Consider the following 121,896-nt stretch of genomic DNA (forward strand, 5'->3'; position numbering starts at 1 on the left):
CAACTGAGTGACACAAACATTGCTCATCAGAATAAGGAACCATAAGCAAGGAGACATTCTTGGGAGTTTATTTACAATAGTGAACACTATGTACAAGTGAATAACATCTGTGCCCAGGCTGTGCAACTACATCTTCTTAACCTTCCTAACCCTGCCGCTACGTCTTATTGCTTCCCCGACATCCACAATGGAGGTGGAGGCAGCCTGCTGACTGCGATGCCCTGTCTGTGATGACCTTGATGGATGTCCTCTGGAGGGCCGAGACCTGGAGGGCACCGGCCTACTTTCGGGGTTCTGCTGTATGGCAGTGGCACGCTCCTCGGTCTGTGGACCTGGAGATGCTGGGGTCACAGGAAGAGGGCATTCAGATGGGCCAGACACTCCTGGGTGGATGGTCCTGTGGTGTGCACCTGCTGATTCTCCTCCCTACGGGTGCCTAAGGGCCCCTGGCTGACCTCTTGAGGAGAAGGGGTAGCTGGTGTGAGATCGAGCTGCCCTGCATCCCTCTCACGTTGACACTGTTGGAGGCTAACTATGGCATCAGTGATGGAGTTGAGCCCGTGCAGCAGTGCAGGACCGATGTCCTGGATCAATGTCTCCATGGTGGCAGCTGTCCTACGAATGCTGACCTTGGTGCGTTGGCATGCCGGCACTATCACCTCAGCCTGAAGCCCAATGGACTCTTCCATGCAATCTGAGGAGTGCAACGGACACCCCTTCCTGATGTTCCCGAGTTTGCCTTTGCAGCTCCAGCTACTGAGGTATGACCGAATCCAGAAGCTTCTCATCTGACTGGGACTTGGCAGATCTCTGGCCTCCAGCATTCCTCCAAGTGTCATAAACCTGGAAGTCCCTGCCACCACCTGTTGTGGATCAGGCAGTGTGATGTGCTCACCAGATTGTGACCCCGAGGCTACTCTAGAACTAGGTCCCACCGAGGTGTGTCTCTGCACTGTTGGAGGGCGTGGGTGAGAGCTATGATGGCTTTTGAATTAGAGTGTCATCAGATTCTTCTTCCGAGGTGTCTTCGGGGCTTGAGTAGAGGGCCTGGCTTGTAGACCTCCTCAGCTGCTTTCCACATGTGCCTGCGAAAGCAAGGAGAGATAATTAGTGAATGTCAGGGGACTGCGTAACATGGGAACTGACTCACAGCATGGTTGTCTGATGGATGTTGCACTATTGGATCCTCACTTTGTTCAGCACCTCTGACCTCACTGTCAGCACAAGAACGGTCCAGATCATTGCTGGCTAGCTAAATGACTCTATTTTCAAAGTCTATGAGGGCCTTGATGTTAGGCCTCCACCTGCCTGTGACCTCTCCCTTTTGTTGTGTGCCAGCTTGTCCTGCATGAAAACAGATGGAGAAAGTGTACACACTACGCCTGCCAAGCCAGATGATAAGGATGCCTAGCATGTGTGAGTGGTGAGTGGAGCCATGGATAGGATGAGGACACGATCCACAGGGCAGATAGAGGTATGTGTGAGAGAGTGAATGGTGATAAGCTTTCAGCTGGCCGTGAGTGAAATCCCTGTGGATATGTGATGGGTTTGTGAGTGTGTGAGTTGAGAGTGATAAGAAAAGTGGTTTACCCTGGTGGAACGGGGGAGATCACTCATCGTCTTTCGGCACTGGGTGGCTGTCCTCTTTTGCAGGGCATTGGCGCTGACCACTGTTGCCACCACCTCCCATGCTGGATTGGTAACCTTGTTTGCTGGTCTTCGTCCAGAGTGAGGGTAGAGGACTTCATGGCAGGCCTCCACTGCATCCAGTAGGTGCAGAAGAGAGGCATCGCTAAATTTGGGGACAGCATGTTTCCTCCCTTTGTCAGCCATGACTTTCCAGCAGCTTCCGATCCCTTAGAGAATGCTAGCGTTCAAATATGGCGCCTGGATTACTGAAGGCCTGAGGTGATGGCGGGGCAGGCAAATCAGAGGCCGCCCCACCAGCGAACTGGTGTGTTTCCTGGGAATGCATTATTAATGAGATTGGACACATCGGGAATGGGACAATACGGTGAGAAAATCCGCCATTGCGGCTGGCGGGTAAAACAAACTTTTTCCCGCCCACTACCGCACTTTGTGCAAATCTGGGACAATTCTGCCCTTAGTCTTTCAGGAGTAAGCATACAGATGGCGGCTGGAGAGAATTTTAGAAAGAAAGTGTCTTTATTCTTCTCATTTCTACTGGTTAATGCAGAGCAAGTTCACCCATATGGACTATCATGTTTGAATGACTATTTAATTTGGGGGCCGTCAATTATGAGCCCCATCCAGTCTTTGGCAGGCATTCACACACACTTTCTACAGTCACATAATGATTTTTTTTCTCAGTCCAGGGATGCATAAAGGCAAATTGTAAAGCCACCAAAGGTGCTGTGGTTGAAATCACCTAATGCAGCACAAGCCAAGAGGCTTATTTTAAGCTTTTCCAGTGGTAACGGATTGGACACCTATTTACACCCGGTTTGATTTTCCGTTGTGTTGATCAATGGAAAGGAAGACAGAGTGTAAAATGGATATCCAAACTCTTATTGCCCAATTTCTACCCAGTAGAAAACTGAAGTTGAACCTGGGGCCTTTCTACAATGTACAGCTCAGTACAACGCCAGACAGTGTCTTTTCCTACTGTGTAATTGAGAAACCCAAATGACAATTCCAATTTTAAAAACATTTTAACATTTCTTTCACATGAAATGCCAACACTTCACCATAATTCACCATGTCACTCTACTAACAGCTGAGACAATTTGTGTAGTTCTTTGATGTGCTCATAGAAAAGAGAACAATTATCTGGACAAGTATTTTATTTTTCTGCTATGCAATGCTGACTAGAACGCCAGTTTCTGAAACTCCTTTGGAAAAACAAATGTTCATTCTCTAAATATGTTGAGCTGCATATATAGTTCACTTCAAACAAAATATTCAATACACAGATAGCTGCTGTCAATGAGAAGGACACACCAAAACAAACAGAAGCAACAATAATTTAGACAGAAAGAAAATAACTTGTTGGGTTCACATGACATTTCCAGTGTTGAATCAGATCACTAACTGAATGGTAGTTACAAGAGTTCATACTTAAACCACAAAGCTGAGTAGATTTGCTATCATGCTGGCTATCAGAGACTAACACACAGTCATTAAAAACAGGAAAGTAAAACAAATGATGCAGCAACTTGGGACAGGTGAGTGGACTTTTAGATTTTCCAGTAACACCATCTGGCCCCCACTGACCACATATTTTCCCAAGTCCATAGTTTCCTACATATGAGGAATGCCTTATCTTTGGTATGGTCACCTTAAAGTAATATGGCTGGAGCAGCAGTAATTACTACTTGCTCCTGGTTTTCCAGTGCAAGATCTGACACTATAAATAAGGGGGAAATGAAAGGTAACCTTCAAGGTAACCATTTTTTTCAAATAGGAATTGGTGGCAGCCAACAATGTTTAACAGGGGCTGACCAATTCCTGGCTCAGGTGCTGAACTCTCATAAAAGAATAAAACCACCTTAAAATTCCCATATAACAAAAATATCCCCTATAAGCTAGAGACATCTTCATGTTTTAAGAAATCTATGTGGAAAAAATAACTGGTAATAAAGACCTCTCCCAACCTTTTCATCTGTTTTAAGATCAAAACATTTTCTCTATTATTCACAGTTCTTTAACTGAGTCACAGAATTATGGAATTGTTACAGTGCAGAAGGATTCATTTGGCCCACCATGTCTCATCAGCTCTCCGAGTGAGCAATTCACTTAGTGCCATTCTTGCGCCTTCTCCCCATAACCCTGCACTTTCTTCCTTTCCAGACAACAGTCTAATTCCTCTTTCAATACTTTGAAAACATTGGGAGAACTTTCAAACATTTTCAAAGGACATATTTTCATGTAACAAATGCAAGAATTGTCTTCTACACATTTCTAACAATTCATATTCTAAAATAATAAGAGTTGAATGCCCTCAGAATTGAGCTGGACAGTGAGCAGTTTACACTCCAACAGATTTGCTGCAATGCTAACTTTTCAATGCATTTCACCATTTTGAACTTAAGTATTATTTTTCAAAACCTTACATAAAGGTTAGACTACCCAGTGGACCTAACTTTTTAATGTGTTGTCACTTATGAGGGAGAATAGGAGGGCACTGACGCTGATTTTCCTCTTCATTCTGCAATTGCAGTTATATCTATTGCTGTCCCATTATTAAGTAGTATTGAAGACTGACCTGCAGTAGTTCGTGACCTGTACTATCCCACAGTCTGAAGAAAAGGTACTGGGAGCAAATTTTCACTGCTAGAGCAAATGTTCCCACGATTTTGGCTTATTTCTTTTCCTATTGCTCATATTTCTTATTGCTTATACTCCACGAAAGTTATGCATATCTATTTAAACTCTGTGTGAGCCATGCCACTATTGATGGCCAAAGACATTGCCACTTCCAGCTCCCTAGTGCTGGAAGGTGCTGCAGAGGTAAAAATCAGCGGCGAAAATGAATACATGGAAACTAAAGCTCAGTAAGTTAATTCTTAGTAGTAAGTAAAATCTACAAAATGACTTTGGGGGAAGCTAGCCTTCGGTAAAATGTAACTATTTAAAAAGCTTTTTTTAACAGGTTTACCAGTAGGAAATCCCGCCTATCTAATCTACTGGTGTTTACCAAAAATATAACTAACATAGGGGAAAAGGATAATACAGTTGGTATATCCTTGGATTTGACAAGGTTCACATCAATAAGATAAAATAAACAAATAAAGCAAAATATAGATAAACAGATAAATTGATTTAAAAAAAGGGAAGGCTGTAAATGGAAACTTCTCAAGCAGCAAAGGAGATTTAAGAAGGGGCAGGCAGTTGACTGAGAAGAGAGGATTGTCACCAATTTACTGATGCCAAAATGATTTATATATTTTTGATAAATGGGCCAATAACACTATTCACACAGTGCTTAGCTGCAGTGAGAATGTTCCCTCAGATCATTCTGTAGATTGTACTTACCAGCTAATAATTATATAACTAAACCTTAATTTCAATTTTATTTCTGGTCTTTAGGTTCTCTATGGGCTACATTAGCAAATGAACAGAATTTAAAAAATCAATAGAGGTTATTTTGTTGCTACAAAATGCATTGATCAGCTTCCATTTCTATTTAGTTCTGGTCACCTAATCAATCATAGGTAAGATATTATTGGCCTTGAAGCTATAAAGCCAAGTAGCGAAGTTGGTTATAAACATCAGTAAATTATAAGGAAAGGTTAATAAAGTTGTCTGAATGGAATGGAATAAAGTTGTTCGGAATGGAAAGTTACCAAATTGGAATGTTGAAAATTATTCAGGGTGAACAAAATTGATCCTGGTAAAGAGTTCTAGTACCAAGATACCTAAGATTATTTTAAAAGTAATGATCAAGCAGGGAAGTCACATAGAACTTGTTTTCCCAGAATATGTAGAGTGTTTATAAAATAAGTTTAAATGGGTAGTATTTAAATTGGTTCAGAATATAGCTAGATCTTTTTCTGAAGAAAGAAGAAAATGAGAGATACGATGAGTGAATGTTGTCTGTAAATTCGATTGAGGTCAAAGGGAATAAGGCTCATTTGCCCTAATTGTCTTTTTTTGCTTCCTAAAAAGACCTTTTTTTCCCAGCATGTTGGGAGCGGAGGTGCCAGCTGTGTTTAAACAAAAATAATTACGAAGAGGCGGGAAAAGGCAACAGGAAGCGTAATGTCATTTTTTAGATATGGATTAACCAGGGCCAATTGAAGTAGTGCAGGAGTACTTGTAGAGGTACCCACTCAGCCACTCAATGGAAGTGATGCAGCAATTTCAGAGGTTTGCAACAAGTGGGTATGAAAGAATCCGAATCTTTTGAAAGTACTTGCAACAGAAGAAACCTAACGAAAATCAAAAACAGAATTCAGCATTCATCATTTCCCAACTGGCTGCTAAAAAGCTCTGGGTGGAATGTTTCAACTAAAAAAAGGATGACTCTATTCACACTTCCCACAGTATCAGAAATTGTTGGTTCTATCTCTCTTTTTTAGCTTCTGTAGTTGGCAAAAGAAAAAAGAGAGGAAAAAAATCAGAATGTCATATGAACCAGGCACCAGAGGTACACAAAGGAATTGAGAAAAAGGCCAGGGCATTCAGAAATGTTTCCAGCATGAATGAGGTCTGAATCCTGATAGATCCCAAATGCTCCAATTCACCTGAGCAATATGTCAGCACCAGGCCAGGAATGTTAACAGCATCCAGTTCTTCCACAAGTTCATCAGTTAGTGTTTCTTACAGCTGCACAATATCATCATTTGGCCAGTCTGAAAATACTGTAACTGTGTATAAGTTATTAATAAACTAGAAACATGAACCACAAAAATACACAGTGTATATTGTCCATTTGTAAGCAAAGTTTTCATGTGCTGATGCAAGTAAGCCCATTCAGTACAGCTGATGATATCAGTTCCATCACTTGCCCATCACAGTGGCTATGGTAGCTGCTGTGAACAGTCCACTGCATGCAGCTTCTCCTTCACATTCCACCGGTCCTTTACTATAAATGTTCAGAATCCAGCTTTTTTGCAGTAATTCCTCTCATTGCTTCATATATCCCACATTCTGTTCTGACACAAAAATAAATCTCTATTTTAATTTGGCTAAAAATAGTCTCGTCTTCTCGTTTCTTCACTGCTGAAAGATGGATTGTATTGTCCAGTGTAGATGCAAGAGTAGCGTGAGCCTGGTAGGCCACTGTAAGGGTGCAAGCCATTCCGATCCACTTCTGAAACTCTCAGGCCAGACTGGGGAAAAAACAAAAAGCGATAAGCACTTCATGGAGGGCATGTGTATTTAACCTTAATTTTCTTAAAGGAACAAGTTTATTAAACAAGATTTAAACTGGCAAAACTTAAACCCGAACAACTGTTCACAGTCTTGTTACTAAGGTCAGCAGAAAATATACTTGTTGTGCCCTAAATTGAGAGCCAGCAGGGTATTCTAGATCCAAAATGGGAAGCCTATATCACTGTGATCCTGTTTGCCCAACAACCTAAAACTGTCCAGAATTTGTTTAAAAATGTAAGAACAGCCCTTTGAACCTGCTCCATGATTCAATATGATCATGACTAATCATTGGTCTCAACCCCACTTTCCTGCCGCTACGCATATCTTTTGATTCTTTGAGAGACCAAAAACATCTGTCTATTCCAGCCTTAAATATACCCAAAGATGGAGTAAAGAATTCCAAAGATTCACAACCCTTTGGGTGAAGAAATTTCTCCTAATCTTAGACCTAAGTGATCAACCTCTTATCCCGAGACTGCACCCTTGTATTCTAAATTCCACAGCCAGGGGACATATCTCTCAAAGTTTACCCTGTCAAGCCCCTTCAGAATCTGTATGTTACAGTGAGATCACCTCTCATTCTACTAAACTCCAAGAGTATAGGCCCAATTTACTCAGCCTCTCACCATAGAACAATCCTTTCAACCCAGGAACCAATTTAGTGAACCTTCATGTACTACCTCCAAGGGAAGTATGTCCTTCCTCAGATATGGAGAGCAACATTGCACACAGTACTCCAAGTGTGGTCTCACCTATACCCTATACAATTGTAGCAGGCCATCCTTATTCTTGTACTCCAATCCTCTTGCAATAAAGGCCAAAATGTCATTTGCCTTCCTAATTGCTTGCTGCACCTGCATGTTAACTTTCTGTGTTCCTTGTATAAGTATAGGCAAGTCCTCTTGAACATCAATATTTATAAGTTTCTCGCCTTTTAAAAAAATCTTGCTTTTCTATTCTTATGACCAAGCTGTATAACCTCACATTTCCCCACATTATACTCCATCTGCCATCTTGTTGGCAATGCTCATTTATTAATCTCAAGCTATTTTGAATCTTCTGCTATAAGACTTGATGTAACTTTATCTTTGACTAAATAAAATGGAAGATTAATCAAAACATCACACTTTAAAGCCTTTAAAGCAATCAGGAAATTCTTGTAAATGTGGGGACCTTACTGCCAGTTAGTTCCAAACTATGCTGTGCCAATTAAACATGTGCTTAGTGAAATGTTGGACATTCAAAAATCAAAAACAGGCCCTGCTAGAAGCACAGGACCCTATGGCAAACAAATTATTTCTGCCTTTGAATGTTCCCAAGATGTGCTCCTGGTGTCATTGCAACCACATTATCAAATATGGCAGGCTGTTCACTTCCAGAGGGAAATTTGTGCGCACTCCTGCTTGGAAGGTTAGGAGACCCAACGAATGCACAAATTTCTAGGCCATGATTTATTAACTGTTAAGCCTGGAAATTACAATGTCCAGTAGTATTATGCACATGTCTATCATGCTTCTATAAACACCTCTGTATAGTTTTAACATGCACATGCACAGAATAAGGTGGAAATCCAGAAGTTGCTGTAAATTATTCTACACTCCTCCAAACAGTGTGCTATTGAGGTCCAACACAGAGTACAATTCCTTAGTAAGCAGCTTAAATGCACAAAAACCTCCACTCTTACACTGCTACTCTCATTGGGAAAACCCTTGAAAAAGCTTTGGTTGTTGAATGAGATGTAATGGGCTTTTAAACAGCATAGTACTTTCATAATTACTGACAATCCACTTCCCCTGAATAATTAACTTTATATTTATGGAATGCCAACTTTTTCCATTATGGTAGAAATGATTCTACATATTTTTAAAATAATACTTTTAAAAAGTTTTTTAATGATATTTTTGCTTAAATTTAAATCCAATCATGTTAATTTGCTTTGCTATCTGAAAATTTAAATTAAACGTGATGGGATTCAGTATTTTAACTTCCTGGTTTGCTGTCTGTGAGAATACCTCAATGTGATTGGTTGCTTACACTGCTTGTTAACATCACTGCTGCTGCTGGATACCAGAAGATCACCTTTACTTGGTGACAGACTTGAATTGCTATCAGGAAAGGGGAAATCAGTGCCACAGAGGTCACTGGATCTTGTGGACAACTTCTTCGAGATAACAGAGAGCTTTGCTGCTGATGGCAAAATCCAACTCATTGCTGATTTTTTTCATGGGGACTTAGATCCATATAAATTTCTATGCATAATGACCTATTGTGCATGTTTTAACGCATTTTTCATGCCAGATTTTATTTTCAAGTCTCAGCTGAATTTTGATAGAAACCCAAGGAGAGAAAGAAAATATTGAATAACTGAAGTTTAATATTTTATTGATGCACATTTTTTCATCCCTAATGTAAACTGGTCCAAAGTTCACATTTTGCTTTGATACTTACTGAATAGTACACATCTGTCATCTGCAACAGGTTTTTTGTGCTTCCATTCTCCTGCATCTCTATTGTTTCCCTTCCCCACTCTACGGATATCCGGGGATTTTTGGGGAACTCGGCATATGGTGATCTCTGAAAATCACCGCTCTTGAAGATTAATTTGCTGATATCATTTTTGTCTTTCCTGAGAGAAAGAGAATTCAGAACAAAAGTTTCAGTAACATGGGTAGCATTCATACAGAGCAAGGTTTTGCAAAATAACAACACTGTTGTCAACAGCATTGTTGTCTTTAGCTATTACAGTGTTTGACTACCACTATGTATTTCCTCAGATCAGTATTCGGAGTCTGAATTTTCAGGTTACTCTCACTATTGCTTTGAACTAATGACATAAACTTTCATTCCTCAGTTCTGATGAAAAGTACGCACCCAACAAGCTGGAAACTTTACACATCTCTGATCTGCCACGTATTTTCTACCTTTTTTGTTTTTACTTAATATAATATTTATTTTAGCTTTTATTTAATATGCTTTTGTTACCTCTACACTTGACTATTTCATCATGCTCCTGGCTGGTCTCCCACATTCCATGCTCCATAAACTTGAAGTCATCCAAAAGTTTGCTGCCTGTGTCTTAACTCACACCAAGCTCTGTGCCTCTATCACCCTATGCTCATTAAACTACATTGGCTCCCAGTCAAGCAACATCTTCATTCAAAATTCTCATGCTTGTTTTCAAATCCCTCCATGGCCTTGCCCTTTCTTATCTCAATAAACTCTTCCAGCCCCACAACCCTGCAAGATATCTGCACTCATCTAATTATAGCTTCTTGAGCATCCCTGATTTTAATCGCTCCATCATTGGCTTCTGTGCCTTAAGTTCTGGAATACACTCCTTATATCTCTCCTCCTCTCTACCTCGCTTTCCTCCGTTAAGACACTCCCTAAAACCTACATCTTTAACCAAGCTTTTGGTCATCTGACCTAATTTCTCCAAATGTAGCTCCATATGATATTTTGCTTTATAATACTCCCGTGAAGTGCCTTGGGACATTTTATTATATTCAAGGTGTAATATAAATACAACCTGTTGTTGTTGAAGTTGTTGTATAAGCTTCATGTTCAACATTAGCAACTGGTTGCAAAATATTTGCTTGTAAAATCTAAATTTTTTAAATGATCTAATAAGCTAATCACCTAATGGCCATGTTTACTAACCACACACTTGTATAATAATCAAAATGCCCAGACACTGGGGGCTTCAATGTGCCAGTAAAACCAGGTGAAGTACAGTGCAGAAACCATTACTACTTTGTAAAACTCATGATACAGTCTTTGAAAGTTTCATCTATTACTGCCATTAGGCACTTACCGACTGGGCACTTTACAGCCTTCCGGACTGAATATTGAATTCAACAACTTTAGATCTTAAACTCCCTCCCCCATCCCCACCCCCTTTCCGTTTCTTCCCCCTCCCTTTTGTTTTTTCCAATAATTTATATAGATTTTTTTTTTCCCACCTATTTCCATTATTTTTAAATCTATACCTGTAATACCCTGTCAATCTTTCCACCCCACCCCCACTAGAGCTGTACCTTGAGTGTCCTGCCATCCATTCTTAATTAGCACTTTTCTTAGATAATATCACCACCTTCAACACCTCTTTGTTCCTTTTGTCTGTGACATCTTTTGATTATCTGCTCCTATCACTGCTTGCTTGTCCCTACAACCACCCCCACCCCCCCACCCAACTTCTCTCCCCACCGCCCCCCCCCCCCACCCCACCCCCCACCTTAAACCAGCTTATATTTCACCCCTCTCCTAACTTTACTCAGTTCTGCTGAAGGGTCATGAGGACTCGAAACGTCAACTCTTTTCTTCTCCGCCGATGCTGCCAAACCTGCTGAGTTTTTGTTTTGGATTTCCAGCATCCGCAGTAGTTTTTTGTTTTTATTACTGCCATTAACTATGTTTATCTGTTTGCTGTTTTATAAGGAAGTACCAGTTTATTTGACTGCCCGTATTGATGATTCACAGGTAGTTTGGGAACAAGAGTACAACTTTTTGTTTATCTCTTATGTACAAACCCTTAAACAGTACAACTGTTCAGACTGCCTCATTCTTTCAAGGTCCCTGCCTGGGTAATCCCCATGAGCAAGTGGTGCAATTTATTTGTTACTGGAAGTTTCTTTAGATTGGCAGCTGCTTGACTCCTTATCTTATTTTTGCAACAGACCTTCCAGAATATTTCAAGGTCAGAATGCGAAGAAGATGCAACTGGGTTTCTCTCACATTTTGTACACTTTCTATCAGTTGTCATTTGTAGCCCTTTTACACCGTGACCACGTTACACAGATCCTTGCACTGGACAAAGTTAAACTTCAGCACTGCGAATCAGTGTGCTAAAGGATTTATAATACCATCCGAAGTAGTTCCAGCTCTGAAGTTGAATCCACAGTAGAAACTCTTCAGAATAAGTTATTTTTTCCTTTCATATGATCCCACTAAACTCATTTCTACAGCCACTTCTTTTAACAGTCTCTCATTATATGAGCCAAAGCTATGTGGAAACGTTTGGTCCCATCATGTCATAGGTCAGTGGTTCTCAAAGGCCTGAATTGCACCTTGGTGGGCTGGCGCAATCAGCGGGCCCGCGACCGGTTAGGAAATGGGGCGCCACCCGCAATCAGCCCCCGAGCCTGATTTCACACTGGCCAAATAAGGCTCGCCCAATGGTTGGGAAAGGGCGAGCAGGGGTAGGGGCCTGACAGCCGCCGGGTCCAATGGTGACACGCGGCCGGTTTCAAAATGGCACAGGCAGCACCTTGAAGGCTGCCAGGGAAGAACATATCTTCTGCATTGTGAACACTGACGTTATGGCAACGTGTGGCTGGAGACGCCTGGCGGGAGGGCAGGTTAGGTGGGCACTTAGCACCTCCCTTCCTCCGGTTTTCGGATGAGTGCCTCGGGGTCCTCCTGGAGGAGGTGGCTGCCAGGAAGGGCACCCTTGTCCCCAGAGATGGAAGGAGGAGGCCACTGCAGCTAACAAAAAGAGCTTGGGAGGAGGTGGCAGCGCAGGTCAGCAGCCACGATGTTGTGCGGCACACATGGGTGCAGTACCGCAAGAGGTTTAACGACCTCCTGTGCTCAGGATGGGTGAGTACTGTGTTGGCATGGATCAGTGTGTTGAAGTGTTAGGTCTGGCCATCCACCTGTGGAGGTCAGAGGTGCTAGAGTCTGAGTGCCAACTGTCAATGATGCCAGAGCTAGCCAAGGGGGTGAGCCCTGGCTGCATGGGCTGAGTGCCTTGCGGCTTGAGGGTCACGACTCGGATGTGCCCTGCAAGGTGGTCCTCAGGTGGGGTTTGCCAGGCTGCAATGGCACTGCCGGTACAGAGTGGGCTAACCGATGCTCCTCTGTCCCTACAGGAGAAAACAACCCATAACATTGAGAGGTTGCGGACAGGCAGAGGCCCCCCAAACCTCCTAATCCTAACCAGATTCGAGCAGGACACGTGGGAGCTGGAGAGGAGCCACACACCTCGGTCAACCGACCGCGGAGCGGTAGGGGGTGTCAGACGAAGGTAAGAATACTGAGCACAGAGGGGAGAGTTTCGGATGGTGCAAACATTCTTGTGTAGTTTCATCGTTGATGGGAGCCTCAAAACTGGATTCCCCATTGATCATTGAAAGACGATGGCACTATGTTGCAGATCTCCATTGTCTCACCAGAGTGCCTGGCATGCACAGTGACAGTGTGATGACTTAAACTAATGACATGTTGTTGTTCTCCCTTAGAATCGCCAGCACGCACTTGTTCACAGGACCCTGAAGAGCCCCCCCTGTTGGCAGAGGACCAACAGGCTTCACATGCACGTGCGTCAACAACCGCTCTCTGAACCAGGCACCAGCGCAAATACCAGCATCTCGATGGGCATTAGATCCTCGGCTAGAATATCGGAATGCAGCGGTGAGGGCACTTCACAGTCGCTTCAGGAGCGGGTGGAGGCACACAGTGCCCAGGGCGCCAGCAGTCGGAGGACTGCTGGGGACCAGGACGATTCTCAGTCGAAGGCAGATGATGAGCCTCTGGAGTCATCCATTAGGTGGCAGATGCTGGGTATCCAGCAGGATGTGCAGGAGGATCTGGTGGAGATTCATGAGGGTCTGCGTGCCATGGTCTCTGTTGTGAGGAATACATGTGGAGCATAAGCACTGTGTTGACCCTCATGGCCGAGCGCACTGCCTCCTCCATTCAGAGCAGCAAGTCTCATGGAGAGGCAGCTCCAGACAGAATCAGAGGTTCCTGGGGTTGCACTCGGACCTGCAAGCCCTCACACAGGCAATGACCTCAAGTGGTCAGTGCCAGTGTGGGAGATGGATGAGGCACCCAGTATCTCAGCTAGGTGTCCATCCATCAATGGTGAGCAGGGAGGCCCACAGCTATCCCACATTGGCGCACGAGCAGCTTGTCATCTTTGCGGACTCCTCTCAGGGCGCTCTGGGTGATGGCAGCAGTTCCTCCACCCCTCTGCCAGTAACCATGGCATCTGATGACGCTGCAAAGACTGGGGAGATGCCAGTCGTGGCAATGGCCGCTCCCTCCCAGGACAGGCTCCACGGGCCAGAGCACGACCGCCAAGGTCATCAAGGCCAACAAGACACCAGAGTCAGCAGGCTGTCTCCAATGCCGGTGCCAGCGATGGTGGTGGTGGTCGGGGTGGGGGGGGCTGCGGGGTACCAAGGCTTCCGTGGTGTAATGTTTTGCTCATGTTTTCTGGTCTGGAATTAAGAATGTGATGTTAATTTTTGTGGATTGTGGATTGTCAACATAAGATAAATTATGTTTTTGTCCTAATGGTCTGAGTATGCTTCACCTTTGTATTTTTTTGGTACAGAGTATGCCAGTCTGTAATGCTGGACGTAAGTGGCTCTAAACTTTATTGCACAGGCACTGAGTGGACTTTGGGTACAAATGAAAAGGTAATTTCAGACATCTGGGATGGAGGTGGCAGTAGCCCTGGCATGAGGTGGAAGCAGTTATCTGGCAGCCTAGCTGAAGGAGCGTTGGATCAAGGCATCCCTGGTGCCCCTGCCTCCCTGAAGGGTACAGATGTCTGCCTCCACACCATCAACATTCTCCTCACCGTGCTCCTCTTCTGACTCACTATTGGATTCATCCTCTGTGGCCTGTGGAGCTGCGACAAGGTCCCTGGAAAGAACCAGAGGCATAGAAGTTGAGGGCCACTATGACCTTCAGAGCCACTGGCATGGGGTATCCACCCACACAGTTGCAGGTGATCTCAGATCCAATCATCTGACAAATTGAGGTCACTGTCTCCCTTGAGGGGCGGAGCCGCCTTCAGCATTGCACCTCGGACATATTGAGATAGCTGCATCACTGCCTGTAAACCCTGGCAGTGGAATAGTGGCATCTTCTGCGCCCCTTCTGCTTTGGACTACTTGCTGGCCCTGCGCCCCTTGTGTCGGGGCCTTTCCTCCCACAGGTCCTTCCCCGGAAGCTGCATTGGGACACCTGGCCTCCTCTCCCTTCTGCCCCTCTCTTCCTCCTCAGAGGAGGTGCCACCAGCGGAGACCACAATCCCCATTACCATGGTAACAGAAGGCTGTCTGATACCTGATAGGGTCCACACAGTCAAAATCCCCCAGGAGCCTTGGAGACACCAATGAGTCCTGAAATGAAGCCTAGAAATGCTAAAGAATGAAGCTCAGAGTGGAGATGAAGCTGCCAAGTTCAAATAAGCAACCAGCAGCAAACTACTTCCTAAACTCCTCACCACTCACACTGGCAATGCTGCTGACCCTTTTTATCCCGCCCTTGGATGAGGATTTGCAAAATGTGGGCTGCCCGCCTGCCCGTGCGTCGAGCGCAAAACTGCGCAATGTAAAACAGGGCTCAAATGGGTTTTTACTGGCCTTAAGTGGGCCCTTAATTTATGGCGGGCGTGGCTCCGACTCACGCGTGCACCCGCCGACCTGAAGATTGCGCGTGTGCGGGATGACGTCAGGAAGTTTGCGCTGTTTTACGCCGATTGGGTCGGGCATGTGCCCGACAGCAAAGCATAAAATTCTGCCCAAAGTGTGGTCTGCAGGCCAGTGGTGGTCCACAGGCTTATCAAGAATACAAGTCACTGAGGTGCAACACGATGTGGGAGGTCATACGAGAGAACAGACCAGAGTCCTCATCACCACAACTCTTGTGATCTCACGGAACCGGACCGGCTCCAGTGTGCACAGCAAGAGTCATCATAAGCAGAAACAACAATAATGTATTTTTATAAACAAGATTTATGTTTCTGTTGATTTTGTTTGGTTAATATATCTGTAAGATAAGTATTAGTTTCTCAGAAGGAGGTTATTATGATATTTTATTAGAATGTTTCAAATAAACATGTTCTCTTGCAGTATATTCATGTTTATAATATGAAACTTTGTTTCTGGTATGAATAAAGAATTTACTTCTGATAGTTAATTTTAAAAAATGAACGCACATAGGTTTATTAAATCCACTAGCGAAAAGGCAGCAAAATAATTATAGTTTCCCGAAGCTCCCATTAATTCTGATGAGTTACTCTGTGTTGGCGAGTGAAATATGGGTGAGGTAGGGTTGGTCGGTGATCCATGGAATCTTTTGCCTCACCTAAGTAGTCCATGGATGAAAAAGTTTGAGAGCAATAGAAATCACAGCTTATATTATAAAAATTAAGGTCTATTTAGGGCTATGTTCAAGGCTGATGTATAAACGGAAAGTTCACATGGATGTGTAAGCAGCATAATCATTGCTTTTATGATTCAATGTATTATTTGGATATTCAAAGCATGTTATAACCGTATTTCAAATTCCACATAACTCTATACAAATATTGCACAAGTCCCCCTAAATGTATATTGGATAAGACTGCCATGTCGACAAGTTGTGATGGAAACAATTGGGTGGTGCAAAGGTTGAGTCCTCGTACCTACCTGCAACATGTGATAGTTAATGCAACGCCCAAGATAAGCAGCAATCCTCCACCAGCTGCAGCAATCACCACAGTGATGAGCTTGTAAGCTAAAAATAAGGGAGAAGAAGGTTTTCTTTCAAATAAAGGCAAGAGAAAATGGCATTTTTATTTTGCTATCTCACAATGTTCCTCTATGCACTGAGTTCAAGAGCAGTAACGTCTACAGTTCACAAATGTGTCTAATCTTCTTTATAGATGATTTTCTGAAACAGAACTCACTTATATATTAGGTTTGAACATGTCGAATTTGGCTTTCGCTACTGAAATCAGTAGTGTTGGCTTTTCTCATTTTTCTTTGTCGCTGAAGTGAAGACCTGTTTTGACCAACCGAAGCTAAACACCTCACATGCTCATCCCTAATCCGGAGCAGAGCAGTTAAAACCATCATGTGCAAAATGAAAGATATTAGAGTTGACAATTCAATGCTCAAAACTACTAGCATGATGCTCAATGGCACACAGCAGACTTGAGTAGTTAATGGGCAGTGAGGCCTTGTCATGAAAATGTAATAATTTTTATATTATTGTGATTTATTGTAAATAGTTAATAGTGGAGGTTTGGAGTAGTTTCTGTTTGTGTGTGTGTGTGTATGTGTGCAGTTGTGTGTGGGGGTGGTTTTAATTGAATTGCAGACAGCTAGTCTGAAGCTTTTGAGCTATCAAAAGAGAAGCTAGGTTTGAAATGCTAAATTCGTAAACATGGCTGAAGTTTTAGGATGTGAGGTGTGAGGAACATTTGCATTTTGAGATAAACCATAGTTTGAATTTCAAAGAGATGATGGGATGTTACACCTAGCCATAAGAAGTTAAGCCAAACAATGTGTTTATTTTTCCCAAAGATTACTGATAATATGATTACTGTGAAAGGTTTATTTTATGGGAAAAGTAAAGTTGCAAAGGCATATTGGGACAATGGGATTGACATTAAAAAGGAGAAATCTATATAAAGAAGATGAGGCTCTGTGTAAGGAGGAAGGCATTCTAAAATCTGACAAGTATGAAAAGCCTCCAGCCTCTATGTACCAAGCTGCTGTCTACAGGAACCAAAGCTACGAAAACTCACTGTGAATATCACTGTCCAAGGTATTGTGTGCTTTGCCTGGGTCTCTTGAAATTTATTTGTTTTTATTGGTGCCTTAACGGAGTTGTAACTGGGAGTCAGATTAATTAGGGGAGCTAGGAGTTACCATAGTAATAATTTGTAGACCTATGTATGTGCTTAAAATCTTCTCTTCTATTAATAAATGTTTAATTTAGTTTTGTAAAAGACCTCTAAGACTCAGTGTACTTATTACTACTGAATTCAAAGCACACATGTCAAAATAAAAATACAAATTGCAAAACAGTTGTGGCAGCTGTTTCAAGTTTCCCTCTGAGATCTAAGCAGTTCAGCATTTACTATCCACTGTGCCATAACAGGCTTGCTGTGTATATTAATACATTAGGGCATTGCCTGTTGTGCTGAGGTCCTAGGCACTTAAGGCTCACTTAGACCCCACAAAATTTATTAATGGGGTGCTGGCTCCATAATACTTCCTCAATAGCATTACTGTTCTTCATCACCCACATCAAAAGAATGCTGGATAGTAATCATTTTTTCTTAATCGGGTAAGCTTGGTAGTTGCAGCTATATTTTGATATAGGGATTATTTTTTCTGGTTCTTTACTGTGTTTTTTGCTTCCACAACTGAAGGCAGCATGTCTTTTTAAAATTGCACCCCACTTCCCATTTTGGTACTTCCCTGCTAAACTCCAACTGTACTTAGTCTAAATAGTATCTATGGGTGCTCTGCTCTGCAACCTTCTTTATCTGCAAATTCTAGAGGAAGAACATGCAAACATATGAATCAGGAGCAGGAGTATGCCATTCAGCCTCTCAAGCTTGCTCTATCATTTAAAAATCTGATATTTGGTGAAATACAAGGCAGACATGTTTATACCTTAAGTATTTAAGAAGTCATATTTAAAGGGAAATTAATTTATACAAAACATATGCCAAAACATATTTAAATTATTCCTTTACATTTCTGAAGACAAAGCAATTCTGTAGAAACAGTGCCAGAACCCAACAGTGATCCTTGCATAAAAATGCCGACACCTATAACTTTATGTAAAAACTGTGAATTTGCCTCCCTCCTGTGGTCAAAGCAGTGAGCTACATCATGACAGGCTGAAACTCTTTGGGACTGGAAATCTGCAGGTGTGCATCCCAGGGTTAGTGATTTCCATCTGTCGTGAAGCTATTAATGCATATAACGTTATTGGAAATTATTTTTTTTATAAATAGGGGGTTAATCTGTATTTGTGTCTTAATTGGATTAAAACCAGCTAGTCTGGGTGCTTTGATGTATGCTAGTTTTGAGATGTAAGAGAAGTGAAGTGCATTTGCATTTTGTTGAATAGAGCATTCAAGAAGGGGAGTGAAATCTGGCACCTAGCTAGCAGAGACCAAGCAATGTTTATATTACTAATAAAATTGGTACTATGAAAGGGGTTTTATTGTTAGAAGAGGTGGAGTTCAAAGGGGCTGGTGACACAATTAGAATTTACATTCAATGAGATATGCTAGGTATAACAGATAGCAGTATCATGTGTACAGGGCAGAGGCAATGTAAGACCAAAGCCTGTAAGCCTTCCACTGTGTCTGCAAAGGAACCAAAGTGAAAGGAACCTCATGTTGAATTTGTAAGGTGAAAATGCTTTGCCTGGTGTCTGCTTAAAACCTATGGGTTGCTGTTGCCTTAGTGGAGATTAGTCTGGGAATTTGTTAAAAGTTATGATAGTAGTAATTTGTAGCCATGTGTTTATGTTTAATGTGTTGTAACTTAATAAAATGTTTCATTTGGTTTAATATAAAAACCTCTTGAGAATTGGTGGTCTGATTCCTGAATTTAGGGCTGCATCTCAAACGTACCACTTAAAAATATGGGTTATGATAATTGTTTAAAGTTTCCCTCTGGGATTTTAAATAACTCAACTTTACCAACTGCTGTGTCATAACACATCAGGGACCCCACCAGAGCTGTGCTCTCTACAACCAGTGAAAACTACAGACACCTAGTGGAGGCCCCAAAAGATAAGTATAAAACCTTTTTTTGTGGGGCGGTACTCTTCTGGATACCACAAGGAAAGATGGGACCTGTACAACTATCAGCAACCCTTTCACACCACTGGAACATCCAAATCCACCTCGGGCATTATCTGAGTGTCTGACCAACCTTTCAAAGTGTGTTTTTTTTTAACCTATGGGATATGGGCATCGCTGGCTAGGCCAGCATTTATTGCCCCTCCATAATTACCCTTGAGAAGGTGGTGGTGAGCTGCCTTCCTGAACCACTGTAGTCCCTGTGGTGTAGGTACATCCACAGTGCTGTTAGGAAGGGGGTTCCAGGATTTTGACCCAGTGACACTGAAGGAATGGCGATATATTTCCAAGTCAGGATGGTGAGTGGCTTATATGAGGAACTTCCAGGTGGTGGTGTTCCCATCTATCTGCTGCCCTTGTCCTTCTAGATGGCAGCACCATGGGTTTGGAAGGTGCTGCCTAAAGAGACTTGGTGAGTTCCTGCAGTGCATCTTATAGATGGTACACGCTGCTACCACTGTGTGTTGGTGGTGCAGGGAGTCAATATTCGTGGATGTGGTGCCAATCAAGTGGACTGATTTGACCTGGATGGTGTTGGGCTTCTTGACTGTTGTTGAAGTTGCACTCATCCAGGCAAGTGGAGAGTATTCCATCACAATCCTGACTTGTGCCATGTAGATAGTGGACAGGCTTTGGGGAGTCAGGTGGTGAGTTACTCGCTGCAGGATCCCTAGCCACTGACCTGTTCTTGTAGCCACAGTATTTATATGGCTAGTCCAGTTCAGTTTCTGGTCAATGGTAATCCCCAGGATGTTGATAGTGAGGGATTCAACGATGGTAATGCCACTGAACATCAAGGAGTGGTGGTTAGATTCTCTCTTGTTGGAGATGGTCATTGCCTGGCACTTGTGTGGCGCAAATGTGCCAAAGGTTAGAAGTGGGGATGTTAGTTCATTATTGCACAGTGTTCAGTACTAACAGCTCCAATAAAACTCAAGAAGCCTGATACCATCCAGGACAAAGCAGCCCACTTGATCAGCACCCCATCCACCACCTTAAACATTCAGAGGCATCAGTGTGTACCATCTACAAGATGAAAGGCAGCAACTCGCCCAGGCTCTGTCAATAGCACCTTCCAATCTTGCGACCTCTGCTATTAAGGCAGGTAGATGGTAAATGCCAAGCTGCCCAAATCCCAGGGGGAAACTTCAAACAGCTGCCACAACTATTTGCAACACAAATTTGCAATTTGTACGTATTATTTGTACTTATTATATGAAAATGATTATATCTTCCTGACACTATCACCTAGAAGGACAAGTGCAACAGGTGCATGGGAACATCATTGCCTGCAAGTTCTCCTCAAAGTCACACACCATCCTACTGGAACAATATCACCATTCCTTCACTGTAACTGGGTCACAATCCTGGGACATATCCCTAATAGCGGAATGGTGCACCTACACCAGATGGATTGCAGTGGTTTGAGAATGTGGCTCACCAGTGCCTTCTCAAGGGCAGTTAGAGATGAGTAACAAATGCTGGCTTTGCCAGCAATGCTCACATTCCATAAAAGAAAAGAATCTTGCCCAAGATTCCAATGAAGAGCTATGGAAGTCAATCCATATCTCATTTATGGTGTCAACCAGAATGCTCAACACGTTATCTTTTGAGAGTATCACATTAGCATTGACAATTCATATAACTAAGTTGTGTCCCATGGCTCCTCATTATGTGCGTTCATATATTATGAATGAGCTGGCTAAGGCACACATGCTATTGTTCTCAATTTTTGATTCCATCACCACTCACCAGAAAACATAAGCCCAAGTGCAATCCATTAGTTCTATTTGTGAACTGTATTATGATCCAGTGAGGGGAACTGTAAACCAAAATATTCAAATTTACTGAATATTTGATTTCACATTGTATAAAACATAAAGTAAAACTGTAAACTTACGATTTTTGCAGTTGAATCCACCAAATCCAAACATACAACTGTTAAATAAAACAAAGAGAAATCAATAAGTTTTTTCACATGTTAATGATTTCTTACATTTGCGATCAAGGTAAGAATTATTTTACAGTCTACTTACGGTGCACAGGTTCCATTCTCTAACTTGTAACCATCGTCACATGCTGCAGCAAGATGAAAGCAAAGAAATTACTATAAGCTACTACCAAAACATTAAAACAATTTCTATGTGTTGTCATTCTGTAAAATCATTTTGTAAAAGACTCAAAGCGATGCCATTTTCTTCCCAGAAACAATTGTAAAAATGCATGGTAACTAGGGTTCTAATATACTTCTCTTTCTCACAATTGGTCACCAAAAGCAAGCAGTACTACTGGGGTTTGAGAAAATTGGTGAAACGGCAGAGGAAGTGACAAAGATGATCAACGATGGAAGGGCAGTGGATGTTATCTACATGAATTTCAGTAAGGCCTTTGACAAGGTCCCTCATGGCAGACTGGTACAGAAGGTAAAGTCGCATGGGATCAGAGGTGAGCTGGCAAGATGGATACAAAATTGGCTTGGTCATAGAAGACAGAGGGTAGTAGTGGAGCATGCTTTTCTGAATGGAGAGCTGTGGCTAGTGGTGTTCCACAGGGATCAGTGCTGGGACCTTTGCTGTTTGTAGTATACGTAAATGATTTGGAAGAAAATGTAACTGGGCTAATTAGTAAGTTTGCAGACGACACTAAGGTTGAAGGAGTTGCAGATAATGAAGAGGATTGTCAAAGGATACAACGGAATATAGATCGGTTGGAGACTTGGGCGGAGAAATGGCAGATGGGAGTTTAATCCGGACAAATGCGAGGTAATGCATTTTGGAAGGTCTAATACAGGTAGGAATTATACAGTAAATGGCAGAACCCTTAAGTGCATCGATGGGCAGAGGGATTTGGATGTACAGGTCCACAGGTCACTGAAAGTGGCAACGCAGGTGGATAAGGTAGTCAGGAAGGCACATGGCATGCTTGCCTTCATTGGCAGGGGTATTGAGTATAAAAGCTGGGAAGTCATGCTGCAGCTGTATAGAACCTTGGTTAGGCCACACTCGGAATATTGTGTGCAATTCTGGTCGCCATATTACCAGAAGGATATGGAGGCGTTGGAGACGATGCAGAGGAGGTTTACCAGGATGCTGCCTGGTCTGGAGGTTATTAGCTATGAGGAGAGGTTGGAGAAACTCGGATTGTTCTCACTAGAGCGACAGAGATTGAGGGGCGACTTGATAAAAGTTTACAAAATTATAAGTGGCATGGTCAGAGTAGATAGTCAGAAGCTTTTTCTCAGGATGGAAGAGTCAATTACTAGGAGACATAGATTTAAGGTGAGAGGAGAAAACTTTAGAGGAGATGTGCGGGACAAGTTTTTTATGCAGAGGGTAGTGAGTGTCTGGAAATCGCTGCCAGAGGAGGTGGTAGAAGCAAATACGATAGTGGTGTTTAAGAGGCAGCTTGACAAATACATGAATAGGATGGGAATAGAAGGATATGGACCCCGGAAGTGCAAAATATTTTAGTTTGACGGGCAATATGATCGGCGCAGGCTTGGAGGGCCGAAGGGCCTGTTCCTGTGCTGTACTTTTCTTTGTTCTTTGTTCTTTATGACTCACTAATCAATTTTACCTCTTTGGCAGTTGCAATAGGATCAATTAGAAATTGATTATTAATTCACCTGCGATCTCAAAACATCAGAGCTCCTGTTTGTTCCGTTTATATATTTAATGCTTTCTACATTACTGAATATATTTTCCTTCACCTTTACAGCCCTTTCTCACTGGTTACCAAAGGAATGGGGCAGGAAGCCAGCCTTTAGGACTTTTTAGCTTTTGAACCAGCTGCTAGGCGCTATAGGGGATGGCCTTTGACTTCCTCCCTTTCCCCATGAGGGCACAACTCTAATACTATTGTTCTCAATTTTTGATTCCATCACCACTCACCAGAAAACATAAGCCCAAGTGCAATCCATCAGCTCTATTTGTGAACTGTATTATGATCCCGTGGGGGAACTGTAAACCAAAATTTACCGAACAACCCCCAAATGAAGAAATTACCACCAAGAAATCACTTTTTGTCACTTTTACTTTAACACAAATCAGAACCAATGCAAATTAAATGTGAATGAACAGACAAATGATACTTCAGATATAAAGTAAATTTCATTTTAAATGGTTGATACAACAAAGTTACGTCTTACACAACCACAAACATTCGCATCACTCCCCACAGACACTATATAGCTACAGTGTTCCACAACATGCTGTTCTTTATTCATGCAGGGTAGGTCAGGAGCTCTATCCTACAGCAATTTTCATGGGTGCGATTATCATCAACAAGGAACCCTCTTTCCCTCAGGTCGCATGAACCTCGATGGCGTAGCTTTCCAGAGTTCCTTTTCAGCTGACTAATCAACAACATCTGGTTCACAATCTGGTCCTCTGACACAAATTCTCAGTTTTTTCACACACCTGAGCTCTTCGCATAGCTTTTAGGATTCAGCCCCTTTTAGCTTGCTCATACATCACTTCCCCAAGAGCTTCTGGGATTCGATTTTTCTTCTTACTGCCAAACAGAAAACTGACCTTTTTGTAGAGAGCTTTGCTGGCTTCACCTCACATGAATTCTGTGTTCCCCTTCTTATCTCTGTCTGCTTTCTCTTTGTGTCTGCATCTGTGAACTGATTGCCTTCTGCCTTCAACTCTCCTATGTCTCTGCCAGCCACTTAGCTTTCATATCTTAACTTCCTTTTTTTTTGGTACTGCTTCCAGGTCAAGAGTTGCCAGGTCACACAGACCAGTATTTCTTATTATTCAAGAAAATTACAATTTATCCCTTTACAACTGATGCTCTTAAATACCCTTCTCAAACATTCTTAAAAGCAATTACAGATTCCACAGATATTTTAAAGAAATTACAAATTTTCCTTACTGTACTGCTTCTGGGCCAAAGTTAAGTCAGTATACGGATACCAGCCTCAACGAATACTCCAACTTGCCTGTCTGGATCTGGACAATTCTTCCAAACTCATACATAGAGCTGCTAGATGGAGAGTTTTGTAGCAGCATTACATCTTAGGAAGTAGGTAAAGCCAGCAATCCTATTCTCATTCCATAAAGATACCTCTCCTGTCCATGGGCCAAAAGGCATCATTGACTGTGGTCATGGGGAAATGGTTGTAGATTATAAATAGTTCAATTGTTAGCACAACGCACCTCTACATGAATGATCCATGGCATTGTATTTGAAGTAACCATCTTTACACTGGCAGACTGCAATCCCATTATAATCGTTACATTCAGCAGTTGCATTGTCACATTCAGGCACTTTCAAGTTACATAACTTTTCAGCTGTGAATGAAAACAAGTGTTTATTTAGCAAAATATTTAAGAGGGTATAACTTATTTATTAACTCATAGTTAACTGCAGTCTCCAAAATCTACTTTTCAATTTTAATGAATTAAATTTGTTAATTCCAAATCCCAGCCATCAATCACCGCTCGAATATTGGGACCATCATAAATTCAACCAATCCATTAATATCAAAAATGCTATTTAATGCAAATAACATTTAATGTAATATAGTAATAGCTAACAGTATTAAAATTATTATTTAGTGTACACATATGAATGATTAGAAGCGAATAGAGATATATGCAATATTAATTCTTTGAGGTTCAAAAACAGGGTGACATCTTACATTGCAACAATAACAGATTTGAATAACGCTCCTGGGTACTCCAAGGCTATACCTCAGTTATTACCACTTGTGGAATAGTTATATTCTTCATTTTTCGTTGTGTAAATTATGAACACATCAAAAAGATGGAAAATGGTGCATTACACTGAGAGTTAACATTATTTCTTGTGGGGCTTGATGGATAGGAATTCTAAATTGTAATTTGTGGGAGAGGGGTGAAGCATTGTTGTCTTAGTATCTTTGAAAGAGAATTTACTTTTGTTTAACAGAGGACATTAAACAGGGCAGAGATATCAGACTGAGTTTGGAATAGGTTTGGGTAAACTTTTACCCTTTCAGCCTGTCAGTGAGGCATATCCTGGATGAGGGCCTGTGATGTACAATCACAGATGCCAGTCCAAAGTGTATTTAATAAGTGGCATCATTCATACTGTATGGTATAATTTTCCATCTTTTGGCGCTAAGTTCTCAACATCACAGTTAAAGAAACCAAAAGGACTGCTGGGGCAGAGTTTCCAGGTCGCCGGGCGAGTGGGTGTGATCAGCGGGCCCGGGATCGGCTGGGAAACGGGCTGCTGCCCACGATCGGCCCAAGGCCGCGATTAAGGCCTGCCCAGCGTGAAACGTGGCTCCCCAGTGGTCAAGAAGGGGTGGGAGAGGATGGGGGCCTGTTGGCTGCCGGGTCTAATGGCAACCTGGCGGCCGGTTTAAAAATGCTACAGGCAGCCCCTTCAAGGCTGCTACGAACGAACGTATTTTCTGTGTCTTCAACAGTAAAGTTGTGGAATCAAGGGCGGCAGGTCGGGTGGGCACTCGCACCCCCCCGGTTCTCAGATGAGTGCCTTGTCGTGCTCCTGGAGGAGGTGGCTGCCCCAGGAGGGACACCCTTGTCCCCAGAGATGGGGGGAGGAGGCCACCATACCTCACTAAGAAAGCATGGCAGGAGGTGGCAGAGCAGATCAGCAGCCATGATGTGGTGCAGCGCACATGGGTACAGTGCCACAAGAGGTTCAATGACCTGCTGCACTCAGGAAGGGTGGGTACTGTGTTGGCATGGATCAGTGTGCAGAAATGTTAAGGGCTAGCTGTCCCCCTGTGGAGCTCAGGGGCGTTAAAGTCTGAGTCCCAACTGCCAACGATGCTGGAGCTGGCCAAGGGGGTGAGCCCTGGCTGCTTGGACTAAGTGCCTTGTGGCTCAAGTGCTACAAATCGGATGTACCCTGCAAGGTGTTCCTCAGGTGGGGTTGGCCAGGCTGCAATGGCAACCCCACCTTTGTCCTTTCAGGAGAAGACAAGCCATAACCAATTGGAGAGATCATGGACAGCCGGAGACCCGTCCAACCTGCTTCTGCTGACCAGGTTTTAACACGACACCCTTGAGCTGGAGAGCTGGCACGCTCCCCGTGCAACCGGGCGTGGAGAGGCGGGGGTGGCAGACAAAGGTAAGAGTGCAGTGCACAAAGGTGAGAGTTTCAGATTATGCAACTATTCTAGAGTAGTCTCTTCATTGATGGGAGCTTCAAACCTGAAGTCTCCATTGATCAATGAAAGATGATGTCACCATGATGCAGATCTCCATTGTCTCACCAGGGTGCCTGGCATGCACAGTGACAGTGTGATGACTTAAACCGATGACATGTCCTTGTTGTTCCTTAAATTCACCAGCATTCACTCATTCTCTGGACCCCGAAGAGCCACTCCTGATGCCGGAGGACCGCTGGGCTTCAGCTGCACCTGCGTCTTATCCGCTTTCTGAACCAGGCACCAGTGCGAATACCAGCACCTCGGTGGGCGTTAGATCTTCGGCTACAATGTTGGAGCAGAGCGGTGAGGGCACTTCACATTGGCTTGTGGAGCAGGCGGAGGTAGAGAGTGCCCAAGGCGCCAGCAGTCGGAGGACTGCTGGGGACCAGGGCGATGCTGAGTTGAAGGCAGATGATGAGCCTCTGGCGTCATTCATTAGGTGGCAGATGCTGGATGCCCAGTGAGATGTGCAGAGCAATCTGGTGGAGATCCATGAGGGTCTACTTGCCATGGTCTCCGTTATGGATGACTAGATGCGGAGCATGAGCACTGTGTTGATCCTCATGCTGAGCGCACAGCCTCCTCCATCGAGAGGGCGGCGACTCTCATGGACAGCAGCTCCAGGGACAGAATCAGGGGATCCTGGGGTTGAGCTCGGACCTGTAAGCCCTCACAAAGACAATGATCTCAGGTAGCCGGTGCCAGTGTGGGAGATGGATGAGGCATCCAATATCTCAGCTAGATGCCCACCCATCAATGGGAGGTCCAGAGCAACCTCACATTGGCGCACACATGTCGTCTCTGCGGGCTCCTCTTAGGGTGCTCCGGATGACGGCAGCAGCTCCTCTGCCCCTCTGCCAGTGACCGTGGCATCTTATGAGGCTGCGATGACTGGGGAGATGCCAGCCGTGGCACTGGCCGCTCTCTCCCAGGCGGGGCCAGCACAAGCTCCACTGGCCAGAGGACGACCGCCAAGGTCATCAAGGCCAACAAGACACCAGATTCAGCAGGTTGTCTCCAATGCTGTTGCCAGTGAGGAGGGTGTGCACCAAGACACAGCACTCGCAAACATAAGTTTAAGGCACCATGAGCACAAGAGGGACTGTTCACAGGTGATTTTCTGTTCAGTTATGTTTGGCTTATATGTCTACCGGTATGGACAACACCAGTAATGGTCATGTCAATGTGATTTGAATGTGACAATAGCATTAAATCTGCTTTTGTTGTGATGGCTTGATTATGCTTCACCTTTTATTTTTGGTGCAGGCTATGCCAGGACGTAATGCTGGACGTGAGTGGCTCTAAACTTTATTGCACAAGGATTGAGTGGACTTTGGGTTCACAAGACAGGGGCATTTCGGACATCCTGGATGGAGGCGGCAGCCCTGGCATGAGGTGGGAGCGGTTATTTGGCAGTCTAGCTGAAAGAGCATTGGGTCAAGTTTTCCCTGGTGTCCCTGCTTCCCTGGAGGTTACAGAGGTCTGCCTCCACACCCTCAGCATTCTCCTCACCATGCTCCTCTTCTAACTCACTACTGGATTCATCCTCTGTGGCCAGCGGAGCTGTGTCAACATCCTCTTCCTCCAGTGGGTTCCCCCCTTGCCAGTGCCAGATTGTGGAGAGCGCAGCATGCAACCACGATCAGTGGCAGCCACTCTGGGGGGTATTGTAGTGCACCCCCTGAACGGTCCAGGCATTGGAAGCACATCTTCAGAAGATCTATGGTGCTCTCTATCACCGCCCTTGTGGAGGCACTGCTCCTGTTGTACTGCTGCTCTGCCTCTGTTCTTGGGTGGAAGAGAGGTTTCATAAGCCACCTTTCCAACAGATAGCCCTTGCCACCCAGCAGCCATCCATCTAGTCGGGCTGGAGCACTGAAGAGTCTCGGCACCTGGGAGTGTCTCAGGATGTAAGCATCATCGGAACTGCCTGGGTACCTTGCACAGGATCTGCACCCTGTGATCACACACTATCTGGACGTTCATGGAGTGGAATCCCTCCCTGTTGATAAAGGCACCCGCCTGACCTGCTGGCGCCTCGATGACCACATGTGTGCAGTCGATGGCCCCCTGGATGCAGGGGAAGCCAGCAATTGCTTCATAGCCTTTTTCTCGCTCAGCCTGGCTGGCCTCGTCCGTACGGAAATGAATGAAACTCAATACCAGCCTGAACAGAGCTTCCGTCACCAACTTGATGCAACTGTGGACAGCTGATTGGGGGACTCCACACAGATCCCCCAGTGACCCCTGGAAAGAGCCAGATGCATAGAAGTTGAGGGTCACTGTAACCTTCAGAGCCACTGGCATGGGGTGTCCACCCACACAATCGGAGCTGATCTTAGGCCCAATCAGCTGGCAAATGGAGGTCAGTGTCTCCCTTGAGAGGCAGAGCCTCCTTCGGCATTGCACCTCGGACATATTGAGGTAGCTGCATCATGCCTGTAAACCCTGGCAGCAGGATAGTGGCATCTTCTGCACCCCTAATGGCTTGGACTACCTACTGGCTCTGTGCCCCTTGTGCCTGCGCCTTTCCTCCCACAGGTCATTCTGCTGGATGCTGCATTGGGACACCTGGCCTCCTCCGACTTCTGCCCCTCTCTTCCTCCTCAGAAGAGGTGTGACCAGTGGAGACCACAATCCCCATTACCACAGTAAGGGGAGGCTGTCTGATACCTGGAAGGGTCCACATGGTCTGAATCCTCCGGGGTCTTGGAGACACCATTGAATTCTGAAATGAAGCCTAGAAATGCTAAGAATGAAGCCCCAAACAGAGATGAAGCTGTCAAATACCAATAAGCAACAGCAGCAAACTTATCTCCAAAACTCCTCACTACTCACACTGGCAATGCTGCTGGCGCTTTTTATCCTGCCTTTGGATGAGGTTTTGCAAATTGTCGGCTGCCCACCTACCCATTTTGCCCATGCGGAGAACGTGAAATCTTGGTCGATTGCCTTGTTAATTGCCTTAACTGGCCTCTGAATTAATGGTGGGCACAATCAATGCCCACCACGCACCCGCTGACCAAAATATCGCATGAGTTCGCGATAGCGTCGGGATGCTCGTCTGACGTCCTCTGGCACAATTTCACATCCGATCGGGTCAGGCGCCCACCTGCCCGATCAGCGTGAAATTCTGCCCTTGGTGTAGGAAATAGAAATGTCGCACTGGTGCAGCTAAGCAGTAAACTTCTGAGGTTAAGTTCAAAGTGTATGGTTGGTCAGCGCATGGCCTGAACCTAATTCATTCTATTGATGACCTGGAAATGTAAATAATCATGGATGCTGGAATAAATCAATTGTGCTTTGTTTGATTGCATGTGTAAGTATCACCATGATGAGTACAAAAAATTCCCCCTGTCGAAAAAGTAAGGCTTTCCAAATGGAATTGGATAAATACCTGAAGAGGAAAGGTTTGCAGGGTTATGGTGAAAGGGCCCAATAGGTAAAATGTTCTTACGGAGAGGAAGCATGGACTTGACAGGCTGAATGGCCTCCTTCTGTGCTATAACCATTCTATGATTCTATGATACGTGGATAGATTGGAGAAGCTGGGTCTGTTCTCCTTAGAGGAGAGAAAGTTGAGAGGAGATTTGAAAGAGGTGTTCAGAATTATGAGGGGTCTTCAGAGTAAATAGAGAGAAACTGTTCCCATTGATAGAAGGGTCAAGAACCAGAGGACATTGGTTTAAGGTGGTTTGTAGGAGAAACAACAGTGACATGAGGAAAACTTTTTTAATGCGTTAAGTAGTTAGGATCTGGGATGCATTGTCTGAGAGTGTGGTAGAGGCAGATTCAATTGTGGCTTTCAAAAGGGAGTTAGATGATCAACTGAAGAGGAAAAAATTTGCAGGGCTACAGAGAAAACGTGGGACAGCGGGACTAAGTGAATTGCTCCTGCAGAGAGGCAGCACGGACACGGGAGGGTGAATGGCGTCCTGCTGTGCTATAATCGTTCTATAATTCTATAAAGAGATGGAAGTGCTGCAAACTCCTCAAACAAGGATAATGAGTGGAGTGGATTGTCTTTTCATTCTGGGATTTGCTTTTAAATCTAATCCATTTTACATAAAATATGCTTCGATAGTCTCAATTTAACGTTAGTCAGCATGGACCAACAACACCAAACTCTTTATATTTTGGAACAAAATTAGCATAGAATGTGTGGTGTCATTGGAGATGGCTGGCATGAGAAACAGAAGTATCTATTTTACTGCCATGGAGGCACAAAGATTTAAGGTATATTAGACTGATGTGCCATAGCGGTCAAAACCTTTTAAGTACGTATACAGGGGTCTGAAATCTCATAACATACTGTTACTGTGCTACTTCACTTGAAGTTTCAATGAAAGATTTTAAATGGGTCAGTGCAGCCAGAATGGAATATCATTTTGCTACTGTCAAATATTAAATATACAACACAGAGAAGTATGCATATAACAGCTACTCTGCATTTAACTATGGTTGGCTTTTATAGGAGGTGGTCAAAGTCTATTAGATAAATTTATTATTCAGTCTGTAGTTAAGCAATCACAACTGATAAGTAAAAAAAGATTGACTGCATTGACAGTAATAATGGCTGCATGAAAAGCTGGTTTTTACCTTTATATGATAGCTGATGATTTAGCACAAACTGGCAGCTTCCAGTGTTAGATCTGCAGATCGTAATAAAATTTTGCACGCTGCTCAATACCTCAGGGGTTGTCACATTGGATGAGAGTATAAACATGTTCAAGACAGACACACTGCCTTCAGCCTCACTGTAAATGACATGTTAGATTGTTAGTATTGTCACCCAGTTTAGTTAGAAGTCCATAAGATACTTATGTGATTATCAAATCATATTGTGGCTCTCAATATTTGGTATAGAATATTTTGTTTCACTTTACCTTAAATCTGCAACAACAGATGTGTAGTAGCCATTCAGAAGAAAGAGAGAAGCATTAAGCTGTGGGAAAAAAAACAACATATGTAATATCTAAAGGCTGTACTTGTTTTACAAAACCTCTTAAACCAAATAGCTTCTCAAACCAAACCCAAAGAGACTATCTTGACTCTAAATGAGCTTACATTTTCCTTGGCTTCAAAAACCAAACAGAGAGTACATGAATTGGCCTCCATTCAGAAAAATGTTATCCTTGGACTCAAGTTTCATATGATTTGATGTTGAACCACTTCTCCAAGTTTACTGTAATCCCTCTAGATCACCCTTTTTCCCACCTCTTCCACTAAACAGGCGTGTTGTCATTGACAGTGTAAACAGGAAACGATGTACAAGACTGAAGTATCAATCAAAATCTCAGCTCCAGTTACTGTAATGACAGAGGGATCTTCACAGAAAAACACAAGGCAGTCAAAAATTTCAAGAGATTAAACTTCCATTTCAGTTTATCAATTCGAGTCACTGCAGTGGGAGAATATATTCCTCACTGGCCTGTTTTTTAGAATCCAGCCGAACTACTTTGAATGCAGAGTGCAAAGGAATTGGTGTGGTGGAGGTAAGAGGTTCTGCTTGATGTGTATAAAAATATAAACAAATAGGAGTTAAATTAGGACTGTGGGATAAGTTACAATGATGACCTAAAGCATATAACTAAATGTAGTAAATTAAACAAAATTATTACTGAGATTAAAAGCTACGGGTAGACAATTGAGTGATATTCAAAACTTGAAAACCTAATTAGTTAAATAAAACACAATAAAGGTGGCAGGGCTGGTGATGTGTTGCAGCTGTAGCACGTGGGAACTGGTGGACATCTATTTAGTCCACAGCAACCACACCTGCGGAGGTGCCAGCAGCTTGAGGACCTTGGTTCAGATCTGATGAGCTGGAGTCCAAGCTACAGCCACTGCGATGCATCAGGGAGAGAGAATGTTACCTGGATACTTTGTTTTGAGGTATAATCACACCTCATGGGTTAAGTACCTCAGGTTTGGTCCACTGTCGGGGGCAGGAGAGTGTGACTATGAGTGAGGCAGGTATGGGGATCCAGAAGGTAGCACTGGAGGAGGCTCAGCCCTTACTCTTGTCCAACAGGTTTGAGGTTCTTGTAACCTATTTGGATGAGAGCAGGGAGCAAACCGACCACAGCACCAACCACAAGCCAACCACAGGGGGACCACTTAAGCTGGGGGAGTAAAAAGAAACATAGTAGTGGTAAGGGACAGTATAGTTCAGGGGTTAGGGACTATTCTTTACAGCTGAGAATGTTAGTCCCGAAGCCCGTGTTGCCCACCGGTGCCAGGGTTAAGGATATCTCCTCAGGGCTACTGACGATTTTGGAATAGGAGAGGAGAGATCTCATTGCCATGGTCCACGTAGGCACCAACAACATAATTAGTTCTAAGAAAGAGGCTATGGTGAGAGAATATGAGCAGCTAGGGATTAACTTAAAAAGCAGAACCACAAAGAGCCACAAAATAAGGATTACTACCTGAGGCACAAGCAAATTGGCATAGGATCAATAAGGTCAGAGAGCTGAATGCGTGGCTCAAAGATTGGGGCAGAATTTTATGTCTCAGGGGCGGGCGTGCGCCTGACTCGAATGGCCGTTAAATCGCACGAGATGACATCAGGCAAGCATCCCGATGTCATCATGCACTTGTGCGCTATTTCGCTTGGTGGGCGCGCGCTAAAGTCGGAAGCACACCTGCCGACAATTAAGAGGGCAATTAAGCCTATTAATGGCACAATTGTCTCCAATTTTTCATGGCCCGTCCAACCTTACAGTTGGCGGATGGGCGAACAGGCAAGGCGGCCTTTGCATTTTTCATCAAACCTCATCCAAGGGCAGGATGAAATCTCTGTTATGAAATAAAATAAAAATGAATATCTGTGGACAGCATTTTTATGAAGTATATCTTTAGGTGCTTGACAGTGAGGCATTGACATTCTTTTGCAGCTTTTTAAACCTTTATTTCATCATTTGAAGGGCCGCAGCTCCCTGAGGCAGCTGTCTGCCTTAGGGAGCTTTCTTGCAGCACTCACCCCCGCCCACAAAAATGTCATCGCCCGCCCTCTTCCAGCCCCTAGCCCAGCAGTGCTGAGCTTTTCAGCATGCTTTTCATGCTAGCTGTCTGTTAATTGGCCAGCCAGCGGGAAATCGCGGCCGGGGGCCAATCGCGGTCGGCAGTCCATTTCCCGGCTGCTCTTGGGCTCGCCAATTGCGCGTGCCCGCCAAAGGTAAAATTCAGGCCTTGGCGTGGGAGAAAAGGGTTTCAATTCATCAGTCACTGCACTGGGGAAAGAGGAAGCTGTACCATTAGGATGTGCTTCACTTGAATCGTGCTCACAGTAGCTCATTCACCGTCCAATTAGGGATAATGGACACTTTGGGGAGGCGGGATGTAGAAGTAGATGTAAATGTGCTGGACTCAATTTAAGGAGCACCCAGCAGTCATCATTGTTGATGCCGGCATCCTGGATGATGGCAGAGGCTAAAACACAGCAAAACAATAGCTTGGCATCCATCAGTGGAAGCGATGCTCTGTGATTTTCAGACACCTCCCTGGAGGGGGTGTTAGAGGCGGTGGCAACCTGGAGCACCGTCCTGTTTCTGGTGAGCGGCAGGAGGAGACCAGCCAGCCAGACAAGTCAGGCATGGATGGAGGTGGCACAAGAAGTGAGAAGCTGCAGTGTGATGAGCAGGACACGGATGCAGTGCAGGAAGTTCTGCAACAGCCTTCTCAAGTCTGGCAAGTTGAGCGCATTGTGCACCCAGATGACAGACTCCAGTTAAGGTGTCACCAGCTCACCTACGCGCAGCCTGAGGATGCATATGTGCTCAGGACCAGTGGGGCCATGCGATGCACTCCTGAGCTGTGAGCAATACTTACTTCACAAGCACACTTTGAGGAGGACATGACACTGGAGCCATGGACATCACATGTGAGTGTGCTGCAGTGAGCAGTGACTGAGGGAATCATGGTCTTAACTCCCTCACTCTCCACTTTGCAGGAATAAAGGTAACACAACAGGTGAGAAAGGGGTTGCAGCAGTGGTGAGTAGCCCATCTCGCTATATTGACGTCTGTGGAGGAGGAGGCCCTGAAATTTGCCAGGTTGGCAGCTCAGCAGTAAGTCAACCAGTGCAGAAATACTTACCTTGGCAAGGCATCCTGTGAGTTTAGAAACAATGGCACAAGATGACCAGCACTTCATGTGTAAGCAAGAGGAGCTAACAGAGGTAAAGACAACTGTGGGCTGACCCCTTGGAGGAAGGAGGACAGTTCCACCCCTGCTCAGCTGGGAAAAGATGCAGAGCCTTGGAGGTCACATAGAAGGGGGTCTTTCTGGAGGAACAGCAGGAGATATGTGCCCAAATGCCAGAGTATGCTGTGGCAGTACGGAGATTAGGACAGAGAATGGAGGAATCTATTCATGAGATATGCTCCACAATGTCTCAGGCATATAACAGTATGAGCTCCTCCACTGAAAGAGTAGCTGACCTCACAGACAGCCATACACAGCACCATGCTGAATGGCTGCGGGAACATTATACTGACATGCACACAATGCATGTCATACTCTGTAGCACTGACCAGTCAGTTGCACTGATCAAGGTTCACCTTGCAGGTGGGGCAACCTATGGCAGTATCCCCACTGGCACCTCAACACCAAGGTCTAGTACCATGGGCATCTAGGCCGCATGCAGACAGAAGTGAGCAGCCTGCCTCCACTCCTGCCTCAGCTACAGAAGAAGCAACCCAAAAAACATGAAATTTCTATGGCAGCTGTTCACAGATTAAATATGAGGGTTCATGGTAACAACCTGATTTATGCAATTTCACTGTTTTGATGGCATTAAGGCACCAGCATGAAGAAGTGTATGTGCGATGCAAAGTTGGATGATCGGCGATACTGTGATTGGTGGTGATGCAGGCATTGTGGGGAAACAGCAGCAGCCTCTGCATGGCAGGCAGATTAGATGTGGCTACTTCTGTGGAAAAGGTGTAATATTGAGTCAAATGTAATCCAAGATGTGCCACTCTCAGAAGTATGCCTAGATCAATTCAGCCTGAGCTTCCCTGCCATCCTGGTCAATAGTTTGATGCTTCAACCAGACCTCTAGATGGTCTTGCAGCGCAGGATCACCATGCTCCACCACACCTTCCTCCTCCTCCTCCAAGGATGGGCACCACTACTTTACATCTTCCTCCTCAAAGTCCATTCCTCTTCAAAGGGCCATGTTGTGTGCAGTGCAGCATACTAACACCATGCAAGAAACTCCTGAGGGATTCTACTGGAGAGCTCCCCTGCTGCACTATCCCCCCTCCCTCGACTGGTCAAGGCACAGTTAGGACCACATCTCCAGAAATCCGCTAGCCAGCTCAATGGTGGTCTTGGTGCTGAGATGGCAGCAGTTCTAGCGCTACTGTACCTCCACTGCAACACAAGTTGCAACAGACATTTCATCAACAGATAGCCCTTGTCCCCTAGCAGCCATCCACATCATTTCTCTGGTGGCATGAGGAGTTACGGCCCTATAATTGTCTCAGCATGAAGGTGTCACGACAACTGCCTGGAAACTTTGCACACAACTGCTAAACTCTTGTGGTGGTTGCACACCAGCTGGATGTTGAGGGATTGAAATCTCCTGGTATTTATAAATTACCCTGGCTGCTCCACCAGGGCCTTGATGGCCATGTGTGCAGTTGATCATGCTCTGGGCCTGAGGGAATCCTACCAAGGAGGCTGAGTGGCCCCATTTCCTATCCTAAAACAGCTGCAGAATCAATTGACATAAGATGGAGGAAGCCTAACCACATTTTTGCTTACCCCAAAGAAATGTATATTTCATCAGAGTTGGGACCTTCACTCTCATGTTTAAGCTACACTGAAATTTAATAAAACGTTAGTACATCGGTTAGCCTGTGTTGTATTAAACCATTGAAATATACTATTTTGTTTTGAAAACAATTATGCAGGAGGTTGAATGAAAATGTTATCAATGTTGCAAAGCACACCAATAAATTGCTTCAGATATTTAAATCTTGAAGAAAACTTCACAGCTAGCTCCTCTCCCAATCACTAATTCTTTTAAGCACTTTTATACAAAATTTGCTGTGCCTGAGGCAGCCTTCGCTACCTCAGCCAACTTGATTGCCTCACACCTTTGGCACTTGGCAACATCTTCAGCCTCATAACAGTTTCCTTAGATTGGAAGGTCTGAAAAGAACCAAGAAAAGCAAAAAAAAACAAACTGGAGTTGGAAAGTTACAGCACAAAGGATCTTCCAGGAGAAGGCTGAGAGAAAAGACAACATGAGAAAGGTGTAAGGACATGAGGGAGAGAGTGCCAACTGACAATTCATTGCCAAGCTTCTGGCAACAAACATACAACATAGACCCAGATGCTATTGCATAATGAGATCATTACTAAACCGAGGCAGGCAATGTTATGCTAAGTACAACAAAAACTGATCACATACAGCTTAACGGGGGAAAAATACCCTCTCTACTTTTTTTTGGGTGATTTACAAATCCATGCTTCATATTTTTCAAAGTTTTAAATAAAGATAGAAGGTAACTTAAAAAGCCTGTGACTGGGGAACAGTAAATTATGGAAATGTATGCAAGTAAGCTAGATAAATAATGCTAATCAATAACAGACACAAAACAGAAAAAAAAAACTATAGTATTTTTTTTCCAAATCTACATTGCAGGGTATTAATTGTTAATGTAATTACTGTTTGCCAAGTCAACTTACCATTTTTAAAATATCTTCCTCTAGCTCCTGCATTCCTGAAATCCGGGATTTGTTGGCATTATAGAAAACACCTGCAAAAGTCCGTGCTATGGAGCAATAAAACTGGATTAAATTTAAGCAACTATCTGTGGCAAAGCTGCAATGCAGAACAATCATTCAGATACTTTTCATTCAACTCTTCAGTGCAGCACTAAGGGATGCTGCACTGTCAGAGGTGCTTTCTTTCAGATGTTAAATCAAGGCTCATTAGCCTGTACAGATACCCAAAAAGAAATCTATTCACTATTCACAGAAGAGCAGGGGAGTTCTCCTGGTGTCCTGGCCAGCAGTTATTCCTCAGCCAACACCATCAAAAAAGACAGGTTAACTGGTCATTCATCCCATTTTCTGTCTGTCAAACTTGATGTGCACAAGTAGGTGCATTCACCTACAGAACAACATTGACTACTTTTCAGAAACACATTAGTTGTGAAGTACTTTGCGCCATGCCGATGATGTGAAAGCCCATGGGTAGGATTTTGAGTTCGGCGAGCGGGCACGGTCTGTGGGCTCGGGAGCAGCCAGGAAACGGGCTGCCACCTGCGATCGGCCCCCAATCGCGATTTCACACTGGCTGGCCAATTAATGGCCAGCCAACACAAAAGACGCGCTGAAATGCTCAGCGCTGCTGGGGTGGGGGTCAGAGGAGGGCAAGCGCTGAAGTTAGTGTGGGTGTGGGGGAGCGCAGAATGAAAGCTCCCTGAAGGCACAGAGCTGCCTCAGGGAGCTGAAGAATCCAAAAGCCAAAAGTAAAGATTTCAAAATGCCAAAAAAGAATGTGCACATATCAGAATGAGTCACCTGAACATATGGACGCTGGAAATTCTGTCCAAACATTTTTATCTTTTTTTTAAATGAATCTCGGAAACCTCATCCCATCCTTGGATGAGATTTCCTCAAAAAGGCAAAGGCCGCCTGGCCGATTTGCCCGCCTGCCAATCATAACATTGGACGGGCAACATTAAATCCCCGGTAATTGCAACATTAATGGCCTTAATGGGCTTCTTAATTGTCAGCAAACGCGCTGCCGACTCTCACGCACACCCGCTGACCAAAATATCGCACAAGGGCATGATGACGCTGGGACACTCGCCCAACGTCATCACGCGCTATTTCACGCTCGAGCATGTCGAGCGTGCGCCCACATGCCAAGCGAAGATTTCTGCCCCATATATAATTGCAACTTCTCTCTTCTTTCTTTACTTTGTTATCATTTATTTTTCTCCTCATCCCCCTGCCAGCAGACAATTGAACAGGTCATGGGCTCCTCTACTAATGACTTTCTGTAGCTGCCTATTAGGTGGCACATGAGAACCAACCATGTCAGCTGACACTTTGCTTATTAGCACCAGTCCATGAAGCCCAATGCTCATTATAGTTGCCAGTGTTGATTCAAAACCACATGCAACCATTAGGTGGCACAATGCCTAAATATGTCAGCAGATTGTGCTACTGACCCACACTAAATACAGAGTTAAAGGATATTATTCACATGTCTCCATGATCAAATATTACAGTGAAAAAGCAACAACTATTTATGTTTCCTGAGGACCCACCACACAGAGAAAATATTTCAGAATGCTTTACAATAATCAGGAAGGAACAAGAAGAAGAATAGATGTTAGGGTGGCAGAACCTCTTGTACATTACTGGAACTGATTATCAAGAGAAATTCTATACAATAAGAACCTAATAAACAGCGGTCAACGTGGCTTTAGAAAGAGAGGATCCTGTCTGATCAATCTTAATTTCTTTGAGGAAATGTCAGGCCAGGTCAATGCAAAGGCATTTGATAAAGTTCCATGTGTAAGGTTACTAGGAGGAATGCAGGAAAAAACTTGATAAGCAACTGACTGAAGAGTACAAATCAATGGGAACTGGTTCAAGGAATAACATTGGAGTGGGGGTAAAGTACTGCATGAATCATTGTTGGAGTCACTAACTGGAGTAAGTATTTTCCCTGGTGTGGACTTTGGGTGGTCAGTAAATGAAGTGTGCCCAATGGCCGCCTAATTCCTGTATCATTCTGCTGGCGCCCAGGGACAGCCTACCATCTAAAGGTGCTGCAGTAACAGATGACCTGATGGAAGAAGGTCCAAACTGAAGGGGGGCAGCTAGAGCTACTGCAGCCCAGATTTGTTTTGTGGAGCCTGCAAAAGCAGAGAAAAGATGTCCTGGAAGGGTCAAAGGCAGAAGGGTTAGAACAAAAAAAAGAGGTACCATTACATTACTGGGTATATTCTATAGACCAGCAGCTAGTGGGAAAGATATAGAGGAATAATTTTGCACTGAAATTACTGAGAGGTGCAAAAAACTATGGAGCAGTGATAATGGAGAACCTTAATTATCTAATTTAGACTGGGGAATCAATAGTGTAAAAGGCAGAATGGGGTGAGGGGAGATTTTGTTCAGGAGAATTTTCTAGATCAGCATGTTTCTGAGCCAATGAGGAAGGAGGCGTTGCTGGATTTGGTTCTGCGGAATGAGGTGGGTCAGGTGAATCAAGTGTCAGTAAAGGCACATCATAGCATCATAAGGATTTAGATTTGCAATGGGAAAGGAAAAGGAGCAATCGAAAGTAAAAATAATTAATTCCAGGTGGGCCAAATTCAATGGGCTGAGAATGAATCTGGTCCAGGTAAGTTGGAATCAAGGATTGATTTTGTAATTGAACAATGATCTGCCTTTAAAGGGAGGATAGTTTGGATACAGTCAAGTTATATTTCAACCAAGAGGAAGGGTTGGACAAGCAAAACCAGATGACAAAAGAGTAAGATAAAACAGCAAAGGGGTGCATCTGACAGATGTCAGGTGGATAATACAATTGAGGACCAGGTTGAATATAGAAAGTTCAGAGGGAGGTGAGGAAAGAAATAAGAAAAGCAAAGAGAGAACATAAGAAAAGTCTGGTTGCTAAAATAAAAGGGAATCCAGAAGTGTTTTGTAGGCATATAACTAGTCAAAGGGTGATAAAAGGAGGAGTGGTGCTAATTAGGGACCAAAAAGGTACTAAATGAGCATGTTGCATGTGTCTTTGCCAAGGAAGAAAATGCTGCCAATGTCATAGTGTAGGAGGAGGTAGTGGGGAAACTAGATGGGATAAAAATTGATAAAGAGGATGTATTAGAAAGGCTAGCTATACTCAAAGGTCTTGTCACCAGGACCAGGTCAGGTGCATGGAGGATACTGAGGGAAGTAAGGGTGAAAACTTCAGATGCATTGGCTAGAATTTTCCAATCAACCATAGATGCAGAGATGGTGCCAGAGGATTGGAGAATCGCAAATGCTGCACCTTATTCGAAAAAGGTGTAAGGATAAACCTTGCAACTAAAGGCCAGTCAGTTTAACCTAAGTGGTGGGAAAGATTTCAGAAATGATAATCCAGGACAAAATTAACAGTCACTTTGAAAAATGTGGATTGATTAAAAAAGAACAGCACAGATGCATTAAGGGAAAATTGTGCTTCACTAACTTGATTGAATTTTTTGATGAGGTAACAGAGAAGGTTCATGAGGGTAATACAGTTAATGTGGTGTTCGTGGACTTTTGAAAGCCATCTGATAAAGGCCTTTCAGTAATGTTAAAGTGCACGGAATAACAGGAACAGTGGCAGCATGGATATGAAGTTGGCTGGGTGAGAGGAAACAGGGTACTGATGAATGGTTGTTTTTTGGACTGGAGGAAGATATACAGTGGGGTTCCAAAGGGGTCGATATTAGGATCAATGCTTTTCTTGATCTATATTAACGGCCTAGACTTGGATGTGCAGAGTAAACTTTCAAAACTTGCAGATGCCACAAAACTTGGAAGTACTGTGAGCTGTGAGGGGGATAGTGTTAGACTTCAAAAGGACATAGACAGGCTGGTGGATTGGCAGATCCATGACAGATGAGGGAGGAAGGCAGGAGAACACTGTTGGGGGTGAGGGAGGGGGGCAGGAGAACACTGTTGGGGGTGAGGGAGGGGGGCAGGAGAACACTATTGGGGGTGAGGGAGGGGGGCAGGAGAACACTGTTGGGGGGCAAGGGAGGGAGGCAGGAGAACACTGTTGGGGGTGAGGGAGGGGGGCAGGAGAACACTGTTGGGGGTGAGGGAGGGGGGCAGGAGAACACTGTTGGGGGGCAAGGGAGGGAGGCAGGAGAACCCTGTCGGGAGGTGAGGGAGGGAGGCAGGAGAACACTGTCGGGGGGTGAGGGAGGAAGGCAGGAGAACACTGTCGGAGGTGAGGGAGGCAGGAGAACACTGTCGGGGGCGAGGGAGGGAGGCAGGAGAACACTGTCGGAGGTGAGGGAGGCAGGAGAACACTGTTGGGGGTGAGGGAGGCAGGAGAACACTGTCGGGGGGCGAGGGAGGGAAGCAGGAGAACACTGTCGCGGGGTGAGGGAGGGAGGCAGGAGAACACTGTCGGGGGGTGAGGGAGGAAGGCAGGAGAACACTGTCGGAGGTGAGGGAGGCAGGAGAACACTGTCGGGGGCGAGAGAGGGAGGCAGGAGAACACTGTCGGAGGTGAGGGAGGCAGGAGAACACTGTCGGGGGTGAGGGAGGGAGGCAGGAGAACACTGTCAGGGGTGAGGGAGGGAGGCAGGAGAACACTGTCGGAGGTGAGGGAGGCAGGAGAACACTGTCGCGGGGTGAGGGAGGGAGGCAGGAGAACACTATCGGAGGGGTGAGGGAGGGAGGCAAGAGAACACTGTCGGAGGTGAGGGAGGCAGGAGAACACTGTCGGGGGTGAGGGAGGGAGGCAGGAGAACCCTGTCGGGGGTGAGGGAGGGGGTGGGTATGGTTGAGGGAGGATTTGCACTGCCAGTGGGGTGAGGCTATGCAATTTTGGAGGTTGACAGCTCCAGGCAATCTTAAACCCATGAGTTTTTCCCTCAGGCCTGTTCATTCAAAGAATTGCAAATAATTCGATTTAGAAATGCCAGCCACGGGATATTTAACAATTGTAAATATTGAAAATCACATTTTCTACTGTGAAACTGACCTGTAAATAGTAAAATTGACACAAGCTTTGCGACATTTAAACTCTTACTTCCCAAAATACAGCAGCTAGTGCTGTAAAAAAGGGGCTTGGCTTGGCACCTCCTGTGCTGCGCTGAAGCCTGCCTGGTTTTCTACGATAGAGGTTTCAGGGAGCGGCCAGGATTGGAAATCTGGCCTTAAAAATTGCTGGCAGGTAAGTGTGTATCTTTTCCCTGGGCAGAATCTTTGGCTAGCCGAGGCGTAAAATGACGCGGGGTGATGTTGGGCGTGCTTTTCAGTTCGGCGGGCGTGCTGCCGCGTCGGCTGTGCGCCTGCCAAACCGTCAAAGGCCTATTAAGGCCTGTTAAAAACCAATTAAGGCAATCAGCTGAGCTGTCGGTCCAACCTTAAGGTTGGCGGGCAGGCGAAGAGCCCAGGCGGCCTTCGCATTTTTCATGGAACCTCATCCACAGGCAGGATGAGGTTTCAAGAACGATTTAAAATTTTCAGAATTTTTTTCATTAAAATTAATGCACACGTCCCCGCTTATGTGACAGTTTCACATGAGCGGGGACATGTCATAAAAATTTTTTCAATACTTTCTTAAACTGTTTAAACTTAAAACTAATCTCCCTGAGGCAGCTCTGTGCCTCAGAGGGATTTCTGCGCTCTTTCGCGCGCATGCGAAAGAGCACACTCCTGACTCAGGCAATCTCCCCCCTCCACCCGCACAGGGAGCGCACAGCGCTTCTGGGCACACGTCACGCTGGGCGGGCCTTAACTTGCCCGCCCACGGAAAATGGCGGCGCCCAGCCGATTGGCTGCACGCACGCCCGCCCGCGCCCACCCCTGCACAACCCCCCGACAGGGAGAAAATTCTCCCCTCTGTGATTAATGTCGGTCAGAATTGTTCCAATGCTAATTGGAAGATTTGGGCCATTATAGTTTGTGGGCTTGTGTAAATGGGGTGACTATTAAGGAGAGAAAGTCAGGCGATGGCAAAGTTAAGAATCTTTTTATGCAGTTTTAAGACCGCTTGCATGAGAATCGTTTTTAATTGAAATTCTACTAAATTAAAATAGCTTATCCACTAAAGCTAATCAAATGTCAAAAGCCAGGGTTTTCATCCATTGCATCTCCAGAATGACAAAACATTTCCTTACCCAAAGTGCATCTTGTTCCCTTCTCAAGGTAATAACCAGGGTAACACTTGCAGGTGAAAGAGCCCAAATTATTAACACATTTTGCCCGAGATGGACATGGATTTGAAAGACATTCATCCACATCTGCTCGAAGAGAACAACAAATTACTGAGTAAAAATTAAGATTGGATTGGAATTTAAAGAGAGGAAGTTATATTTCATTACAAAGACACTGACAACACAATAATATAAACTAAAATAAGATGGTATGTGAATTACATGAAGATACAATAACATAATTAACCATTATTGCGCATTTCACAATTTAGCTGATGACGATGTTTATTTTGCTCTTAATTTCCCTCTGGTATCTTCGACTGTGGCCAGAGTTGGACCAGGTCACTTGCTGCACCTCCTGTCAGTGCTAACCAATAATAAAGACTTGTGTTTATTTGGCATCTTTAATGTAATAAGACATCCAATGTGCTTCACAAGAACATCATGAAGAAAAAGTGGACACAGAGCCACGTAGGTCAATGTTAGGACAGATGGCCAAAAGCTTGGTCCAAGAGGTAGGTTTTAAGGAGCGGCTTAAAGCAGGAAAGCAAGATAGAGACGGAGAGGTGTAGGGTGGATATTTCAAAGCTTGGAGCCTGGACAACTGAAGGCAGAGCCACCAATGGTGGAGCAATTAAAACTGGGGATACTTAAGAATCCAGACTTAGAGGAGTGCAGCTATCTTGGACAGCTGTGGTGCTGGAGAAGATTAAAGAGATAGGGCAGTGTCAGGCCATGGAGGAATTTGAAAACAAGGATGAGAATTTTAAAATTGAAGTGTTGCTTGACCCGGAGCCAATGCAGATCAGCGAGCACAGGGGTGATGGGTGAACAGGACTTGCTGTGAATCAGGACATGGCAACAGAGTTTTGGATGACCAGAACTTTTCAGAGGGTGCTAGGTGGCAGACTGGCCAGGATTACATTGGAATAGCTAAGTCTAGCAGTAGCAAAGGTGTTGGAAATAGATACGTAGTCAGAAGCAAATCTTGGCATCAAATATGACCCTAAAGTAACGAATGATCTGGATCAACCCAAGATAGTTACCAGGGATGAAATCAGTAACTAGGGGGCAGAGTTTGTAGTGGGAACCGACGCCAATTGCTTTGGTCTTCCCAATATTTAGCAAGAGGAAATTGCTGCTCATCCAGTATACTGGATGTTGGACAAGCAGTCTGATAATTCAACAACAGTGGACGAGGTGGCATACATTTGGGTGTCATTAGCATACATTTGAAAACCTTGTTTTCAGATGGTGCCACTGAGGGGCAGCATGTAGATGAGAAATGGGAGGAGACCAAATAAATCATTAGGTAACATTAGGTAACTGCTCTATCAAATGTTTGGGGGTGGGGGATGGAGAGGGACTTTGAACAATAAGAATTTTATAAAATGACCATAAGTCATCGTGCAATAACACAAATTTTACTTTCACAAACAGCTTTAATTTGGAATGATTTGGAAAACAGATTGGTTAAAAGAGCATTCTGGTTTCATACTGTCTTGTTTCAAATCTTGTTGGGCTACCAGTGTGATGCATCATTTCAAGAAGTCTGTAAATACTAGAAAAACATTTTAAAAATTAAAAAACACTTAAGTAGCGCCTTTAAAAGTAATTAAGAGACACAAGCTGAAGGCAAGTAAGAAGCTGTTGAGTCTACTGTTTTTATTTTATTTTTAAGTGGTAAGGTTTATTGCACTACTGAGGTTTAAATTAGTGGTGGTGGAGGTGAGGCATTAATTTTTCAAAATTAAGAAACTAACTAATTAGTTAATGAGAACACAGTAAGGGGAGAAATGCAGGTGGCGTGTTGCAGCTACGGTATGTGGGGCCTTCTGGCCACCAGTGTGTTCCATGGCACGCACATCTGCAGTAAGTGTCCATGGCTCGAAGAGCTTCAGCTCAAAGGTAATTAGCTGGAGGCTGAGCTACAAACACATGCATCAGGGAGGGGGAAAGCTACCTGGACACTTTTTTCCAGAAGGCAGTCACATCCCTTAGGATAGGGCCTTTTGATTTGGGCAGTGGCCAGGGACAGGAGGGTGTGACTACAAGTGAAGGGGTATGATGATCGAGAAGGTAGAAGTGGAATTGCAATTGTCCAACAGGTTTGAGTTTCTTTCAGCTTGTATGGATGAAAGCAGGGGCTGTAGGATGGATGAGCGAACTGACGATGGCACTGTAGTACAGAAAGCCATTCCAGTGGATGGAGTAAATAGGAATATTGTGGTAGTAGGAGGCAGTATAGTCAACAGGATAGACACGGTTCTATATAGCCAAGAGTGAGAGTTCAGAAGGCTGTGTTGCCTGCCTGGTGCCAGGAACATCTGCCCAGGGCTGGAGAGAAATCGCAGTTGGGGGGGTCTGGGGGATCCAACTGTCGTGGCCCATGTAGGTATCAATGGCATAGATAGGATTAGGAAAAACGTTCTGCTTAGGAATTATGAGCACCTAGGGGACGAAAGTAAAAATCAAAACCACAAAGGTAATAAGTCATGAGCAAATTGGTGTAGGGTAACTACGATTAGGGAGTTGAATGCATGATTTAAAATTGGTGTGGGCAGAATGGGTTTTGATTTGTGGGGCACCGGAACCAGTACTGGGGAAAATGGGAGCTGCAACATTGGAATGGTCTTCATCTAAACCATGTTGGGACCAGTGTTCTGGCAAATAATATAACTAGGGCTGTAGAGAGGTCTTTAAATTAAACAGTGGGGTGGGGGGGATTTGAGGAATCACTTGAGGGGAGATGTGCAAAATTATCTCATACTTTAATTATTCTCCCACCTTTTTTTATTATCATTCTTTGCTAGTTTTTAAATTCTGTCTAATCTTCTGACCTATCGCTAAGTTTTGCAGAATTGTATGTTTTTCTTTCAGTTTGATACTATCCTTAACTTCCTTAGTTAGCCACAAATGGTGCATCCTTCTCCTAGAGTCTTTCTTTATCACTGGAATGTATCTTTGCTCACTTTAGCCAGTTCTGTCTTCATAACTTTGTACTGCCTTTAAGTTTAAAACACTAGTCGTAGGCCGACACTTCTCACCCTCAAAGTAAATCTAGAATTCAATCCTGTTCTGATCACTGCTACCTAGTGGCTCCTTTACCATGAGCCATATAAAAACAGATAGTAAGAGTTTTTACAAGTATTTAAAGAAGAAAAGAGCAGTTAAAGTGAGTGTTGGTCCTCTACAGAGTGAGTCTGGGGAATTAATAATGGGAACTAAAGAAATGACTAAATTGGTGAACAGATATTTTGTATCTGATTTCATTGTAAAAGATACAAATAACGTCCTAGAAATACTTGTAAATCAATAGGTGAGATGGAGGAAGAAACTTAAAACAGTTGCAATCACCAGGGAAAGGGTACTGAGAAGACTATTAGAACTATTCATCTCATCGCCAAGGGCTAACTGAAGCCAAGCGTCAACAGCGAAAGGAGCGCATGGCAACCTGGGCACCCCACTCACCTGTTCCCCCTATTACTGTCTGCCCAACCTGTGACAGAGACTGTAGGTCACGCATTGGACCCTTCAGTCAACTGATAACTCATTTTTAGTGTGGAAGCAAGTCATCCTTGACCCCGAGGGGCTGCCTAAGAGGAAGAGAGAACTAAAGACTGATAAGTCCTCAGGACCTGAAGGCATGGATCCAAGGGTCTAAGGAAAGTGGCTGTGGGATATTAGATGTATCAATTGTAAGTTCCCAAAATTCCCTAGGGTGGGATTTTCTAGTCCTGCCCTCCGCAGGAGTTGTCACAGACAGGAAGGAAAATTTGATGAACCAGTAAAATGTCCATTGACTTCAGGTGGGAATTTCCGGTTCCATGGCGGACAGGACCAGAAAATGCCACCCCTAGATTCTGGAATGGTCCCATCAGATTGGAAAATGGCAAATGTAACTCCTCTATTCAAGAAAAGAGGGAGATAGAAAGAAGGAAACGACATGGCAGTTAGCCTAGCACCTGTCATAAGGAAAATGCTGGAATCTATTACTAAGAAGGTTATAGCGGGGCAAATGCAATCAGACAGAGTCAATATGGTTTTGTGAAAGGGAAATCGTGTTTGACTAATTTTATGGAGCTCTTTGAGGAAGCAACAAGCAACATGGATAAAGAGGAACCTGTATTTGTGGTGTAATTGGATTTCCAAAAAGAATTTGATAAGGTGCCACATCAAAGGATGCAAAATAAGACCTTGTAGTGCAGAAAGCAATATATTAGCATGGATGGAGGATTAGTTAGCTAACCGAAAACAGAGTAGGGATAAATAGGTCATTTTTGGATTGACAAACTGTAACTAGTGGCGTGTCACAGGGATCCATCTTGGGGCCTCAACTATTTACAATCTATATTAATGACTTGGATGAAGGGGTCAAATGTATGGTTGCTAAATTTGCTGATGACACAAAGATAGGTAAGACAGTAAGTTGTGAAGAGACATAGGGAGTCTGCAAAGATAGGTTAAGTGAGTGGGCAATAATTTGGCAGATGAAGTATAATGTGGAAAGATGTGACTTTGTCCACTTTGGCAGCAAGAATAGAAAAGTAGTATATTATTTAAATGGAGAGATTTGCAGAACTCTGAGTACAGAGAGATCTGAGAACATGGATCAGGAAAAGTTAGTGTGCAAGTACAGCAAGTGATTAGGAAGGGAAATGGAATGTTGTTGTATATTGCAAGGGGAATGGGATATAAAAGTCAGGAAGTTTTGCTATAGTTGTACAGGGCTTTGTTAAGGCCACTTCTGGAGTACCGTATACAGTTTGGTCTCCTTACTTAAGAAAGGATATAATTGCATTCGAAACAGTTCAGAGAAGGTTCATTTGACTGATTTCTGGGATGAAGGGGTTATTTTATGAGGTAAAATAAAACAGATTAGGCCAGAATCCATTGGAGTTTAGAAGAATGAAAGGTGATCTCATTGAAACATGTCAGATTCTGACGAGACTTGACAGGGCGGATGCTGAGAAAATGTTTCCCCTTATGAGAGAGGGAGTAAGACTAGTGGGTACAGTTTAAATATAAGGGGTCTCCCATTTAACAGAGTGATGAGGAAATTTTTTTTCTCTCAGAGGGCCATTAGTCTGCGAAATTCTCTTCCCCAGAGAACAGTGGAGGCAGTGTCATTGAAAAATTTTAATGCTGAGTTAGATAGATTCTTGATTGCAAGAGAGTCAAAGGGTACACGAGGTAGACAGAATCAGATCAGCCATGATCTTAGCCAATGGTGAAGCAGATTTGAGATGCCGAATGGCGTACTCCTGCTCCTAATTCATATGTTCATATCATAACAGAATATGTTACCTTTGCTGCAGTTCACTCCTTGCCAGTTGGGTGGGCATGCACACTTTTTGCTATTATTACAGTAATTGACACAAGTGCCTCCATTAAGACAAGGATTTGAGATGCAGGGATTCTCTGTTTCAAAGAAAATACAGAATTTATTAACATCTAGCTGATTGACCAGTGGACCATTTATTCCACCTTAGGTTCTCATATATTTGTAATATTAGCAAACAGCTCATTCAAACCAAAATCAGCCATCTACTAAGTGATCAATCAGGATCAGTGATGGGATAGGGAATTTTGAGCTGAAAAAATGAAATGTAATATCTTTCAATTATTACTTCATTGTTTAATCCCTCTCTGAATGCTATTCCAGCATAGTATCTGAGTACTTATACATAAAGATTGTAGTTATAATAATACGCAGATATAAAGAAACTAGCAGTTTCAAATAAAATATTCACTTCTAGACATCATATGCTTATTAGCATTTCTTAATGAAATAAACTCTACAGGAGGTGACTGGTAAGATAAATTAAGGATATCATATAAAAAAGGATAGCAAGCAGTAAAAGCATTGTGAATTTTAAAAACTCACATAGTTTCAGGGTATTGTTTATATTGCATCATGAGAAGTGATATAAATAAAATGAATCTTGGTACAGTTCCAATGACTGATTTAAATATTGCCCTTCTTTAGAAATATAAGTTCCAGTTCAACCCAAATGCTGTGGATAAAAGTCACACTTCAACAGTGGCTGAAAATAGTCCTCAACAAAAGGAGTTTCAGCAGTTCGATTATGCTCAAAAAGGTAGTAACCCATTGTATGAAAACATCCTTATTCAAAAATGACAAAGAGCTAAATATACTACAAACTTCAGCATCCAGTAGCTACAAGCTAACAATTGGAATCATATATATTGAGAATAACTGGGCACTAAAAAGTTTGACCTGGTGATCATTTGTGAATCATATTCTTCTCACACAGGTTACATTATAGATGATTTGTTTCATGTCAGTTGGTTGCTGCAGCTGTTATGTCGTTTTGCAACCTTTTCACTTTCTGATTACCTCCCACATGCTCATTTTCAAGGAGATACTAGCATGTAGGGAGATGCAGCATCACATCCTAATCAGTGCTACATCTGTCCAGTCATCCATAGGAATAGTACATACCTTGAGGTTATTTTCCAAGATGTCTTTGTACCAATATCTGCCTATGACAGGAACACAAAGCATTTTTCAGCTCAGCATGAAAAGATTTCCCTCCAGCATCCCATGACAGGCTTATCCATGAAACTACTAGTATTGTCTAGATGCTGAATGCATTGGTCGATTTCATATTGATGCCCCTGTCATTCCCTTTCCTGCAGTTTTAATTACAGATGAAGCTCGTGAAATCCATTGGCATCTTTCACAAGGTATCTGATGGAGGATTGCAACCAACATTCCTAATTAAAATTAGAGATAAAATCTGAATCCTATCAGGCTGCATCCTATCAAGAACAGAACATGAATATGTCAGTGATAAAATATTAATATTCAAATAACAAGGTTAAGATGTGTTGCACACAGTGAATAAGATGATTAATGAGCTGTAGGTTGGTTTTCTGCAGAGGAAAATCGGGAAATATTACCAATGATTGGGGGTTGCCCTCTGGCTGAAATACTGCAAGTAATTATAATTACTAAACTGGGTTTCAAGAGATTTAAAAATTGTTTTTCTGATCTCTGAAGGCGGAGGGGCACGTTAGTGGGGTGGTGAAAAAGACATATGGGACACTTGCCTTTATCAGTCGAGGCATAGATTACAAACGTAGGGAGATCATGAAGTTGTATAGAACCTTGGTGAGGCCACAGCTGGAGTACTGTGCGCAGTTCTGGTCGCCACATTATAGGAAGGATGCGATTGACCTGGAGGAGATGCAGAGGAGGTTCACCAGGATGTTGCCTGGGATGAAACAGTTAAGTTATGAAGAGAGGTTGGACAGACTTGGGTTGTTTTCATTGGAGCAGAGAAGACTGAGGGGCAACCTGATTGAGGTGTACAAGATTATGAGGGGCATGGACAGGGTGGATAGGGAGCAGCTGTTCCCCTTAGCTAAAGGGTCAGTCACGAGGGGACATAAGTTCAAGGTGAGGGGCAGGAGGTTTAGGGGGGATGTGAGGAAAAACTTTTTTATCCAGAGGGTGGTGATGGTCTGGAATGCGCTGCCTGGGAGGGTGGTGGAGGCGGGTTGCCTCACATCCTTTAAAAAGTACCTGGATGAGCACTTGGCACGTCATAACATTCAAGGCTATGGGCCAAGTGCTGGTAAATGAGATTAGGTAGGTAGGTCAGGTGTTTCTCACGTGTCAGTGCAGACTCGATGGGCCAAAGGGCCTCTTCTGCACTGTGTGATTCTGTGATTCTGTAATACTTACCTTTGTTAGTTATTACTTAGGCTCTTTTTTCATCAAAGCGCACAATGTTCCAGTTGACGATCCTTTAAAATCCACTTTTTAATCACTGGTATAGTTAACCTAGTAAATAGACTAGCTTTTCAATATAAATTACACATGGGTCAGAATATTTATTGACTAGTTAAAAAGTGAAACAGCCACTTTCTAATACTAGCAAATTTTGATTTAACTAGAACTTATAATGGTGCAACAATTAGTTGATTAGTAATTTAAGGGTTAAATAATTATAGACGTTGATAAAAATTTTATCCGCGAATTATAATCCTTTGAGTAAGAAATTGACCCCAAAAATCCATAGGTCTTTGATTTCAGCATAAATCACCCGGATCCTCCATGCTAGTTCTGAGGCCATTACCTAACGTAGTGACAAAATGCATGCTCACTCTTAAATTATAGTAAAGCTTGACCATTGGCAACTTCATTGTAATACAATTCAGCAATAATGTGATTGTTAGTTTTAAATAGTGACTTAGATTCATGCATTTTTGAGCATTTTAAGCTGAGATGATTTTTTTTGCTGCTCTGAAATATTCTCAAGTAGCTTGGAAGGTACAGTGCATTCCAAAAATGTATACAGTACAGTATACACAACTGTAAAAAGTATATTCCACAAATCAACCAAATGCAAGTGTTACTACCTTGATGCATTTTATTTTTAAATACTTCAATTCAGAATTTATTTTGTATCCTACAGATTATTATTCCTGTAAACAATGCAAATTTGGAATCTTGCATAAAGAGTAACATTAATCATGAACTGTTTAACAAACATGGGTTGTTTTTGGTGTGATGACATCACTTTGACATGATTCGCATTGCTACACATCTACTTACTAAATATTTTTTCAAAAAAAGACTTTGTCTTTCATGAACTCTATAAAGCAGAGTAGGGTGCAGTATAAAGATGGGGTAGTACGTGAAAAATCGCCGCAATGCCTGTCTGACAATGCTAAGCTTGAAGCACATATAACAAGGAGCATTATACACTTGGATCATGATTACAAAGTAAATGCTATGTCTGGATCAGAATTGAATATAAAGGGGTGAATGGGAAGTGATTTGGTAGATTGGAATTCTATGCTTGGATCAGGAATACACTTTTCTGGAGTGGGTTGTATTGTGTTTGGCGACATATCAGCAACACTGTTGCTACATTGTGAATATCAATATCATCCAAAGAGCTAACACTCTCCAGGCTATGAAAAAATAAGAGATCTCATATGCATTGGAGGAAAAAATTATTTAAACCCTCCAGTATTACAGCAGCAGTAAAAAATGCAGATGTAAGAGTTGGTTGAAGACACATTTAAACTTCAAGAATCACACAATTACCTTACATTTTAATCTGCATTATATATTCACAGCAAAATACTACCTCATTCAGTCACCCATGTGAAACTTTACAAAATGATGTGATTAAAACCAACGCGGCTTGAGTTATTGTCGAAGCAGCAGTTGATCAGCTATATTTCAAAGGAGTTTTTGGACATGTATTCATAATTATTTACCATCACAGTTTTATAAGAAGCATCATTTTCTCTTTCAGAGTTATTTAAAAGCCATATTTAATACAACCCTTCAGATGTCCATATCGTAAACATTTACATGTGAGAAAATAAAACGTAATGGAATCCGGTCTCTGAAGATGCCCTTTATTCTTGGATAACTGCAAGAGAGCTACCCATAGGTTGATTCATACTACACATGTCCAAGAGCAACTTTTATCCCAAATACCAATACTGAATCTGAATGGAACTAGATAGTCAGGTTCATAGTGACATTCTGAGTAAACCAGTGAAAACTGAGCAAAAATCACTGGATATGGGGCATATCTTGCTTCACCCCAGTTAGTTCATAATTTGAATTACAATGACTTCTGCCGGGTTTTACTACTGAAGCTAAATCGCAGTAAAAGGAGGATTGTTTCTTGCTTTCTGCTAAAAATATGCAAAAGAAAACACAGAATGCCAGTGTCAGAACTAATTTCGCAGTTTTTTTACATTATTTTTTTCTTAGAGATATTGTTGGGTAATTTTTTCTCCTTTCCAACATATTACTCAACTCTTTCTTCATTATCTGCCTGACTTGACAGTACTACAGCCAAGAAAGCAGATGTGTAGCTTATTCCCACGCCACTGCTACTGGCCCCAATAGACAGTCGCTAGGAGATATTAGGGACCAGCCAAGACATCTTTCCCTTTTGACTTCCCTGACCTGCTGGATGACACTGCTGTACCTTCAATATTATTCAGATTTCAAAATGAGCAGAGGGGCACCCAATTCTGCATTACATTACATTCATATATGGTAAATGCATATATGTTATTATGTGCTATGAATGATAGTTTGTCACTCAACCATCTGGAGAAGTTGTTTATCAGACTTTGATGGGAAAGAAATTTAACAGAAAGATGAATATTTGTCATTATCAGAGAATCAAATAGTTGTGAATTTGACTTTTATTCTTTACAATCCTCTTCCATTTTCTTCTCATTCCCTCTATTTTCCAGTTTCCATGCTATTATCCTTCAGCTGAAATGGCAGGTTCCTTTGCGACTTCTGTCAAGACTACAATCAATGCTATTCACTACTGAGTGACACAATAAATCACTCCATCCTCTTCAATCATCAATCTTCTAGGATTCTGCTCCATGTCATTGCCCCAGTCCTACACTGATCTACTGTTTCACTCTTAACTATTCAAATGAAACCAACAAGTTTCCTACATCAGCTCCTCCTACCGCCCATGTGGTGTCACCTCCATTGTACCACAAAGCTCAATCGTTGACCCCCCCAACCCCGTTTTTTTCATCTGCAGGTGTAGTGACATAATTTGTCAATATGGGACCAGCTTTCATGTGCATGTTGATGACATTCAAATCTAACTTTGTGCTATGATATATGGCTATTTAACCATCTTCTCCAATGCTTTGAGGTGCATTCTGTAGGTTGTCCAAATATCACCGCCTGTGCTTTTGCAAGATCCTCCAAATCTGGTGGTTGGAAAGATAGTCCAACAGCAGTGCCCTATCCCAAACATGTCCTGCACTGAGGTGCTAATCACACAAAATCAGCTCCGCTGGGCAGGACATGCTGTTTGTGTACCTGACACCAGACTCCCAAAGCAATTGTTCTGTTCGGAACTCAGTCATGACAGGAGCCTCCCAGGGGGCAGAAACTCTTTAGGAATGTTGTCAATGCATCTCTGAAGAGTTCAAACGTCAAACATCCCTGCCGACTCATGTGACCAACCAAAACGGAGAAGATTCATTCAGGAAGGCACCAAACACATCGAGATACTTCATTGGGAGCATGGAGAGGTGGGTCAAGGCATCAGAAAGAGTGTGCAAATCTCCAAACAACTCATCTACCCAATTCTCCAAACACCATTTGCCCCACATGCAGCAGAGCCTGCAGATCACACATTGGACTTAACAGCCATCTCAGAACCCATTGAACCAGAGTGAAAGCAAGTCATCCTCGATCCTGAGGGACTGCCTTAGATTTAATCACCTCTAGACCATTTGGCCATTTAGCTGACATCAGGTCGTGGAGGTGCAAAAACTTCCTTCCACTCAGTATTGGCAAGATTGTAACTAACTTGTCTGGCTCCACTTCAAATTCCACACCTTATCCCTCAGCTTCATTCTTCACTCTAACTGCTTCCTCATAGTGAACCTGACCCCTCATAGCCTCCTTGTCCTGATTGACCTTGAGCTTAGCTATAAAACTCCATGACCTAGCGGCTATCAAGACTACCTATTTCAATATCTGCAACATTATCTGTCTCTGCCTGTAAAACATCCTCACTACCACTGCAACTCTTTGTCAACTCTAGGCTTGCTTTCTCCAACATTTCCTTACTAGATGCTTGAGTCTCTCCCTTCACACATAACACCATTATCCTATCCAGCTCTAAGCCCCCGGAACAGATTTTCATTATGCAGACAGGAATCGGGAGTTGGGAATTTTCAGATAGTGTCAGCGGGCAGGATTTTCATCAGGGCGACAGGAATGGAGTGGAGCTGGGCCTGAGGCCTCCCAAGCCAGCATGAAGGTGCGAGCAGAGGCTGGCCAATTCCAGCGCCACCCAATAAAATGTCCACCTCCACCACCACCTTTGTGGTGCGAGAGTTTAACAGTCTGCAGTGAAAGTTCAATCATCCTTGGAAGTGCTGGTTGAACTTCAAACAGTGAGTAGTAACTGTCACTGTTGATATCATTGCTGGCAAATTGATTGATGTCCCTGTTATTGTTGGCCCAGCATGAAGGAGCTCTCAGTATGCTCCCAACTCATTGCAAGCTCCATGTGTACCTGGTCTGCTGCCTCAGACACCTAAATCTGAGGGACTGTTGGCCAACCTGTCTCTGCACTCCCCTGCAAGTGGCTGCACTCTGTCTTGTGCAGCTACTGGAGGTCCCAGCACAGTGCTACAAGGGTACACAGCAGCCCAACTCAGGGGCAGCTCCCCACAGTCAGACCTCAACTCTACAGCCACCCAGATTTCCCCCTATGCCTATAACAGAGGAGAGAAACAACTGAGCATTTCCCTGGCTATTCCTAGCCTCACATCATCCTAATTTAAGTGTACCCCTCAAGGATATTTGAACACCCCCACCCCCCAAAGAACACTGCTGAAAAGTATCAAAACATGCCACACTGGCATTCACATGCCAACAGTGAGATTGTCAAGCCTACAAATGGCAAGCCCATCACTGGTATTCAAACCACAACTCACCAGCCTGTCAGTATCATGTAAACATGCAAGCTAATGGTGCACATCACACAAAGCGAACACACATACTGACCCATGTACCTCATCTATTCTAATGCCAGAATATTTCAGCAATCTAACAGTCTGGAGATCCTGGGCTCATCAGCTCCAAGATTCTCCAACCAGAACTTCGAATTATTCATGCAAGCAGTCAATGACAGGAAGGACATCCTGTGCCTGGTGGGCCTCCAGCAGTCCCCGACCCTCAACAATAAGGCATGGGTCCAAATTGCACAGGTGGTGAGTGCCTCTGGGGAGCACTGCCAAGCTGGGCGCAAAGAGGTTGCATTCTGGAAAGGTGAGCGAGACCTGCGGCTATTCAGTGTGTTTCATTGCCTGTATTATGCACAGCAGCTGGGAGACACAGGGCGAATGCTGTTCCTCAACGTTTGAGAGTTTGTGTCAAGGGCAATGATGCAGTACCCAGTGTAAATGGGTTCAGCTGCTGAGGAATAAATGCTGTCTCTGCTGTGTGGAGGAGCTATCCTTCTCCATGCAGTCTCCACCAACTTTTCTCCTTCTCCCTCTTATCCTTGCAGAAGAAATGGATGCACAATGCCTACGAGATGGTATGGACCGGTAGTGGGATGCCACTGCTGAGAGTTATATGGGCCATGTAGGAGAGGACTATGGACATTGCCAATTACTTGCCAAGAGTGTGTTAGTGATGCCGGATCCCCAATTCCAGATACACAAGGCTCATGCAAGAATGGCGTGATGGTGGGTGTTTTGGTGGAATGTGGCAGAATTTTCCCCCCATTGGGGGAGAAGTTGAAGAGTGGATGCGCAGAGGTGCAGCCCAGCGTGACGTCCGCAGGGAAGCGCTATGCGCTCCCTGTGCGGGTGGGGGGGGGAATCCGTAAACCAAGTGTGCTGTTTCACGCATGCGCATGAAAGACCGCATTCATCATCCTGAGGCTAAGTGCTGCCTCAGGGAGATCGGCTCTACAGTTAAAAAATGTTAAAAATAGAAAAAAAGAAATTCCCTGACGTGTCCCCTCATGTGATACTGTCACATGAGCTGGGACATGTCCATCACTTTTAAATTCAGTTTAATTACATTTCTTAAAACCTACATGAAATCTCATCCCGCCCATGGATGAGGTTTCATGCTTTTTCTAATGCCCGCCAGGGCTCCCGGCCTGCCCACCAACCTTAAGGTTGGACCGGCAGGTCCATTAATTACTTCAATGACTCTGTCAATGACCTCAATTGGCCATTGACAGGTCGGTGGACGCATAGCTGATTTTGCTGAGCCCCCACCTAGCTGAAAATTTAAATGGGGTGCGGTGACGTCGGGAGTTCCGCCCCCCGCTTGCCGACTGGGAAATCCTGGCCATGGTCTTGTTGGGGGACAACTGGGTGCGCTGTGGGGAGGGAGGTTGGGTGGGTGGCACTAGCTGTACGCTACACCTAGTCTGACAATATGCCGAGCACTGAGTGGTCCTGGAAAGCCCTATCACTCCATAACTTTCAAGGGTCTCCATGCCTACATCTCAGAGCTTTTCTTGTGTTTCACCCAAGTCCCAGTGTTGTGCATCCACCCCCATGAGTCAAGGTATCCCTTGGACATCAGGAGGAGGAGGAGATGTTCGAAGGTGCAGCATTGCATTGGACTCATGCAACAGACACCAGTGCAGATAGATGTAACTCGATGGTCCCTGCACAGTAGTAGAGTTGATGGCACAGAGTGTATCCATGGAGGGCACAGATGTCCGTTACATCTCCCTGAACAGCTGCAGTCTTCTCCAGCATTAGTGCTTGGACATGTAAAGGTAGGTAAGCCTGTTGCGATATGCCCAGTGCTCCGGGTATCCACAGGTCCTCCTTGATTTTGGCTCCTGAGGTTCGCCCTCTTGCTGCCAGGGGACACTTCCTTGTGTCATGTAACAATGCTGCTTGGCTACCTCGATGGCCTGTAGGTGAGAGGCAGCAGGACCCATTTCCAGTGGCACCCTTCCTTTCTTGGGTTTGAATTTCTGCAACCTGGCTAAATGGCCTGATGCCCATTAGTGCAAATTTTTGCCTGAGTTGCCATGGACCTCACCCCTGCCTCCTCCTCCTCCTTTGGGCAGCTCCAGCACTTTCCATGGGCCTTTCCTGATCACTTTAATGCAATTTTATGCTTACATATTGCACTTCATTAAACAGGAAAAGCCAAGGTTCCTGTCCTTGCTAAATTAAGGCAAACATTGGTCCTTCAGAGCTTTCAGGAGAATTAACTGTTCCTTTTACAGATCAAGAACCAATTACTAAATCACTTAAAGAGACAGATTCTTAATGAAGCTTAACAACTTCTTACAGTATGTTTTGCTTCAGTATATCAACCTAGAATAATGATGAATACTTTCCTCAGTCTAACATTGTGAAAAGAAGTGGCGTATTAACCACTGAAGAAATTTTAGTTTTGTAAAAGAACTGTGCAATGTTTAATGCTCAAATGCAATTTCCTCCCGTGTGTCTACTATTGTGATATAAATACAAACTTAGTCAAAAAAAAGGCTTGATGAAGATTGATTGGTAATGTTTGGAATGGGCTTGTTGAGTATTTTCACAAAGGAAGAAGTTGTGGCCCCAGAGTCCAACTGTGCTCTTTTTCCATTTATGTATCACTTCTGCTGCTCTGCTTTTTCTAGGTCTCTCATTGCTACCCTGGTCATTTTTTTATCTTGTTTCTGTATTTATCCTACTAAACCCCTTTGTCTTTACAGGATTTTTAGGGACATTTTACCTCTTTATATCATCTCTAAACTGTTTGTTAATGCATTTTGGGTCACATTTGTTTAGTCTGAACTTGTTGTTTTTCACTATTTCTTTATCCTGCCCATTCAACATTACAACTTGGAAGTTGTCTCCTATAAGTGTTCTTAAAAGTGTTGTTGCCAATTGTTTTAGTTGTCCTTTCATTTAATCAAACTTAGCCCTTCTAAAGTTCTATGTCCTCTTGTTAGCCTCTTCTGACCCCAGGTCATGTTAAATTTTATCATATTGTGGTCGTCATCCTCCAGAGGTATTATAACAAATGTCCTGTCCATTATCTCAGTCTTTACCTGATCCAAATGAGGATTGTTTCAATTGCTTCTTTAGATGCAATCAGTCATAAAAAGTTATACATTGCATTTGCCAATTCTTATTCAAAAAAAAACCTGGGCCTGAATTTTACCTTTGGTGGGCACGCCCAATCGGTGTGCCCGGGAGCAGCTGGGAAACGGACTCCCAACCGCGATCGGCAGCTGGCCGCGATTTCACACTGGCTGGCCAATTAACGGCCAGCTAGTGTGAACAGCGTGCTGAAAAGCTCAGCGCTGCCGGGGTGGGGGCAGGAAGAGGGCGGGCAATGACATCACCGTGGGCGCGGGTGAACGCTGCGAGGAAGTTCCCTGAAGGCAGGCAGCTGCCTCAAGAGGCTGGAGGCCTGTAGAAGGTAAAATAAAGGTTTTAAAAGCGGAATAAAAATGTCCATGCATTGCAATCAAGCACCTGAAAATATAGCTGATAAGAATGCTGCCCACAGATATTTAATTTACTTTTATTTCATAATGGAAATCTGATTCTACCCTTGGATGAGGTTTGATGAAAAATGCCAAGTCCGCCTGGCCGATTCGCCCGTCCGCGAATGGGCCATGATCACGGAGACAATTGCGCCATTAATGGGCTCAACCGCCCTCTTAATTGTCAAAGGGCACGCTCCTGGCTTTGCGTGTGCCCGCCGTGCGAGTGTGCGGTGACGTCGGGACGCTCGCCTGGCGTCTTCTCGCGTGATTTTATGCCTGATTGGGTAGGGCATGCGCCTGCCTGCTGGATGTAAAATTCTGCCCCTGGGGTTTTCCATATTATTTCCATTAGAGCAACTTTCTTGTTTTCACATACCATTCATATCTCTGTAATTTGCCCTTTTTTATGTCAGTCTGGGGCTCTGGAATTATCTAGCCTTTGTATTAAAGAAATGAACCTATAACTTATTCTGTAGCTTTTCCTCATTCATTGCATCAAAATTATTTACTTCTCAGGTATCCCTGACATATAAGTCTACACCACTACCTTACTGTTCACTCTGAATAATTTTATGTTAATTTGTATTCTCACTATTTAGCCATATTTCTGATATTTTAAAGGCATAGTTCCTGCTGCCGCAACAGCCTCCAGTTCTGGCATCTTATTCACGTGCTTCTAATGTTCATGTATATACATCTTAACAAAGATAATGATTATTACCTGCCAGTGAAACAACAGCCTGGAACTTCAGTAATTAATGATTAACCAAATCTAGTTAGGAAAACACAAAATATACCACTTCATATGATGTGAATTTTAAGAATGCTAGTTTCATCTAAATCACAGTCACGATTCTACATTACCTGTGGATACTGTAGAGATTTTAGGTATACTTGTACTGGTAACTTGAATCACAGTCATTGGCTCAGGAGTAACTCTTCCTTTAGTAGTAGGAGACTTTGTGCTTGTCAGTGTTTTTGTAGGAGTAGTTGGAATCTCCGTGATATTTTTCAAAATGTTTGTGTTTGTTAGCATCATTGTACTAACTGGAGACCTTGTGCTAGTTGAGGTCCTTGTGCTAGTCGAAGACCTTGTGCTGGTCAAAAACTTCATGCCAACTGAAGTTCTTGTACTGGTTGGTTCAGTTGGCTTAATAACAGCAGTTGTAGGCAAGCTAGTCTCTGTTGTTTCATCTCCATTTAAAGTACTCATAAAAACAGCTGGACTAGTCCATTCAGTGGCAAATTCACTTCCTGTTGTACTAATTAGTGCAGGCTTTGGTGTGACAGCAGGAAGTTGTGAAATTGTAGTATATCTTCTAGTATGAGGCCCAGATGTTATTACAATTGGTGCTGAGGATGTTCTTCCTGCTTCTCTAATAGGCGGTTCCATGGTAGAAAATGACAAATGAGCACTTGTTATTATAGGCAGTGAAGTTCTGGGATAGTCTGGTGTTCCTTCAGGAAGTACACTCCTCAGAGTAGTGCTTGTTGTTGTTCTTACAACTTGCGTTTTAACAGAACTATTAATTTCTGATTCAGCTAAGTCTAGTTTAGAAGTATTAGCTGGAATAAAGTTAGAACTTAACTCTGTGAAATCATTCACTAAGCCTTCAGAATCTGACTGTATTGAAGACAATGTTGTTGTAATCAAGTTCTCAACATTGTATATTTCAGACAGAACTGTAGTATTTAAGAAATCATCTGTAATTCTGGAAAGTAAATGACTTGTTGCTGTTACAGTTTCAGCACCTGAGATAAAAAGGGAGTGACTTGTCAACCTTGAACCAATTGTCTGAGTATCAACTGACTGTGTGGAAGGTATACTCAGTGACCTTACTGCGTCCAACCCATTGGTAACATCATTAAAATCCATAGGTATAGATGTTGAATGTGAATGAATTGTCTCTTCAGAACTATTTGTTGCAGTATTGAGTATTTCAGAGCTGCTCAATGAAGTACTTAAAGGATTTTCAGAATTATTTGGTGTAGAACTTTTAGAATCATTCAGTGAAGTACTTAGAGAGTTTTCAGAATAATCTTGAGCACTATTTAAAGCACTTTCTGAAACATTTGGTGAAATACTCACTCTTTCAGAGTCATGCAATGAAGTACTTAAAGATCTTTTTGAATAATTCGGTGAAGTACTTAAAGATCCTTCAGTATCACTTGGTGAAGAGTTTGAAGAGTTTTCAAAAGCATTTACCAATGTACTTGACCATTCAGAATCATTTTGAGCACTAATAGTAGATATTTTAGAATCTTCTGGCAAAGTACTTAAAGGCCTTTTAAAATCATTTGTTGAAGTACTTGATCTTTCAGAATCATTCAGTGATGCACTTAAAGATCTTTTAAAATCATTTGTTGAAGTACCTGATCTTTCAGAATCACGTGGTGGAGAGTTTGAGGAGTTTTCAAAAATATCTGTCAATGTGCTTGACCATTCAGAATCATTTTGGGCACTAACTGTAGATATTTTAGAAACATTTGGCGAAGTACTTAAAGGTCTTTTAAAATCATTCAGTGAAGTATTTGGCCTTTCAGTGTCACTTGGTGAAGAGTCTGAAGAGTTTTCAAAAGCATTTATCAATGTACTTGACCAGTCAGAATCATTTTGAGCACTAATAGTAGATGTTTTAGAATAATTTGGCAAAGTACTTAAAAGTCTTTTAAAATCATTTGTTGAAGTACTTGACTTTTTAGAATCATTCGGTGATGTGCTTAAAGATCTCTTAAAATCATTCAGTGAAGTATTTGACCTTTCAGTGTGACTTGGTGAAGAGTTTGAAGAGTTTTCAAAAGCATTTATCAATGTGCTTGACCATCCGGAATCATTTTGAGCACTAATAGTAGATATTTTAGAATCACTTGGCAAAGTACTTAAAGGTCTTTTAAAATCATTTGTTGAAGTACCTGATCTTTCAGAATCACGTGGTGGAGAGTTTGAAGAGTTTTCAAAAATATCTGTCAATGTGTTTGACCATTCAGAATCATTCTGGGCACTAACTGTAGATGTTTTAGAATAATTTGACAAAGTACTTAATGATTTTTTTAAATCATTCAGTGAAATATTTGGCCTTTCAGTATCACTTGGAGAAGAGTTTGAAGAGTTTTCAAAAATATCTGTCAATGTGTTTGACCATTCAGAATCATTCTGGGCACTAACTGTAGATGTTTTAGAATAATTTGACAAAGTACTTAACGATTTTTTTAAATCATTCAGTGAAATATTTGGCCTTTCAGTATCACTTGGTGAAGAGTTTGAAGAGTTTTCAAAAATATCTGTCAATGTGTTTGACCATTCAGAATCATTCTGGGCACTAACTGTAGATGTTTTAGAATAATTTGACAAAGTACTTAACGATTTTTTTAAATCATTCAGTGAAGTATTTGGCCTTTCAGTATCACTTGGTGAAGAGTTTGAAGAGTTTTCAAAAGCATTTATCAATGTGCTTGACCATTCAGAATCATTTTGAGCACTAATAGTAGATATTTCAGAATCATTTGAAAAAGTACTTAAAGGTCTTTTAAAATCATTTGTTGAAGTACTTGATCTTTCAGAATCATTTGGTGATGTGCTTAAAGATCTTTTAAAATAATTTGTTGAAGTACTTGATCTTTCAGAATCATTTGGTGATGTGCTTAAAGATCTTTTAAAATAATTTGTTGAAGTACCTGATCTTTCAGAATCATTCGGTGAAATATTTAAAGATCTTTTAGTATAGTTCTGTATGCTATTTAAAGACCTCTCAGAAATATATTGTAAAATACTGGATACTTCAGAATCAGTTGGTGAAATACTTGAAGATCTTTCTGAATTGTTCTGTTCAATAGTTAAGGATCTTTTAGATACATTTGGCAAAGTATTTAAAAGCATTTTTAAAACATTTGGTGCAGTATATAAAGGTCCTTCAGAAACACCAGGTGAAGCAGTTAACAATCTTTCATGATTATCAGTCTCTTCTGACATTGCGTCATAAAGCCAGCCTCTAAATTCTTCATCTGTTCTTGAAGTTTCATTGTCTAAAGATGATGTAAAAGGATGACTTCTAGAATCAAACAGATCTGTAGATATAATGTCTCTTGAAGGTACTGTAGAATATGAATGATTTGTCGATTCAGAGTCAGTTGTAATACTTTCTTCAAATTCTGATATTGAAGTCATGGCTGGTGAATGACTTTGTGAACTGCTGGTAGCTGGCATAAAAGATATGGGCAATCCATTTTTTTCCATAAATGTGCTATTAGGTAACAGATGAAGGTCCACTTCTCCTGTACTGGAGATATATGTGCTGTTATTTTGAGAATCATGAGTCCTGTTTTCCGACGTTATGCTACTGTATGTCTGATTTCTACTCCCAGGCCCTAAAAACAAAGAACAAAAAGCACTGTGGTCAACTCCAAACATCTTTTTGTTTTATTTATAGGTAGCAGGATATTACAACAACAACAAGTGAAAATGTCAAGTGACTGAAGTTTACAAGGAATTGCTCTAGAATATAACGTTAGGCATACATATAGAATGTCAAATGTGTGAGAATAAAATAGATCATAATGTCGCTACTACTTCAGGAGTGTGTGAATTTGTACCATTGTAAAACTTTCTCAATTTCATTTCAGGTTTTAAAGTAGATTAAGGCATGTAATGTGGTGTTTCAAATATACATAAGTGGCACTGTCTTGTACTGAATAGCAACTAAATTACTTCTGCATTTGGCTATCAAAGGAAATGCCACTGCTGTACATGAGCTAATGATGATGAACTTGTATAATGGAGCAGTTAATTAGATAGAGCAAAGCTTTAAAGACCCGTGAATGAAAAAAATGTTGATCTTGATACATTCCCCAATATTGCTGAATCCGAATCCATATCTTGATTCTTGCTGTATGTTACCCAGCCTTGATCTTTGATCCTTGTTACCTACACCATGTTGTAACCACCCCAACATTATCCAACTTTAGATCAACCTTAAACCACTTCCCACAATCCTTGAGCTTGACCTCTTTGTTATCCAATCCTAGTGCCAATTTTGATTCTCTCCCAGTAGCTTTACTCTACCTGAGTACATTTTTTAAATTCATTCACAGGATGTGGGTGTTGTTGGCTGGGCCAGCATTTATTGCCCATTCCTAATTGCCCTTGAGAAGGTGGTGGTGAGCTGCCTTCTTGAACTGCTGCAGTCCATGTGGTGTAGGTACACCCACAGTGCTGTTAGGGAGGGAGTTCCAGGATTTTGATCCAGCAATGGTGAAGAAACGGCGATATATTTCCAAGTCAGGATGGTGAGTGGCTTGGAGGGGAACTTCCAGGTGATGGTGTTCCCATGTGTCTGTGCCCTTGTCCTTCTAGATGGAATGATCGTGCATTGGAAGGTGCTGTCTAAAGAGGCTTGGTGAGTTCCTGCAATGCACCTTGTAGATGGTACACACTACTGCCAATGTGTGTCAGTGGTGGAGAGAGTGAACGTTTGTGGATGTGGTACCAATCAAGCAGGCTGCTTTGTCCTGGATGGTGTCAAGCTTCTTGAGTGTTTTTGGAGCTGCACCCATCCAGACAAGTGGAGAGTATTCTATCACACTCCTGCCTTATGCCATGTGGTGGACAGGCTTTGGGGAGTCAGGATGTGAGTTACACGTCGCAGGATTCCTAGCCTCTGACTTGCTTTTGTAGCACAACATTTATATAGCTAGCCCAGTTTAGTTTCTGGTCAATGGTAACACCCAGGATGTTGGTAGTCCAGGAGTCAACGACGGTAATGCCATTGAATGTCAAGGGATGATGGTTAGATGCTCTCTTGTTGGAGATAGTCATTGCCTGGCACATGTGTGGCATAAATGTTACTTGCCACTTGTCAGCCCAAGCCTGGATATTGTCCAGGTCTTGTTGCATTTGGACATGGACCGCTTCAGTATCTGAGGAGTCGCAAGTGATGCAGAACATTGTGCAATCATCAGTAAACATCCCCACTTCTGACTTTATGAAGGAAGGTCATTGATGAAGCAGCTGAAGATGGTTGTGCCTAGGACACTACCCTGAGGAACTTCTGCAGTGATATCCTGAAACTGAGATACTTGACCTCCAACAGTCACAACCATCTTCCTTTGTGCAAGGTATGGCTCCAACCAGCAGAGATTTTTACCCTTGATTCCCATTGACTCCAGTTTTGCTAGGGATTCTTGATGCCACACCCGGTCAAATGCTGCCTTGATGTCAAGGTCAGTCACTCTCACCTCATCTCTGGAGTTCAGCACTTTTGTCCATGTTTGAACCAAGGCTGGAATGAGATCAGGAGCTGGGTGGCCCTGGTGGAACCCAAACAGAATGTCAGTGAGCAGTTTATTGCTCAGCGAGTGCTGCTTGATAGCACTGTTGCTGACCCATTCCATCACTTTACTGATGATGGAGAGTAGACTGATGGGGCGGTAGTTGGCCCATCAGGATTTGTCCTGCTTTTTGTGTACAGAACATAGCTGGGCAATTTTCCACATTGCCAGGTAGATGCCAATGTTGTAGCTATACTGCAACAGCTTGGCTAGGAGTGCAACAAGTTCTCGAGCACAAGTCTTCAGTGCTATTGCTGGAATATTGTCAGGGCCCATAGCCTGTGCAGTAACCAGTGCCTTCAGCCATTTCTTGATATCATGTGGAATCAAACTGGCTGAAGATTAGCATCTGTGATGCTGGGGACCTCCGGAGGAGGCTGAAATGTATCCTTCACTCGGCACTTCAGGCTGAAGATTGTTGCAAATGCTTCAGCCTTATCTTTTGCACTGATGTGCTGAGCTCCCCGATCATTGAGGATGGGGATATTTGTGGAGCCTCCTCCTCGAGTGAGTTGTTTAATTGTCCACCATCATTCACAACTGGATGTTGCAGGACTGCAGAGCTTAGATCTGATCCATTAGTTGTGGAATCGCTTAGCTCTGTCTATTACTTGCTACTTATGCTGTTTGGCACACAAGTAGTCCTGTGTTATAGCTTCAGCAGGTTGACACCTCATTTTTAGGTATGCTTGGTGCTGCTCCTAGCATGCCTTCCCGCACTCTTCATTGAATCATAGTTGATCTGCTGGCTTGGTGGTAATTGCAGAGGGAGGGATATGCTGGGCCATGAGATTGTGGTTGAGTACACAGATTGTGGTTGGGTACAATTCTGCTGTTGATGATGGCCCACAGCGCCTCATGGTTGCCCAGTCTTGAGTTGCTGGATCTGTTCGAAATCTATCCCATTTAGCACGGTGGTAGTGCCACACAACAGGATGGAGGGTATCCTCAATGTGAAGATGGAATTCGCCTCCACAAGGACCATGTGGTGGTCACTTCTACTGATATTGTCATGGACAGATACATCTGTGGCAGGCAGGTTGGTGAAGATGAGAGCAAGTAGGTTTTTCCCTCTTATTGCCTCCCTCACCACCTGCCGCAGACCCAGTCTAGCAGCTATGTCCTTCAGGACTCGGCCAGCTCGGTCAGTAGTGGTGCTACCGAGTCACTCTTGGTGATGGACATTGAAGCCCCCCATCCAGAGTACCTTCTGCACCCTTGCCACCTTGAGTGCTTCTCCAAGGGGTGTTCAACATGGAGGAGTATTGATTCATCAGCTGAGGAAGGGCAGTAGGTGGTAATCAACAAGAGGTTTCCTTTCCCATGTTTGACTTGATACCACAAGACTTAATTGGGTCTGGAGTTGAAGTTGAGGACTCCCATGGCAACTCCTTCCCGACTGTATACCACTGTGCCACCACCTCTGCTGGGTGTGTCCTGCCAGTGGGACAGGACATACCCAGGGATTGTGATAGTGGTGTCTGGGACATTATCTGTCAGGTATGATTCCATGAGTATATCTATGTCAGGCTGTTGCTTGACTAGTCTGTGAGACAGCTCTCCCAATTTTGGCACTGGCCCCCAGATGTTAGCAAGGAAGACTTTGCAGGGTCGACAGGGCTGAGTTTGCCGTCGTCATTTCCGGTGCCTAGGTTGACGCTGGGTGGTCCATCTGGTTTCACTCCTTTTAGACTTTTGAAATGGTTTGATACAACTGAATGGCTTGCTCGGCCATTTCAGAGAGCATTTAAGAGTCATCCACATTGCTGTGGGTCCGGAGTCACATGTAGGCCAGACCAGGTAAGAACAAAAGATTTCCTTCCCTAAAGGACATTAGTGCACCAGGTGAGTTTTTACAACAATTGGCAATGGTTTTATGGTCATCATTAGAACTTTAATTCCAGTTTTTTTTTAATTGAATTTATCTGCCGTGGTGGAATTCAAACATAGGTCCCCACAGCATTATCATGGGTCTCTGAATTACTAGTCCATTGACAATACCACTACGCCACCTCCTCCCCCAAATCACTACATTTTACGCCGTACAATGGAGTACATTACACAAAAATTAACAGGTAAGTGTTTATCTGCACCTTCTCGACTATCAGAAGACCAGAAGATTCCGCCCCTAGATCCACAGCAATACTGTGGGCTGCTGGCACCGCACATTCGCCCCATCCCATAAAATTCTCCCGCCCAACCCACTTCCTATGACTTATCTGTAGGTCAGCTCTCCCGAATTTTCCAGGGCTCTGACTGTTGAGCTGATTCGGTATGCCTGATTGATGTCTGCAACTCGCTGGTTTTAAGTAAATAAGGGCTTGGGCTTAATTTGAAGTCTTAATTTGATGTTTTTGCATGTTCCAGGCACGCTGCCCATTTCCTATCAGGTTTGGATGCAGAACCAATTTATCTGCCAATTTAGTGAACAAATGGAGATCAAGGTGAGCACAGTTGGCCAAATAAAGGGACATCCTAATATCATGAAGCAACTGGATGAGAACCATGCTCAGCTGTGTTCTTCTCTCTATGATGAAGCCCACACAGCAGCATGGATGCTCCCAGACTCATGGGTCTCATAAAATCCAGATCCCAGCAAAGTCTGGAGTTGCCGTTCATTCTGTGCAATTTGCCAACTACTGCCATCAGAGACAGGGATGAAGGGAGGGAGGGAGGTGGATGCCTACAAGGAGCACAGCTGGTGGATGGCAGCAAACTCCCATCTCCAAATCTCCATCCTCTCAGGTGACTGGTCATGGCTGACCATGCTGAAAAGTTTTGAGGTTACTTTGGAGCCAACTCACTGTGGGTCCCTCACCTGCACTATGGGCTGTCGAGTAGCAACCACTCCGGACCCTCCAGTTGTAGAGACTCCTGTAGGTCTCAGTCCAAGATGGCCTTCGTATTAGTGCGAGGCTGTGATCCGTCATTCTGGACACCCCAGCCAAGGTATATAATTTTCCCTAATGGACACTGCAGAATCTGGTTGGAGCTGTTGATGCTTCATATGAATAACCTCACAGCCCTTGGCACAATCCAGCACACAGGCCCATTCTACTCTCTCTCACCTCATGGACTAATACCCCGGTCCTTCAATGAGGCTTGGTGCACTTTGGTTGCGAGGTCGTCAGGAAGATATAATAATTCTCATAATATTATTGGAATTTTTTGTAAAATAGAGTAATAGTGGGATGTGTCTATGTTTCTGAGTGTGTGAGACTTAATTGAATTAGTCTGGGTGCTTTGATGTAAGAAGAGAAGTTCGGTTTGAAAAGTTAACTAGGTAAACATGGGGAAGTTTAGAAACATAGGTGTCAAGAGAACATTTGCATTTTTTAAATAAACCAGACTAGATTGTTTTCAAAAGAGGGAGTGAAACGTGTCACTTAGCCAGGTGAAGTTTAGAAAGAGTGTGTTTATTTTTCCCAAAGACTACTGGTAAAACTTAGTTCTATGAGAGGTTTTTATTATCAGGAAGATAAAGTCCAAAGACATAGTGAAACAATGGGAAATGCATTCAAAGAGGGAAATATGTATAAAGAAGAGAAGACTGTTTGTAAGGGGAGGCATTTTAAGGTCTTACAAGTGTGGAAATGCCTTCAGCATCTATGCCTCAAGCTGCTGTCGTCAAAGGACTGAAGTTAAGAAAACTCACTTTGAATTTGACTTGTTCAGGGTAACATGTTTCTTTGCCTGGGTTTTTTAAAATCTACGTGTCTTACTGTTGCCTTAACGAAAGTGTAACAGGGAATTAGATTGATTAGGGGATTTGGAAGTTATCATAGTAGTATTTTGTATATCTATGCATGTATTTAAAAATCATTTCCCTCATTAATAAATGTTTATCTAGTTTTGCAAAACCTATAAGACTTGGTGTCTTATTACTACTGAATTCAAGGCACGCACCTCGAAATTTATACAAACGGCAAAACAAGTTATGACAGTTGTTTCAAGTTTCCCTTTGGGATTTAAATAACTCAACATTTACCATCGGCTGTGTCATAACAGAGGTCCACTGTGACCTTTGATAAGGAGATGAGCAAGCCAAACAAATTTCCATGTGATGCCTAACAAAGGCTTCAGTCAGCTGCACACATACCTCTTTAATCCTACCCTCAATCCCTCTCACAGTCAAGGCTAACTTGCCTGTTGCCTCCTTACATGTAGCTTTCACCTACATGTTAGCTCAAAATGACAAATCACCAAGGATGGCCAGGAACAACTGGACATGCCCATACAGCTTTCTCCAAACATATAGGGCAGCCTCTGGTTTTCTATTGTTAAGAAGACAGTGTACAGCTTCACCCTTTCAACCCAGAAACTGCATCTACAGTGCGCCTTGCCACTCACATAGCAGGTTTCACTCTCCTCGAGTACTCCTTGCATCCACCCACATCTCAGGTCAGGGCAACTGCAGCAGGAGATGCAATGACCTCACTGAACGCTCTGCAAGACATCATTTTCAGAGGTCAGAACATATGGTGAGCTACAAGTAATGGCTTGCATGATGTGTGCCCAGGCCGCACACTCACAAATGATGGCTAGTGCATAATCAAAAAACATGTGGGATTATTCAGTAAGCACTATATTGACAAGGGGCGAGAACTGAATTTCATTCTCAGATTCCGATGGATGCCCAAATTCCTCATTTTTAAATGCCCACAACATTGAAGAAACTAACAGCAAGATGGAATCCAGGACAATTCCAAACTGCAAGCGAACATCTATTTACAAGTGCCGAAAGTATATACAATGTTTATACACCTGTGCCTCCATAACTTCTATATCTTTCTTTTTCTATTATTACATCTAGCTGCAGCCCCAACATCTGCAGCCGAGGTGGAAGCAGCCTGCTCACTGCGATGCCCTGTTGACTGTGATGACTTTGGCGGGCATCCTCTAGTAGCCTGAGGCCTAAGGGGCCCTGTCCTGCTAAGGGTCTCCTGCTGAGGTGCTGACCTGCTGGAGGCAATGGGGTCACTGGCAGAGGGAAGGTGGAGCAGCAGGGCACCCTTGGAGTGCCCTGGGCTGAAGCCCGAAGGGTGCATGGCTCGTGCTCCTCCTCCCTGTGGGTGCCCGATGGCATCTCCCTGACTCCTTGAGGTGAAGGGGCACCGGGAGGAAGGTCGAGGTGCCCCATCCCCCTCTCACCTCACCAGTGCAGCGCTGCACTCATGGCTAGACAAATGGATTGCAGGGTTGAGCACAGGTCCGCAGCCACTGTGTGTTCTGCTGGGTCTCCAAGGCGGCTGCCACCTTTTCCAAGCAGGCAGCCGAGTGCTCGCATGGCGGATCCACAACATCAGACAGAATATGGACAGACCCCTCCATCCCTTGGTCCACTGTGCACATGGCCTCTGGCATTTCTGCCTAATGTTCCCCTGCCTATCACTGCATCTCTAACATATCTCTCATGGACAAGTCCAGAGACTCATCATCTACATGGGGCTGAGCAGGGGCCTGATCTTCAGCAGTCCTCCAAGTGTCAGAGACCTCGGCTGTCACTTTCTCCACCAGCTGTGGATCCGTGTTACATTGTGACCCTGAGCTTAGTCTAGAATGTGCACGCACTGAGGTGAATGTACCTGCGCTGGTGGAGGGTGCAGATGAACACCGTGATGATGCATCCCCTGAGGCATCATCCTCAGAGGTGGGGTTGGAGATGGAGCTATGGCTGCTCTCTGTTATGGGACTCTCCCTTTTCTTGCAGGCACCAGAAATGGGGAAAGGAAAGGTTTAGTGGATGCCTTAGCAGGCTCCTTAATTAAAGCAATTTGTTACTCTGTAGGTGCATCTGACAACTGCAGAGTGGAGGATTCCACTTTGGCTTCCTGGGGGAGTCCTATCTCACTTTCCACAAAGGCATGGTCCTGCTCCTCCCCGGCTATCTCGACAGCCCTGCTCCTCAAAATGGAGAGGACTCAAATGTCCAGAATGCTGCCTCCAGTCTTGTCCTGCTCCCTCTTATTGTGGGTGTTCTTGTCTTGCAAACAGACAGAAAGATTGAGTGTCGTCCCAAAGAGTGCATGAGCAGATTAGGAGCATGCAAGCCCAAGGCAGCTCCTGAGCCCTCCCCGTTAAGTGATTAACAAGCAGGATGTCCTGCAACTGATGGAACATTGACAGCATGATGTGGATGGTACACATGCAGTGCACATGTCCCATCTGCTGCTGAGTCCTGCAACTCAAACTCCTGTCTGACATCCCTGTGCACTCACACACTTAGACAGCCTGATGCCCTTAAGCGTGTCAGTTTGCAGTGAGTAGACACTGCCAATTACCCTGGCAGAGGGCAGCAGGTTGTTCATCCTCTTCGTGCACCCCTGGGCAGTTCTTTGGTGGGCCCCACAGGCGCTAACCTCTGCTGCAACCTCTATCCAGACTGTCGTGTTCAGATGGGAGGGTCTCCTGCTGCCATCCCTGGAAAACAAAACCTCCTGTCTTTCCTGAACGGCCTGGAGGAGAATTTCCAGGGAGGCTTCACTGAACGATGAGGCCACATGTTGTCTAGTCTGCAACATCCTGGTCTCAGCAGAATCCAGAGCTCCAGGCCTAGTGAGTGAATGGCTGTCCAGGTGCCCTTTAAATATGGCGCCCGGACCTTCAACCCCATGAGGTAATGGCGGGGATGGAGACTTCCTGCCTACCCCTGCTGTGAGATTTGGTGAGCTCCTCACAAATGTATATGTAATGCTGAACAGCGTGAGATCGCATTTCTGCCACCACCACCCCCCGCCGCACCAACTTTTAATTCTGCACCCACCACTGAGCTTAGACTCCAGAATGGAAGATTCTGGCCTAGGATTCTGCTCCTCCTGACTCCACACTGATGTCCGTGAAAAACTCTTCACTTAGCTTTTCAGAATCACTGTTTAGCTTCTATATACCCATGCTCTGCCCAGTTTATGCCACATTTGGTAATGACATTCTAAAACAAGTATCAGACCCCTGATTAGCATCTCCAGTGGTTCTGATACCTGTTTTAGGCCCGGACACTTCTACAGGGGTATTTCACATAAAAGATTATGAACATAAATTGGTCCCCTTCAACTCCAATTCTTTAAAAAAAAAGACTTGCATTTATAAAGTGCTTTTCACAACCAATGCACACCTCAAAGAGCTTTACTGCCCACTAAATCCCTTTGAAGTGTAGTCACCATTGTAACATGGAAAAAGGGTGTGCTGGTACCAAATTCTCCTCCTATAATTCTAGGTGCAAGAAATTAAGGGAAAAAATTGTTGCCATCTTCTACTTTAGGGCTTGAGAGTTATGAAAATGATGAATAAATTGAGAGAAAAAATAAAATCATTGTGGATTCTTTCATGCTCTGTTTGAAGATATTGTGGAGTAAATGTTATGAATCTACGCTCTCAGCACAAGGCTTCACCTATTCGTATATGATAGGGAAAGACCTACAGGATTTTAGTGGAAGGGCCTGTTGATTTCCTTGCAAATATTCCCAATATCCATGTTCGGCAGGAAAAGCTTCACAGTGGGAGTCCAAATTCATAAAATTACTCCTTATACCTCCTTGTCTGAAAACTAACTGACACTTTCACATAGGTTCCTGTGACTCTGATAACCTGGGTAAACGTTCTCCATCATTGAGCAGCGCATTCACAAACGAAGAGGTATAGTAAAGGATTTTTTTGTAGGATTTTGTCAAAAACAAGATAGGAGTGAGAATGTACAATATGTTCGTGTTCATAGGTCTGGTGCTTTCCAATTATTTATCAGAAACTCCTAAAAAGTTGCTGACAAGTTTATTGATGTTACAGGATGGAAAACAATCCCCCTTTTGAACACCCACATAAACAAAATCAAAAACAGAGCTAATCCAGAATTTATACATAACTCTGTGCACAAATTTAGATGGAAAATTGTATAGTATATTTCAACTAGGAACTTTTAAGAATAGAAGCAGTGTTATACATAATATAAAATGAAGATTATCAACCTAAAATGTTGAACTGGATTCTCAAATGATTGTGGCCTTGAGACCAGGCGCAAATTCAAAATCGCAGTCCCAGAGGTCATCATTGGATCCAGATGCCTCCAGGCAGTTTGAAATTTTTGAAGGGCCGGTGGGGATGGGGGTGGGGGTGGTGTGTGTGTGGTGAAACAGAATACTCACTCGCTGCCAATTAACAGCTCATTAAGCTCTTTTAGGAGCTTGTTATGGAGACTGTGCAGTCAGGAATTCAATTTTTAATTTTTATGTCAGCAAACCCAAACAATCTGGTGCATGTTAATGCACAGCTGTCAGGTTTGCCATTGGGCTGAAGAGAGGTTAATCTTGTGACAGAGAAAGTTTTCGGGCCTTTGGGTAATCTGGCAGAAATGTGTGAATTACCTTTGTTTGGCCCAGTTGCTGTCTTGAGCAATCATATCACCTCTGTGACCTTCTGATGAGCCAGCTGCTCTCTATGACAAGACAGTGGCAGGCCCCAACATGGCTGCCACCTGTCTTTGCTGCTGGCAGCAGGCAGGCAGCTCCCACCTCCTAGAGGTTCTTGGTGCCACTAAATGGGTGCCAAGCTCGCCTCCTGCCCAATTCAGGTATTTAATTTTAAAAATAGCTTCACGAGAGTAATGCAGTTGAGACACAGGATCGGGATTCCGAATTCATCTGGGTGTTGGGTTCCCGACCCCACTTTGAAAATCCAGCCCATTAACACTGTTTCTCTCACCATAAAAGCCACCTGACCTGCTAAGTATTTCTAGCATTTTCTGTTTTTATTTCAGATTTCCAGAATCTACTTTTATAGGTTGATTATATGCTTCTTGAGAAGGGTGGCACAATGTATTATTCTGTTACTAAGGTGGAACGGTCTCCATTTGGGGCCAAAAAGTCTATAGTTATTAAGCAAACACAGGCTCAGTTCATTCAAAGATTAGTTGTTGATTGATCAGTAATTATTTAATTCCATTTATTTTTGCTTGTAAACCTATTCAAAAAAGATAAAATAATTAAAATGAATGCATTTATTTCTTAAAGAAGATGGATATTATATAGGAAATTAAAAAGACATATTAAGATGAATCATTTATTAATTACATGATCCTTCTTAAGTAGATGCAACATGTACCTAAATAAGATTTGTTTGGTTGCTGGAAAAGCTACCCAGTAGCAGATATTTTAATGTTGTGAATAGGAAGAATGGGTATAGTTTGTAAATCTAAAGATAAACTATCATTTTATCTATCTAGACTGTGTGAAGGGATCACACTTCTCATTGAGACTGATAGAAAATCAAAGGAGTCACAGTCACTCTTGTGCACCTCATGGTTAGTTCAAGATTGCTACCTACAGGGGCCTGGCACCCAGTCATGGTTCTCCCTCTGCGCTGGAGAATAGTTTATGTCACAGAAGGACTTTAAGAAGTGGAGAAAAATAAATGTAAAATGAGGAAAATATAAATAACTAGCTAATTGTCCTTGTACTGCAATCCTTTAAACATTTCTATTTGATTATATAAATGTTGATATCTAAATAAACTGTTGTGTACAATATATTTGAAACCCTTGTGCAAAAATGTGATTTAACTGACTTTTAGTGCTCAGGGAAGTTGAATAAAATCAAAATTGTCTCAGTATTAATTTACGATGGTCAGTGGAACTACAATCCATTGTTGTAGTCATTAATCCACAATAATGTGTAGGGAAATGTAGTTTTACCGTGATTAAAATAAACTCAAAGACCACTTGTACAGTTCATACTTCTACAGAAGGTGGCGCTGTGATGGTCAATCATTTGTCAACAGGCAGGAAACCCTTGCAGTGGACTGTTTTGAAAACTTACTGCGGATGTGGTAATTAGGGGTGGGGAACAATTGGCAGCAACAGGGGGTCTAGGTTAACAAAAGCTCTAGCACTAAATATGGAGGTTACACAGTGCAAGGGGATTTGAGATTTCCTTCCTATCGTTTGTTCTTGCAGAGACAATGATTAGAAGTCTTCATTAAAAAAAATACATTCCTCTCATATTTTAGACCAAAGGAGCTAGGGAGAAGCAGCTAGAGAGAAGTTCAGAATTTCTTGTTTGCTTCATGCTGACATTGACAGCAATAGCATTCATTCATGTCCAAAGTTCCCAGGTATATTGTTTTACAAATTCCTGTTATGATATTTGTCCTGAAACAACAACATGGGGAATTTATGCAGAGAAACACCTTTGACCACAAGTCTATCAGGCAGTGGTCGGCACGTAACGTCTTGGAGGCCCTGCGGGAAAAGGAGAGGGTGGATCCTGTGGGATGGTTCCCCGAGCAGACTGTCAAAGTCATTTGGCAGAATGTCTCATCGCCAGAACTTTCCAACAAGCACCAAGACGTAGCTTGGCTGGTGGTGAGAAAGGCCCTCCCTGTCAGATCCTTCCAACACGCCAGGAGTCTCACCCCCTCTGCACGTTGCCCTCGAGGTGGCTGTGGTGGGGACGAGACTGTTGTTCACCTCCTTGTGGATTGTGCCTTTGCAAAGAAGGTCTGGAGAGAGATGCAGTGATTTCTGTCGAGGTTCATCCCACGCAGTTCTGTGAAACAGGACTCTGTGCTCTATGGGCTGTTCCCAGGGACACACACCAAGACAAACATCAACTGCAGCTGGAGGATCATCAACTCGGTGAAAGACGCTCTTTGGTCTGCCCGAAACTTGTTGGTCTTCCAGCGCAAAGAGTTGTCCCCGACCGAGTGTTGCAGACTGGCACATTCCAAAGTCCAGGACTACGTGCTGAGGGACGCACTAAAGCTTGGGGCAGCCGCCGCAAAGGCGCAATGGGGAAAGGTCACTGTCTAAGGCCTTTCTGCCACAGAGCACCGAGGGGCTGGGGACTTTTGAGAGCCCCTCGGGCTGCACAGACAATCAGACAATGGTATTGGAGTATTGGAGTTATCAACATACATCATGTTGCACTCTGAGGTGCTTCAATACAATTATAATACAATTAGTATTCAATGCAGACATTCATTTTGAGCTGTGCAAAAAAAAACATGGGAACTTTGGTAATTTTGATCGAATATAATTTTTCCAAATGGCCATTATTGAAAAGATGAAAATCTACAGTTTTCAGTATTTCACCAATTCTTGCAATTCATTTTGTTTTGGAAGTTGATACAATTAAGCATTGTGCTTTATGTCAGACATGGCTCAGCTGATAGCACCTTGTCTTCGAGTTAAAAGTTGTAGGTTCACTTCCTAGTCCTGAGACTTGAACATGTAAATTATAAAAGATCTTGTGGTGCTATTTTGAAGGAGGGGAGTTCTCTCCAGTGTTTTGGCCAATAGTTATCACCCTATCATTAAAAGCAGATTACCTGGTCATTATTACATGTTGTTTGTAAGAGCTTGCTGGGTTCAAATTGGCTGCTGTGTTTTCTACATTACAACACTTCAAAAAGTAAAGCACTTTGGCATAGTCTGAGGTTGTCAAAGGTGCTATATATATATATATATAGATATATAATTCTTTCATTTTTTAACCACTTGCAACAATCTCTGTAATGTATAAGCTATATTCTGATCACCAATGTATTCTGTTCAGCACTTAAATCTTCTGGATCTAGAAATGGGCCTTAGGTCTCTTATTTGCATATTCAAGAGCCTAATACGTGTTTCAAGTCTGTGCTCTGCGCACCTGTTTTTATCTATATCAACCTGTTTGATGCAGCACTCCTGGCTCATAATGAGTGCCCTCCTCCTGCTGAACATATTAGACCCTGAAGCGCCTGTAAAAAGGGCATAGCGTATAGAATTTTTAAGCTCTGGCTTTTAAATAAAATGGGATCTTAATCCTTTTCTGTCCAGATTTTTCTGTACTCTACTGAATGTGAGTTCTCCACTGTCCTGGTTACTTTGTTTTTTTTTTATTCATTCATGGGGCGTGAGCGTCGCTGGCTAGGCCAGCATTTATTGCCTATCCCTAATTGCCCTTGAGAAGGCAGTGAGCCATCTTCTGGCTAATAACTGGTTTCCAACAGAGGGTATGCAGCAGAATGTCTTCCTTTGGTGGGCTTCCAAAATCCAGGCCCAATCTGTGGACTATTTTTCTAGCAAAAAGGTGGGTGGGTGGTTGCAGAGAGGGATGACTTTGGCCTACACCTACCAATTACTGAGTTCTTTTAAAGGGGAGTAAGCTTGGTGGCAGGCACACCTTTTTGCCAAAGTGTCTTATATGAGAACTTAGATTAGGCATTAAGTGATGGGTAAGTCTGGTGCGTGGATTTAGTCATCTCGACATCTGTTACGATGCAAGCTTTCCTGTGTGAGGTCCTTCCAGCATGCTGAAAGCAGATGCCCGACGTGTAAACTTAGAAAAAAGCAAAATACTGCGGATGCTGGAAATCTGAAACAAAAACAGAAAATGCTGGAAAAACTCAGTAGGTCTGACAGCATCTGTGGAGAGGGAAAAACAAAGTTAACGTTTCGAGTCTGTATGACTCTGAAGAAGGGTCATAGGGGTCGAAACATTAACTTGGTTTTTCTCTCTCCACAGATGCTGTCAGACCTGTAGAGTTTTTCCAGCATTTTCTGTGTGAACTTTGAATCTGGCTTTACAGCTACTGGAATCAATGATTTGGAGTCAGTGTGTGGAAACACATCCCTATATATCCAGAGTTCAGTGACTATCATGATTTAGTTGTCAAGAAGCAGCTGCTGAGGGTCTACACCTTTAGCTGGAAGAACCAATGTCCAACGGAGTGTGGTCAGGTGAATTGTGGGAATGCACTCACACATCTTCTGGTGGGTTGTAAAGTTCACCATCTTGCTCATGAGGAGCTCCTGGTACTTGTTTTTCACTGAGCAAGGGCTCAAACCCATGCTTGTCAGTTTACTAATCATTAACTGTGATGGTGACATAGTGGTAATGTCACTAGGCTAATAGTCCAGAGGCTCAGGCTAATGCTCTGGGGACATGGGTTCAAATCCCACCATATGGAATTTTATTTCAATGAATAAATCGAATTGAAGGCCAGTCTCAGTAATGTTGACCATTACAACAATCATCATTTTTTGTAAAAAAAAAACCTGTTTGGTTCACTAATGTCCTTTAGGGAAGGAAATCTGCCATCCTTACCTAGTCTGGCCCACATGTGACTCCAGGCCCACAGCAATGTAGTTGACTCTGAACTGCCCTCTGAAATTGCCTAGCAAGCCACTCAGTTCAAGGACAATTAGGGATGGGCTACAAAATGCTGGCCCTGCCTGCGAAGCCCACACCCTATGAAAGCATACAGGAATCAACAATTAGCAACTATCCCAATTGGAGTGAGATAATTTGGGGTGTTGAGGTGATTGTAAAATAATGTGTCTATAAAGAAAGTTTAAAACCAAGTCAGGCTGTTTGACGGTAATCCAATGGCAAAACCAGGGCACCGTTGGGAATGAACACAGTCAGTCTGGCTCAGCAATGGAGTTCTGGAGAGAAAGGCCTGACTGTGGGGACTGGAATTTGTCCTATTAAGTTCCAGGTTGCTCTGCAAGCCAATGGGAGCTACTAAACTTAAGCTCTGCAAATCTGTACCTAAACTCTGTAAAATTAAATGATGTGCCAATGTAAAAAAGCAGCAGAATCTGCAAACACTGGAAAATGGAGTAAAGTTGCATCAACCTGACAAACATAAACACAATTCTATCTACAGGATGCACTGCAACAAATCACCGAAGTTTCTTCTGCAGCACATCACAAATTCTCAGCATCCACCGCCTAGAAGGACAAAGGCAGCAGGCGCATGGGAACCCCAGCACCTCCAAGTTCCCATCCAACTGATGCATGCTCTGGACTCAATATATAGTAGCATTACTTCATCGTAGCTGGGTCAAAATCCTTGAAATTTCTAGCTACTAGCTTTGTGGGAGTAACATCATTACATGGACTGCAGCAGGTCAAGAAGAAGGCTCACCACCACCTCCTCAAGAGCAACTAGGGATGGCCAATAAATATTGGCTGTGCCAGTGACATTGATATCTAGAGAATTAATACCAAAAAAAATTATGGATCCTTTTGTACACAACATTTGATTCATAATATACAATACAAGGATTTAAATGTGTGAAGAAGCATAACTACCGCAGTATTAAATTTATTTTACTGAATGAAAATTAACATTTCTGGGAGGAAACAAACATTCACCCCATCGCAAAGACTTTCCTGTCATTGGTCTGAATGTTCGTGAGACATTACTATTTATTTAGGTATTTTTCATTGTTGTACGCTGAAGAAATGTAAGTATTTCATCTGCCACACAGCTGGGAGAGCAATGCAAATGGAACATGGTGCCGAATTATTGTACATCAACCAGAGAGACAATCTGTTCAAACTTACACATAGATTTATGCCAGAAAATATTATTGCAAGTATATGTAGCATATGGTTCATTCTCTATCAAGCTGGCCTCACTTTTTCCCTCCGGAATACGTGTCTAATCATATAAATATCCCTGAAAAACTCTCCCAGTATTGTAAGTCAAAAACTTTCCCATTGGAAATAACCTGAAAAATTAAACAATTTAGCAAAGAAACAATCTTTAATAAATATAATTATTACGAATAGAGTGGAATAACCAATCAGGTACAACCATTATACACAAAAAAAGTTCAATGGAAAGTATGGGCAAAAAATATCCTACAAATCCTAAGAGTAAATCTGCTTTATGATAACCTCCGACCTAAATTAAATTTTTGTTACACGTTGGTTATTTGATTTAAAACAGATGTTAGTCTAGTTCAGTAATAAAAAAAGCAACAAAATAAATGGTGAAACTCCTGGCCACTGGTGATCTGAGGTTATGTGGGAACAGTGGTTACAAAGGAATTCACTGACCGATTGCTTGGAAGGCTGTATATGTTGTAGAATCACACTTTGCAGACACAAAGTGATTACTGTGTAATATGTAGGTAGCAGTTGTATGTAATTCTGCTTTGGAAACCTTTGGAATGATAATACAAAATATTTGTTTTTATTTCATATAGCAGCTAAAGGGATACATTATTCAACATGAGGTGGTCCAGTAAATCCAGCAATAGATCACTTCTCAGCACTCGCACACCGTCACTGAGAAGCTGGGATTCGAACTCACATGCCGTCACTGCACAGGAATTGCCTTCTCTCAGCCAGGTCACTACAGGGTTACACAGCAGTGGTTGCTCTATCACAGGAGGCAGATTAGTGCTGCCCTTCAAGACCCATTGGCTGATTACAGAGCACATAAATAGTTGCTATGGAGATGTCCATAATCCAGCTGAAGGAGGAAGGGTGGGACAGCAGGCAGTATTTTAGGAAACTAAAATGGGAAGTGGACAAAGAAAACTCGAAAGATCTAAGAAAAAAAATGCAATGTATCACCAATTTTAAAGGGAATTGTGCGTGCACACAGCGGGGGGGTTAGGTGAGTGCCAAACAGCCTTTATCTTGGCAATGAGACCCAAGCAAATTTAATGCCCAGGCCCTATCTTCATGCCCCCGTCAGCTGCCCATCCAAAGTGCCAAGCAGGCCGGAATGGAATTTCGGGTGGAAACTGACACAGCCGCTCCCAAAGGATCCGGTTAGCAGCCGTTGCCAAGGCTGAGGTAGCAGCGGATTACAATGTGTTAGCTAAAAATGAAGATAAAGGAAACTCCATGTGCAGGCTTGAGGCCACTTCTATTGCTGACTGTGTCAACTCTATGATGCATATTTGCAGCGGATATCCTTGCAACAGATGACACAGCCCTGACTGTGCTTCTATGCTGACCTAGGCTCTGTGAAGACATTTTCCCACAGCCATTGCTAGGTAGAAACAATAGTGCCAGTAAATATGGCTGGTGCCATCTTGGTAGGTATGGTTAATCGGACTCTGCTGCCTGATGATCACCGTGACGTGAGAAAGGTAAAAGATTCCAACTGGGAGACACATTGATGCCAGCAATGATGCTGCGCAAAAGTGTAAAGGGCACAAAAAGATATGGGAGGCATCGAAATGCACTGCCACATAATTTGGATATCAAAATGAAGGTGCTGCCAGTTTAAAGCAGGAGCTACCTTTACCTTTTGGCTCTGAAGGAGAGTCGTGCGGACTCAAAACGTTAACTCTGTTTCTCTCTCCACAGATGCTGTCAGACCTGCTGAGTTTTTCCAGCACTTTCTGTCTTTATTTGCCACCTTTACCCAGCCTATCTCCACCACGCCTCGTCCTTCCTTGGGCTGCCACCGTGCACAAAAGGGATGGAGACACATTGTTACAAGGCTCTGCTCCTCTTTCCTGTCTGTCACACCCATGAACTGGAATACATGAGCTAGTCCCAACAAAAAAATAATGTTCAGTGTTTCCAGAAGTCAAAAGACCATCAAAATGGCAAAAGTCACATTACTTAAGATTCAATAAGCAAAATAGGAAAGGGTCAGTATCTATGTGGTTTTTAAATAGTGTAATGCCAATAAAAAGCCACCAATGGTATCTGTGTAAGATGCCATAATCATCATCCCTTTCCCCCTGAGGATTTCCACAGATTGGGCTTGTGAGAGCAATCAACAAATAATCTTATTGAAAACTTTGCCCTTGGGCTCTTTACTTGAAATGGTCAGATAGCATCTGATTGAATAGCCATTGTTTTATGCTGCATTTATACTGCCTGTGCTGCTTCAGTGCAATGCCAATTGTTATAGTCATACAAGTCAACAACTCTGAATTGTACTGCCAGCCCATTGTCCATAGTCAGGGCAGGAAAGGTTCTGGTGTAAAAGGGTAAGTTTCAGTGACATTGTGCATGATACTTTGTTAGCCATATATAGATGCAAAAATGTATTATATTTAGCTCATTTTAAATAAAAACCGATAAAAATCCAAAGGCACATATGGGAGAAGTTTGCACATCTGCAGATATACCACCTATTATAGCACACATCTGATGACATAGCAAATATGACAAAGATAGGCTGGAATAATCCAAGCAGAATGTCCCAGGGATGGGTCTTGTGAGTCCTGGAATACAGTGACATAATACCTTTAATCTGAAGTTATTGAAGTTTTTTTTGTTGCTTTGAAATCTGAGCTCTTTCTTTTTAAAGTCAAATATTCTAAGCACGATGCATAATGTAATATGCAATAAGCAGAATCGGGTGACATGAGAAAAGGCAAACCTAAAATATAGTAAAGTTATGTGGTGAAGCAAGCTGCAGTGAAACTTTGCAGCAGACATTAAGAATTATAGGTCACTGGAGACTAGTTTCAGTGTAGCAGGAAGTTTGTCAAGATTTCTCACTACCTTCTGTGTGTTGGTCTTAAGGCAGAATAACCTGAGGGAGCCTGAAACTTTCCCTCACACAGTATTCAAAACAAGCTGCTAGCTGATCCAGCTTTCAAATATGTGAACTATCAGAGCCCATGTGAGCATATCTGTTAGACAGTCCGCAATAAATTAAGGACAATTTTATCAGTGTTTCATTGAAAATATCATACAGTTACTTCAAAATGATTATTTTTTGATAATTTTTACATGTAATGATTGCAGAATTAATTTAGAATCTGTTGGAAATGTTTCTTTGCTGCTATAATAGCAGGATTATTCACCACCTTTCTGCTGCGGCCTCCACTTCCAAGCCTTTCCTTCTGGATCCAAAGCCCAGCAAATTCCCAAGATTGGCAATCTGAATCGAGACCTGGGCAGTTGGGGGTTGGGGTGGCGGGTTGGGTTTCAGTGAGCGGGTATGGGTCATGGGTGGAGATTAAAGTGTTAAAAATCGACTTCAAATACCAAACTGCCACCAGCCCACCCAGCTGGTTTTAATAGATGTGGGATGGTGGGTGACCAACGCGCTCCCTGGAGGTGGGTTGGCTCTTTAAATATTACAACTCTTTGTGAGCTTCATTTGCATTCACCACTTAAAATATTATTCTGGATGCTGAGTTTCCCATACCTCAGTAAATCAAGCAGCTAAAGCCAGGCTGCTGGATCCAGTGTGCCTACTTGGACAACCCCTACAGTTGGACATTACTTACCCGCCCTTTCAATCTCCCCCTGATCTCCTGCACAAGGCCTCTGACCTCCCCAAGAGGCCTGCGGCCTTCCCTCTAGGCCTCCAACTGGACCAGCTAAGCCTCTGAAACTCCCTTAGGCCTCCAACATCCCCATCACCCACCTGGTCTTCAAGCGCCACCACCGCCACCCGCCCCACACCCTCCCCACTGCCAAGCATCTGACATTCCCTTCCCAAAGCTATGAACCTTCTCAAAGCTTCTAATTTTACACAGGCTGCCGACTGCCCAAGGACTCTGATTCCTCCTCACTTCTTCCACACGGAGGCCTCTTACTGACCTTCCCCCAAGGCCTCCAATTTACACTCCCAGACTATGGAAGTACCCACCATCTCGAGATCAACCCCTCCCCATCCAGGCACAGATCAAACTGATCCCCTGGCATCCTCTGGGCTGCTTCTGTCTGGCTATAAGCCAAAATAAAACCCCACAGAGTGTGTGGGGGGTGGGGGGAGGGGGGGCAGTAGTAGTCCTGACTGCTGGATTCCTAGCAGGTTATCAACCACAACTGCCCCTCCCATTCCTGATAGGCCAAATAAAATCCAGCCCAGGAACTACATAGCTGCTTGAGGTGATAGGTGAGGACTAGGTGGGCCACAAGGCACCTTTGACTGTATTCTGAGTGTACTACAGCAACTGCAATGCATCACATAACACTGAGACCAAATGAATCTCCAATAAAATGAACAAATCAAAGTTGTAATGGTTGATTTTAACTCCCTCTTGACTGGTAGAAAATGGGAGAGAGTGGAGTTAAAATCAATGGTAAAGAAGCAAAATACTAAGGATGCTGGAAATCTTAAATAATAACAGAAAATGCTGGAAATACCCAGCAGGTCAGGCAGCATCTGTGGCGAGAGAAACAGCTATCGGGCAGCATTTTATGTTCTCCCATCGGCGAGTTTGTAGGCAGGAGCAGACTGTAAAATTTCTCAGATGGCCTTCCCACCGGGTTCCCACCTGCCCCAATCTCTCCGCAATTTTATGCTTGGATGGGAAAGGCCTGGGTCAACCCACCTGCCTTTACCCCAAATGAGGGCCTTAAGTGTCCAATTATTGACCACTTAGGAGTCATTTCTCACTCAGCCTCAATTTTCAGGCTGGCAGGAAGAGTGCAGAGGTGGGGAGGAGGCCTGAAAATTAACCCTTTCAGGCCTTGAGCGGGAAGCAGGTGGGCAGCCTCCATTTAACATTGGTCCCTCCTCGCCGCCACCCCCCCCCCCACCCTGCAACCAACAAAAAGGTCTGGCCCTTGCAGTTGCTCTCTCCCCCTGCCAGTCACTCCACCAACACCCCCATCCCTCTCTGCCCACTCTCCTGGACCTCACCTCCCCACCCCTTCCAAGACCTGCACACTTACCTGATCCTGGACTACTGGGACTTAGACTGTGGGGACTGCTTGCAGTCCCAGTCCTATCCACTGCAGCTTCTGGCGCTACAGGGACTAGAGAGCTTCCGGCCAATCAGATTGGTCGGCAGCTCTCGAGGTGGAATTTCCTCTCAAGCGAGGGGCGGAAATCCCACCTCCAGCCAATTAACACCTGTTGGAGCATTAAATGTCTGCGGGGCAGGCAGTATTGGCAGAAATGTGTTCTCCCCCTGACCCCTTGGATGGTCAGAAGGGAAACCCCATCATCCTAAAACTCCAGGCCAATGTTTCAGATTGATTTGTTTCATCAGAACTACACCCAAAACGTTAACTCTATTTCTCTCTCTGCGGATGCTGCCAGATGGGCTGAGTATTTCTAGCATTTCTATTATTATTTAAAATCAATAGTGTTGCATTTACTGTCTTGCTTTCTGTCCACCGCCATAGTATGTGAAATTTTCCATTTTGGTAGGATGAATAGAAGAGCAGCATATTTTCTCAAAGGTGAAAGACTACTAGATTTGATATTGAGAGGGATTTGAGTGTCCTTGTGCACGATTCACAGGAAGTTAATTAGCGAGTACAATTTTGCTCTCCTTAGCCAAGGAAGGGTATACTTTGTTTTAGTGGCGGTGAAATAGAAGTTCACCAGATTGATTTTCCTGTGAGGAGAAATTGAACAGAATGGACTTAGGGCGGAATTTTACGGCCCCGTTGTGGTGGGGGCAAGGCCAGAAAAATCAGCGAGCCATTCAGAAGTCCATTGACTGTGGCCACACCAGAAGATCCTGCCAGCAGAAGGGGCTGTAAAATTCCGGTTTTATATTCTCTGAAGTATAGAATCTCATTAAGACATATAAAAGTCTTTGGGGGCTTGACAGGGTAGATGCTGAGAAACTGTTTCCCCTGTCTGGAGAGTCCAGGACTGGGAGTCGGCCATTCAGGACCGAGATTACAAGAAATTTTTTCACCCAGAGAGATGTGAATCATTGAAATTCTCTACCCCAGAAGACTATGGCTGTTCTGTTGATGAATATATTTAACAAGAACAACAACTTATATTTATATAGCACCTTTAACATAATGAAACGTCTCAAGGCACTACACAGGAACATTATGAAGCAAAGTATGACACTGAGCCACATAAGGAGATATTAAGTCAGATGACTAAAGTCTTGGTTAAATAGGTAGGTTTTAAGAAGTGTCTTAAAGGAGGCAAGTGAGGTAGAGAGGTGGAGAGGTGCAGGGAGAGTATTCCAGAGCTTAGGGCTTAGGCAACTGAAGGCACTGCCAACAATAGTTGGGAAATTTTGATTAGGAATGCACAAGAGACCAGAATTAGAGGAGTGCAGATATCTTGGAGGGTTGTGCAGTATGAGGAGATTGCAGAGACACAGAGAGGTGATGCCATGGAAGGATTTGAAAGCAAGGATGAAAATTTTTTGATCGGGAGCCAATGTGGGTCAGCGAGCACATGGACGGTAGGGGAATGCAACTTGATGCGAGTTTAGACATGGGCAGTGGAGTTTTGGGTGGCCTCAGGTTTATGGAGAATGTGGAAAACCAGCCAGCAGTATGTTAGAATAGTTGAGTCAAGAGGTAATTAAGGCATGGATGAGGGTTACAGCAGCAAATGAGTTGAGACAGGGGCAAAGTCGAGCGATGTTAACTAAATTCGAAATTGATGACTTTAGAGATGACATATGCCAGTTCAGGCTGAGATCGATAGATTTTTCGGCATTAAGGGAATCAAAGGGCATGGGGATAGGGCAGAAAAGTGGAGTTGATATGGAAGATCAACCATGACCTTATTGAATAGAGGAGCATACTCAAAGCACCATATGGCCTACTCCTGCACCTATTTCTTATGTTCTTATGTTCACATCAGTGGTTTCATGAGCAGATACATTCAAGTAAATTGGAATCCTATGACGTACATTGATGGCATATTAATGGCCTACAGGGGAGAGTCCACAATGGATACCCTGCTTAGTAAAACCTGCCTGGCAAGAAGAGAGCTACAATTATTTTAGAGGGACCGTGGAGCTCCACAAGAATAACGTGGGCCACTGTCATCCAGATTTACCCTTCCCTCCCTCTGATTTACTTTTCATCCCAACCAAGCTGATCGCTGTGCTCTGAGATATGACAATGGTGAGAGGTGGCGAGTCGCACTGGAATGCAGCTCAGGGTATGCAGCTTGTCATTTTTATATTAATGAAGGCCCTGCTTTGAAAAGGACTAAGTGTTCCCACCACAGTTCTCATCTCTATTTTGGTCCCTAACTTTGTCATGGTTGGTTTCAAAGAATGTCTCATGCAGGTGTTTTCATGGTTCTTAAAACTCAGTCCTACTGGAAGCTGTTCAGTAAAAATTTGAATGCACTGGTCCTTTGTGTGCCAAGAACATATATCACAATATCCATCTCGGATGGACGGAAAGTCATGAATGAGTGGTGTACAATCTTTTCCCAGTATGTTCCCAAGAGGTGATGCATAGCAACTTTTAGGCTTTATTTTGAGATTATTCAAACTAATTTTCCTGAGGATTCTTTACAATCAGTGAGGAGGCAGATGGGCTGATTTTAAATATTGCTGATAATGTCATCGGGTAATATTGGACAAGCTGCTGCTATAAACCTTCCCTGGCTTGAATTTCACTTGACCCAATTGGAATTGAGACTCGAGCTTCATTTAAATGAGACCAATGAGCTGCAGGTATTTGCTATAAGTCTCCAGGCAACTTGGGATGCCTAAAATATGGCCCCCACAAATTTAGCAGTGCCAGCAATGCCCGTGCAGATTGGGCGCAGGCTGTCCTACTGCCAACTTGTTAAGTTTTGTGCTCAGTTTACATCCAAAAAACAGATGCATGGTATAGCAACCTCTAACCTATAACCCTATACCCACCTCATCTTATTTTATTTTGGAGCCTAATACATTTAGGTATAAATATGTTGTTAGAACTGTCTATTAGATATGCCATATATGGAAACCTCAGAATTAAACTTAGATGTCAAATCTGTGTGCAAGCTCGAGTGGGGCTCCAGACTTAAAGCATTTCCATTACTGCACAAAACAGTCTCTGCTATATGTTTTTTCAAAAATTTCTTAATTGTATCTTTGCTTATGTGGTGCAGATTAATGGACTTAAAAGCTGACAGAAATTTTGTTCAGATCTTGATCCAGCATCACAAGTCTTGCAGTTCTGTGAAGGGGAAAGCTCATTGGCAAAGCACAGCTTTAAGAAAGCTGTCATGGGTCATTAGAACAATGGAGGCAGAGGGGAGGAAAAACATCCGTGCTATAAAAACACGGCAGCTGGAGGAATGTGACTGGCTGAGAGCCTTCAGCCTGAAGGAACTCGGACAAGAACTCAATTCCTGCAGCTTTCTTCCACTGTTTTGTGTTAAGGTACAGCTTAACTATGGCCACCCTGCACATGAAAAAAATAAAACTGACCTTACTGGGGAGAGTTGTAACAAGTGATTAAGTAGATGATGGACTGAACCCAAAGTGTAGAACTGAAAATGTGTCATTCTGAGTAGCATTTGTAACTGACCTAACCCTCAGCCACATCCTGTGCTGTTTATTTGTCCGCAGATTAGTGAACCACCCTTTTTGTCCACAAAATAAACTGACTGGTTTGTTTAATTTCCCTAGCCATTACTTTCATGGGATCAACCCCTCAGTTTAAACAAACTAGAAGAGAAGCTTTCCAATAGTATAAACATTCAATTCCTCAGCAGCACTTTGCATTAAATCATCTCAAAATTTATTGGGAAGGAATCAGTTCAGCAGTGGGACCACCGGTAGGTTAATTTAGTTAATGAGGAGCCTAGTGAAAGGCGAACAGCCCCTGTGCAAAATTGGTTATTGATGAGACACCATAACTTTTCAGTGGCCCACGAGGACACCGATCAAAAGTAAGTTAAAAAAAGAATTTCTGTAGAAATACCCTTCCAGCACAACCAGCAAGAGAATTCCCCTGGCTCCACAGACTGGATTGGTTCCCCCACCACTCCCTTCCAACCGGCCATGGACCACCCCCCCACCACCCCTCCCCCTCCCAACCCCGGACCCCTCCAGAGGACAGTGGGTCTAAATGCTTTTGTCTCGTATGACAAGTTGCTTCTGAACAACAGCAGCTAACCCAAGTATGAAGATGAGACCTGAGGGCAAATTTCGATCAGTCCTTGGCCCTCTTGGTTCAGGAGCGCGCTGCTCAGACTAATTTCTGCCCCATATGATTTCTATTATTTCAAATTCACTCAATCGCCTATTTCTGAAGTTTCGATTTCTTGTCAACCAGCAGAGCATCAACTTCCCTCGTAGCTAGATTATTTGGAAGAAGTTTTCCTTCTGCGAAATAGTGGAGAACTGTTGATCTAGGGCGTACTGATTTCACCTGAATCACAGCAATTCATTTATAGTTTGTGGTGCTTATTTACATCGAGCAAGCCAAAATCAGGAGAGGAAAGAAATAACAGGTGGCACAATGTCACCTCATGATGTGAACCTATCTTTTTTTGATCCGATAGAAAAGCATAGTGTTCAAGGCCAAAACCACAGCAAACTGAGCAAACTTAGTCTTTCACAAGCTAAACAGGGTGTAAAACAAGTAGCCAAATAAAACAGTGATCCCAAGAGACCTCTGCATGCCACAGACCTGAGCATTCATGATACTAGGCAAGACCTGCACACCAGTGGATTTAAGGCCGCTTTAACTGAATATCATCAATGCTTAATACTAAAATTTAAACAGCCAAAGGTTCAGGCACTCTGTTGGCCCGCCTCTCTATAAGAAGAGCACCAACAGGAAAGTGAGCTGTTTTCATCAATTAGCATATATTCTGTGGCATTATACATGGTGAGTAAATGGACACACTGAACAGCAGAGACCTGTTGCTGCCAAAGCTAAAATACAAGCCAGAACATTGCCTTCATCTGAAGCAGTCCAAAAACTGGTAAAGAAAGCAGTGTGATTAGAACGTTTTTCTCATGTGGATGTGAGGGGGTAAATAGAGCTGAAGATAATTTATAACCAATTAAACATCTTACTTCTGTTCATGTCTCACATCTGCACAACCTGACTTCCTGTTTTCGTGCTTCTGTTAAATATTTTGTACCATTTTTTTCTCATTAGAACTCACCATGTTGACATTTATTATGAGTTTTACCTATGTAAACTTATCACACTATAAATATACATTCTGAATGCGAGGTGGTTTTTTGTTCTGTCTGTCTCTCTCTGAAAAATATCTCAGTGCCTAGGACTGGTATCTACAACTCAGCAATAAGGTTTGCTTTCAAGCTGCACTCTTTTCATCACTTCATTGATACAATTTTTTTTTTTTACTTTGCTCATTTTTAATAGTTGTGTAGCCTCCTGATTGACTTTTAAGCCAATAAATTAAAATGAAATATGCACTTTCACTCTTCCCACATAGCCTTTCCATCCTCCTCACCCTAGCTATATCCTCACACGGGATTGGCCAGACTTAAAAGGAACAAATGCAGTTAGTAGCCAATCATAAGAACATAGGAAATAGGAGCAGGAGAAGGCCAATCGGTGCCTCAAGCCTGTCCCACCATTCAATAAGATCATGGCTGATCTGCCCCAGGCCTCAACTCCTCTTTTGTGTCAGCTCCTCATAACCCTCAACTCCCCAATATTTCAAAAATCTATCTAACTCCTCTTTAAATGTTTTCAGTGATCTAGCCTCCACAACTCTCTAGGGTAAAAAATTCCAGACATTCACTACCCTCTGAGAGAAGAAATTTCTTCACATCTCAGTTTTAAATGAGTGTCCCCTTATCCTGTAACTATGTCTCCTAGTTCGAGATTCCCCCACTAGTGGAAACATCTTCTCAACATCTACCTGTCAAGCCCCCTCAGAATCTTGTATGTTTCAATAAGATCACCCCTCATTCTTCTAAACTCAAATGGATAAAGCCCTAACCTGTTTAGCCATTCTTAATAAGTCGACCCCTTCATCCCAGGAATCAGCCTAGCGAATCTCTTTTGAACTGCCTCCAATGCCAGTATATCCTTTCTTAAATATGGAGACCAAAACTGTACACAGTACTCCAGGTGCGACCTCGCCAACACCCTGTACAGTTGTAACAAGACTTCCCTATTTTTAAATTCCAACCCCCTAGCAATACAGGCCAAAATTCCATTTGCCTTCTTAATTACTTGCTGCACCTGCATGTTAACTTTTTGTGTTTCATGCACAAGAACACCCAGACCCATCTGTGCAGCACTTTTTTGGACTCATTCTCCATTTAAATAATAGTCTGCCTTTTGATTCTTCCTACCAAAGTGACCTCACACTTTCCCACATTAAACTCCATCTGCCAAGTTTTTGCCCACTCACTCAACCTTTCTATATCCCCACGCAGATTCCTTATGTCCTCATCACAACATGCCCTCCCCCTTATTTTTGTATCATTAGCAAATTTGGATAGATTACACTCTGCGCCCTCCTCCAAGTCATTAATAAATAATTGAGGCCCTAGGACTGATCCTTGTGGCACTCCGCTAGTTATGTCTTTCCAACCTGAAAAAGACCCATTAATCCCGACTCTCTGTCTTCTGTGTGTTAACCAATCCTCAATCCATGCTAATACATTACCTCCAATACCTTGAGCTCCTATCTTGTATAATAACCTTTTATGTGGCACCTTATCGAATGCCTTCTGGAAATCCAAATACACTGAATCTACCGGTTCCCCTTTATCAACTCTGCTTGTTATATCCTCAAAGAATTCTAGCAAATTTGTCAAACATGATTTCCCTTTCACAAAACCATGTTGACTCTGTTTGACTGCTTTAAACTTTTCTAAATGTCCTGCTATTTCTTCCTTAATAACGGGCTCTAACATTTTCCCAATGACAGATGTTAGGCCGACTGGTCCATAGGTTCCTCCTTTTTGTCCCCCTCTCTTCTTAAACAGGGGTGTCACATTAGCGATTTTCCAATCCCCTAGGACCCTCCAGGAATCCAGTGAGTTCTGGAATATTTCAACCAATGCCTCCACTATCTCTGCAGCCACTTCCTTAAAAACCCTTGGATGCAGGCCATCAGGTCCTGGCAACTTGTCTGCCTTTAATCCCATTAGTTTGTCAAATGCTTTGTCCCTCGTGATAGAGACTGTTACAAGATCTTTCCTCCCATTAGCTCCTTGTTTATCTGATATCTTTGGGATGTTTATAGTGTCCTGCACCGTGAAGACCAATGCAAAATATTGGTTTATATTATGTGCCATTTCCCTATTCCCCATTATCAATTCTCCAGTTGCATCTTCCAAGGGTCCCACACTCACTTTAGCCACTCTCTTTCCTTTTATAATCAATTATTCAGAAAAGTGGAAGTAATCTACTTATTTATCTTGATTTCCTTCTCACTTCATGTCATCCTGGTACTGTCACTACATTCACCTCTTCTGATTGAACCCCTAAAGTAAATACCCCTCTGTGACTGAGCTCCCACGAACGGATGCAATCTGGGAAACTCAAAGAGTGCACATTGCCACCCAAAACAACCCCATTGAAATGACTGAAGTAATTCAGAATCAGATAAACTAGCTAAACGTCCCGGGAAACAAATGCCAAAATCATCAATTTTGGTTACGAAGTATCCCCCTATACCTGAATTATGACTCTCTCAAAGAGGAGGATTGTGCTAACATGGAAAGCATTACTGTAGCTGTCCCACTTCCCTGAAACACTATTTTCCCCCACAACCTATCAATTCCCCCACCCTAATCCCTCACTCCGCTCACCTTCCCCTCACAGCTCACCCCTACATCACACTCCCCTACCCCTCCCCCCGACCCTCACACCCCTCCACACCCACCCGCTCAACTCCCACCTCCCCTTCATTCCCCCACCTACCCACCCCTCTAACTCTGGGAGGAGAAGGTGGAGGAGGAGGAGAAGAATTTGTCTGACTAAGAATCAAGCTAGCAGGGTAGTATAACTCAGCGCTGTCCACTCAGGTTTGAAGGCGCTGTATTTGTGAGGTCAATAGGGCCGTTACATGTGCCCCATTAAAACATGACTCATATCCTTACTGACCATGGGAAAGAAGAGGAGGAAATGTTGTGCAGCTGCAAGAGTACCACAAGCAACATTTTTGACAGTCTGACCTAGAGACAAACCTAGCCTGAAAATTGATGTAATCCAGGATAAGATATGAACTGTTCCCCCACAGGCCTAATAATATATCGCAAAATACTGAAAGTGAATCTGAATACAGAAATACATCTCAAGGGAACTAATTGGTGGCCTGCTTGCCTTTGGGTGAGAAAGTTGTAGGCTTAGGCCCCACACCAGGATTTCTAACAGACAGGGCAAGATTTTCCAGTCCTGTCATGAGGCTAAAGCCATAAAGCGGGCTTTAAAAATTGCAGCCAGGACCTGGATCCAGGATTCCTGGCCCCATTACCAGCACCGGAAATTTTTATTGGTGCAGGAAAGGAGTCAGGTGGGAGCCCACATGCTGCGGTGCCAACATTGCCTGCACCATTGTGGAACTAGGCCTTTTGACCTTCTGAAATATTGATGGGGGCGAGCAGGTTATGATCAGCGACATAATTCAATCTAGCAGAGCTGTCTCGTGAACCAGGGTTTGGAGACAGGAGCTATATGAAAGACCAGTACAAAAGATGTTGCCTACTTCACGTCATTATGAAATGCTGTAGCCTCAGTTGTATCTGTTTTTACTAGAGTGAGCATTGATGGTGGTGTGATTTGGAAAAATAAGTGACTTTTAAATAATATGGTTGCCAGGTTGTTACTTCTGACAGCCAACAAGCTGTCACGGGAAAGAGCAGCATTGTGAAAGTGGAAAGGTCTTCAGATGCATTAGATTTTCCACTGGATAAAGTGCTATTCTGCATTGTACCATATGGAAAGGCAAGCCTACTTTCAAATCCAGAGCTGATTGCATGAAATGTCCCTATTGCTTTCATTTTTTCCCCTTGAAGTTTAGTTCAGTTCAGCTATCTGTTTGGCTGTTTCAAAACTTTGACACATGTCTGAGCTTTTGGCTGCCTTCAAAAGCTATAATGGATTCTGTTCAGCTAGGTTCGTTTACATAGTTGTTCAGGAGAATGTCAATTTCAGTGCTTGGCTTCCTTCCAAACCATTAATGGAATCTGCTCATCAAAGTTTGTTTACACACCTGTCTAGGGGAATGTTAGCTTGTTTATTTTAGCAGATTTATGAGCTTCTGAAGAGGACAGTGTTTTTTAAAAGGCTATTCAAGTAATGTTCATTTATTTTGACAGATTTATGCACTATTAAAGAGGAAAATGGCTTCTTACGTGGCTATTCAGGAATGTTTGTTTATTTTGAAAGATTTATAAGCTATTCAAAGACTTCCCAAATGTTACATATAAACATATGAGATAGCAGCAGATGTAGGCCAGTTGGCCCCTCGAGCCTGCTCTGCCATTCAACAAAATCATGGCTGATCTGTTTGTGTTTTGAATTCCATATTGCCATCTCCCCGATAACCTTTGATTCCCTTGCCTAACAAGAATCTATCTAACTTCACCTTAAAAATATTCAATGATCCCGCCCCACTGCCTTATGAGGCAGAGAATTCCAAAGTTGCACAACCCTCTGAGAGAAAAAAATTCTCATCATCTCTGTCCTTAAAGGGAAACTCCTAATTTTAAAACAGTACCCCCTAGTTCCGGACACACCCAGAAGAGGAAAAATCCTTTCCACATCCACCTTGTCAAGACCATTCAGGCTCTTATATACTTCAAACAAATCACCCCTCATTCTTCTAAACTCCAGTGGAAACAAGCCCAGTCTGTCTAACCTTTCCACATAAGACAACCCGCTCATTCCAGGTATCAATCTGGCAAACCTCCTCTTGAACTGCCTCCAACGCATTTACATCCTTCCTTAAATGAGACCAAAACTGCACACAGTATTCAAGATGTGGTCTCACCAATGCCCTGTATAACTGAAGCATAACATCCTTACTTTTATGTTCAACTCCTCTCATAATAAAGGATAGCATTCCATTAGCCTTCTTACTTAATGTACACTCATACTAACTTTTTGTGACTCATACTAGAACACCTAGATCCCTTTGCACCTCGGAATTCTGCAGTCATTCTTCATTTAAGTGATACTCTGCCTTTTTATTCTGTCTGCCAAAATGAACAACTTCACAATTTCCCACATTATACTCCATCTGCCAGATTTTTGCCAACTCACTCAACCTAGCTATATCTGTCTGCAACCTCCTTATGTCCTCTTCACAACATACTTTCCCACCTATCTTTGTGTCATCTGCAAATTTAGCTACCGTGCCTTCACTCCCCTTATCTGAGTCATTAATATAAATTGTAAAAAGTTGAGGCCCCAACACAGACCATGAATTCTGTTTATGGTTAATACTAGGTAAGTGGGTTGGAGGGGTGAGGGAGTAAAAGGGGCTTAGGGTAGGTAAGTGAGGTTGAGAGGAGTGGAAGGGGATGAAGGAACAAGGGCAGTGAGGAGGTAAGAGGGCAAGTGCAGAGGTAGGGGTTGAGGGTTAGCGGAGACTCACACTGATCTGCAGAACTGGTCTGATGTCTCTGTGAACAGAGGTGGGCCTTTTAAGCTGGCCGCCTCGGGACTGGCCCATCACATCCCCAATTCGGGCCTGCCACTATCCCTGCCTCCTCTGGATGAAAGTCCAGCCAGTCGACACAGCCGGGTAGGAGGCAGGATTGCCACTCCTGATTCCTGCCTCAAACATGAAAATCTGGCCCATAGTCTAGGTGAGCACTCCACTGAGAGAGTGCAATAATATATAAGGAGCCAAGTTAGTGCTGGTATTATCAGAGGTAGTGTCTCTTAGATGAGATGTTTAAGCTGAGATGCTGTCTGTTCACAAGGTTAATACTGAAAATGGAAAATGGCATGATTAGTAATCTGAAAAGATGGGATCAAATTTTTTAAATCTGAAATCATCATACAAGAAAAAAATTGTCTCTCATAGAGGAATCGGTGAGCTTGATTGTTGCAATGCCATGTCTTGTTGTTTCCGATGACAAATATATTACTTTCCTTTTCAAGATAACCTGTTGTTTCCAATTTCACTGCCTCTCTCCTGAGAATGGACATGGTCCAGCTGATTAACCAGGGCTCCAGCTCCAGATGTGAGTGAAAGATTGATGGTAGGTGAACCTTTGATTAAACTGGCTTTGGTTTGCCATTTAGCTCTGTTAGTTACAGTGTGTGGTACTAATAACGCGAATGGTTGTAGCTTCAATCCACGCGTCTACTACATAAAGTAAACGGGAGCACTGGGTCAGCCTGCGTTGTGACAATATTTATACATGTGTGTTACTTTCACAAAAAGGTAGAGATTAGAAATCTAAACAAGAACTTAGATTTGAGCAACAGGTGAAGCCAGCCGTTTCATGCTGCTGCTACGCAGTAGCAACATAAGTGGTGTTCGCCACTAACAGGATGCTGCCACCAAGCCGAATAAAACGTCTGCCTATCACACAAATAAAAGTAATATAGTATAAGAATTTCAGATCTGGTGTGATGCTAGGTATGTAGGCCATACGTCCCAAAGACTGGTAGGTCATATCAAACAGCATGTCCCTTCAGCTGTTCGCAACAGACACTGACTGTACCCAACCAGCCCATGCTTACAAAACATAAAATATGAGAAAAATTTTCTCCCCATCGGGGCGGAAGTGCCTCCGATCGGCACCCCCAATCGGGGGGGTGCTGCTATTTTACATGGGCGGGCCTTAGGCGTGACGTCCGCTCAGAAGCGCTGTGTGCTCCCTGTGCGGGCAGGGGGGGGGGGCGGTGGCGGTATTCCCTCAGGCGGGAGTGCGCTCCTTTGCGTATGCGCACAAAAGGACACACAGATCTCCCTGAGGCTAAGTGCTGCCTCAGGGAGGTCGGCTCGGAATTAAAATTTTTTATATAAATGATACAAAAATTTCCCTGACAGGTCCCCTCATGTGATACTGTCCGTGGATGAGGTTTCATGCTTTTTCCAAAGCTCAGCAGGGCTCCCGGCCATTGACAGGTCGGCGGGCGCGCAGCTGACTCAGTTGCGCCCCTGCCGACCTGAAAATGGAAATGACGTGGGGTGATGTCAGGGGATCCACCCGACATCATCCCAAGTCATTTTACGCGTTGGCGAGTGGGCCCCGCACCCACTCTCTGACCGGAAGATCCTGCCCATGGTGTTCAACGTTAGATGTGATTCTGCAATTGGACAACATTTGCTAAAAAATCCTGAGTGTGCTAAGAATACACTAACAACCAATTTAAGATTATCAGTTGGGCTCGTAGTGTGGCTCACTTACACATACTAAAAGCTACATATATTAATACACAGGGACCTGTCCTTTTCAAACACAAAGAACATGTACATACATTGTGCCTTTTTCAACTAAACAAAATAGGTGACAACCATTCTCTGGTTTATTCCCGAGGGCAATGCCTTGACCAGAGTCAACCTGCCTGGTTTGAATTTAAACAAAGCTTGGCAGTTAACTGTCAGTCATTAGTTAACTGGTGCATTCGCCATGGCATAGCCTCTATCAATCAGGGTCCATTTGCCAACCAATCAGCACTCTTCTTATGCAGTATAAATTGTTCCTTTTACTCTTGGTATTCTTCAGCATTGTCCTGATGAGTGCAAGACAAAAAGCTTCAACAGCAGGTGACTTTTTTCAGCAATTCACAAGTTCTGTACTACCAAATGACTATAAGAACTTAGATTTATAAAGTGCCATTTATGACTTCACCTTATAGGAGAAGAGAGAAATAGAGAGGCAGAGGGGTTTAGGGAAGGAATTCTAGAGTTTATGGCCAATGCAATTGAAAGCACAGCTGCCTATAGTGACGTAATTAAAATTGGGGATACGCAAGAAGCTAGAATTGGATGAGTGCCAATATCTTGAAGCCATGTAGGGCTAAACAAGCTTACAGAGATAGGAAAGGGCGAAGCCAGGGAAAGATCCGAAAACAAAGTAATCATAAAACTAGTGGGATGCACTGCAATCAAAGGGTTAATTAACTTAGAAATGGCCACTCCAACTGCTATGGGCCCTACCAGATGGCAAATGTGTTTATTAATCCACATCACAGGATTGTGAGCTGAAGCTTCACTTTCCCTCCGTTTATTTCTTGTGTTGTTAAATCAGGAACTCAGCATAGGCTAAAAGGTTACATATGGAACATATTATTTTGCAACATTCTACCTGTGATGCAATCACAAAATAGGCCATTCATCTCCAACTCATTAAGTCCACTGGGTAACTAACTGTGGAAGAGCTGTTAACACATGTTACATTTAAGAGTGGCATAGCACTATGGCCTCCCAGCTTTTATCTAATAAATAAACTGACTGCCAGAGGCTGTGCGTTGTGCACGAGGGATTCTGTTGTAAAACTAAGCCTAACCCAGATGATCACTGATATTCAGTAGCAATATAAATTCAGGGATGTTCATTACGGAACTCTTTAAATATTAAACCGGATGGAGGGATAAAACACTAAAATAGAGCTCTCTTAGTGAACTCAAGGTAATATATTGTTTCCTTCTACACGGGATCACACTACACAAGAAGGCCATTTGTCCCAATTTATCTGTGTCGACTCCCTGACAGTCACCAATTAGTCTCACTCCCTTCCTCTTTCCCCAAAACCTTGCAAATTTTATTGTTATTATGTATATTTCCAGATAGAAACGACACCAGTTTAGCAGTGAGAAGGCCGGTGACTAACCTACCCAGACAATCGTTGCACTGCTAAATTTGTAGGGTACTTTTATGAATTGTGATCGCCCTATAGCTCCATACTCAAAGTTTGAGCAGCTATTTAACAAGCTGTTTACATCTGCTCCATATGAGTTGTCATTTTAAAATCTGAGATTATAGTTGCCTTTGAATCTTCTCATCCCATGGAAAAAGGCTTAAATATGAGTTTTTTTAATAACTAAATTCGAAGACCCAGAATCATCCTTGCTGCTTTTCTCTGAGTACCCACTAATGCACCACTATCCTTTCAAGATAGAGATCACAAAAGAACAGTTACAAATGATTAGGTTATCTGACAAACTGTGCAAGAACCTTTCTCCACTTAAATAAAAGCAAAATACTTCAGTGGCTGGAAATCTGCAATAAAAATAGAAAATGCTGGAAAAACTCAGCATGTCTGGCAGCATCGGTGGAGACAGAAACAGAGTTAACATTTCGAATCCTCTATGACTCTTCTTCGAAGAAGAGCCTCTCCGTCATGGCGAAAATCCCAGAACTGGCCGGAATTTCTAAAGTCCCGCCCCCAAACCCGGCATTTCCCACCTTCACGGGGGTGGGACTGGAATCAGGCCGCGGTTCACGCATGCATGACTCATAGAGACAGCTGGCTATTTAAATTACCAGCTGCCTCCACTGAAGTGGAATTTTGGAGAACAGGAGTTGGAGATTAGAATAGGTAGGAGGAGGTCTGAACTTGGTGGATTCTTATGGGTAGCCAGGGTACCCCTTTGGAGAGGTAAGGTACCCCTTTGGATAGGGTTCCTGGACACCTTTGGGAGAAGTAAAACGCCCTTTTAAAGAGTTAAGGCACCCTTTGGAAGAGTTACAAGTGAACGTGATTGTGCACTTTTTACGCACAAACTCATTGGAATTGACAAGCTGTAAAAGAGGTGTCCAACTGTCCAAGAGCTGTCCAGCTGTCCCGGAGATGTCCAGCTGACAAGGAGATGTCCAGCTGTCAAGGGCATGTCCAGCTGTCCCGGAGATGCGCAGCTGTCAAGGAGATGTTAAGGAGCTGTCCAGCTACCAAATCTGTCACAGCTATTCCAGGAAGTGTCAAACCTGTCAAGTTTGTCAAAGATATCTAGGAAGTGTCAAAGCTGCCAAGAAACTGGCCAAGTATTCTAGGTGAGTTGGCATGGAGGGAGGTAAGGGCAAAGGGTGGTGGGGGCATGGGTTGACATAGGTTGGCATGGATTGGGCATAGGGAGTGCGTGGGGTTTGAGGGGGGTGAAGGGTGACGTCTGGAGAGATGTTTTTTCTTTTATCATTATTTTTTAAAACACCATGTGGGGCACAGAGGCAGACCTTGCGCCCAGCAGCTGCAGATTCGTTCCAGAATTGCCCACCACGACTTCTGTTCCAGCCCACCCCACTGACAAAAAATCCCACCTGCCGGGAGCCATTTTTAAAGGTTAGGTTTGCCAAGCTGGGAAATCACCCAACTCTGCACTCCCGACCCGGGGACGAAAATCTGGACCTCTGTTTCTTTCTGCACTGAAGTCTGTCTTCAAAATTCATTCTTTCTGTAACTTCCAGATATCAATATGGCTACATTTTGACGAAGTAAGTACGACACAGCAATAGTTTATTTAAATTTAGTTTTAGAAACATTGGAACTAGACTAGGCCATTCAGCCCCTCAAGCCTTTCCACCATTCAGTCAGATCATGGTGGATCAGTATCCTATTTCTATCCATCTGCTTTGGTTTCATATCATTTAATACCCTTGGCTAGCAAAAATCTACCACACACATTTAAAATTGTTAGTTGAGCCAGCATTTGTTACTTTTTTATGGGAACGAGTTACATACTTCTGCCACTCTCTGTGTGAAGAAGCGTTTCCTAACTTTTCCCTTTTAGACATATTACCCTTTAACAGCTTCCTTAAACGTAAAGTCATAAACATCTACTGGGTCTTAATTTTTGAATCTCTAATCAGATTAACGGTAAATATTATGTCCTTTGTCTTTTGACAAAGGAAAATCGAAGCAACTTTAGTCCTTGGGGTAGATGTCAATAATGCTGCTGCTCTTCAAGCAGAGCAATGTGATCTTTTACATTCACTCATCAAGAGGCAAGAACTCAGTTTTGTTTCTTGCATTGGACTACTTCCTTAGTTCACACTGAATGTCCATCTAAATGATACACTCCCATTACCTGAGACTTCTGAACTGATTAACCTTAAATCAATGATTACACCTCTGCTGGCATTTATTCAGCTGTCACCAAAAAAGACAGAATTAACCAAAAGGATATTTAACTTCATAAAATTCCTTGTAGCAGATTTTAAAAAGGAGCTCTAATAGTACATTTCACTCCTCCAGCTACAAATACTCTGTTACAACTGTTAGAAATGCATCCTCCCTACACAATGGACAACTTAGTTTGCATGTAATGGGTAGCAAAAATCATGAACCTGTTCTTTATAAATTACAGCGTGAACAGAAGAATTCTTACTACATGACTAAACTGCACACGGAAATCTAAGGGAGGAATGAACTAAATAGCCCACATACTATAACATAAATGTAATAATGTAATAAAATAGTTAATTTGTGAACATCACTGAAAGGAGAGACATGTTGCCGAAGCTTTTCATCTTACACTCATCAGGACAAATACAAGAATGCCAAATTTTAAACAATCAAAACAATTTATACCACGTGAAAAAAGGTGCTGACTGATTGACAAGTCAACTCCGATTTGCTGAAGCATTGCCATGGAGAAAGCAACAGGGAACTATAGGCTCCCCAAGTTGCCAGGTAAATGAGGCATGTTACAAGCTCAACTGATCATCTTGATTTTTTGCTTGCTAGAAGCAACATACATTCATACGCAGGGACATGTTCTCTGCAAACAAAAGGAATATTTTCAAGCCTTGGGCCTTTTTTGAATTACCTGGGAGCTTAAGGAGCCTATAGTTCCCTGTCGCTTTCTCCATGGCAAACCCTCAGCCAATCAGAGTCAACTTGCCAAATAATCAGCAACCTTTTCTGTAGTATAAATTGTTGTGAGCGTTTGAAATTTGGCATTCTTGTATTTGTCCTGATTAATGGAAGACAAAAAGCTTCGGCAACATGTTTCTCTTATCAGCAATGTTCAAGTTCTGGACTACCAAGTGATAGTTAATTTGTGAATGATAGATTAGATACAACCTAATTTCATTTATTTTTAATCGTTATTACAATCTCTATTACAAATCTCTTCTTATAATTAACTTTTTCACTTATCCTAATTGCATCTCCATTATAGCCAATAAAGAAATTTGAACAATGAAATATTGAGTCCAGATATTGTCAATCCCTCAAATTTGTAGTAATGAGGCTCAGGTACTACACTGTTATTAGTTCTTAACTAGCAAATGAGATATAATCATTCTCTGCATGCACACAAATTAATGGTGCTATCTTCTTATGTACTGTTGTGTTCTATTGCTTTCTCTGCAATCCTTAGCCAAACTTTTCAACACAACAATCATTTTCAGTGCCAGAAACTTTTTAATCACTGAACCCTAAATCAGTTTTTGTCCAGTTAGCAAGTAATTAATGTAAATTAAATTTAATTAAATTCACGTAATTAAAATAAATAATGGCTAGGTATAGCACAGAAATACACATGGCTCCAGGATACTACAATTATTAACAACTTGGATTTATATAGCACCTTTAATAAAGAAAAACATATAAAGGTGCTGCAGAGGTGTACGAAAAAATAGGCACTAAACCTTCACTCTGCTGAAATAGCACGTAAACTGGTGGATTTGGAGAGCTGTTATAAATCTTTAACCAACTGGATTTAGTCCTGAAAGAGAAGTGAGGTAATATGCTTTTGACTATCATTTTTTTCCAAATGATAGTGCTCCTTTTGCGCTCCTTTTGTTTACAGTTTTATCTGATAATTTTCCAACAATGGAGTTCATCTTTGTGCAAACCAGCAAAAATCTGGTATCATTATGGCAAAGCTAATACATTGATTTATTTTTTCAGTCAAGCCATTAGAAAAACAAATTCAAATTGTATGCTTACATTATACACTTGAACCTTAACATAATATTCGATTCGTCAATGTGGACTATGAACAGAATCGTCACGGGTTTGCACTAAGTGTGTTAGCAGGCAGTAAAAAGGACGATTTAGCCGCCAGTCGCAATGGCCCAATCCCATCTCATTAATCACGCATCCCTGGGAAACATGCCATTTTGATGGCGGGCGGGTTAACATTCGCCTGCCACACCATCACCTCACCGCTTCATCATGCTGGGCACCACAATAAAGTGCAGCCGTGCGCACACCTCTCAGTGCTTCCAGCCCAGGACTGTTGCAAAGAAGACATGGTCCAGAAAGGTAAGAAGACTGCAGCCCCCCGCCCCGGTTTAGTAACGCGTCCCTCGAGTGCCTTTTGGATGCCATAGAGGCTGCCATGATGTCCTCTACCCCTGCTCTGGCCACAGGAGGGGCAGCAGCATCACCACTCCAGCTTGGTAGGTGATGGCAGTGATCAGTGCCAACTTTGCACAGAAGAGGTTGGCCATCCAGTGCAGAAAGAGGAGGAAAGATCTAATCCGTGCAGCCAGGGTAAGGCAACCATCTCATCACTCTAAACTCACATACTCAAGCCCATCACACACTTACTGGCATCTCATTCACTGCCAGCTCAAGGGGCATCACCACTCACTGTCTCACACACATCCTCACATCTCCATCTGGCCTCATCTCTTCTGGAGACTGCTTCCTCAGCCCTCACCATCTTGAGGCCACTTGCACAGATCAACTTGCGCCCCCACAGACACCTTGGGATATGCCCTTCCCCACTACAGGCCTCGCCCTGCAGCCGCTTCCCTTGCCTGAGGCTACTTCTCCCCCTTCCCCAAGCAAGCCCTAGTCCTGCAGCCGTTGAGAAGCCACCCCCACCTTATGACTGGACTGGTAGGTAGAGACCGACCCCAGAATGTCCCTACAAGTGATGTGGTGCTGTCTGTGAAGCCAGGTGCCAATGACTGCGTGCGCTGCCCAAAGCAAGGTAAGCAAACAAACCTCGAAGTCCCGAGCAAAGTGCAGCAGTCAATTTGCACGCACCAAGCTCCCATGAACAGGAAAGTGATAATGACCAGATAATCTGTCTTTGCGAAGTTGATTGAGGGATCAATGTTGGTCAGGATATGAGGGATAACTTCCCCGTTCTGCTTTGAAGTGCCATGGGATCTTTCACATCCATTTGGGAAGGCAGCTGAGGCCTCGGTGTAATTTCCCATCTGAAAAACAGCACTTCTGACAGTGCAGCACTGGAATGTCAGCCTTGATTTTTGTGCTGAAGTCCTGGAGTGGGACTTAGCCCAGAACCGAGAGTGCCACCAACTGAGCCACAGCTGACAAACAAATTCTAAAGAGTGAGGGAAACCTTAGAAAGTGGAAAAGAAAATGAAGAAAAAAATATTTTTAATACATGATTTGTCTGTTCACAATTACCCTGAGGAGGAATTTTCTGGAAACTCGCATCTTGCACTTCATGCCATTGCAATTTCCAGGAAATTATTGCGTGATTGACTCATTACTGGCATCATGCCAAAAGTTCCTGGGAACCTATCCTGTGAGCCTTGTTGCAAGAGTGGGAATTCCATATCACGTCTCTGTATCTACTCCAGTAAAGCCACTGGCTATGTCTGATGCGCTAGATTAAAACTGCTTTGATCACCATTGAGCTTAGACTGAACTGGAATGGCACTGGTAACCTGGCAGCAGCTTGATTTATTGCTGCAAGATCAATTTCCCTAAACAAAGATCTTTCTACCAAGCTTTGCCAAGCTAATGCAAAAACAATTATCTTTCACATGCACTAGCTGAGCCAGAACGTTTCCTGTTAAACGGAATTGAATGTATAAAAGCCATTTAATGTTTGTAGCGCTTCACTGATCTCAGGTCACTTAGCACTGTCAATCGTTAATTTTAACATGGAGTATTGATCCAAATTCACATTTCTTTCAGAATACATATTGATAAATACATTTAAATCCGCATCAATGGCATAGTGCATCAGTCAATACTTTGTTGAGGAAACATAGGTAAAATTGGTCTATTTAAAACATTAAAACGACAATTTGAAAATCCATGCAGCTGCTCCTTATTTAAAAGGCAAGAATATCTGAGGAATTATTAAATAATTACATCCTACAGCTCTTGCACTGAGTATTAATATATTTCCCCAGCAAAACACCGGATGCACGCTTTGAAATCAATTTGCCCAGCAACATCTGAAAATTATTACAACTTTGCAGCTTTCCATTGTTTCAAGGTACCTGCAGCCACATGTGCTGCCCATATACACTCAGGACTAACTTAAAAATACAAAATAAATCACAGATTTATGATAAATTCACAAAATGAAAAATCACGGGTCAAATAGAGCTATTAATAAACCAGAACTGAAAGTAGATGTACGATGCTGTTCAAGTGATTTAACTGGAATTGATGACAAACATTTGTCACTGGAAATTGGTTGTGTCACTCCAGGATCTTCATCTTCCTCTGTGTGGTATATTCTATCCTCGCTATTCTCACTGTGGTTCTATCTTCACTATCCTCACTGCGGTATATTCCATTGTCACCATCCTCACTGTGGTATATTCCATTGTCATCATCTTCACTGTGGAATATTCCATTGTCACAATCCTTGCTGTGGTACTTCTACCTTCACTCAAGCAATTACAGAATTGCAACATTTAAGGAATTAGTCTTAGAAGAACTTAATGCTTTAGAGAATTACATATTGTGAATTGAGAGTCATGAATTTCTTGTGGTAAAATAAATAATGATCTTACAAAAATGGTGCAGTTTTTGAATAAAACATATAAAATGTTACATGTTAATATAATTTTTAAATATTTCATAAATTAATCTCTCTGAGACAAGTAAGGAAACATCCAAGGGACAGACACACCATCCATGGTTAACTAGAAAAGTTACAGATAGTATCAAACTTTTTTAAAAACAAATAATTGTGCAAAGACAGGGGGCAGGTGAGAAGATTGGACAGAATATAAGGAACAGCAGAGAATGACTAAAAGACTAACGAGGAGAGAAAAATTACAGTATGAGAGAGACATAGCCAGAAATATGATAACTAATAGTAAGAGTTTTTGTAAATATTTTTTAAAAAGAGTTAACAAAGTGAGCATTGGTCCTATAGAAAGTGAGTCTGGAGAATTGATAATGAGAAACAAAAAGATGGCAGATGAATTGAACAGGTATTTTGCAGCAGTCTTCACGATACAGGATACAAGTAACATCCCAGAAGCAGCTATAAGCCTGGGAATGGAAGTGGGGAAGGAAGTCATGAAAATCACAGTCACCAGAGAAGTGGTGCTAAGTAAATTGTTGGACCTGCGGGCTGACAAGTGCCCAGGTCCTGATGGACTTCATCCTAGAGTCTTAAAAGAAGTGTCTAGTGAGATAGTTGATGCATTGGTTTTCATTTTCCAAAACTCCCTAGATTCGGGGAAGACCCCATTAGATTGGAAGATAGCATTTAATTCCATTATTCAAAAAGGGAGGGAGACAGAAAGCAGGAAACTACAGGCCAGTTAGCTTAACGAACATTTTTCGTAGGGAAAATGTTAGAAGCTATTATTAAAGAAGTTATAGCAAGGCACTTGGATAAGCTCAAGGTCATCAGGCAGAGTCAACATGGTTTTGTGAAAGGGAATTATGTTTAACTAGCTTAATGGAGTTCTTTGAGGAAGTAACATGTGCTGTGGATAATAACCTTTGGGTTTGATATGGCTGAACTGTCAAAGGCCTATTGAGGCTATTAGTCAACAAATTGAGGCACTTGTCAGGGCTGCCCATCCAACCTTAAGGTTGGCGGGCAGGCGAAGAGCCCAGTCGGCCTTCACATTTTTCATAGAACCTCATCCACGGGCGGGATGAGGTTTCATGAAGGGTTTATAAGTTTAATAAAAATTTTTCTTAAAATTCATTGACATGTCCCATCTCATGTGACACTGTCACGAGAGGACATGTCTACATCATTTTTTTTATTCTTTATTTCAAGATTTCACAATCAGATTAATCTCCCTGAGACAGCGCCATGTCTCAGGGAGATTTCTACATTCTTTCGCGCGCATGCACGGAAGAGCGGAGGTCCCGACTCTCCTTCCTCTACCCGCCCGCACGGGGCGCGCTGAGCTCTTCCCAGGTGCATGTCACACTGGGCGGGCCTTAATTAGCCCGCCCATGTAAAATGGCAGTGCAGAGTCGATTGCGGGCAGCGATCAGCTCTGCGCCAGCCTGCGCCTGCTCCTGCCCAGCCCACATGACGGGGAGAAAATTCTCCCCCATGGTATAGGGGGTAACATATTGGCATGGATAGAAGATCAGCTGGCTAATAGGATGCAGAGAGTAGGCATAAAAGGGTCTTTTTCAGGTTGGCAAGATGTAACAAGTGGTGTGCCACAGGGATCAGTGCTGGGACCTCAACTGTTTACAAATTATATAAATGACTTGGATGAAGGGATTGAAGGGATGGTTGCCAAATTTTCTGATGATGCAAAGACAGGAAAGTAATTTGTGATGAAGACATAAGCAGGCTACAACAAGATAAAAGATATAGATAGGTTAAGTGAGTGGGCAAAGGTCTGGCAAAGGGAATATAATGTGGGGAAATGTGACATTATCCATTTTGGCAGGAAGAATAAAAGATAAGCATATTATCGAAATGGTGAGAGATTGCAGAGTTTTGAGGTGCAGAGAGATCTGGGTGTCCTAGTGCATAAATCACAAAAGGCTAGTGTGCAAGTACAGCAAGTAATTAGGAAAGCTAATAGAATGTTATCATTTATTGCGAGAGGAACTAAATACAAAAGTAGGGAGGTTATGCTTCAGTTGTACAGGGCACTAGTGAGATCACATCTGGAGTATTGTGTACAGTACTGGTCACCTTTTTTCAGGAAGGATGTTAATGGGGAGAATTTTCTCCCCATCGGGGGGGCCGTTTGGGAGCGGGCGCGGAGCTGATCGTCGCCCGCGATGGGCTCTGCACCGCCATTTTACGTGGGTGGGCCAATTAAGGCCCGCCCAGCATGAAGGATGGCTCCCAAGGATAGCGGGAGTGGGCAGGTGGCAGCAGGAGTGCAATGACCTCTGGGTCCAATGGCGACCCGGCGGCCTGTTCAAATAGCGTGCTGGCAGCCTTGCAAAGACTGTTCATCATGGCTAGCAGAAGGGCTCCCCATAGCATTGCTGGAGAGCAGGCCGGACAGGAGAGTAGGGCAGCGAGGCAGTGTGCCCCTCACTTTTCTGATGAGTGCCCAACTGTCCTCCTGGAGAGGTGGCAGCATGACGGGAGGTCCTCATTCCGAGGAACGGGAGGCGGAGGCCAACCACCCACCTGATCAAACATGCCTGGGAGGAGGTGCAGACATAGTCAGCTCCCATGATGTGGCACAACGCACATGGGTCCAGTGCCGCAAGCAATTCAACAACCTGTTGCGCTCGGGAAGGGTGAGTACCATGTCGGCAGAGGTCACTTAACACAGCAGGTAGGCTTTCCCCCCAGTGCCACCACCCCAACCCCTCCCCCACCCCACCCCCCAACTCTGAATGCAGTTATAGCATTGAATCCTTCACGGCACGTTTCCCTCGCTAGGTGGGCCAGCAGATATTGCCCATGCCTACTTCACTCTGAGAGAGTAGTGCTGAGATGGGTTCTGCACCCACAGCATGTGTTACACTTACCCAGAGTACTGTTTTGTGGGCAACCTCAACGATCTGCACCTAGACACAGTGCTGGAATTGCGAAGCATGTCAAAGTCAGGGTGTTAACATACTGGGAGGGGAGCTTCCAGGTGGCAGGGCACCAATCCATCTGCTGCCCTTGGCGTTCCACATGCTTGTGCGTCCTTGCTTTGCAAAATTAGACCATCTGGTGCCAAATTAGATGGAGGCAGCATGTTGGCAAGGGGGGGGTCAGCCCTGGCTTCTTGGTGTGAGTGTGCAGCAGCTGTGGGGTGACGAATCAATGGAGCCCTGCAATGTCCCACTCTGGTTGGGTTTGCATCTGTCACCTGCTTGACACAAGTGTGGACAGCTGATTGGGAGACTCCGCAAAGATCACCCACCGACCCCTGGAAAGAGAGCCGGAGGCATAGAAGTTGAGGGCAGTCATGACCTTCTGGCGTGGGGTGCCCACCCACACAGTTGACGCAGATCTCAGGGCCAATCATCTGACAAATGGGGGTCACTGTCTCCCTTGAGAGATGGAGCCTCCTTTGGCATTGCACCTCAGACGTATTGAGGTAGCTGCTTCGCCGCCTGTATACCCTGGCAGCAGGATAGTGGCATCTTCTACTGCCCCTTCTGCCTTGGACATCCTGTTGGCCCTGCGCCCCTTGTGCCTGCACCTCTCCTCCCAAAGGTGCCTCCCCTAGAGGCTGAATGTGGACTCCTGGCCTCCTCCGCCTTCTGACCCTCCCTTCCTCCTCAGAGGAGGTGCATCCTGTGGAGAGCACAACTCCCATTCCCAGGCTAAGGGAAGGCTTCCTGAAACCAGCAAGGCTCCAGAAATGATATTTACTCAGAGTCCTGAAAGCTGTTACTCCTGTCCAAGCAGCTGTGAAGAGTTTTGAAGTATTCCTGCTCACATAGGCAAGTATCAGTAACTTCAAGCATTAAATGTCTGACAAATAACACTCGCGATCCCATTCACCCCTCTTATCCTGCCCGTGGGTGAGGTTTATACAAATATGGCCTACCCGCCTGCCCTTTGCACCCGTGCGATGACCTGAAGATCGCATGGGCCCCGAAAAATCAGCGTCAATTGCTGCCTCAAGTGCCTTAAGTGGCTCGTTAATTAACAGTGGGCGCGCATCAGAGATCATCGTGTGCCCGCCTACCGAAATATTGCAATGGCGCGCGGTGACGTCGGGACGCTCGCCCGATGCCACCACACGTCATTTTACGCATCGGCGTGCGGGGCCCGCCCTTGCACGCCAATGAGAAAATTCTGGCCAATGTGTTGGAAGCAGTTCAGAGAAGGTTTACCAGACTAATACCTGGAATGGGTGGGTCGCCTTATGGGGAAAGGTTGGACAGACTAGGCTTGTATCCACTGGAGTTTAGAAGAGTAAGAGGTGACTTGATTGAAACATAAAATCCTGAGGGGTCTTGACAGGGTGGATGTGGAGAAGATGTTTCCTCTTGTGGAAGAATCTAGAACTAGGAGTCACTGCTTAAAAACAAGGGGTTCCCCATTTAAAACAGAGATGAGGCAAAATTTTTTCACTCAGAGGGTCATGAGTCTTTGAAACTCTCTTCCTGAAAAGGTGGTAGAAGCAGAGTCTTTGAATATTTTTAAGGCAGAGGTGGGTAGATTCTTGGTAAACAAGGGGGTGATAGGTTATCGGAGGTAGGCAGGATGCAGATTTGAGGTTACTATCAGATCAGCCATGACCTTATGAAATGGTGGAGCAGGCTCGAGGGGCTGAAAGGCCTACTCCTGCTCCTTGTTCGTATGTTCGAGACACTGCCAGGCTTAGTGTTTTGAAAAGTGTGGTATTCCTTCCTTTACCAGGCATAAATGGGATTTATAGAATTGGTTGACTTCCTTGATTCATTGTTATGTAGCAAAACTATTATGGACTGAACATGAATAGCAAAGGAAACTGGCCAGCATCTCCTGAGGCGCATTATAGTCTTGTAACTAATGCATCCCCTTACACTATTCTACATCATACAATCCTCTGAGGGTGACACCAAATGAACAACGGGTGCAATCAGTTACAGTAAAATAAGCAATCTTCAGTGAGCAAAGGGAAAAGAGGGACAGGAATAAGAGCCTGTGATGAGAGAGGAAGGTTTGTTTTGAAGACTATTTGTTCTTTTCCGGCATGTTTAAGATATTTTCTGTGTTGGATTTCTTTCTAACTTTTTTTTTAAATACGTAGAAAATTCAGTCTTTGATTTCAGATGATTTGGTTATGGGTGAACATGCATTGCTAGTGCCATTGGGGAGGGCTTTAACTAAATTGGTAGGATGGCAAGGGAACCAGAAAATAGCAGGGAGGATCAGAAATTAAATCAGAAGACAGAGAGATATAAATAGCAGTAAAATTAGAAATATCCAAAAAAATTGTCAGGACTAGTTTGAGGAAAACAGCAAAAATAACAAAAGGAGGAAATCAATTACGTGTACATCAATGTCCGACGTGGTTGATGAGCTGCAGGCACAGACTGCTACCTGAGATTATGATGTGGTTGCATTAGCTGAGACATAACTAATACAAGGCTAGGAATCTGCTCTTGATATTCCTGGTTATCAAGTATTCATGAATGATAGAGAATGGAAAAGAGGGTGGACGTGACAGTATTGATTAACAATAAAATGCAGAATTTAATTTATGCGAACTGAGTCTCGCCCACCAGTTGGAGAACTGGTGGAACCCCCTCTTCTCCCTTGGAGGCCCAATGCAATTGCAAGATAATCAGGCACTTATCTGGGCATCGTTGGACCTCCCATCAGATTACACTCCCAGTAGAGCAGAAATCCCACTCCCTATCGCTGCCGGCCAAAAAAAGGTCTCCAGTTCCTGCAACACCACCAGGAGCAGCGGCCATTGCTGGTATTACACTTAAGCTTGTAGGAGGGACCAGTCATCGATCTCCAGACAGAGATGAGTGTGGCCGGTATGGGGGTTGCAGGGAGGCCAGGGTCAGGGAGGGGGTTTGACAGCAAGGACAGGGTGGTGGCCCATTTCTCAATGCTGTGTCCCTCAAAAGGGCACAGAGTGCCCATGAATGAGGGATCCCCTCTCCCCCAGTAGACTGCTGGCAAACACAACAGTGTATTCTGGGCAGTGTCCCCAGATTCTCAGTGCCCTGCCCGGCGCTGGTTGCATACCAGTGGCGGTAGGATACCACCCAGGTGAGAGCTTGATTGCGGGAGTTGGGAAAGCGGTGGGGGTCCACCACACGCTCTCTCGCCAGATCAAACATAAGATCATAAGATAATAATAAATAAGAGGAGGCCGTTTGGCCCATCGAATCTGCTCTGCCATCAAATAAGATCATGGCTGATTTGATTGTGGCCTTAACTCCTTTCCTGCCTGACCCATAACCCTTGACTCCCTTGAGATCAAAAATCTAACTCAGCCTTGGATATATTTAATGACCCAGCCTCCCCTTCTCTCCATGGAAGAGAATTCCAAAGACTAACGACCACCTGAAAGCAGAAATTCCTCCTCATCTCTGTCTTAAATTTTAACTATATCCCCAGTTCTAGATTTCCCACACAAGGGGAAACATCCTCTCAGAACCTACCCTGTTAAGCCACCTCAGAACCTTGGGGAGAATGTTCTCCCTGTCGGGACGGCTGAGTGGGAGCGGGCTGTACAGCTTTAACAAGTCTTCCCTATTTTTATACTCCAACCCCCTTGCAATAAAGACCAACATTCCATTTGTCTTCCCAATTACTTGCTGTACTTGCATGCTAACTTCGTGTGACTCATTCACAAGGACACCTAGATCCCTTTTACCACAGCATTCTGCAGATTCTCTACATTTAAATAATATTCTGCTTTTCTATTCTTCCTGCCAAATTGGACAACCTCACATTTTCTCACATAGTACTCCATCTGCCAAATTTTTGTCCGCTCGCTCAACCTATCTTAACCTATCTATGTCCCTTTGCAGACTCTTTTGCCGGAATTTTCAAGCCCCTCACGCCAGCTGGATCGGAAGATCCCACCGATGTGAATGGAGATTTCAATGGCTTTCCAGCCCAGCTCCCGGGGAACCTGCCATTGGGGGGGCTGGAAAATTCCAGCTTTTGTATCCTTCTCGCAAATTGCTTTCCTACCTATCTTTGTATCATCAGCAAATTAGGGTACAATACGGTTAGTCCCTTCATCCAAGTCATTAATATAGATCTATCTTAATCTTAATCTAGATCGTAACTTATGTCCGGGTGGGTTGGAGGGGGTTGGGGAACGCGGTGGTGGGCATTAAATTCTGCCTGATATCCTAAATAGGAGAGATATTCTAGATGGTTCTGGGACTGAATCACTTGGCTTGAGTTGAGGGGCAGAGGGGAACCTTTTATAGAGCTCAAAACTGTAAAAAGGACTTAGATGTGCAAATTCCTCAGCAAATTTCAAAGGCATGTAACGTAAGAATATAGAGAGGACTGACCAGCAACCTTAACCCATGTACCCGGCTTTGCCCAAGTCACTTAATAGCTTTGGTTAACAAAAAGCTGTCAATTTGAGATATAAAATTAACAGTTGGTCTAGCATCAATTGTCATTTGCAGAAGAAAGTTGCAAACTTCGACCACATTTTGGGTGTAGAAGTGTTTCCTAATTTCTCTCCTGAAAGGCCTGGTTCTAATTTTCAGAATCTGCCCTCCAGTCCAAAACTCCCCAGCCAGCAGAAATACTTTCCCTCTATCTACCCTATCTGTTCCCTTTAATATATTGAAAACTTTCGGAATTTGGGGGACTAATGTGGAAAGTTAGTGCCCTATAAATGCTATGATTTTAAAAAGTGTAGATGAGCAGAGAGACCTTGGTGTCCATATGCACAAATCCTTAAAGATGGAATGGAAAGTTGATATGGTGGTTAAAAGAGCATATAGGCTACTTGGAATAGAGGAATAGAATATAAAAGCAGATGTTACGCTAGGACTTTATAAATCACTGGTTAGATCTCAGCTGGAATACTGTACACAGTTCAGGGCAACACATTTCAAATAAGGTATAAAGGCTTTAGGAAGGTTGCAGAGGAGGTTTACAAGAATGTTACCAGGAATGAGGAACTTCAGTTATGAAGAGAAGTTGGAAAGGTCTGGACAGTTCTTGGAACAGAGGAAGTTAAGAAGTGACAGAAAAAGAGATTTTCAAGATGATAAGAGGTTTTGATGGAGTGGATAGAGATAAACTACTCCCTCTGCTGAGTGGGTCAATAGAGGTCGCAGATTCAATTCACTGATAAAAGATCTAGATGAGGAGACTTTTTTTCATTCATAGAATTGTTCAGAATCTTGCATTCTCCACCTGAAGAAGTGCTGGAAGTTGATTCCTTAAATAATTTAAATGGGAGTTGGACAGGTATTTGAGGATGAGGAACTTACAGGGCTACGGACAAAAGGTTGGGTTGTAGAGCTAAGCACAACTGCTCTTTCAAAGAGCCAGTAAAGCTGAATGGCTTCCTTTTGTGCAGAATGTTTCTATGATTCAATATTTCTACGATTCAAATATTTTGAGACAATTTCCAGAGTACTCTCTGCTATTGTAACCCTGGATGTTTGTTTCAAGATATTGTCATGATCAGCACGTCATGACTTCACATAAATTAACACATATTATCGTAATATTAAAAATCTTTACCTGTAAATTAACTAGAATGCACTGTTTTATATAAAATTCTAAACTTGTTCCCTGAGCCCTCCCCCAGAACAGAAGAGCACCATTTAGCAGGAATGTATACAAATTAAAATTTGCCACCTGGAGCCTGAAAAAAGATTATAACTTAAGTAGCGACTTTTCTGTGTGACAACATAATCCATCCAGGCGCTTCTAACGAAACCCACTTTTTGGTTTTTAAGACAAACATCTAGTCAAGTGGATGGACATTTAAATAAGCCATTCCCTGCAGATCAAGCTAAAATATAAAACAGACTTAGCGATTATTACAGCAGCTAACACGCCCACTGGTCCACACTGCAGTCGACTGTCAGCAAAAGCAATAGGTTGCACTGCCATCTGTACAGTATTACTGTTCACATATCATTTCACACAATGGAGGAAAATTGATGTTGCAACTGCCATGCACCTCAATACTACCTCATTCCATTAGTCAGTAGAACCAGTCCCTCCATGGGTAACAACTAATGACACTTTATTGTTTCAGGAATCACACCAAACATCTTCAAGAGAACCAATTACTGAGATACTTCCATGAAGCAATTGGGGCAGTTTGCACCATACAATTTAATTCCTAGATGTTCAGTTCTGCTTTTTGTTAAAATATTTAATGTAAAAGTCAACTGCCTAAAAACCACCAGGTTACTAGGATCCAAAGCATCTCATTGCTTGACCAACAAGTACCTTTCCATAGGGGAAGCCTGGATCGATTAGTTCACAATTACTTGCAGGGAAAAAAAAATCCCACATAATAACCACTGTTGTAACATTTACAAGTCTTCAAGAAGGAAACAATAAAATAGCTGATTGACCATATTTTACAACCTCTTACCCCGATGCAACAATGCAGATGCAGTACTAATCTGTGGAACATCTTGTTTTTATAAAGCTGCAGGCACCAACTAGGTCTGCATTTGGTACTAGGAGACACTTTCTTTGGGCCAGTGAATACAGGATCAGCAGAACTTTGATCGGGGCTAAAAAGCAAAACTTTAAAATGGAAAAAAAATAGCATTAACAGTGAAAGCTTCAAAGTACCACATGTATTTGTTTCTTCTGCATCATGTGAACTGATCTGTATATAATACTCCAGAGTTGCAAAGTAAAAAACTCTGCATTTCATGACTTCATCCCAATGAGACTCGAATCCCAAAGCGCTTTACTTCCAATAAAGTTCATTTGAAGTGTAGTTTCTGTTGTAATGTAGGAAACATGGCAGCCAATTTCAAGTAACAATATTAAAGTATAAAAAGGGGCCAAGTCAGTGGCTCTAGTGCCAATGGATTCTTTTATGACCACCTGAAAGGACAGTTAGAGTCTTAATTTAACATTTCATCTAAAAGACTGCACCTCCAACAATTCCACTAAGCTTTCAGTGTGGATTATGAATATAGATCTCTGGAGTGAGAGTTAAACCCATAACCTTTTAACTCAGAGGTGAGTGTGCTACCACTAAGCCAAGGCCAACCATTTAATACTTGGTAATACTTAGAGTGGTAATTGCGCAGAATACAAATAATTTACTCTGCTATGGGAGATGCATGAATGATTGGGGATTAAAGATTTGTTTTTTTTATCATATTTACAACTGATGCACATAACATTATAACTGTTATTAAATTAAATGTTTTTGTAATATCACCCCACAGAACAAGGATGTAGTAATAAACCATTACTGATCAAAAGAATAATTACACATCAGTTTCCCTACAGCTGAATAACCTATTTGTATCACTGCCGTTTGATATAACATACATAGTTTATTAATTAATGAAGCATACAAGAAATCCGCTGTGGAACATTCACTCAGCTGAAGCATAGTTTTCCTCTGGCTCCCAAAGGCAACATAATAAGGGAGTGGTCACTGTATTACAATAGTAAGTAAGAATTCAAGAGCTATTAGAAGCATTACAATATGTCAGCACCATAGTAGAGGAGACTAAAGTCTGCCTCTTTGGCTTCTCTCAGTTTTCCGAGACATTTCTGTTACAATTTGAACCTGACTGCTGGGAAACATATGTCTTAAAATTTTCTGATCTTTAATATTACAATTAAACATGTCGATAATGACCAACTTTGGAACTGACCTTGTGTGCTCTTTGTAGACATCCCCTTGTACAAGTTCAAATGTGTTTAATTAAGTAAGTCACAATAAATGATCTGTACAACACTGACTTCACAATTACATGCAACTGTCCATGCAACCTCTGGAGTTAGCTTAAGAGTATCAGGTGATATGCCTAGTCACTGAATTAAAGAAACATCTAAGGTGGGCCCAGTGCATTTCAGCCATAACCATTATAACCTGTCACTGCCCTTCACATCTGGAGACCAGGGTCCATTTCAACTGCAAACAATAGAGATGTGAGTTTTTCCTTAATAATTAATTAAAAAGTGAGTTGAGTTCACCCTGGCCAACAAAAATGCATTAATCTTATCTTCAAAATCCAAACTATAAGTAGATTTACTGGACTGTGTGTATGTTAGCATATTGTCTTTTCATTCATGAGTCTTCAGTACAGTTCAGACTTCTCCTGACGATCATTCAGAGAAATTTCAATTCTGCTTCTAATGAGCATATTTTCTATGATTCTATACTAAATTGCCAATCTCCACAGAGAGGTCACACTGATTGATGAAAAGCATGCTGTTTGGGGATAAGGTAATTTTGGCTTTGGTCCCTGGGCTGGGCTAAAGATCCTGTCCATACAGAGACGAATCATGACAAGTTCTGTCAATGCCTTTTGTGGGGCTTCTGGAGGTGGCCATTAAATTTTGAGTTGACCCATTATTACCTGGAGTGATCTGAGTTCCAGCAAAGAGCTGCAGAGCAACTGGAACTTCTAGAACTCAAGGCAGAGTCTATACATTAGCCATTCCAGAAATGCAACTCTCCCTATAACACAACTTGATGAAGTATTCATGAGATATATGCCAGTTGGACCACTAAGTCTTCCTGTAACCAAGAATAACAGTTATGCTAATTTAGTTGTTACAAGGTAGCTCTCTCTTCAATGGATAGTTCCAATCAACAAATGTCCATGTCTGCAGGAATTACCAAGTCTGCCATGTTGTTCATCTCCTCCAAGTCTGCTCCCCAACATGATTAAGTTTTGGGGTAAAAACGAAAGATGAACATCATCTTTGATGCCCTTCCAACAGTCATGTCCCATGCAGGAGTGGAATTTCAGAAGCAACTATGTGTGGGCAAAACGTATTGTATTATCCTGAGAAGGCTCTTGCTCATTCTGCTGCATGTAGTAGGATCTGCTTCTCATATCTCTTCATTCCTTCTTTGCTACTTGGCAATCTAGATCTCATTCCCAGATCCTTTGTATATTCTTTTTTCACATGGAGATGAAAATGATGCAAAGGGTGTAGAGGCTGGTGTCTGGCAGGGGAGTGGGGGTATATTCCCAGGGCTTTTGTTTACATTTGAGATGCGGAATTTGGCTGGATCTTGGAAGAAATATTTAATTTGTAGGTATCTATTTTGCTAGAAAAAGTGAAATTTCTCTGCCTGCTTTTGGATGAGAATAATCTGCCCATTGCTGTGAAGTTAACCAAGACTGGTGATATCTTTTTATGTTAGGGATCAAATGTAGTATAGGTATATCAAGGACACCCCATTGTGACAGATTAGAAGATGCATCAATTTTTCCTTAAAGGTTTTCAGAGATAGTTGACCCCTTTCCATGCTAGTAGTTTTATCATTACAACTCCAGGGCTTGAAAATATAATTTAGGCTTCAGTGCCGCACGGAGAAGAGTCTTGTATTGATTGCATTTTGGGTGGGATATTAATTTGGCCAGTTCAGGTGGAGATTTTAAAATCCCCATAGCACTATTTGAGAAGAAGTCTCTTGGCCAATATTTATTCCTCAAACAACACTACCAACCCAGATTAACTGGTCATTAATATAATTATGAGATCTTACTGTATGCAAATTGTTTTTCTTAATTCTTTCAAGGGCTCTGGGTATCATCAACAAGGCTAGTATTTGTTGCCCAACCCTAATTGCCCTTGAACTGAGTAGCTTGGTAGGCCATTTCAGATGGCAGTTAAGAGTCAACCACATTGTTGTGGGTCTGGAGTCAAATGTAGGTTGGACCAGGTAAAGACTGTAGATTTCCTTCCCTACGTGCCTTTGGTAAACCAGATCGATTTTTACAACACTTGATGTTAGTTCCATGGTCACCATTACTGAGACTAGCTTTCAATTCCAGATTTATTAACTAATTGAATTTAAATTCTACCAGCTGTTGTGGTGGGATTCAAACCCTGCCCCCAGATATTAGCCTGAGCCTCTAAATTATTAGTCCAGTGGCATTACCATTCCACTGCCATGGTTAGCATGTTTAGCTAAAGAACAGCGACCATTCTTCAAAACTTCATACTTCATTGGTTGCAAAATACTTTGGAATATCTTGAAGACATGAAAAACATTATACAAGTGCAGGTTCTTCATTTGTGGAGTGTTGTGCTGCTGTCAGACTTCTCTGGGGAGATATGTGCTGTCTACCCTTTTCAGATAATTGCTGTTAGGATCCCTAGTCAGCAATTCTAAAACCACAGTTTTCAACCTAAGCTGCACATTCATTTCTGTTCTTAAATGTGCAAAAAAGCGGACCTAAGAATCTTCTAACATCATTGTTCTGTAGTGAAATCACCAATGCAATCTGTCTGCTAACCAATAGCTAGCTTGCCAGCTGTGGCATGCTTCACATTATCCAAACAATCACTTACTTAGCATCTTTTCCCCTTGAGTGCTTACACACTGGGGGATTGTATGCAACAGCATAATTTGCCCTCTGACACCTTGCACAAGGGGCCAAATTTAATGTGTGACCTCAGACAGTGGTTTAGGATATTAGAAAGTAGGGAGCATCACAGCTGAGTCCATACATTCTTCACCTGATATCCACAGATGTACTTTCCAATAGGGCTCACTGGACAATGGATCAGGGATGGGAACCATGGCTCATGATGCTGACTTTATCAACAAATCCATCTGTGGAGCCTCTAATTCATATATTGTGTTCAAATGAAAATATTAACTCATAGAGCATGACACAAGTTTATGCTAAGTTGAAGTGACAATATATTCATCCACACCATACTCATCCACCACTTCCACCTACACATGGCTACACATAACCACTGCATAGGTAGTTTATTTTACACAAATGGTTTGTAATTGTATTGACCTCTGAAATAAATATGCAACTCAAAGTTCATTTGCATGTATGAAAGGATATATGACAATCTAGAGGGATGTACCTTCAAATTAATCAAAACAAAAAAACTACAGATGCTGGAAATCTGAACTAGAATGTTCAGCACGTCTGATGAAGGGTCTTTTACCTGAAAGGGCATGTTGTCTGCTCTCTCCACATGTACAGAGAGCCGTCATCTCCAGCTTCTGTTTCTGGTCTACATTTCACATTCTGTTTCTTAATTAAGGAAGTTCCAAGCCTAACAGCGTAAGTTTAAACAATCACAGTTCATTTAAGGAAATACCTGACGTACAGGTGCTGATAACATCTGGTAAAGACACTTGTTTGAATCTGCGCCACCAAAATAAACGTAGAGATAAACGAGGCCAATGGTCAGGGGCAGGATATTATAAAGAAAGTAAATCTGTCGACATAATCAGTATTCTGCAAGATTTAAAATTTCTGGTAATCTTTAGCACATTCGGTTGCTTGTCACAAACGAAAACTTGATTGGCACAAAAATCACTAAACACTTTTAAATGTATATTTTTGAATTTCTATTAATTTCTTTCGGGGACTTAAATGAAACTCTGCCATATCTGGCTCTTTCACTGGTGAACTGGTTATAAAGCTCCCGATTGATGAGAGACATCCCCAGTCTGTGTGTAGGTTTCAGGGCTTTTAATGTTTTGACCAGGGCTCCTCTATTTAGACAACAACATTAAATTCTAACATCGCAAACTGTTGGCGTTCTTTGCCTACCACTTTATTCACTTGTTAGCAATATGGGAGCAATGTATTAGTATAACCCACAAACACATATCAACTACAGACTTTTCTAGGTTAATATTAAAGACAGCCGATTTCTAACTCTAAATTGTCGCCTAAGGAGATATGAAAAGTGCAAGAGCTGAAGCAGGGTTAGGAAGTTTCTAAACAAAAGTTACTTTCGGATAGAAACACGTGCAGCTGCTGCTGGTGTGAGTCGCGGTGTTGGAGTGTGTGTGTGAAGTCCGCAGTAAAGTGCGGTTGCAGTGGGGTGGGAATTGTCCATAGCGGTTGACTTACCACCAGCGGGCTGAGAAGGTGATTGTCGGCGATCATTGGAGCCTGAGTCCGAAGTAGAGAGTGAGTCTGTCCCGAGGCTGTGAGTCCTCCAGCCGGGCTGCGAGCTTTCCGGAAAGCTCACCTCCTCCCAGCTTGTGCTTTCAGCGTTAGAATTCACTGGCAAGTCGATAGAGTCTGTAAAACCAGACCGGTCCGTATAAGGGGCGGACGATCCGGCGCCCAGGGGTTTGAGGAGCAGCAGGAGCAGCAGCATCAGGCTGCTGATGGGGCAAATCAAAGCGCACGTTGCCATAATGATGCCTGTTCGCTTCGGAGGTCTGGATTCCGTATGCCAAACAAACATACAAAAACACACACACCACACATACGAATGAAACGCCTTAGAGCCAAATCCGTGTGTGCAAAACAGTCGATCTTGAGCTTATTTGTGTTTACAGAGCGGATCCCGCATTCTCCAGTTAGTTCAGCAGCTCCGCTGTAAATAGAATCCAGGGTAAAAATCCATCTTGAACTAAAACTCATCCGGCTGCATCCGAGTGAGTGTAATAGAGAGAGACAGGCTGGCCGATTTGACTGACTGACTCCTCCTAGGGGTCGATGCTGATTTCCAGTTGAAGCCACGCTAATCCTAACATCTCAAAACTCAACTAAGAAACCACAAAGGAGCTAAAAGCATACTTTAACAGGATGAAGGTGTATTTTTTTTTCCCTTGTAGAGCGGACTACTTTATTTCCAAGAATCATCATTCCTGGGAACTAATAAAGTGAGTTTTCTTTCTTGAGAAATAAATACAGGGGGTTTTCTTGAGTGTGAACTATATATTATAAATTCAGGAGTGTATCAGATACACATGAATTCACAATGCTTCGCCTGATTCATTTGAACTTAAAAAATCTAGAATCAAATTAGACCCAGCTCAAATAGCTTTCCAATATTTAAACGGAAAATTGTCAAACTATAAATGTACCGCAAAACACGAGCTGATAAAAACTGTAGTTGTGCCAACCTTGCACAATGCAATTTTCAAGAACTTGCAATATTTTGCTTTAGTTTTATTTCACATTGTAACATATCTGCCTTGTAACTCTCTTCTGCGTTTTTCACATGTGACTGCAAGCCTCTGTGTAAAGCAGTTGAAAGTCTGCCATGT

The 121,896-nt window shown here is 43.1% G+C and overlaps 1 protein-coding gene across 1 annotated transcript; it reads right to left on the bottom strand.

The window, feature by feature from the left end:
• Positions 1-2,786: 2,786 nt before the first annotated feature.
• On the bottom strand, positions 2,787-121,258 carry heg1 (heart development protein with EGF-like domains 1). The gene is made up of 13 exons (XM_078551304.1): positions 120,746-121,258; positions 60,409-63,909; positions 48,830-48,943; positions 43,487-43,609; positions 37,323-37,408; positions 31,505-31,563; positions 31,218-31,375; positions 24,610-24,744; positions 21,484-21,526; positions 21,348-21,385; positions 16,263-16,350; positions 9,286-9,463; positions 2,787-6,794 (listed from the first exon to the last, which is right to left on the bottom strand). The coding sequence occupies exons 1-13, from the start codon at positions 121,086-121,088 to the stop codon at positions 6,651-6,653; spliced, it is 5,010 nt and encodes a 1,669-aa protein (XP_078407430.1). The 5' UTR covers positions 121,089-121,258; the 3' UTR covers positions 2,787-6,650.
• Between the last annotated feature and the right edge of the window lie 638 nt (positions 121,259-121,896).

Source organism: Cetorhinus maximus, chromosome 11, assembly GCF_964194155.1.
Source record: "Cetorhinus maximus chromosome 11, sCetMax3.hap1.1, whole genome shotgun sequence".
NCBI classification, from domain to species: Eukaryota; Metazoa; Chordata; class Chondrichthyes; order Lamniformes; family Cetorhinidae; genus Cetorhinus; species Cetorhinus maximus.

Bases quoted from the DNA above. Each gene is read 5' to 3' on its own strand.
- heg1 (XM_078551304.1), bottom strand. From the start codon at position 121,088: ATGTTTGTTTGGCATACGGAATCCAGACCTCCGAAGCGAACAGGCATC. The intron at 43,610-48,829 runs GTAACATATTCT...CTCTTCGAGCAG, and splicing joins AGGAGTGAACTGCAGCAAAG to ATGTGGATGAATGTCTTTCA. The intron at 9,464-16,262 runs GTAGGTACGAGG...TCTTTCTCTCAG, and splicing joins TTAACTATCACATGTTGCAG to GAAAGACAAAAATGATATCA.